Source organism: Xyrauchen texanus, chromosome 4 (genome assembly GCF_025860055.1).
Source record: "Xyrauchen texanus isolate HMW12.3.18 chromosome 4, RBS_HiC_50CHRs, whole genome shotgun sequence".
Taxonomy (NCBI): Eukaryota; Metazoa; Chordata; class Actinopteri; order Cypriniformes; family Catostomidae; genus Xyrauchen; species Xyrauchen texanus.
The window spans coordinates 8,076,823-8,221,001 of NC_068279.1; the positions used below are offsets into that span (position 1 = coordinate 8,076,823).

Consider the following 144,179-nt stretch of genomic DNA (forward strand, 5'->3'; position numbering starts at 1 on the left):
CAATATAGACCTAAACAACGAACGATTGAGTGAGACGTTTCAAATATGGCCAGGCCCAGGCAGACTAGCTTTAAAAGCTTTTTTCAGAGGCCAGACGATGGTGAATCAGGAACATCTCATTATAGATAGATCAGTGCTTCTAATCCGCGCATTCGTGCAGTTTTTTTCTCTATCATCAAAACTGAATAGCCTATGTTCATCAGTGCATGGTTACAGTCTATATCAAGCAGGGACACGTTTGTGTGCATTTTATTTTGTGATTTCACCGAATTAATAGAGAGTCTCCGCAACGGCGATAGATTGAAACGCAGCGTCCTAGTGAAGATTGCGCAGCGCGTCGTCCATGCAACTGATAGCAGCGGACACGAGGCTCAGCTTGATTTCAAAAACAACAGATTTTAGCGCTAGATCTCTTATTTAATAACGGACTAAATGAATGATCTGCTAGTTAACTGGAGATGTTTTATTTATTTGTATTAGGTACATCCGTGCCTCAATGTTTCAAAAAGTGAATGTGTGTGAAACCACAGTAAAAAACAATTGCCGTTGATTGACGCCAATCGGACGTTCATGTATTTTTGTTCGTCTATTTGAAAGTTAAGCTAATAATAATATGTTGCATTCTATACGGACTGATTATATCATTTTTTAAGTTACATAGACTGCCTCCAGTTTTCCTCAACTTGACTAATTAAGAGGCGATATATTTGACCGGCATATCATCAAAATGTCCGTAAAACGAAACCTCTGCCGGTCACTTTGACCGGCACCATTTTTTTCTAGCGGAAACTCTGGTATGGACCTAGAGCTGAAATATTCTTCTAAAATCAATCTGTGCTCTGCAGAAGTCATACACATCTGGGATGACATGAGGGTGAGTAAATGATGAGAGAATTTTCTTATATATATATATTCACAAGATGAAGGGTTTTGTATAAACAGTATTTTTCACAAGAGGTTTAATGATTAATAAGGTTTACTATTATTCACAAGATATAAAGTTAGACACAATGTATGTGCTGACAGGGGACTTTTCCATAGTCACTTTCTTTGCATGCCCTCGCTTCAATTTAAAACACTTGAATATCTTATCAAAATAACAAAATAAGCACTGCAGTGAGGATATAAATATGGATGAATATTATCATTGATGACAGATTTCGATACAGAAAATCCTCACAAGGTGTCAGTGATTGTTTTTATTTCAGTCTGCTGTTAGAACCAAGCCGTTCTAACTGTGGTGTACTCCAGCGCCGGCTATAGAGGAACACGGAGATATAATAATAATAAAAAAAACCTATCTGCATATCTTTTGCCGATAACCGATGGCTCCAAAAAACCACTATCGGTAAAGATTAATCTGTAAAACCGATATATTGGCCTATTTCTAGTTTAGACAATTTAAGCAATTTTAGGTTGTAAAAGTGTAAACAATGTGGTGCTTTAAAAAATTGCTCTATTTGTTTGAGCATCCCAAACAGCCCAACATAGCAATATTGGCTCAACCGATGGCATGAATGTGGGGAGAGAAAATTTGCTTGGCTCTTCAAAGGCAGACAAGGAAAGTGTTGGGAAAACCTATTTGGATTTTGCTCCATTCCATTTGGTGTCTCTAGTGGTGTTGGTTCGTTAGTTTAGCGTCTCCAACTAAATAATAATCAATATATGGCCCAGCCACATAAAATACATATATTCTCTTGCTAATTGTTTAATAACTGACCTTTGCAGCACTCTGAAGGTTTGTTTGAGGGAGACTCTTCATCCATATTGGGAAAGCTGATCTGAGGAGATACATGTGTTCGATAAGTCTTCTAGAATTGTGAAATGCAAAACTCATTGTCAGTACAAAATTGTACACAGCAGGGAGCCAATGAATGTGAACCACTCTTTTCAGGGAATAAAACCACAAGCCTTTCAGTGATATGATTCATTGGCAATCAGATATTTTGGCATAGAAGTTAGTTTGGGAAGGTAAAATTCATACCTTTTCAATCTCTTCAAACACATCATCACTGTACACAAGTCCGGTGCTACATCTATCAATAACCAGGACAGGGGAGGCTCCATTGTTCTGGGGACTGTTGAAGTCAGGTTGGGGGAGAGGGGGCTCGCATCTTTGAGGGGTCTTCAGCAGAGAACGTTTTGTTCCTGTAGATGACGGTGGACACATTGGGGTGCCTCCTTTCTGCAAAGGGGTGCTGGGAGGGAGGGTTTTGTCAAAGAACTCTGGGGAGAGTGGTGCACCAAAACGAACACGCTTCTTCTTACATATTGAGACCACCATATTTTCATCTGCAGGTAAACAGTTTGAAAAGAATAAACCATAAATAAAAAAAATATTATAGAAGTCGTATCATGAGGAATTAAATGTTTCTTGACCTTCTGAAATAAAAGTTCAGCGTACGACAAAAACATTCTGCAACTTTCAGAATTCAAAGCTTCCTCCTAATTGTTTTTATATTGGGAAAATCAAATGCAACTTTGTCATTGTGCAGAGTAAAGATACAGAGCCAATGAAATGCAGTTGTTTTCGCATATCCCAACAGAGCACAGGGTCAGTCATGAAACAGCACCCCTGGAGCAGATAGGGTCAAGGGCCTTGCTCAAGGGCCCAACAGTGGGATCTTGGCAGTGCTGGGGCTTGAACCCCCGACCTTTCAGTCAGTAACCCAGAGCCTTAGCCGCTGAGCCACCACTGGCGCTAAGGTAGTAAGGAGGAAGTAGGACTTCCATGAGTGAAGCTCGTTCACAGCGGCTTTTGTGTTTACATGAGAACGTGCGTTGTTTAGCGCTAAAAATAATGCAAATTCACGCATGAATAAGCTTAAAACAAATTGGACTTACATTTACATTTCAATACAGAATGCCTATAAAAGACCTTGTGGACTAATTTATTATATCCATAAAAGAAAATGAAAAAGAAAGTCATAAGGGTTAGGAATGACATAAGAATGAGTAAATTCTATTTCTTTAAAAATTTGACATTTTCAAGCAACCAAACTTACCTGTTGCCTTAATTTCCGCATTTGACAACATGGGTAAAGAAAGAAGCTCATTCTTTGAATCTGAAACCAGACTTATAGACTCAGAGCATCTCACCTGTAAATGTACAAAACAAAAAACAACACAATGCAGACAACAAGACTTACAAAAGACAAATGCTGACTACAAAGTCTGTTGCACTAGAAGCATTTCAGCAGCAGCTTTATCTTCTAATGGTAATTTAACAGACAATGAATTGCAAATTAGGGATGGGCTAAAGTATCGATACTTCCAATACTGATGTTTATTGTTTACTGAATTATTTATTCTTTGGGCTCATCTTAACATGCCTGCTGAAAGACACAAGCAGACAAGCGCTTGTCTTGTAGAGGTAATGATAGAAAATCAGAGAAACAGCTTCTGATCAGTAGTGTAGTCTACAGCATTCGCAGGAATACAGCGTATGCCCACCTATCTTTCTTAGGATTTTGCTTATGCCCACTTGAAATAAGTGAGAAGTATGGCCACCAGAACTAGAACTAGTCTTTTGACTCTTTCAATCTACTAACACAACGCCGCAGCACCATTGAGTGAATTGTGTATACACACACACACACACACACATTTTTCTATATTATAAAGTGTACAGAGATTATCTCAATGCACATGGGAGCTGCGAGAGTGCAGCCAATGGCACTGGCAAGACAGACAGCCTAAGCTGATCCACCAATCAGAACGTTAATTTCAGACGTGATTGGATATTAGTTAACCAATAATATTTTTCATCTAATTTATATTTCTAAGTAGGAAAACATTTTCACTATACACATAAAAGCACATAATAGTACACAAATAACCATTCATTTTTATGTAGGCAATATATGTCAACACAAGATAACGTGAACATTACTACACTTACACTCACCTAAAGGATTATTAGGAACACCTGTTCAATTTCTCATTAATGCAATTATCTAATCAACCAATCACATGGCAGTTGCTTCAATGCATTTAGGGGTGTGGTCCTGGTCAAGACAATCTCCTGAACTCCAAACTGAATGTCAGAATGGGAAAGAAAGGTGATTTAAGCAATTTTGAGCGTGGCATGGTTGTTGGTGCCAGACGGGCCGGTCTGAGTGTTTCACAATCTGCTCAGTTACTGGGATTTTCACGCACAACCATTTCTAGGGTTTACAAAGAATGGTGTGAAAAGGGAAAAACATCCAGTATGCGGCAGTCCTGTGGGCGAAAATGCCTTGTTGATGCTAGAGGTCAGAGCAGAATGGGCCGACTGATTCAAGCTGATAGAAGAGCAACTTTGCCTGAAATAACCACTCGTTACAACCGAGGTATGCAGCAAAGCATTTGTGAAGCCACAACATGCACAACCTTGAGGCGGATGGGCTACAACAGCAGAAGACCCCACTGGGTACCACTCATCTCCACTACAAATAGGAAAAAGAGGCTAGCAAAATTGGACAGTTGAAGACTGGAAAAATGTTGCCTGGTCTGATGAGTCTCGATTTCTGTTGAGACATTCAGATGGTAGAGTCAGAATTTGGCGTAAACAGAATGAGAACATGGGTCCATCATGCCGTGTTACCACTGTGCAGGCTGGTGGTGGTGGTTTAATGGTGTGGGGGATGTTTTCTTGGCACACTTTAGGCCCCTTAGTGCCAATTGGGCATCGTTTAAATGCACGGCCTACCTGAGCATTGTTTCTGACCATGTCCATCCCTTTATGGCCACCATGTACCCATCCTCTGATGGCTACTTCCAGCAGGATAATGCACCATGTCACAAAGCTCGAATCATTTCAAATTGGTTTCTTGAACATGACAATGAGTTCACTGTACTAAAATGGCCCCCACAGTCACCAGATCTCAACCCAATAGTGCATCTTTGGGATGTGGTGGAACGGGAGCTTCGTGCCCTGGATTTGCATCCCACAAATCTCCATCAACTGCAAGATTCTATTCTATTAATATGGGCCAACATTTCTAAAGAATGCTTTCAGCACCTTGTTGAATCAATGAATTAAGGCAGTTCTGAAGGCGAAAGGGGGGTCAAACACAGTATTAGTATGGTGTACCTAATAATCCTTTAGGTGAGTGTATATCAGCTACAATGCTTAAAGGTTTATTGCATATTATGAATTAGTTAGAGTAATAATAATGTTTTAACAATTTTCATTATAGCCTATAAATTATGACTCTATTATGACTAAAGACTCTATTTTATCCCAAGAAATCGCAAATAAATGTATTTAATAGAAGCATCGGTATCAACAATATTGGACATAAATGATTGGTAATGGATTGAAAATATAATAAGTGGTATCGCCCATCCCTATTGCAAATTGTTTATCAAATGCAGTACAGTTAAATGTGTTTACCCATTGCTCCGGTTGCATTGTGAGGGTGGGGTACTGGAGTGACGAGGCAGTAATCTTGTCCTCACATCCCACTTGTGGGACCCTACAGCGTTTCTTGGAGGGTGGAGGTGTTATTGAAGAGGGTGAGCTTTGCATGGTGAGCATGTGCTCCTTTCCTACAGACAAGACAATATCACAATATTGCACTTACTTTTTTAACCAACTGGACACAAGGTGATTTTTAGTGGATGACTATGAAGTCAGATCCACTTAAGTTAACACAAGTGTCCTAGTCGAGTAAATACAGAGCTAGTTCATCACATTAAAAGAATAGTTTACTTTCTTCTGTAGAACACAAATGACGATTTATAGAAGAATATCTCAGCTTTGATGGCCCATACAATACAAATTAATGATGCTCCTAAAGCACATAAAGGCAGCATAAAAGTAATTCTTACAACTCCAGTGGTTTAATCTGACGAAATCCAAACAGTTTTGGGTGAGAACAGAGCAAAATGTAACCTTTTTATCAAAATAATCATTTTGAAGCCAGGACTATGGAATGAATGAATAATATAATAGAATTCATGATTTTATGCTTTAATGGCACTGGTATCAAATACTGCAGTTTTAATGGGTTCAGTGGGCAGTGGTGGCTCAGTGGTTGAGGCTCAGGGTTACTGACCAGAAGGTCGGGGGTTCAAGCCCCAGCACCACCAAGATGCCACTGTTGGGGTCGAGCAAGGCCCTTAACTCCAGGTTGCTCCTGTAATAACTGCACTGTAAGTCGCTTTGGATAAAAGTGTCTGCCAAATGCATAAATGTAAATGTTCAGTGGAGACATTTTTGTCCCGAAGATCCTGAGTATAACTATTTTGTGTACACAGTGTATTATAGATGTATTATAGGAACTAAGGTTGAAATATCAAAATTCCCCCCGAAATACACACCTTTGGCAATATGTATGCCATTGGCATTAACAAGAATCAAAATCTAAAATGTCCTGAACGTCACACAAGGGTTAATTTGATCCAAAAAACCTGCATGAAAAGGACATTCTATTAGTGTTGGCAGCAAATAAAACGGAGTAGAAACTGACCATTTTGAGATTCTTTAGCCAAAGTGCTTTCCACACTCTCATTCTCCTCGTTCTTCCTTGATTCACCTTTCCCTTCCTCCTCTTCCTCCATCAGACACTGGAAAACAGCCAACTTCTTTTTCAGAGAGTCACAGCGTGAAAGAAATGGACTTCCCTGCAAAAGCTTCACAAGTACAGAGCACCAATTCAGTCAATAAAAAATAAGAAAGCTTGTTTAGCATAGAAAAATGTGCATGTTCTCTTACATGGCAAATATGGCCCTACCTGTGGTGTTCGTGGGGGAGTTTTTGCTGCTTGTTTGGCTCTGAAACAGATGAGAGAGTTTGTTTCTGGCGATCCCCGGACCCCAATCGATGATCTCCTTCTTGCCTTTAATTGAGCCAATCTGGACTTATCTGGAAGAGAGATAACTCAGTGACTACAGTGCTCAATGCATGACAAATAACTATACACTCTGTTCTGTTATACCAAAACATTTGCAAATTAGTTGCATAGAGTGAAAATTAGTTTGTATGTGTGTATGTGTATATATATATAAATATACATACACACACACACACACACACACACCCACACAAACACATACATACTACAGGTCAAAAGTTTTCAGGCTTCTGAAACCTCTCTATTCGAATTTGTACACATTTCTCAAGAGCAAAAGCTTCTAGCACATTGACTTTCTTTAGTTAATGTGCTGCCACTGCTTCCTTGAAATCCCAACAAAGATTTTCAATAGGATTTTAATGATGGACTGTAAGGGCCATTCAAGGACATTCCACGATCCATCCCTGAACCAGATTTTGGACAACATGGATGTATCCTTGGTGTTAATGTCTTTCTGGAAAGTCCAGTGATCACAGAGCTTCAATTTACACACTGACGGCATCACATTTTTTTTGCCAAAATGGCCTGATACCTGAAAGAATCCATGGAGTCAGTCACATAGTCAGGATAACCATTTCCTGCAGCTGAACACACCTCCATAATAGGACTGACCAACCTCCGTACTTGAATGTGGTGATGGAACTGAAAATGAGTTTTAGACCATGGATCAGCAGTACATCTGGAGTAAGAAAGGCAAGGTGATGACAAGAACGTTCTTGTCATCACCTTGCCTTCCTTACTCCAGATGTACTGCTGATCCATGGTCTAAAACTCATTTTCAGTTTAGTGTCATATGTCCATAAACCCTTCCAGGACTCCACAGGTCTTTCCAAATTCCATCTTGAATACTCAAGTCAACATTTCCCTTCGTAAAGTTTTACTTTCTTCCACACCCAAGAAGGCTGCTGTTGTACCATATTCATAATAAATGTATGAATGGTGCTACCAATTTTGTCTATTGAAAATTGAAGTGCCTTGGATAATTTCCTCTATTAGCTTTTGTGACAGCATTTTTACATAGAAACAAATTTTTGCTTACGATACTAAACAAAAATTGTAAAACTTAAATAAGTGCAATTGAAAAATGATGGCTTAATTTTATTTTAAAACAATTACTTGTGTAGCCTTACACATTTAAGAAACAGCTACATGCCATAGGGGTTGAATAATTATGACATGGATGTATTTAAAAAGAAATTCTTATATTTAGAAATATTAGGTTATATATTCACACCATGACTTTGAAAGTGTCACTCAACTGATATAGATGTAATGTTAAAAAATTCTGGTTCGATCAAAAAAAGCTTATTTTAGTACACACACACACACACACACACACACACACACACACAAAAGTTTTAGGCACTTAAAGCTGCATTCACACTGCCAGTGACACGCAGCGACAAAACAATCTCCTCCCATTCATTTTCAATGAGAGTTGGCAACTTTTGGCAACATGAGCGACGACGACCATTGGCGACCGGATGTGTGTGCGTCCAGTGACGTGACAATGCTGAGAAATGTTTAACTTTATGCAAATAAAGAGCGACAATCGGGAGAGACAGCCAATATGAGAGAAGATGGAAGAGCTCACGTGATCATATATAACAATATTAATTGTAAAGAAACAGTGCTGTTTAGACTCTCCACACACACCACTAGCGACCAAACCGCCAGCCACTGGCGACATGCAGTGACAAAGTAGCTGGCAGAGTGAACGCAGCTTAAAATGTTTCACAAAAACTTTTGTCTTAAGATGGTTATTTATATCTTCAGCTTTAGTGTGTCAATAGAAAAAAATACATTTTAGATTCCCAAACATTACTTTTGCTAATAGAAAATATACAATAGAAGAACAGGGAGCTCTGCAACAGATGTCATGGCCCCCACAGAACATGGAGTCAATCTGGGATTACATAAAGAGACAGAAGCAATTGAGTCAGATAGAAGAACTGTGATGAATTCTCCAAGAAGCTTGGTACATCCTAGCTGAAAACAACCAAGAAAAGCCAGGTCTATCTAGGAGAATTTGGGCTGTTTTAAAAAGGCAAAAGGTGACTGCACCAAATCTTGATTTAGATTTCCTTTTTATGTTAACTGGACTTTGTATGGTGTTAATTGATAAATTAAAATTATTTATGGCATTAAGTGCCTAAATCTTTTGCACAGTGCTCATATATCAGGTGTGTGTATGTATACAAATATATATATATATATATATATATATATATTAGTTTACATAAACACACACACCATGTTTGTCTACCCTGAACAATCAAATAGGGCAAAAAAAGTAACAAAAATATAACAAAAGGCATCAATTTGGTAACTAATAAGTTATTTGTAAGACACCATCAATCAGGGATACATGAGGCAAGACCATTAAATCCAGTTTATTGTAAATTACCTATAATCTTGGAGGAAGGTAGGAAACTGTCTGATGATATGCCAAACTGTGAAGAAGTGAGTTTGGAGAAATCCTCATCTCCAGCATCAGTGTTCTGCTGGCAGGGAGACAGAGCTGCTAATGGTGGTCTGCTATCAATGGCTTCAGCAACCTCCATGCTTGAGTCCAGCACATCAGCTATGAGAACTGAGTAAATAAATGAATTAAACATAGAAAATGGTCATTCTAATCTAAAGTCTATGTAGTATGATCACATGATCTTCCAATCCTGCAAATAATCAGTTGAGTTTACATTGAGATGTTATGACTAGACACATCAGACTAGCAAAGTTTATCATTAGCTTGAGAAAGTTGACATATTTGCAATGTTTTAGACTGAAATGTAACTAATAAGACAACTAAGCTATGTTTAGACATTGAAATATAGCATAACGTAAGTAAAAGCATACTGGTTTTGCTTGAGACATTTTCAAACTTCGCTCCTTACCGCACGTTACAACGACACTGATATCCTTCGCTTCAGGAGGAATGCGAAATCACCTGGATTAAGCACTATATGAACAACTTATATTTTAAGGTCACTTTCAACTAATAATGTATGCATATATTTGAGAGAAAATTTAATTTAATCGTATTTTCTGGACAGTTGAGAGCTGCACTACTTCTCCTAACGCATCTGGCTGCTCGTCTAGCAACAACCCCCTGTTAATATGAATCAGCCAATCAGGATTCAGAAAGATATCACATGTTTCAAAAGGGCCAATCACACCTTCAAGCATGTCTTACGCTTTATTATCAACTAATAATATACATTAGCCTACATAAGATAGTATCTCAAGTAATTGACAATTGGGAAAATAAAGAAGAAAAAATAAGATGGTAACATATCTATTAATCAGATATCGTTTGAACAAATTAAGTCTGCAATAAGACCTGCAACACCATCTGGATCAACACGCCGCATCGATTCCTGCACACGTTGTAGCCTACTTTATTTAAAGATGAAACAACCGATTCAAATGTAGTTTTAAAGTTTTTTTTTTTTAAAGATATGATTGAGATTGTGTTTAGTATGTCTCATTATACATTCGATAAGGATTTGTCACCCAGGGGCCCCCAGCAAACTTTCAAGGTTTTAAGTCTTAAAATTATTAAAATGTTGTTATATTAACATAATCTTAATTAAAATGCATAAAATAAGATCTACAACATTAAACTCACATCATATTTTTCGTTTTATTTATTTTCATAACAACAGAAGTATGAGAGGTAGGCCTACATATCAGCATACATAGGAGGGCCTTTGAATATTGTCTTTGACTAAGGGGGGTCTTGGAGTCAAAAAGGTTGAGAACCACTGCTTAGATATTAATTCTCGTACTCTGAATCCGAATGCCTTGAGCATTGAGTCCCATCATCATTTTGTTCCCAGTGTTTGGGTGTTGTCATAGAATCCCTGTCACTATGGGATCTAACTCCTCATTGTCCATGGTTGTGTGCATTTATTTCTTAAAAACGTTAAGAGAAGAGCATATTGCAACTGTTTTGGCTGTTTTCCTGTTTATAGATTTTGACATTAGGCCTACATCACTACACATTTTAATCTCCTTCTCCAACACAGTATAAAGAGACTTGCTGTTAGTAAGTAAATTTGCATTTACATTTACACATTTAGCAGACGCTTTTATCCAAAGCGACTTACAGGACAATCCCCCCAGAGCAACCTGGAGTTAAGTGCCTTGCTCAAGGACACAATGGTGGTGGCTGTGGGGCTCGAACCAGCGACCTTCTGATTACAAGATTACCAGTTATTGCTTTAGACCACTAAACCTCCACCACTCCTACTACTTGGTATGATAACAAAAAAAAATCACATGTTTATAGTATAAAGAATTTTCTATTTTTCTAATTTTTTTAAATACTGTGACAACAAAAATCTAGACATACTTCCAGAACGACTGCGTATGTTGGCAAGACCAAAACAAATGGGAGACTGTTTCAGGGAAACTTTCACAAAAAGAGCATTTTATATCAATATCACTCCTGAATTTTTGTAGGAATTATTTGGTGGTAAACGTCTATGATTTATTTTGTATGAAATTTCTTTTATCATGTTTGTGAGGAGGACATTCTGTAGCAGAGACCAAACTTGAGAGACCAGTTAATATAATTAAAGAAATCAATAAATAAATAACAGAAGATTTATCAGAGTTGAGATACTTGCTTTAAAAAATAAACATCTAACTTTGTAGTTGTTCGATGTCAATGCAGAGAAGCAAATGGAACCAATTGGGGGTATATTCAGGTTTGGGAGGACAGACAGATCATGATGGTATATAGTAACTGTTTTTAAAAAGCATACATACTTCAAGAGATATGGCCCTAGTAACCACATTAAAGTTTTAAATGTTATAAGAATTTTGTATTTTGAAATGAAACCTGCAAAACCAAACAAAATCCCATAATTTTTAAATAACTGGCTCACTTATAACAACCCATTCCTAAACCAATTCTCAAATAAAGATCCTTGAAGCTTGTCAAAAATGCCTATTTCACATTCTCATGTTTATTTGTGGTTCTAATTGAGAGATTATAGAAAAGTATTTAAAAAAACAAACATTCAAAATAAATATGGGGCAAGTCAAGCTGTTAGTGGTGATACAACAAGTATCACAGGAGTTAAAAAAGTATCGGGCTTAAATCTCATATATTCAAAACAATATATATATATATATGCACCTTCAGTTGTAGTGATTAGATTTGGTTATAATTCCTGTTGCTAGTTTTAATAGTTGGTTCAAGGTAAAAAGTTATTTTGGTGGCAGTTGTTTCTTTATATATATTAATGAAAGAAATAGTTGCTTATCTTAAGTAAGAGTTGACTGCTAAGCAGCAATCTTCTCTGTTTTGTTTCTTGTGGTGATGGTTACTGAACTACCAAAACATGTTCAACTTCTCCTATAAGCAATGCCAGTTTCACGGTTTCTACTGGCTGAGTGATGATAGCTCAAGATTTATGCTGGTACATCACAAGACCAGGTGTCTTTGGACAAATATATTATTGATAGTGATGATGCCAATCATAGTGAGGTGATCTGAATACTTTAGTCGTTGCCAGAGGCGGTTACCACCAGATGCGCAGTGTTTAGTGCAGTGGCGTAGTAGTCATATTAAAAGTGGGGGGACCCAGCTGTCAGAAGGCGGCTCACACAGACATAATAGTCATATAATAATTATGAGTTTCAATAATGTCCATACGTTTTCATGTATAAAAAATCATTCTACATATCTATTGACTTTAGTAAAATGCATAAGTGTTCTAAGATCACAGCAGATGTATCTTTTTTCCTCAGGCACTGATAATGATATCTCCACTTACAATGTGTGCTTGAAAGAAAAATTGTCCTTTTGTTTTTTTTTTGTTTTTTGCTGTGCATTTTACGTAATGCTGCCAGTCAAAAATGATATGCAGATAAATAAAACAAATCTCTCATTTGTGTTCCTCATCTCTATATTATTAATTTAGATAAACATCAATGCTGCTAAAAGATAGAGGCGGCTGCTTCAGACTACAGAATCAGCTTCCTCGTTAACTGATATTTCATACTTGTGATGGCAAATACCATAAACCATTTAATGCAGTGGGGTCCTCACACATTTTGATGCGGTCAAAGATCGATAAAATGCACAATACCAGTAAGACAGCATGTCAGCTTCCTCATCTAACTCAACATGATTAGCAGTATCTCAATATAAAAAAACGTATAAAGACTTGACACCCTGTCAACTGTAGCAAAACTTCATGAAATGTCACTCAACTGACCAGAGCCTCTTTACAGAACTACATGAGGATGAAGCGCATCAAATATATTCTGCGGAGGTGTGCTGACTGTCCAGCCTGATCTCACAGTGAAATCGGAAAGAGTAGACCGACTTTTCTTTCGTCAAAATCGGTATATATTGACCAAAATTTTGAAAAAATGAATGGGCATTTATGTCCAGGTGAGTTCGCCAAAAGCTAGTAGTGAAGCAAGTCATTTTCAGTTTTTCAGCACATTATGCAACGAAGAGAAAAGCATATATTTATAGATTCTATCACCCAACCCAAACCCAAACCTTACCTTAACCATTAGTGGAGTAAAAAATTAATGTTAGAGGGAAAAGTGAAAACTCAGAATCATATCTGTCATTGATTATTCAAACGTGGTTACTGTCTGGCTTTGAACCCTATTCTCCCACACAGCTGATGCAAAGCGCTGACAATCATGCCAGGTGGAAAAGCAATTACACTGAAATCACTGGAATCATGTCAAAACATGTAAATGCAGCATGTTGGCACGGAGAAGCAATCGCAGTAAGTAAATTACCTCAGCAATTATTATATAACATATTTCTCAACTGCTATGTATAGTTATGTATATTTAGTCAGCATTCAGCCACTTCAAACCCCTCAGAGATGGGGTGACATAAATGGAGACAGAAAAAATTTATGAAACGTTCTTTTCCCCATTTATTTTTTGCATGTATATTCATTAATAAAATAAATAAAATACAGTTATACACAACTTTAAAAATAACTGAAACTGAAGCGGTTATCTGAGTTACCATAGACTTGACCTCTCTCATCAACAATGCATTTCCATCCACAGAACTGCTGCTCACTGGATGTTTTTTGTTTTTGGCACCATAGTAGAGAGTTTGTTGTGTGTGAAAATCACACGAGATCAGAATTACAGAAATACCCAAACCAGCCCATCTGGCACCAACAATCATGCCAAATCCAAATCACTGAGATCAAATTTTTTCACCATTTTGATGGTTGATGTGAACATAACTTGACACTCCTGACCCATATCTGCATGATTTTATTCACTGCACTGCTGCCACACGATTGGCTCATTAGATAATCACATGGATGATTATGTCAGAGTCTATCTACCTCATATTTTCCAAGGACACTTATTTTGAAGTTTTCCCCCAGACTACATTTCCCACTGTCCTCATCATCCATCTGTTTCCCCTCATCCTCACCTGTCTACCATCTTGTCATCATCACTACCACAATACGTGACAGAACGTCCGGTTGAGGATCTTGTGCTTGAGTTTCTCCAGCTGGTTAATTTGGTGCACTATGGATACCACTCTCTTGTGGCTTTCTTCAGGGCTGGTCTGAATACTGCACTAAAGGAGATAATGCCTCCGGCGGATCCTCACTGGACGCTCCTTGAGTTTGTGGAGGAGGCTCTATGAGTTAGCGACACCTTTCACTGTAGGTGTGGAGGAAGAGGACTTTATATCTCCTCCCATAGTGGTCACCCCCCAGCTTTCCACAGCTCCTCCCTCCAAGCCTTCCACGGCACCTACCTCCAAGCCTGCCATGGTCCACGAGCCTGCGCCCTCACCTGCCACGGTCAACGAGCCAGCGCCCACGCCTGCCACGGTCAACGAGCCAGAGCCAGAGCCTGTAGCCTTGACCATCCTAGAACCAGAGCCTGTAGCCTCTACCGTCCCAGAGTTAGAGCCTGTAGCCTCGACCATCCCAGATTCCCACACTGACTACCCTTCATCCTCTGATGGTTCCATCCAGCATCATGGACTCACTGGTTCCATCCAGCCCCTCTACTCCGCTGGTTCCGTCCAGCATCATGGACTCGCTGGTTCTGTCCAACACCCTAGACCTTCACTGTTCATGTGTTCTTGCTATATTTTACTTCCATTTTACTTCTTAGTCAAAAAGCAATGTCAAATGTAAATCAAGTCATTCACTGAAACATCAGCACCACCTTGAGTAGGAAATGGCATGGATAATATGTATGTGTACACGTATGAGAAATACTGATATTTCATCATTGATTCACAGAAAATCAACATGACATAGTAGCCTTTTGTATGAATACAGTACTCAATTGTCTTGTAATAAACAGAGAAATTGATATCCTGTGATAATATATATATGTATATATATGAAATAATCATAAAACAATTATTTATGGAAGTGCAAAATTGCACTTTTACATACCTAGGGTATCTAATGACCCTATACACTTTTGGTACTTAAATAAATAAATAAAAAATATTTGTGCAATTGTGTACACTATTCATAGGGAAAGATTGAGGATTCTTAAAGTGGTGTGGGCACAACTCCAAAAAATGGATGAGGTCCAGTGTGTGGAATGTGGTCCCGTCCCAGGTCACTAAAGAATCAAGGGATGTGTTTAAGGGTTAATAATGCATATATATTTTTTATTATATTCAGCCTATTTGATTTGAAACAGATTTAGGATTATTTACTTTGTCCAGAATAATTATTAGTGAGTGAGCGTTTTTTTGTTGTTGTTTTTTTGGACATGTACCAAGATAATACCATGGTATTCATTGAAATTCCATTCAGTACCATGGTATATTTTGAAGAACTTTAGCATTCCTATCTGATGCCATTACTTTTCTTTACCGCCATAATTTGTAGTGGGCATTTGGTGTAGCCTACTCTGGCTCTCTAACAAACAAGTTGATACATTAAGCCTAACAATGATGGATTGTTAGGCTACCATTACCATACCTAAGCATTAAGTGTATAAAAGAGCAGTAAGGCTTGACACAAATCATGAAAAGTTAGTGAATTGGTTTAGCATTGACATTCACTGTAAGCACTGCTGATATCCACTAATTTGGATTAAGTGACAGATACGGCTGAGTCTGTCAGCCACTCTTCGACGTGCTTTTACAGCGTGCCCCATTCTGTCAAATATCGTTGTGAATTTATATGTTTCTTCCCTTTCATTCTTTGATGTGGTAGCATTAAGCTGGGCTGCAAAACCTTTGATTTGTTATTCCAGTTTGCCTTTAAGTGCTGCACACAGGGACACACATTCACACAAGGCTATATTTTCTCTTGTTAGCAGGGTTTTAAAGCTTAGGCGATTATTACATTATATCACCAATCTGTTATTTTGGACAATTTGTAATTATAGTTTTCCAAGTCTAAAAATCTACCAAATAATACTGTAAATGTCCCTGATGTATCTGTTAATGTGAAAGAGAATTACACAGTTACAGGTTTCTGAGAGCTAGGTCAAATGCTCTTTAAACTAATCTGATCGGTGATCATTTATTCCATAAGAACTCCAGTCAGGCATTGCAAACAGTAAATAAATTGTGTGATCTTGAAATGTCTCACTCTGTTGACTGGGGGTATCTCTTAGTGAGAGACTGAGCTTAGCATTTATGTCTGAGGAAACTGTCTGGCATCATCTTTGAACTTCGATGTGTGCTTCCTAAGACGTCTACTTTTTCTTCCTTTGACTGTACACTTAGCTAATTTGACTAGTGTATAATAGTTTTTATAGGAAGATTGTGCTGTCAGGAAGTGGGAGTTGGGCATGCATGTGAAGTCTCAAAAGGACTTCAGCCCATCTGTTCCTCTTCAGGTAGATACCTCAAGAAAATCTGCATTCATATTTGTTTCAGTAGCTGATACAGCATGAGGCTGTTGCAAAATCAAGGTCACTGGTTGAAATTCCAGGAAATGCATATTCCGATACAATTTGTAGCTTGGATGCAATTCAGTTTGGATAGTGTCTGCCAAATGCAATGTAAAACTGCAAGGCACATTTATAGCAATGGGTGATAACAAAATAAAAAAATAAAATAAAATAAAATAACAACAACACAGCGTCGCAACTGCCAGATGAGAAACTACGCCAGATACAAATGAAATACTTCTGGATGTGTTGCCAGATTCATACTCAGCAAAGTTTTGATGTGATCTACTAAACTGAGCTGCAATTGGCCCAAAATGACTGTTACTCTTCTATGAGTCATTCATTGTCCTGACATTTTAAACAGTGGCACCTTACGCACCTTTGGAGAACACATCTGATAACCAAATCTTGCATTGAATACACAAAGACAAGTTTCAAAATGTGGAACGAACTTTGAATTAGTTCTGAGAGCTAATTTGGAGGATTCATTTCTGACCCTGATTGTTCACCGCAAAATGAACATTTGATCATCATTTACAAACTCAAATGTATTCAGTTAAAACCAGAGTCAGAAATTATTAGGGGCTTGGGGCAAAAATGCCACTGAAAGTGACAAAACTGCACCTGAAATGTAAATTGTATTTATTTGTAGCATCTGATATATTTCAAATTATTTTATTCTAAGCCTAAATATTACCACAAGTGTTGATGCTGATTTAATATGTATAAGTAACAGCCTTTTGAAATTCATTTGGAATTTAATTTAATCAAAGGTTTAAATTCAAGTATTTTACACAAAGAGGAAGAGTTTTTTGATATGCTCATAAAGTAAAAAAAAGAAACATGTATCCTGGGGCAAATGTTGCCCTATAATAAAAAAATAAATTTCTGACCTTGGTTAAAACCAATGCCAGTGCTTGCATCTCCCGTGGCTTGAAGTTTTAAATAAATGAACAGAGCTGTTCTCCAGAGTCCTAATATACAGAGAGCCTTGAAGTGAAAACAAAGAGCGAAAATGTTCTCTGGCAATGTTTCTAAAAGATAAAAAAAAAAGTTTTATATGAATGTATTACGTACATGTTTCAAACCTCAAATAGCATCTCAGTGCTCTGATCTTTACTTTGACTAGATGCAGTGTTGGGCAAGCTACTCAAAAAAAAAAAAATAAATAAAAAATTAGCTAGCTAAGCTACCAACTACTCAACAGAGAAATTAGTTAAGCTAAGCTAAAAGCTACACTTCAGTAAAAGTAGCAAGTTACACTTCAAACTACATGCCAAAAGTAGCTTGCTACATTTAAGCTACATTATATTTTATCAGCAGGAAACCGATGGAGTGTGTACTCCAGGTAGGGAAGGAGGTATTGCCCCAAGTGAAGGAGTTCAAGTACCTCGGGGTCTTGTTCACGAGTGAGGGGACAATGGAGCGGGAGGTTGGCCGGAGAATCGGGGCAACGGGGGCAGTATTGCACTCGCTCTATCGCACCGTTGTCACGAAAAGAGAGCTGAGCCGAAAGGCAAAGCTCTCGACCTACCGGTCAATTTTTGTTCCTACCCTCACTTACGGTCATGAAGGCTGGGTCATGACCGAAAGAACTAGGTCACGAGTACAAGCGGCCGAAATGGGCTTCCTCAGAAGGGTGGCTGGCTTCTCCCTTAGAGATAGGGTGAGGAGCTCAGTCATCCGTGAGGAGCTCTGAGTAGAGCCGCTGCTCCTTTGCGTCGAAAGGAGTCAGTTGAGGTGGTTTGGGCATCTGGTAAGGATGCCCCCAGGCCGCCTCCCTAGGGAGGTGTTTCAGGCACATCCGGCTGGGAGGAGGCCTCGGGGAAGACCCAGGATTAGGTGGAGAGGTTACATCTCCAAACTGGCCTGTGAACGCCTCGGGGTCCCCCAGTCAGAGCTGGTTAATGTGGCTCGGGATAGGGAAGTTTGGGGCCCCCTGCTGGAACTGCTGCCCCCGCGACCCGACTTCGGATAAGCGGTTGAAGATGGATGGATGGATATATTTTATCAGCCATAGATTCACAGAGCTTCCGTCATAGACGAAGCATCTAAAACAATTATTATGATCTTAAAATACTTAAATACTTATACAGTGCAATACAATATACAGTAACTGCAATATAATATGCATGTAAAAAACATGTAAATTCACCTACCTCTACAAACCCATGTGTTCAATATGAAAACTCACTAATTTTACATAATATTTTTTATATTTATATTAATACCTCTGCAAACCCATGTGTTCAATATGAAAAATCGCTATTTTTAAATTGTATTTTTTATATTTATACTGCTACCTCTACAAACCCATACCCATTTAAACGTAATTTAATTTCCACATTTCTGTATAAAAACTTGTACATACGTACATGCGTACATACAGTATACTGTTCATCTTATCTTGTAATTCTGTTACAAGAGACAGAGTACATCTGGGCAATAACAATGTGATTTCTGATGGTATTAGATGGTAATACCATGGTACTTTGGTATACTATTTATGCATCATTCTGTAGTTGCTTGATGCTTCAAAGTACTTCAAATAATGCCATGTTACTACCATGGTAAGTTGATATATGATTACCATATTCATATACTATTGTATTTACATGGTTCTCCCAGGTAATGGTACATGTCCAAAAAACATGGTAATGCCATTGTTACTTCTCCTGCTCAACCTGCTTCGAACGGGATTTGAACCGGCGTCTCCTGCGTGGGGGGTGGGAGCGCTGAGGAGGCTAAAGGCTACAGCATTTAGCTTCGGTCACTAGTGCGCCTCTTGAGGCCAGGGGAGTGAGATTTACATACTGCACAGCAGTACCAGCTAGCTACCGTTACACTCACCCCCATCTGGTTTATGGCACCACTGTTACTGGTCCTGCTTGACCCGCTCCGACCAGAATTCAAACCAGTACCACACCATAGTGCTTTTTTATGTGTTTTTGTGTAGCCTAATAAGTGCTTTGATACTATTTTGGTTGGAAAATTTCTTTACCTGCAGAAGTCGTTCACAAGCTGCACACGTATTGAACTTAATAAAGACTTTTTTCATCACTGGCAAATTATAGGATGTTTTTGCAGGTTTGGTTTCCATTGATTGATTGTAGATCCATTGCAAACAGCTTTATCTTTATTTGCCATGTTATAAAATATTCCATGAGCCTGTGACAAGTGAGAGCGGGCAGTAAATGATTCAGCAGCTTTCTGAGGCATTCAGATTGAATCATGAACCAATTCAGACTGCAATCCTATCATGTGTGACCAATTAATTGTAAAGAACTGACTCAAATGAGAGATTAATTTGTGATCGGACATCTTTAGTTCTGATTCAATACTGGCATTAGTAAACACAGGGTACAAGGAATGATGTAGCGGTGTAGCTTATGTCAACGCTACGCACTACTTTGTCAAAAACATAGCTTCGCTACTGAAAAGCTACTTGATGTCTCGCTACTCAGAAATTTAGTTAATAACTTTGCTATTTGTAGCGTATGTACTGCCCATTACTGACTAGATGCATAAAAGAAATGTGCGTACTTTACTTATGCTGTACAGAATACGTAGAAGAAAAAGACCTGAGGAGACATTGCTTCCCCTTTTCAAAGATGATTTTAATACAGAAAGTATACTATAGGAAGATGTGCATGACACAACTTTTTGTAAAGTATTATTTTTAAAGTGATGAATCTCTTTCATGAAAGCCTTAGCTGTAATAGGCTGAGTCCTTATAATCAGTGGCAGTTTAGGAGGCGGACGAATGCTGTGTATACGTAGCAAGTAGTCATTTGAGATACATCTATCTGCAGAGCTATACGTCAAAGCAGTTTCAGGACAGCAGTGGCAGGGCCACAGTCTCAGGCCGGAGGTTAGAGGTGGAGCTAATGGAGCCACAGAAGCTTCCGTGCTGATGCTTTGTTCTGAAGCACAATTTCTTACAGTTGAAGCCTGAAGTTTACATTCACCTTAGCCAAATACATTTAAACTCAGTTTTTCACAATTCCTGACATGTAATAATAGAAAACTATATTGGATCACTACTTTATTTTAAGAATGTGAAATGTCAGAATAATACTAAAGAAAATGATTTATTTCAGCTATTATTTATTTCAAGACATTCCCAGTGGGTCAGAAGTTTACACACAATTTGTTATTATTTGGTAGCATTGTCTTTAAATTGTTTATCTTGGGTCTAATGTTTTGGGTAGCCTTCCACAAGCTTCTCACAATAAGTTTCTGAAATTTTGGCCCATTCCTCCAGACAGAACTGGTGTAACTGAGTCAGGTTTGTAGGCCTCCTTGCTCACATACGCATTTTCAGTTCAACCAAATTAGATCGAGGTCAGGGCTTTGTAATGGCCACTCCAATAATTTGACTTTGTTGTCCTTAAGCCATTTTGCCACAACTTTGGAGGTATGCTTGTGGTCATTGTCTATTTTGATGATCAATTTGCGACATAGCTTTAACTTCATGGCTGATGTCTTGAGATGTTGCTTCATTATATCCACATAATTTTCCTTCCCCATGATGCCATCTATTTTGTGAAGTGCACACATGCTTCACGGTTGGAATTGTGTTCTTCGGCTTGCAAGCCTCACCCTATTTCCTCCAAACGGTCATTATGGCTAAACATTTTTGTTTCACCAGACCAGAGGAAATTTTTCCAAAAAGTCAGATCTTTGTCCCCATGTGCACTTGCAAACTGTAGTCTGGCTTTATTATGGCGGTTTTGGAGCAGTGGCTTTTTCCTTGCTGAGCAGCCTTTCAGGTTATGTCGATATAGGAATTGGTTTACTGTGGATATAGATACTTGTCTATGGATTCCTTCAGCATCTTCACAACGTCCTTTGCTGTTGTTCTGTGATTGATTTGCACTTTTCTCACCAAATTACGCTCATCTCTACGAGACAGAATGAGTCTCCTTCCTGAGCGGAATGATGGCTGCGTGGTCCCATGGTGTTTAAACTTGCGTACTATTGTTTGTACAGATGAATGTGGTGCCTTCAGGCATTTGGAAATTGCTTCCAAGAATGAACCAGACTTAAGGAGGTCCACAATTTTTTTTTTTCTGTTGTCTTGTCTGATTTCTTTGTCTTGTCTGATTTCTGATGTTCCAGTCATTACATTACTGTGCTTCATTTTAAATAATGTATAATTTATTGAGAGATTATTGAATGGGACTTTTACGACACAGACCGTCACTCAAGTCGAGTCAATCACTGCTGCAGCATCAACCTCTTCAAACAAAGTGAAACACTTTCTTCGCTTTGTACAGTGAAAAAATTATAGTTTCGTCATGCAATGCCTTAATTTAACACCAAGACAATTGGATATTTCAAGATTAAAATTGCGGCTTCAACTTAAGGCAGCACGCTGATGGCTCTATTAATAACACTGGCTTTTCCGTGTCATTGTAATTGTCATTTTCATGGTGATTTTGTAAAATATGGGCTCTAAGTGACATTGGTTTTGGTAGATTTGTAAATTTTTAAATCTGCAGCAATATATCAGTGCACTTTGTCCCATGTCCTCCATTTAGCAGTATTTACACATTTATCCCACGCCCTCGCAGGGGTACCGGCAACTACTGCAGCTAATTCGGGCTGATTAACAGTATAAATCCATGTAAAAATCCACGTTAAGTGTAAATGCCTTTTGCTCTGCTGAATGTGTAATTGACAACTGGAGCGTGAACAGACAGCATTTCTGTGCATGGTGCCCTACGCAAGCTGCATACTCTGCATTTAGGGAGCAGAAATACTGTGTACAGACTAATGATCTAAATTCTTTCGGCACTGGAAACTGTAGCTACACTAAACTAACAACTAAAAGCTATGAAATAGCAAAAGTAGGCATTAATAAAACATTATTTCGCTTAGGGTTATATTTCAGCATTATATATAATGTCCCTGTGGGACAATAAAGTTTTCACAGTAATAATTAGTTTAAAAAAATCTCTTCTTATTGACAAATTCATCCAGATATTACAAGAGCCCTAAAAGGGATAGTTCACCAAAAATGAAAATTCTCTCATCATTTACTCACCCTCACCAGATGTGTATAACTTTCTTCCATCTGCTGAACTCAAATGATTCTTAGAAGAATTTCTCAGCTCCTTTGGTCTATACAATGCAAGTGAATGGGTGCCAATATTTTAAACTCAATAAAATCAAATAAATCAGAATAAAAGTAATCCACAAGACTCCAAAGCGATGAGGTGTTGATGAGAAACAGATAACTTTCACATTCTTCCTCTTTTGTTTTTGGTGATTTACATTCTTCGCTGCATATCACCCCATGCTGGACTGGGAGAAGAACTTCTAGCAAAAAAATACTTCTTAAAAATACACTTCTGAAGATATGGATTGAACTACTGGAGTCATATGGATTACTTTTATGGCGCCTGCATTTGCTTTTTGGAACATTAAAATCTTGGCACCTATTCACTGACCTACAGAGCTGAAATAATCATAATTTGTGTTCAAAGGAAGAAAGGAAGTTATACATATCTGGGATGGCATGAGGGTGAGTAAATGATGAGATAATTAAAAATTTTGAGTGAACTACCCCTTTAAAGTGATAGCTCAGCCATAATTTAATATTCTTTCATAATTTCCCTACCCTCATGTTGTTGCGAATGCATGTAACCCTTTGTATTCTGTGGAACACAAAATATATTAGACAGAATTTTGGAGACTGACAGTCTCGGTCACCACTTGCTTAATATATATATATATATATATATATATATATATATATATATATATATATATATATATATATATATAAAACACACATTCACTGAAAGTAAATGGTGACTAAGGCTAACATTCTGTCTAAAATCTCCTTATTGTGTTGCATGGAAGAAAGAATGTCATACGGGTTTGGAACAACATGATGGCGAATGATGACAGAATTCCCATGAATAATAATAATAATAATAATACACATTCTGTAATACATGTGTAACGTTAGCAGGAGGAGGCAGACGAGGGGTGAGGATCTAAATGCGGGTTTTTATTGAACAAGGTGAAAACAAACCAGACAGGAACAAAGGAAACGTCCACGATGGGAAAATGAAATCAAAACATGAAAACATCAAGGGTACACGAACTGGGTGAACAAGGCTAGACATCGACTTCCAAACATCCACAAACAACGATCGACAGAGACTGAACAAACAACCGGGCTTTAAATACAGAGGGGTAATGAGGACTAAACGACAATCAGGTGAGGACAATGACAAAGTGCTTGCAGTGATGAGGGCCGGGAATTAATTGACTCTTAGGCCCAACTTATCATGACATACCAGGAGATAAATATTCATGTCACTCCTGAAAAGAAAATTAAATGTAAGGTCTCTCTGGAAAGTTCTGGTTCTTCAAAAAGTTTACGGAAGGCCCTTTCCTTGTTGTCGTCTTCCAACTGTAGGAAACAAGGCTCTTCAACTGATGTGCCCCTGAAGCTGTTTATTCCTATGCAACCATTTTACAGCTGTTTTGAGGTCTTTTATGATTGGTAACTCATTCATTAGAGAAGAGTAAAGAATAATGTAATTTTTGGTTTAATATTTGCAACACCTATATATATCTCTCTCTCTATATAGATATATATCTGTATATGTCTATATTTGACACTATATATATATATATATATAGCATCAAATATAGACATATACAGATATGTATGTACAGTATATGTATGTACAGTACATACAGTAAGGTTACGGTATATATAACACACACACATATATATATATATATACCTCATTGCTGCTGGGAGTGCCTTGTTCTCCTCTTGGAAGTGACTCCTGAAAATAGGCTTCTGTCCTGTAAAATAATTTTTTTGGTTGATTTAGAATTGTCTTTCAGGATGTGGCTAGTGTGGTCTGGAGGGAAATAGGAAGATACCTTTTAACCAAAATAATTAGAGTCCACCATTTCCTTATAATGGTAAGGTCACACTTGAAGACAGAAAACATATTTTAATATCAGCTGTTAGCAGCATGAAGTCTACTTTAATTAACTGAAGTGGTCTTCAAATCTAAGTGTGCACCCAAAACAATAAACAGAGCATACTGGAAAGCATTTCAACCAGTAGAGATAGAGCAAGGATGATACTAATGGCAATGTTTTGGGTTCCCAGGAACACATAAAATGTATACTTTGAATGCACTGTAAATTACTTTCAATAAAAGCATCTGACAATTGAATAAATGTACTGCACATGCATGTGTCCTTATTCTTTCTTTCAACTAATACTTACAAAGCAAACCAATTCTAGGTGTATTTATGTCAAAAACATGTCTACATCTGTCCAAATCCACATCTGTGAAAATTGAAGTAAATATAAATATTTGTGCTACACATATTGACAAATATCTCAATGGACAACTGTCTTGTTGTAGCTTTGGAGATGCAGTTTTAATTTGTCCAGTCTGGTCGGCTTAAACACACTGGCCATGCATATAGGGCAGTGAAAATGGCGGCAACTGAGGTAACATTTGACCTCTCCAACTTGTAATATGTCTCTACATGGGAAATAATGGACTTTGATCAATGCAACAAAATACTTACAACGCTTAGATCTAAGTAAGCTAACAAAAACTCACTTTAATAGGCCTAAATAAAACAAAATAAAATGGAACAACCCATTTTTATTCAGAAATAACTATATAAGCTTATGAGACTTTATTGCAAAGCCCATATACAAAAATAATCTGAAGGGTAATAGAAATATCCCCAGAAAAATTGTAGATTTATTAAAGCATGTAAAAAAATTCAAGCTTGAATAAGAATAAAAAGAAACACACCTATAGATTCAGTAGTAAGCACATACAAACTTAGCATTAATATATAAATTCATTGTTCACCAAATAATGATAGATTTAATAAAACATTACAAAGTCATCATTGGCTCCACCCTAACTTCTGCCCTGAGACTGTGGGCCTGGCGCTGTGGCCCTGAAACTGCTGTAATGTATTTCTCTATGGCTCTGCAGATGGATATTATCAGGGTCATTTAGCAGATTTTTGTACCCAAAATATCTTACACTATACTTCTTAAAGAAACAGTCATCCTGGAGCAACAAAAGAGGATATACTTTACTCACAGGTACAGTGGTGATTGCTCTTAGATCACCAGCGTTTGAACTTATAAGCTTTAAGTTAGTCTAGACTCTAGACTATAAAGTGACCACATTGCTCTGTCAACCAACAGGCCTAACAAATGGTGGCTTTGTTCATGGCAATGACAAGTTTGGAACATGAAATCAAAACTATAGTGAATAAACATCTATAGAGGTAAATGGAGAAAAATAAAGAGAAAATAGAAAAAAATCCACTTTAGGTTTCCAAAACTTTTCAAGAGGAAAAAAATTGAATAAACAGTTGAAGAGACTTTTACTTCACATTTAAATACAATTATTATTATTTTTTAATAAAATGAAAAATGTGATCTAAATGCCAGGTAATATAACACAAAGAATAATGTTATACATTTACATTAAAGAATTATAAAAAAGATAATTACCTGTACATAAATAATAAAAACATTTATTATTTAGAGTATATTAACACAGTATAAATATATTATTTATATTATAAATGTATTCATATAATAATACAATTATTTATAAATAAAAACATTTAAAACAATAAATCAAATGAAATTGATTTAAAGGTTTGCTATATTTATGCTGCTAAATTAAGGCATCATCACAGTCTGTGAAATAATTAGTAGGGAGTAAGTGACCATAAACACATTTACATTTAGGGTCACTCCGCCTCCAACCTCGTGCCTGCCACTGAATCACAGCCGTGCTGATGTAGGGCTATACAGCACTCTTGCATGTTTATTATGAGGCAATTATGAGCAATATTATGTTGGATGCCCATTCTGATTGCAGCCTTGGTGAAATTTTCAGACAGAGTGTTGGACACCAACAGAGAGCTTGGCAAACAGGCTTGGTTTGAGGTCAGTATGCCTATCCCTGAGGTGATTGGCTGAGCTTTCAGCAACCACACCTTGGAAATCTATCAAATGATACAAGGTAACAGGGCCACATCCAACATCAGGAGATTGTTTGAGGACTTTAAGGGGTCACCCAGTGCAATTTTTGCTCCTAAGAGCCTCTGGCTGAAATTTAATTTGGGACCTAACACATAATTTGGGATTTATATGTTATAAATAGGCCCAAATGGAAGCTATGCCAGCAGAGTGCTCCACAGATCTTTTTTCAAATATTCTCAAAATTCAACACATTCCTCACCCCACCATATCAGTGTAAAGAAACATGAATTAAGTATGCAGATTCAGTCTAGGCTTAGGTTTAAGTTATACATTTCAAGGTAGTGCCTGGCTCAAACTTTCCACACCATTTATGTCCATGTTGAAATCAGATGAAATCAGTAAGCATGTTAAATAATATTTGATTGCTTCGGGCGCTCTCTGTCTCTCCCCATTTAGACTGTCATGATCGGTGGCTGGTGACCTGCAATTTTACATGAATTGTTCTAGAAGTGGAGGCCCAGCTGTGTACACAAAGAGCTGTCTTGCTCAGAGCCGACTGCTAATGACACACACAGCTGTGGCTACGTCGCTTACCGCATGTGGCCACCCTGTCATCATGCAGCTTCAAAAATGGTGATGCTTTCAAATACACTTTATTAAAATGTGTTCAGATGGGAGAGAGATTCTAAGCAGGAAACACTGCACTTGTTGTGATCCCTGTCCAGATGTTGTGTTATGTTTGTGGACTCTCACAAAACAAAAGATTGCATTAATATTTTTCAGAGGCATTATGAAAACGTAAATGGCAATTATGCATTACAAACAAACAAGACACTTGGCATTTGAAGTCATTTGAACACATGGTAACTCATGCAACCATACACACCCAACACATTGTGAACTGGTCTGTACTTTTATTTTCTGAAGATATATACATTTATAAAAAATAGGGGTATATGTACAATGATAATAAATATCAACTTTTTGTACAAGCAAAAAATAAGTTACTTAACATAATTACTTAAAAAAAAAAAAATTTATGCAAGGAAACATGAAAGAAAAAAAAGTAATACAAAAATTGAAATGGCAACCACAAAGAAACAGCAGATTTAAAGCCAAGTGAGATGAAATGCACTTGAGATGACCGTATTTTATTTTATCAAGCAGGGAATACTGGGAAGCATTTTTGAGTCAGTCCAAAAAAGCCATATGTAATGCAAATAAGCATTTGCAACACTTCCTGTCTTCTCAGTGAACTTATGTCATTCTTAAGTCTGACTTTAGGTCATTACTTACATAGGCTTATCAAAGCGATGAGTGAAATTAAGGACTATAAGATTTCACAATTTCAAGATTTTGAGTCAAAAGTCCACCCTGAGAAGTCCTGGCAGAAAGGATTCTGTTTTTTCAGCATACATTTTAGTACAAAGATCTTTTCTAACCAGTCTTTTCTTCCCTCTTATGCTGCGCGGCACAGACTGGATCATAGACTAGAACAAAGTGAATAGCAGAATGAAAAGCTGCTTGAGAAAACTGTAAAGCTATCATGCCACTAAGAATAGCATTCCACCAAAACAAGATTAGTAGTAACAAAGATTTCTGACAACACTTTAGTTTTGTGCAATGGACAAAATCCAGAACATAAAAAAGAGGAGGATTAAAAACATGTCTGCAGTCTGCTTTGGCTTCACCCAAGGTGTAGAGGCACATGTATGAAAACTTTTCTTCTTTTTGTTATATTATGTTTATACACTGCCTGGCCAAGAAAAAAAAGTTGCATTCTCTAATATTTCGTTGGACGGCCTTTAGCTTTGATTATGGCGTTCGTTGTGGCATTGTTTTGACAACCTTATGCAACGTCAAAACATTTATTTCCATCCAGAGTTGTATTCATTTTTGGCCGAGATCTTGTATTGATGACGGGAGAGTGGAACCAGTTGTAAAGTCTTCTCCAGCACACCCCAAAGACACTCAATGGGGTTATGGTCAGGACTCTGTGGTGGCCAATTGTGAAAATGATTCCTCATGCTCCCTGAACCACTCTTTCACAGTGCCCGATGAATCTTGGCATTGTCGTCCTGTTAAATGCCTGTTCCGTCAAGGAAGAAAAAAATCAATTGATGGGATAACCTGGTCATTCAGTACATTCAGGTTGTCAGCTGTCTTCATTTTATTGCCGCATGATGTTGCTGAGCCTAGACCTGACCAACTGAAGCAACCCCAGATCATGACACTGCCTCCAGAGGCTTGTACAGAGGGCACTATGTATGATGGTTGCATTGTTTCATGCGTTTCCCTCCTTACCCTGATCCACCCATTGCTTTGGAATATTGTAAATCTGGACTCATTAGACCACATGACCTTTTTCCATTGCTCCACAGTCCAATCTTTATGCTCCCTAGCAAACTGAAGTAGTTTTTTCCAGTTAGCCTCATTAACAAGTGTCTTTCTTGTGGCCACACAGCTGTTTAGTCCCAATCCTGTACTTTTAGTGATCTCCAATCATGATAATTCAAGATTTGTTTCCGACCACATTTCTTCCACGAAGCTGACGGTTCACCACTTCCAGGTTGTAATAATGCGTTGGACAGTTCTTAAACCATTTCCATTGATTTCAGCGATCTCCTTTGTTTTCTTTGCATGATGCAGGCCAATATTTTGCTCCTTTTGAAACACAGTAAAATTTCTTCCACGACAACGGGATACGCCTTCTGACATGGTTGCTAAAGAAATGAGAAGCTACACACTGCATCAGTTAGGGTTAAAAGAATGTTTGCCAGCAGAAACATATTAATCACTGCAATAATGATCCAATCATAGGCTCTTAAGTATCTGCTTATTTAAATCCAAATGGTGAAGTTCTTTGGCCAGGCAGTGTAGTATGAGATTATTGTTTGATTGTTGAAAATTATACAATATATTTAGCAGAACATCATGCAATGGAATATGGGCCCAGTGATGACCATCGTAGTGCCTCTTCACCACGCAGGGTCATTATTTGTCTTCACAATCAAGGTCAACAGAATGAAAGTGTCCTCGGCTTTCTGGTTTCACTCTGTTTTTGTGTTTAGTCTCTGTTTAAGAGTAGCAAAGCCCACACTGAAAGAGATAAAAGAGAGATATAACCTATTAGTTTAGAGTTTTTATATTTTATTGAACAGAAATACAAACTTATATGACAATTCAGGGTTCCCACTCTTTTTGACCAATAAAAATCCAGGGCTTTTCTATGACCCTCAAGGTGTTTGCGATTACTGGATACAGAAAAATAAAAAATAAACTTTTTGATTTAGAACGATTTCCTAGAAAATCATTCAGACAAATTTGTGAACCTTTTTTAACCTATTTATTGACAAGAACCCACTCAAAATAATGTTTCTCTCACATCGCAAGTTTTACTCTACACAAAGGTAAAATCCACACTGGGAAAAATGAATCAGTGGGGTTGTAATTGTAACAACAAAAAAAAAAGGAAAGAAAAGAGAGAATATTTTCAACAAATTAATATATGTTTGCTAATTTATTTTGGGATTTTAAATAACCTACTTAATATCATTAGTTGCAAATATTATATGGATTATCTTGAGTAATCTCTAAAAGGCTTTAAAGGTGTGTGGAGTTTTGATATAATATTTAAGTTACATTTACTTAAAAGTCTTGACTGTTGAATTTGAATGATACAATTTGGTTTAAACGGCAGGAAAAACATCTCTACAGTGGACTATGCCATGAAATACATGTGATTTAAAAGTAATTTTAAAGTCTTAATATATGAAGCTGCACTTGTACTGTAAAAGACTTACTTTTGAGTTTATTGTTGTAACACTAAGTGATTGCGCACAGTGTGTGTGTGTTTTTCAGTTGAGTTGAGTTGAGTTCAGCTGAGAGTAGCAATGTGGTACATCAAATAAATGCAGGAGAAGATCTGTTCAAACTTTAACTTATCTCGGTTTCTTATTTTATTATATACAAGCATTTAGGCAAACCTAATATGAACACTCAGTTACATTTCCAATGTCAAAACAAAGTTCTCATCCCAGAGGAGTCAAATCAACAATTTAATGTTGGGCCTAGGTAGCTCAGCGAGTAAAGATGCTGACTGCCACCCCTGGAGTCACGAGATCGAACCCAGGGCATGCTGAGTGACTCCAGCCAGGACTCCTAAGCAACCAAATTGGCTCAGTTGCTAGGGAGGGTAGAGTCACATTGAGTTAGCCTTCTCGTGGTCGCTATAATGTGGTTCTCGCTCTCAGTGGGGCGCATGGTGAGCTGTGCGTGGATGCTGCGGAGAATAGCATGAAGCCTCCACATGCGCTATGTCTCCGTGGTAACACGCTCAACAAGCAATGTGATAAAATGAACTGATCGACGGTCTCAGACGCAGAGGCAACTAAGTGTGTGATCGCACTTGAAGTTTCGTTCTCTTGGTTCTCTTGGTCTGGACCAAAAAAAAAATGCTACATTTAGTCCTGGTTTGCTTAGCATTCACACTGGCATTTTTAACACCGAACATATAGATACAAAACAAAAGGCATAAGGATAAGGTCACAACCTGATTGGACAGCTTTTATGATGTATATTTTGCAAAGGAACTTGCCGAACATCCAAAACAATGCTGGCTGCTGGGCTAAATGGGCTTGTTGGGTTTATGTAAATATGGTGGTATTTTTACCAGCTGAGAACAAACGAAGAGTTTATAAATTGTGTAAAGGAGTCAAAACAGCACCAGAAATTCCTCTGTTGTGCACACAAACGAAGATATGCTGCAAAGACGACTGACGGCAGTTCCGACGTATGTACTGTACTGTAATGGGCAACATAGCTCCTATGATGAGAAGAACCAGGTATGCATGAGGTCAGTATTAAAGGCAGATTACTTCCTGTTATTGGTCTGTTTAGATGTCTTTGGTCCATGCTGCATTCATATATCTGTCGAACCGCACCAGAGTTAGTTTGAAATCGGACCAAGACCCACTATTCAGGGGGTATCGGTCCTCTTGTTTGGTACACACCAAGGTTCGGATGGCAGCATTCACATGTGTTCAAATGAACTGCACTAACAGAGCAATCGCACCAGAGTTCGTTTGAATCAAACCAAATCTTTCAAGTGTGAACACACTATAAGATTCGTCATCCACCACCTGGACTTCGAGCACATTGGGAATTGGGCATTCCAAAATGGGGAGAAAAAAAAATATGGATTAGACATATGACTGAAAAACAACCAAACAAACAAAAAAAAAAAAAGTCCATAAAAAATTGTAACATTGAAGGAAGGAGCTAAGTCATATTTTGTGACAAGAATAGAGACTGGGCTCTTTTCATTTGGGCCAATAAGCAACTGCCCAGTAAACACACCCAGTAAGAACACCCTGGCAACTGCATAGCAATGTGCTACAAACACAGTTGAAAAAATGTAACAATTGCATAGCAAAAACCTGACAACCACATAGAAACCCTAGCAACTACATAGCAATGTGCTACAAACACAGTTGAAACAACTGAACAACTGCATAGCAACAACCTTACAACCACATATAAACCCTAGCAACTGCATAGCAATGTGCTACAAACACAGAAAACAACTTGGCAACACCATAGTAACAACCTGGCAACCACATACTATAGCAATATGCTAAAACACACAGCAGATCACCTTGACAACTGCATAGCATACCCCATGTTTCTTGTCTTCCCAAGTGGCGACACAACACATGTAATCTGGTGCGCAATATGCTTGTCATTTTGATTCAAATTCCTGATTCACCAAACTAAGCTTGTTATTTTTCAAGTACTCCTCCCCAGGCACACAGACATCAACACACAGACATACCTTTTATCTTCCTCGAGAGAAAGTCTTCTGTTTTCTGGGGTGCTTTTTCTTAATTCTTTTTTTTTTTTTATAAATTAATATATATATTCCTGTTAGCGCACAGCTTCCCTGTCAAACAAATATATTTATTAAATAAAAAATCCAAATATCAGGTCGGGAGATGAAACTTTGTCGAGTTCCAATGCCCGCCATCCCTCTCTCTCTCCCTCCCTCCGCGTCTCCGTGCAGCACACATCGGCACATCAGACACACAGACAGGCAAGCAGCAGCCCCTCCCAGTTCCCATACCAGTTGTGTTTATGTTGGCTTCAGTGGAGGTGAGTGGTGATGAACAAAAGACTAAGCTACCAGTGCCTCAACTTTACAGGTAATTAGCCAAAAGACAAAAGACAAATATAGTTAACTTGTGTCTTGCTAACATGCATGACTCATGAGCTACATAGCTAAGGTTTAGCTATGGCAATATATCATGGCCATACAGGCTAATGTACTATACTTAATGGAGACACTACAGGTGAATACAGTAAAATCTGTGTCTAATAACGTCATCACAATTGCCCCATTGATATGCAAATTAGGTGTTAACTAATTAAAATGCGCTAATTTGGATACATATGACAAGACACGTTTTTAAATCGATTCACTTTAATTTCACTTTTGCATACTTCCAAGCAGGGCCGTAGCAAGGTATTCTGGGCCCCCTGACTGCATATTGCTCTGGGCCCCTTTCCTATTAAACAATACAGTTTAGAATTTGTTGTTGGGCCCCTAGAATCGTTACCACATTTCACCCCTCTAGCTATGGCCCTGCTTTCAAGTGTGTTTGACCACTAGATGATAATATACAAATAAAAATAATTCACCCCATGGCATTTACGTACAGCGGAGATGTTAAAATGAGACATTATTGTGAGGAGTATATTGCTTAAATTATATATTTGTTTTCTGTGTGTGTGAAGAGGAAAACCAAGGAAGAGTAATTTACGAAATCCATGGTTATGACCATTTATAAAAGCTAAGCTATATTAAACAAATGTCTCAGTGTAATTCTTTAATACTAAGTAATGTAATCAGTGTTACACATAAAACCAAAACATACATCCACTATGCAGAGGATTAGATCCAATACGTCATCACGCTACAGTATGCAGCAAGGACCCTCTCTTATTTTTTGCTGTGTTCTGTTGCAAAACTAACGAAAGGATCTGGAGAAATTAATCGGAGTAAAAGTATTAATTTTATTTTCAAAATGTAGTGGAGTAAAAGTATTATTCCAAAGAAAGATTTATACTCAAGTAAAGTACAAATATTGGAAAAACTATACTTAAGAACAGTAACGAAGTATTTGTACTTCGTTAATGTACACCTCTGGTCGACATGTTGTTTCCGAGACTTCCGGAACCCTAGTATCGGCCACAATAGAGCATCTCCTTTCAGACATTTTGGAATCAGCTCCAGTATGTTTACCTTCCCTTATGGCACAACCAGAAGCACGTTGCATCAGCAGCGCATTAGATCTCGGATTAAAACCAAGAAGTAATTGCATTTGCATAATCGGTAAATAGCGTGATACAGAGATTGCATTTTTTTTTGTAATATTCAATTTTTACTCCACTGAAGGTTAAGTTTAAGTTTAGGCTTTGGGTTGGTTGCATCCCTCTCCTATTCTACTGTATTAAATCCTATACAGCTGAAAACAACTCGCTTCACAAATCGCTTTTGGTGGCCCTCCGTGAACTTTACAACTGGAAAATGGAGCTGAAAAGTGCCCACACGCCGAACAACCCTTACCGCTTTAGCCACTGGAGGCAGTGTTTCACATTTCGGTAAGCATAGACCAATTTTAGTTAAAGAAAAAGTGTTTCCGTTTTCACTTTGAGATCAGTCTGGACTTATCGAGACCTGGAAATCACTCTTTAAAAAATTCCCTGACATTTCCAGGTTTTCATGACTGTGGGAACCCTGACCATTAGAAATATCAATCTTTTTAGTAAGAACTGAAATAGAGTAGTTTTTTGGTGCTGACTTACCTGTGTTTCATCAGCCATAGCTTCTGATTGGTCACTTAAACTGGACTTAATAACAAGCTCATCTACTGGTAGTCCTTGAAGGATCCTGTTCATGAGGAATATTTTGGCTTGAGAATGTGGGCGGAGTCTTCTAAACCAGACCAGAAGCAAAGTTTCCTTCTATCGTGTGTCTTCATTCACCTGGTTTATCATGTAGGGAAATTTTTGAGGTGAACAAGAACACGAGCTAGTTTCCTTTCACATTTCAGCTGAAACTCGTAATAGTAAAAAATAAATCCTTCTTTAACAGTAGCAATAAACAGACAGAAAAACCTCACAATATATTATTAGTGCTGCAAGTCTCATGACACATTCTCGGGGAAAAAAAGATAATATTAAAAAAGTTATTGAGCAGTAAAGAAAGACAAAGCATTTGTCTGTGTTTTGAGTTCTGTTTCTTTTTTCAGCTCACTCAATAGTTTTTCTCTCTTCTCTTTAACAATGTGTCCTCCATTTTCTCTTCTGAGATGTAATGTTGTGATTGTCATCTAGCGATTTAAGTTTTTGCTTGTCCACTTGGTCTTCTCTCACATGTTTTTCTATTCACAAAGAGTGCAAGAAACCTGTCCAAACACCTGCCTTGACTGAGGAAAGCAGCCTGGATGTCAAACTTAGAGAGCAGGGCTCTGCATCCTCCAGCTTGCCTAATAAATATGATCTGTTGCCAGAACTCTGCCTAACACAGATCAGAATGACAGCTACATTTGGCTCATCAGATTCCTCTCAGAGATTACCTGTGTTTGCCTGTTAGCCATGCTCAACACAAGGCCCTATTGTCAGGTCCTTGAAATAAAGACATTTACAAAAGATTGGCAAGATTTGTTCAGTCTTGTGTGAGGCTGCTTCTAAGAGCAACTTAGATTGTTAGAAGTGCGAGAACCAGAATAATCGAAGGGAATGTTGTGAAGCATGGTGGCCTTGTGGCACGGAAGATGTTTGCCACGGCAAAAGTGTTGGCAGAGAAGGAATAAGTTGCGAGTAGAGAAGAGTAGAATGGAGACAGAGTTCCCCAAGCAGGTGGGAGGTAGGTGATGTATTCTGTGTTTTCTACAAGATCTACACAGAAGACTCCTCTGGGTTGGCATCGGGCAGGACGGTCCTCTGCTGCAGAGTTCTCCGGAGCTCCTCTTTAAATGGACTAGAGTAGTCGTTCTCTCGGGTGCCCAGCCCAAGTCCGCTCCCCATGCCCATACCTGCTCCTCCGCTCCCTCTCTCCTCCCTGGCTGTGCTCAGATTCAGGCGGATGTATCCATTGGTGCTCGAGTTTCTGATGTTGGTGAGGCTTAACCTACTTGGTGAGTGAATAGGCTGACCTGGAATGGAACTTGGAGAGGCTGAGTTGCCGGTTGAGCACATGGCATGTCCGGGCACAATTTTCAGGGACCCATCAGTGTAGAAATAATTAGCCCCTGTTTCCCAGAAGCGGTCTTCATCGCTGGCCATTTTGCTTGGCACAAATGGCGGACGGCTAGTCGGCTCTTTGGGTAAGGTAATGGGGTACACTAAAGTGCTCTCCAATGGCTTCATCTCAGCCCCTTTGCCCAGGGCTAGCTTAAGTCTTCTACGAAGGTACAGGGAAGCAATAAGCAGCAACAGACAAACGGCGCCTAATGTTATCACCAGTACCCAGAATAAACCCATGCTGCCATCAGGTGTGCGGGCCTCCATGAAGACAGGCGCACTGGCCACCACTGCGACCTGGTATCTTTCCATCTGGAACTTTACTCCCTGCTCCTCAGAGTAGCAGATGTAGCGGCCTGCTTGAAGTGGACCAGCTTGGGGGACAACAAGGGCACGAAGTGCTTTGTCGAATCGTGGTCCCATGGCCTCACCTTCTACTAGGGTGAGTTCACGGTCGTTGAGTTCCCAAAAGGGTTGAGCCAAGTTAGAAACCAGACTGCAAGGTAGCACCAGATCTGATCCAACTACCACTGTGGCATTTCTCAACCTCGAATGATCTGAAGAAAAGACACCAAGTTGATATATTCCAATCTATTTTACAAGTCCAAAGCAGTGGTAAAACTTTACAAAAAGGTTATGTATTTTTTTTTATCATGAACTAACAATGAGCAATGATTTTTATTGTGTTTGTTAATCTTGGTCAATGTAAATTTTGAAATATAGTATTGTTCATTGATAGTTCATGTTAGTTTATATTGATTACCACAAAATATAATTTCGAATTGTCCCTTGTTTATTTAAAATAAGCAAATAATGCAGTTACAGTAATGCACTTAAAATGGAAGTGAATGGTGCCAGTCCATAAATAATAAAATACACAAAATTGTAAGTGTAAAAAAAGTATAGCCAAAGACGGAAACATGATATGTGTTAACAAGATATTAGTGAAAGAAAATCAGGGATTTACCAGTTATGCTCGCTTGATTACCAGTTCAATGTTTACCAGCTGTTACATCGTCATGACAACAAAGTTGTAATATTGAATATAACTTTACAAGCAAAAAGTTTGCAAACGATTTTATCACAAATAATGTTTATGTCTTGTGGCTATACTTTTGAAACAGTTTGTATTTTAATGTTTATGGACTGGCCTCATTCAATTGTAAGTGCCTTATGGTAACTATTTTTCTATTTTTGCCTTTTTTTTTAAAATAAGCGATGGACAATAAGACATTTTTTCTTTTTTCCATACAATGAAAGAGAAAGGTGACCTAGGCTGTCATTCTGCCTAACTTCTGCTTTTGTGTTCCAGGTTAGGGTGGTGTGACCGCTACTGAAAGACTGCTAACTGCAGCCTGTAGGGGGCAGTGTATGTCTGACATACCAGGACTGGGGATGGAGATCGGCTTGTCAAACTTGGCTTTTCCTCGGTTAAACCTCTCCAGCATGAGGTCCTGGGAAAGTGTGGATGTGGATCTGTGGGGGGGGGGAGAGCATAAGGCTGTTAGATACACTGCTACGTGGCCAGGGGAGGAAAGGAGAGCCGTTGCAAATTGATGTGGAGTAAATATAAGGCAGAGACGAACAGGTGGCTCTTATCAAGGGAAGAAATGGAAGGGAAATAAGAGGAGGCAAGAGAGAACAAAAGAGACATGAAGACATTATTGAGGCTTAGAGTTGGCATGAATGGATGATAGCAAAATCGTGTTAGTAGAGTGGCATAATGAGCGATGAAGTAAATACATGGAGGACAATCGAGAAATAGATGACTTTACCCGCGGTGGAGGTCAATGCGTATGCAGGCACGTCCCTCGCTGTCCCAGGCACAGTATGGGTCTCTGGATAGCAGGCAGTCTGGCTGAGAATGATACCGGCTGCAGTTGGCCAAGGGCAGCTGAAGAACCTCAGAGCGTGAGCCAATGTACAAATACTTCTATAAAGATGGAAATGGAATGATATGGGAATATGTTCATTAGACTTGCAACAGTATTATAATTTTGACACTGGTGCGGTGTTCACGTTCAAACCGACTAACACCAGGGTTACTGCTGGTTGGACGCTAAGTGGTGCTATGGGGTAATTTTCATTAAGCCTACACAATAACGCAAGGCAGCTTGATTTCAAACTTTGAATTTTATTTTTTTCTCAGGGATTTGAAGCATGGCATGATTGCTGTTGCCAGATGGGCTGGTTTGAATATTCCTGTAACTGCTGATCTCCTGGGACTTTCACACACAACAGTCTCTAGAATTTACTCAGAGTGGTGCCAAAAACAAAAACATCCAGTGAGCGGCTGTTCTGTGGACAGAAATGCCTTGTTGATGAGAGAGGCTAACACAGAATGGCCAGACTGGTTTGAACTGACAAAGTCTATGGTAACTCAGATAACCCCTCTGTACAATCGTGGTGAGAAAAATAGCATCTCAGAATGTTATTCTGAGATGCGGGTTGGTGCAGTCTTGGCGGCACGAGGGGGACCTACACAATAATAGGGAGGTGGTTTTAATGTTGTGGCTGATCTCTCTCTCTCATATACTATATATATATATATATATATATATATATATATATATATATATATATATATACATTTATTTATTTATATTTCTGTTTGACTTTTGACTTGAGTGTGCAGAGCTTACCAACCTATTCTAGTTATTGTTAATAAAACCTATTTAAAAAACAATAAAATACAAATACCCAAAAACATTATTTTACACTGTACAGGAAATAATGAAGAAAGTACACGTGGGATTGTATTGTGAAATAATTTCCAGTTAAAAGAGCATTGTGTTTTCATACTCTGTTGTGGTTTGACCAAAACCGGTTTGTGCCAGTGAGGCAGTATACTTGGGTTGAAGAGAATCCCTAAGGATCAGTATCAACAGAGAAAACACAGAGACAGAGAGAGATCCGAAATTACTTTGCTGTGAGAGATGGTGAGGCTGTCCACTGGTTGCCGGCGATCAAACAGCTGAATCTCTTCAATGACATGAGCTTCTGAACCCAAAATCACAACACGCTGTAGCCATCCATCCGCTGAACAAAAAGAGAGAAGAAAAATGGAAGGAAAGGGGAGAAAGAACAGAAAAAGGTGAGAGAGGAGAGACATAGTCTATTAATATATCATTAATATACCATATTTTTCTACCATTGATTTTAGGAGCAAAGTTACACAAATTACCAACAGGAAAATTGAATAAGCCCCTGCTGGTGCCGTGACCCAACATAACTGTGTGTGTGCGTGTGTACTTTATCCTGTCCTTCCACACAATGCTTGTCGCAGTTAATGCATCACTGACCCTTCTCAGTCTGGGAGAACAAGGGAGAGCGTGGAAAAAGGATAACAGAGGAGAAGATTGAAAAAGCTACAGGGGGTCCTTCATAAATCCACCTTGCAACTTTGCTTTAAATCAGAGTATCTATGTTCATTCTTAATCCCCAATCCAAGACTTCTCCTACACACGCAGAAGCCCGCAATCTGCCTCTTTTCTCCAGTCCAAAATGGCAGTTTTTTAGGTGGGCAAAAGTCATCAGTCATCTCAATGAGAATTGTTGCGAATTTTGCACCCTGAACTCGCGGTGGCCTTGGGAATTTTGCGTGGCGTTCAAATTCGGTGAACTTTGACAGCCGAATTTCCCATGCTGACCAATAGGACGTTTCTTGGTTTGGCAGTGACTTCTATCTGGGTGGTGCTTCATACACAGCTACACTGAAGCTTCACAATGGAAAAGGATATCATTTTAGGGGCCAGATTCTTTTTCACCTCACTCCCCCAGAGTATAAAGTGCAGCATTAAAAAGAGGCTGCTTGGCAATTCAATTTTTGCTGGTTTCACATGCGCTCAACATCCACCCATGACTTCTTCGCATGCAGAATCTCGACATGCAAAGGTAACTGTACCTTTCAACTAGTGCTTGGTGAGCAAAGCTGAGCGAATGTTTTCAATGCATTCAAAAAAGTTGAGAAGTGCTCGAGTTTATATAAATGAGGAGCAAAAATGCCAGGTGGCAGCCAATCACTATGCGCTGAAAGCAGTGACGTATGTCGCAAGCGCTTTAACATCAAAAGGTAATTCTAAGGTTGCTGCAGGACTTCAAATGATGAAGTACTGCATGCATTTATTGTGACAATACTGTGGCTGGTGTAAAAAAATGTACCTCCAGAATCGCAAATATATATAATGATTATATTAACTGTGAAACTAATACATAAATACACTTTTGCTTTAACACTGTCAAAAGCATCAGCTCTCTAGAGTGGTGAGCGGTGTTGAGAGGATTTTTTCCATGCCAGTGGACATGTTCCTTAAATGTAAGGCCACATCTTAATGGAAATGGAAACTTTAAGGCTAGTGTATAATTATTTGGTGAACAGGCTTCTTTTAGTTCACCTTAAATTATGATGAAATGCACTGACACGTTTGCTCTGCTATTGGTGTTTGCTTGGTGATATTTCCCCCTGTTCATGTGCACATCCCTAAAATACTTAACCTAGGAGTTAAAACTACTCCTGGGTGTGGTTTGGACATGCCATTCATTATTTACAATTGCATTTACTGTAGATTGTAACTTGCTTCTTTAATCTCAATGTTAAAAATGGCTAACTTTGAAGCCTATCTTGTCTATCTATGTTTAATAGTACACTTTCTTTGCACGATACAGCTGGACAAATGAAGTGTTGTCTGCCTGCCACACACACACACACACACACACATACACACACACAGAGAAATTGTGTATTTGAGAGTGCCAAGGCCAAAATCATCTTTTCAATGTTTACTTCGATGACTGACCTTCCTGCATGACTAGAATCAATTGACGGAGGTGGCATTCTTACTTAGATACAACATTATGACTTATAAATAGCTTCTTTGGCAAATCTATCTTGTTTGTGGTTTAGACAACACAAGAACAAACAGGACAGAGTAAATCACTAAAGTAACCCATGTAACCAACAGATGCTGCCCTTGTTAACTGTGCTAGCTTCATCCATCCATCCATTTATCCAATCCAAGCATACCTGTCCCTATGAAGAGCATGTTGTAGGATCTCTGGTCCAGTGAGCTCACTCTGTCCACAGCGAGGCGAGTGAAGTTGATTCCTTTAGTAAGCAGTAGGGGGCGAGCTTCCACCTTTAGCTCCATTAGTGGATGTTTCTTGGCAAAGTTCAGAGTAGCGTCAGGCAGCTGTAGAGAACTGTTATAGCCATTTTCTCTGTCAAAGTTTGTGATGCACTGTGGAAATAACAAAAGCCAAATAAAATCAGAACAAATTACATTCATATTTTGATGTCTTTTATACACTCACCTAAAGGATTATTAGGAACACCATACTAATACTGTGTTTGACCCCCTTTCGCCTTCAGAACTGCCTTAATTCTACGTGGCATTGATTCAACAAGGTGCTGAAAGCATTCTTTAGAAATGTTGGCCCATATTGATAGGATAGCATCTTGCAGTTGATGGAGATTTGTGGGATGCACATCCAGGGCACGAAGCTCCCGTTCCACCACATCCCAAAGATGCTCTATTGGGTTGAGATCTGGTGACTGTGGGGGCCATTTTAGTACAGTGAACTCATTGTCATGTTCAAGAAACCAATTTGAAATGATTCGAGCTTTGTGACATGGTGCATTATCCTGCTGGAAGTAGCCATCAGAGGATGGGTACATGGTGGCCATAAAGGGATGGACATGGTCAGAAACAATGCTCATGTAGGCCGTGCATTTAAACGATGCCCAATTGGCACTAAGGGGCCTAAAGTGTGCCAAGAAAACATCCCCCACACCATTACACCACCACCACCAGCCTGCACAGTGGTAACAAGGCATGATGGATCCATGTTCTCATTCTGTTTACGCCAAATTCTGACTCTACCATCTGAATGTCTCAACAGAAATCGAGACTCATCAGACCAGGCAACATTTTTCCAGTCTTCAACTGTCCAATTTTGGTGAGCTCTTGCAAATTGTAGCCTCTTTTTCCTATTTGTAGTGGAGATGAGTGGTACCCGGTGGGGTCTTCTGCTGTTGTAGCCCATCCGCCTCAAGGTTGTGCGTGTTGTGGCTTCACAAATGCTTTGCTGCATACCTCGGTTGTAACGAGTGGTTATTTCAGGCAAAGTTGCTCTTCTATCAGCTTGAATCAGTCGGCCCATTCTCCTCTGACCTCTAGCATCAACAAGGCATTTTCAGCCCACAGGACTGCCGCGATACTGGATGTTTTTCCCTTTTCACACCATTCTTTGTAAACCCTAGAAATGGTTGTGCGTGAAAATCCCAGTAACTGAGCAGATTGTGAAACACTCAGACCGGCCCATCTGGCACCAACAACCATGCCACGCTCAAAATTGCTTATATCACCTTTCTTTCCCATTCTGACATTCAGTTTGGAGTTCAGGAGATTGTCTTGACCAGGATCACACCCCTAAATGCATTGTAGCAACTGCCATGTGATTGGTTGATTAGATAATTGCATTAATGAGAAATTGAACAGGTGTTCCTAATAATCCTTTAGGTGAGTGTATATATATAATATATTTTTAAGCAATATCACACGAGCAAGAGTGCAATATGGTCCTACATCAGCACTGCTGTGATTCGGCCGCAGGTCGAGTGCCGTAGTAGGTAATCACAGCAGTGCTGATTTAGGGCCATATAGCACAATTGCGAGTGTGATATTGCTTATATGCAGCAGTACAATGAACAAGTACATTTAAAATTTTTTGGAAAACACTTAAAACATTTGTGCATGGAACTACTTTCTTACGCAACGGATCAGAATCTGCCGTTGCTGGTTCAAACCAAATGATGCGTCCAAGCCATCATTGCTAATTCAAAATGTTTACTTCAGGAATAGTATCACGGCTTGTGCTGTTTCTGACAAGTTATTGTATAAACAAGGATGGATGGATATGTGTGTGTATGTGAGTGAAGGAGAGAGAGAGAGAGAGAGAGAGAGAGAGAGAGAGAGAGAGACGGAGTGTGTGTGTGATCACCTGTTGCCACACCCAAGCAGTGATGCTGTCAGCTTTCTGAAGATCAACTTTGTCAGTGGAAAAAAGCAGTCCAAGCGGGGGTATTTATCCCTATTTCACGCCAGTGTGCAAGAGTCATTCACTAATAGAATGTCCTCCATTTTAAAAAGTGTGTCCACTCCAATTGGCATTTAATTTTAGTCGATGAAAATAACAATGTGCCAAATGACAAAAACTTGTCAAGCCGTAACAGACCAGACTTACCAGAACACGTTTGTTACATCAACATGCCTCTGTTCAAATGTTGATGTTTGTAAAATGTTGGAATGAGTAAATACTCACCAGCCAATGGGTCATGTATTAAGTTCTAATTTTGTGGTGAAAAATTACAGTGCATTTTCATATGAAAAGCTTTTGCTATTTTTAGCAGCCTGCTTTGTCACAGACACCCTCTTGCCCTCCCATCTCACCGCTCCAGGTCGTGGACTGGGCAGAGTGCCAGTGTACCGGCCCCATCGCTGAGACGACTCCCTGTATTCTTTATATGGCCCGTCGAACACAGTTTTCACCTCCCCAATCTGATACTGACACACAGCAGACGCATCCACATCCCCCCTGAGATAGAAAAAAAGGGAAAAAAGAGAGAGAGAGTGCAAAAGTAGTCAGTCAGTCTGAACTAAATGACTGCACTACATTGGTGGGTTTATTACAGTAATAGCTTTACTGTCAACTTAATGACAGTGCAGCATTTTCTACAGTTGAGGTACACGGCTGGATGTTTGGCACAGAGGCACTTTATGTAAGCAGAGGCAGAATGACTTTCACAAGTACGTCAAAGTGAGAAATATTAATGAGACAGGCTGGTATGGCAGCAGAGCTCACTCACCACTGTGCATGGAAGATGCCATAGAAACTTGTGCTCCTCCAGTCTGCTCCAGGCAGGGTAAAGACGGCCCGCAGGTTATTAAAGGTGATGTGGCGCTCTGGGAGGGAGCACATCAACTGAGCCTTCTGAAAGGTGGTCCACTTTTTCTGCAGGGTCCGTGTACCTCCTAGGTCTCCCTGATAAGAGATGTAAGAAGTCATCAAACAGATGTTTTTATCCAAAGGGACTTGCAGGACAGTTATTACAGAGATTTCCCATGCATGGTCTCTGCATGTTTAAGAAGTTAGTCTGAAAAAATATAAATATAGATAATCAGCGTTATGAGATTATTCTTAAAAGGATGATTTTTCTCAAAGGAACCATAATTTGAACCAATTGTTGCGCAAAATGTTAATTACACGGCTCTCTGGAATACTCTAATCTGATTGGTCATTTGGGATATTTCACCGGTCATCAAGGTATTGCAAGTAATCTTTCCAACTTCTCATGTCACTCTACGATCTCTACAAGTAAGCTAATAAAATAATTATGTTGGCTTGACAAAGTGACAATCAAAAATCTCATAGACTTTCACTGACGGAACATCATGCGGACCAAGACTATTCTAAATCCAACTTACATTTACATTTACATTTATTCATTTGGCAGACGCTTTTATCCAAAGGGACTTACAAAAGAGGAAAACATAAGCGAATCATTTTAAGGAGACAGTGGTACGAAAAGTGCCATACTACAAAGTTTCACTATCATCAGAATAGTATACAAAACAGATTTAAGTGCAACAAGAAATGTAAATAATTTTTTATTTTTTTGACCGGTTAAGTGCTTTTGGAAAAGATGTGATTTTAGCCGTTTTTTGAAGATAGAGAGTGAGTTAGCTTCCCGGATGGAGTTGGGAAGTTGATTCCACTACCGTGGTATGATGAAACTGAAAGTCCGGGAAAGTGTTTTGGTGCCTCTTTGTTTTGTTACGACAAGGCGACGTTCCTTAGCCGACCGCAGGCTTCTGGTGGGAACATAGCTCTGCATAAATGTTTTTAGGTATGCTGGAGCAGACCCAGTGACTGTTCTGTATGCCAGCATCAGGGCCTTGAATTTGATACGTGCATCAACCGGCAGCCAGTGGAGAGAGACAAAGAGTGGTGTAACATGTGCTCTCTTAGGTTCATTAAAGACCAGACGTGCTGCTGCATTCTGGATCATTTGGAGAGGTCTAATAGCACAAGCAGGAAGGCCTGCAATGAGAGCGTTACAGTAGTCCAGTCTAGTTATGACAAGTGACTGAACTTTCTTTCTTTCTTTCTTTCTTTCTTTCTTTCTTTCTTTCTTTCTCTAAAGATTGATTTGTGTCAATTTGGCCTCATTTTTAATAATTTGTACAATGTTGCATATTTATGTAGCTACTGAAAACCCCTGAAATGATCACATACTGTATATTTTGAGACTAAATTCTTGTTTGTTATTTTCATTGTTCAAGGTGATTAAAATTAAAGTTTTTCAATATCTGTACAATGTGTAAAAAATAATTATTTCTTAAGTGGGGTTAATAGATTTGTTATGATTCTATGTAATGTTCAAAGTGGGCTCACATTGACTGATCCAAGCACAATGGAGATTCAATTGTTTATAGAATACTTGAGATGTAATGAAATACCAAATCTGTTTGAAATTAACAGGAAATTGTGCAACTTTTTCATAAGTAGTTATTTTGAACAAGTACTGTTGTAATTTGTTAATCACAAAAAGCATCTTACCATCACAAAATTAGTTACATTTGTTTTCATTACATTTTGCACTATAGCTTTTGCCACTATATCTACACGATCCATCCATCCATCACCAAATCCCCCAAATTTCATAGACTTTCATTGATGGAATGTTCTAGCAGGCCAACACACACACACACACACACACACACACACACACACACACACACACACACACACACACACACACACACACACACACACACACACACACTCACTCACTCACTCACTCACTCACTCACTCACTCACTCACTCACTCACTCACTCTCTCTATCTCTCTCTCTCTCTTTCTTTCTTTCTTTCTTTCTTCCTTCCTTTTCTTTTTTGTCTGTCTGTCTTTATGTCTGTCTATCTGATGGTTTAGTCTGACTATCTGTCTATCTAGCTACCTGTCTGTTTGTCTTACTGTAAAATCTGTACAACCATCAAACTTTTAAAACTAGTTAAAACTTTCAGAAAAACTTTCAAGTCTTTGTCAAGCCAACATCAAAGTTTTATGTCAGATGGTCATTTTCACAATATAAACTCCAATGCAAATCTGAGTTTCTAGAGACTCTTCGCACACAGCAACTTAATTTCAACACAAATCAATATTTCATGTACTCATGTACATATACTTATTTTGGTACTTAGCTGTGTAAAAGACAGGATAGTGAGCCGGTCTTAGTCCCATTGGTTGAGGTTTTGGACAGGAGTACAGTTTATGTCTTCAGAGAACAGATTGTGATTCTATAGTACTGAAGAGGTTGGAGGTTACTTTCTTACCTTACAAACACGTGCCACTCGTGCCACTGTCAGATCACTGTCGCAGTCCAGCTCCACTGCTCTCTCACTAAAGAAGAAGTAGATCTTATCATCATCTCCATCTTTACTGTTCCGGCTCTCCCGCACCAGTGCAGAACCCACAAAGTTTGGCTCTGGTCCAGTCAACAGATTAGGAGGTGAAAGGAGAATTAAAAGGAACAATGCGTTATAATTGTGGATACAGAACTGTAGAGACACTAGATAAAGGGCTGGATGAAACAATTATTTAGCAGGGATGTGTTATTTTTTGTGGACTTGTGTTTGTGGACTTACCATTGAGCCAAGCAGGTAGGTATTCACTCTTCATACTGTAATGTTGCTGTCCCAGGTTCCTCAGGATCACAGGCTCTGTGCCCAGGAAGTTATTAAGGGTGGCGGAGTACAACTCTTTGTCTAAAACAGAGGAGATGAATGCTTAGAGCAGGAACAGATGCACAGGCAGACCCACCTGTCTAGAGCCTTACAGTTATGAGATATTAAAGAGGGATTCCATTTGCTCCCAAGTGTGAAGAGAGGAGCCATACACACTTCTGTAGACGGCACCAAACTAAATATGGAACACTCACACACTGACCCACACACAAGAATGATAATAATAATACTGGAGCAGGGTTGAAAGATACAGTATATTTCACAGGTCAGAAACCTGTACACATAGATGACTCACCAACAATGAGTCCTGTATGACCCTTGGCAGGGTCGTAAGGGCACTTTCCTTTGCCGTCCTCTAGGGCGGCACTGTCCAGATTGAAGTGATCTGCATTCTATCAGACAAGACAGAAACACATATGGCTTGAACATCCACACACACACACACACACACAAAAAACAAAGACAAAGATCCCCCATTTAGCCTTAACAGACTGTAGGGGCAAGTGCTGTTAGCGAGCACCTATGAAGGCTGGAACGGTACACAAGGGGGTGGGTGGCCAGCGCCACGCCCGACCAACCTTTGTCTCCCCAGTGGCAATGTTTACACACCTCACCAGGTACTCATTTTAGGCTGAGTCGACCTAGGGGAGGCCCTAGACCGGTTCAGATAATCATCACTGGTGTTGGCCATGAGCAGGAATCGAACTCAGGTCGCCAGGTTTGTAGCGCAGCACGCTAACCGCTACACTTAATGACATCATTACTCACAGAAATACACATTCTTGAAATAATAAATGGAATTACAATAAAAAAAAAAAAACTAATTACTGATATCTGCAATTGCATTTTCAACAATCTTTCACTCCTGTTCAAAACACAATTACAGATATCTATTATTAATTTATTACTTTTTGAAATACCAAACACACATATCGTTTATGTACTTCTTACTACTTAATATTGTAATTTTTTTTATCTTAATAATTACATTGTTACTAGTAAAAATATCCATTCCTGATATAAAGATATAATTACAACAAGTGAAAATGCTAATTTCTGATATCTATAAATCTATTTCAGCATGTTAGATATTGTATTTCAGGAAATTAATTTCGATATCAGTAAACCGAAGAGCAATAAATATAGAACAGTAAATATATCTTAAAAGGCTTACTACTATTTACAATCACAATACAAATGAGTGAAATTTACATTGCCATTTGTTAAAATGAAATACAAAATTCAAAAATGTGCTTGTTGTAATTCAATTGTTGATATAAGGAATGGACATTTGCACTACTGACAATGTAATTATTGATATCAAAACTTATCATTTATCCTATTAAGAAGTGCATTTCTGATATGTGAAATTGGAATTTTAAGAAATGAATTACAGATGTCTGTCATGAGTGAATGACATATCATTGTAAAATTCTACAAGTTAAATGTAATTATATACAACAGTGCATGTTTTTTCACTAGTTGAAATAAAATTTTTGCTATCAAGAATGTGTATTTGTGCAAGTAATGCTGCCATTTTTTATATAAAGAATTAGGGCTCTAATTTAAGAGCGCTAAGTGCAGCGCATGGCCATGAAGTTTTGGTATTTTTGGGCAAGCATGCGCTAAGTCTAGGCGCAAGTGGGTTTGGCGATATTTCATGTGCAGGACATTAATGGGCTGGGTCAAGTGTAAATTAATTAATTAGTTATTGCACCATCTGCGTCCTATTATATACTCCATTGCCTGTCAAGCATCAGCGATACAAACAAAGACAACACATTCACAATTAATTGGTAGTGTAAATGGACTGTATGCAACAAATTAGAATAATAGTAATATTGACATACTCCTTTTTATGCTTAGAAAATTACTAATTTGTAAATGGTCTGCACTTATATAGCACCTTTTTAAGGTGCAACGGTATTCAAATCATCTCATTCACCCATTCACACAAACATTCATACACCAATGGCAGCAGAGCTGCTATGTAAGGTGCTAGTCTACCATTGGGAGCAACTTGGGGTTCAGTGTCTTGCCCAAGGACACTTTGGCATGTGGAGTCGTGTGGGGTGGGATTCAAACCACCAACCCTGCGATTAGTGGCTGACCCGCTCTACTGACTGAGCCACAGCCGCCGCTATTCATAAGTTTTCGTAATAATTTTCATCTACTGACACAAATCATGGCTAGAAGCCTATTAATAGTGATTGTATCGGTACGCACAAATAATAAATAACGAAATGGTCAAAACAATCATATACCAAATCCAAACATTTTATCCTCTCCACAACTTCTTTAACCAGCTTCTTTTGCAGTGACATAACAAATCACTCTACAACAACAGGTGGAAAAATATCAATACAAATTAGATTATAAATACAATACAAATTTTTCTCGCTCCGGGTTTTGGAACGAATTTAGACTTGGCCACATGCACTTTGCCCTGGCACAAAAACTGCACTTAAAATTAGCACTCTCATACCAATTTTATAAGATGTAGCACACGGTTGTAGTGCTTAGTGCTGCGCTTTGGGCATTCTTGAAAGTTGATTGAGTCCTTAAAGTTTTTACTAGTGCAAATTTAAAGTCTGATATCAAAAGTGTGCAATCTCGCTAGTAATTCCAATACTGATACTGAGAATTAGCATTTTAACTAGTGAAAATGTAATTTTTCATATCCATAATTCATATCCTGCAAGTGATTCAATGTCGTAAGGACTTGCAGCTTGCCCCACTTGATCATGCGGGTCTGACAGATTGATCAGTGTAGTAGACAATAATCCAAGTGGACACTCACAATGTAGGTGCATTTGGGCTGGAAGGCATATGTTCCACATGTGTATAGGTGTGTGTGGTTGTAGCTCTGCAAGAAGCGAATGTAGTTGAAACACTCAGTCTGAAAGACACAAAGAGAAGAAGGTGAGAGGGAGGGGAGAGTAAATGCATTTCACAAGGGCCATACAATGTAAAGCTGTTATAACATAAAGGATGCAACATTAGCCAGTACCTGGTTATTTTTCCCCTTCGCTGCACACTCTCTTTTCTTTTCCACAGGAGCAGACCACTCAATCTAAGAAAGAGAGAGAGAGAGAGAGAGAGAGAGAGAGAGAGAGAGAATGAGAAAGATGTGACTTTTGCAAGCAAATAGTATTCTGCATGTAAAATGTGTACTCCCTATTGACTGCCGCAACCTGCAATTTAACACAAATGGCTCAGGCATTGAAAGAGTGAGTCATTTTTAAATGCTGATATTTTTGATTGATAAAATGCTAATGGTCTCTTGTCGGTTGATGGTTTGTGGATTAGTATTTAGTGGGTGCAGGGCTTTTTAAATGAAGAAATAAGAAATGTGTTTTCTTTGTTGAAGATACCTGCGGTCGGAGCTGTCTGCTGATGTCGTTGGGATCCAGGGCGAAGATGTGCTCTCGGGCTCCCACGTACAAAACCCTCTCATGTTCTGCCAGGGTCAACATAGTGTAGTTCCACACCCCAACAGAGCGAAACCTTGCCATACTGTCATGCACATCTGAGAGAAACAGAGAGAAATTATGCAATGTTATTGGAGGATATCAAACGGTGATCCAAATGTCACTGATCCAACTTGACTTACAGGCCTTAAATGGATAGTCCACCCAAAAATGAAAATTCTGTCATAATTTACTCTCATGTCAATCCAAACCCATATGTCTTTCTAATGTGCAACAAAACAGGAAAAATTCCAATGAATCATGGTCTGTCTATTCGATAAAATGGCAGTTGATAGTGACTCACTTCAAAGCTTAAAAAAGCACAGAAAAATATAAAAAAAGTAGATCACGTGGCTGATGTAGAAAAGGAAGTCCCGCCTTACAGGTAAAGAGCCAATCACCTTTTAGGTACAGATATTGTTACGATCCCTGGTTGTCTGCCCCGTGTTTCTTGTGTCGCCGTCACAGACTTCAATTACCATGATTCCCGGCCCTCATCACTGTGTTATTGTTCTCACCTGATTGTCGTTTTGTCATTATCGTGTCTCTGTGTATTTAAACCCTGCTGTTCCTCGATTCCTCTGTCGATCGTTGCTTGTTTGTAGATGCCTGGATGTTGTTGTTTTGCCCTGCTCGCTCAGTTCATGTGCCCTTTGAATGTTTTCTTGTTTTTGGTTTCTGTTTTCCCATCGTGGATGTTTCCTTTGTTCCTGTCTGTCTTGATATGGATCTAGCGGTGTTACAAGCCAACTGTCGTCTGCTCAGCTTAATGCAAGAGGACCGTCCTGTGGAGGACCACATCCGCGATTTCCTCGAGCTGGCGAGTATCGCAGACTTCCCAGACTCCTCCCTGGTGGTTTTCTTCAGGGCCAACCTGAACAGTTCGCTCAAGGAGTGGTTGCCACTGGCAACGCGCGGCTGGACGCTTCGCAAATTCGTGGAGGAGACACTGCTGGCCTGCGGCTCGCCGTTCACTGTGGGCGTCGTTGAGGAGGACCCTGCCTCTCCTCCCACAGTGGTAACCCCCCCAGTCGTCCATGGCTCGTCCCTTCACGCCTGCCCCGCCTGCCAGCGAGCCAACCCCCACGCCTGCCTTGGTCAACGAGCCAGCGCTGCCAGTCTCGTCCGCACGGAGGAGGAGGAAGAGAGGAAAGGCTTCCGCTCCCCAGTTCACGCCTGCCACGGTGTGCACGCTAACGAGGAGGCTAAAGTCTACAGCCTCTAGCATCAGTCGCTAGTGTGCCTCTTAAAGCCAGGGGAGTGATGTTTACACATACCACACAACTATCACTTACCAGCTGGCTCCTGTTACACAAAGATGACTGGACTGGACTGACTTGCCATGAAAGAGGATTTGGTCATACATATTTGTAACTACATAAGGTTGAGTAAATTATTACAGAAATTTAATTTTTGGGTGAAACATTCCTTTAGTCTCAAGTGAGTGAACATCATTTCAAACATTTATGAATATATCTTTAGGTGTAAAACTTTTTTAAAGTGGAACATTTTACTTTAAGCTATTTAAAAAGCTGGGTGGGAATGTGGGTGTGATGAGCCACACTGATCTTTTCAGCAGGGACGTTCCGTTTGAATACTCAATCATAAACTACTCCTTGATCTGATTAACTGCCATGGCAGTTGGGTGAAAAGAGAGTTACAAGCAAGTGCTTAAAAAGAAGAGGAAGGCACCTTCAGGACCGTGAGTGGTGGATTCGAGCAAGATGGAAGCCAAGAGAGTGTGTGGTTATTAGCTGGAGACTGGCAGCTTGGTAATGTGTAAGAAGGCTGGAGGAGCCAAGAGGAAAGGGAAACATACCCCCCAGAGAACATCTGCCTGGTTATAAACAGAGTTACACACATGCTACACACTTCTAAATATCTGCATAACGACTCAAATGCCTCTAAGCTAGTCACTGACTGAGTTTCTTTAAGCTTTGTGCTGAGCTAAGAGTGTCACATCAAATAATTACATTCAGAGAAGCAGCAATTACAGTCAGTGGAGCAAGGTGCACTTATGCATCCCAACCAGACAGTGGCACCATTGAGAAAGCCATCCACTGTTCTTTGTGTGTCTGTGTGTGTCTGTGTGTACTAAATAATAATAATAATAAATATGTTAACAAAGCTGAAGTAAAACAATTAATAGAGCAGACCAAGGCTAGCAATCACACTCTTTACTCCAGTGAGTATTTCTGCAAAGGCACATATAGAAATGTTACAGGTTCCAAGTTAAGCTTAATAGACAGCATTTGTGGCATAATGTTGATCTCCTCAAAAAATTGTGTCGACTTGTCCCTGTTACTGTTAGGCACTTACAATGGAAGTAAATGTGGCAAGTCCATAAATGTAAAACATATGTAAGTTGTAGTCACAAGATCTAAACATTATAGGTGTTAACATGATTTTAGTGTTATAAAATCAGGGATTTGCTGATGTTACAGCATTTAATAACCAGATATCAATGCTTACTGGCTGCTAAATCGTCATGCCAACAAATTTGTAATATTGGATAGGCTATAACTTTACACAAATATGTTTTGTAAATGATTACATCACACTCAAATCCTGTTAGCATGTATAATGTTTACATAATGTGGCTATACTTTTGAAACTATGTGTATTTTAGCATTTATGGACTGGGCCTATTCAGTTTCATTAGGTGTCTTACTGTAATTTTTAACTTAATGCTTCATTTTTATGGAAATTAACATAATGCAACAAATGCTGTTAACTGACCGTAACTTGTATTGAACCTGGAGCATACCTTTTAAACCATTTTGAACTATGTGTTTAAACCAACATACCAAAAAACTTCACGAGAAAACAAGCATTTACAGTGCATCCAGAAAGTATTCACAGCACTTCACTTTTTCCACATTTTGTTATGTTACAGCCTTATTCCAAAATGGATTAAATTAATTATTTTCCTAAAAATTCTACAAACAATACCCCATAATGACAACGAGAAAGAAGTTCGTTTGAAATCTTTGCAAATGTATTACAAATAAAAAATGGGGAAAAAAATCACATTTACATAAGTATTCACAGCCTTTGCCATGACACTCAAAATTGAACTCCAAGCCATGAAGTCCAAGGAATTGTCTGTAGACCTCCGAGACAGGATTGTATGGAGGCACAGATCCGGGGAAGGGTACAGAAAAGATTCTGCAGCATTGAAGGTCCCAATGAGCACAGTGGCCTCCATCATCCATAAATAGAAGAAGTTTGGCACCATCAGGACTCTTCCTAGAGCTGGCCGCCTGGCCAAACTGAGACATCGGGGGAGAAGGGCCTTAGTCGGGGAGGTGACCAAGAACCCGATGGTCACTCTGACAGAGCTCCACCATTTCTCTGTGGAGAGAGGAGAACCTTCCAGAAGAACAACCATCTCTGCAGCACTCCACCAATCAGGCCTGAATGGTAGAGTGGCCAGACGGAAGGCTGTCATGTAAAAGGCACATGACAGCCCACCTGGAGTTTGCCAAAAGGCACCTGAAGGACTCTCAGACCATGAGAAACAAAATTCTCTGGTCTGATGAAAACTTTGGCCTGAATGGCAAGCGTCATGTCTGGAGGAAACCAGGCACCACTCATCACCTGGCCAATACCATCCCTACAGTGAAGCATGGTGGCGGCAGCATCATGCTGGGGGGATGCTTTTTAGCGGCAGGAACTGGGAGACTAGTTAGGATCGAGGGAAAGATGAATGCAGCAATGTACAGAGACATCCTTTAAGAAAACCTGCTCCAGAGCTCTCTGGACCTCAGACTGGGGCAAAGGTTCATCTTCCAACAGGACAACGCCCCTAAGCACACAGCCAAGATAACAAAGGAGTGGCTACGGGACAACTCTGTGAATGTTCTTGAGTGGCCCAGCCAGAGCCCAGACTTGAACCCGAGTGAACATCTCTGGAGAGATCTGAAAATGGCTGTGCATCGACACTCGCCATCCAACCTGATGTAGCTTGAGAGGTCCTGCAGAGAAAAATGGGAGAAACTGCCCAAAAATAGGTGTGCCAAGCTTGTAGCATCATACTCAAAAAGACTTGGTGCCAAAGGTGCTTCAAAAAAGTAATGAGCAAATGCTGAGAATACTTATGTACGTGTGATATTTTTAATTTTGTATTTTTTATAAATTTGCAAAGATTTCAAACAAACTTCTTTTACGTTGTCTTTATGGGGTATTGCTTGTAGAATTTTGAGGAAAATGATGAATTTAATCCATTTTGGAATAAGGATGCACATAACAAAATGTGGAAAAAGTGAAGCGCTGTGAACACTTTCCGGATGCACTGTATGAAATTTATAGCTATTGAGATATAGCCATTGTGACAACTAGCCCCTCTCTCCCTACATTAAGTAGAACTTAACCGAAGCAAATAGTACCACACCTAATGGGGCAGAGAGGGAGTCTCTATCTGTGTGTATAGACAAAAAAATGATGAGGTAAAGATTTGCTAAAAATAGATACCACTTTGAATGGAATCCAGATGTGAGCTATCCAAAAGAACACAGAGGTGAACTTTGTGTGTATGTGTGTGTGTGTTTGTCTTTGTCCTTCATGAGTTTTCAGCTGGACTGAATGATAGGGCAGTGGAGGAGCATACTCCGGTTAAGGGAATGGAGCCGCAAAACTGAACCAAGTCAGGCTGAAGGTTGCTTTTTTCCCCTCTGATGTCCCTCTATGGCTCCTTACAAAGCAGCTTTGCTATAAATACAGCCTTACCATGCTTATAGCTCATAACCACAGCACTCAAAACACACACTCCTCTATTAAAGACCTATTTTAAGCTCTTTGATGCTGCAACATGGATCCCCAAAAAAACTAGAAACACAGAGAACGTAAATACACACACACACACTAATTACGAAGAGAAAGTATGAGCTTTAAAAACATGCCTGTGTTTACCAGGACAAAGATCCAATGAAGAAAGAAATTCAAGGGTCAAGACTGAGGGTGACACACAAAGGTGCAATTAAAAAAGAAGAAAGGGAAAAAGAGATTAACACACATGTACTGTAGGTGGTGTGTATAGACACACAAACACATACACAGCGTGCATAAGAGCGTGAGAGAGTAGGTGGGCGGAGGGGAGAGTGGAAGTGCTGTAATTGCACTAGATTAGATGGAGTGGTGGGGCTGCTACTGCTTTGGGAAGGGAAGACAGGAGATCACAGCTTAGCACAGGAAATGGTCAGAACGGATTACCACAACAACAGGCAGAAAACTCACTAACACCACAAAAGTGGAGACTGAAAGAACAACAGAGAGGAAAAGAGGGGTGGTGCAGAGAAAATAACAGAAACAGTAAGGGCAAATTCACAAACAAGATCTCTGAAATCTCAGTTGTTTCTCTAAGACAGCAATGAGATTGAATGGTGAGCAAATGGAGAGTTGGTTGCTGGCTTGTCCTTCATCTTTTGGTCCTCTGATTCTGTGAACTTTTAAGAAGTGTTCAGCTTTTATTAATTAATTCCTTTTATCAGCTTCTCCTCTTTGATAGATAGCGGGCAGAGCTGCTGAGGAGTGAGTTTGCTTTCGCTCAGCCTGACAAATATTTTTTCCGTTCTTGTCAAAGACCATTTGCCAGCGATTTCTTCGGCTTGTTTCCTTTGCTGTTTGGTGTGAATAGGCCAAGTCTTGTTTTTACTCTTGTTTTAAAAGTTGAAATGGCGTTTTAACCCTTTCGGGCTTGGCTATTTTCCAGCAGAGAGGGACCAAAGTGGTTGTCTGAATGAAACAACTACTTAAATATTCTTTTCAACATCGAACATCTTATTTTTTTGTCACAAAATTCAAATAATCACAAAATAAAAGTTTTTGTATTTTTCTATTAAAAAAACTTTAATTGACTGTTTTGATGCAGCGATGTAAAGAATTTATAAACTCATTCTCACCACTTCTGCCTCAACAAGTGGAAGGGCTCGGTTTTTAGAACCATCTTGAACTCAGAATCCCATGCTGCATTGCAGTGTAAACAACATGGCGGCACATCTTATCCACCATAATCAATCATTATCAACATTGAAAAATCACATTATGGGGGATTAGTGAGTACAGGGAAAAACTCACCTGTAAAAGGGTTAAAAAGCACTCCTGCACAAGACACTGAAAAAACAGTGGCGCAATGTCCGTCTAGCCCATGTTCACATAATTTGTATTTTTTTTAAATAGCAAGTAATCTGCTTAAGGGTCGTTCATACTGAATTAGTTGTTGTGTGGATGAAGCACAACGAATGGAACAGAATGAAGGTGCCTCGAGACAATGTTTTTTAAAGTTGAAACGCTTTTAAACTTGACACGGCATGTTAAAAACGTGCCGCTCCTGTGCATGTCTGTCAAGTGCATGTTTACACAGAAAAACAATAATACAAATAAAACCCCCCCAGAAAGTCTTCTGCTTGGGGGTTGTTCTGACTGAATACATTCTTGCGTTAAAAAAGGTGTCGCAAGATGTGTTTTCAAATGTTTACGCCTTATTAAACTTGACATGGTGTCTTAAAAATACAGTGCTCCTACACCAGATGCTGAAAAACCAGCACCTCAGCGTCCGTCTAGCGCATGTTTAAAAAAATGTTTTTTTAAACTAGCAAGTCCCCTGCATGGGGACCATTCAGAACGAATGCGCAATGAATGGAACAGAATCCAGGTGTCTTGAGACGGGTTTTTCAAAGCTAAAATTCGTTTTAATTTGAAAAGGCATCTTAAACAGTATGACCCTCCTGCAGTGCAATGTCCGTCTAGCACATGTTTACATAGAAAAACAAACAAACAAGTCTGCTGCTTTGCGCCATTTGGACCGAATGCATTCTTGCATAAATAATGGAACAGAACGCAGGTGTCTTGATAGCCATTTTCAAAGTTTAAGTTCTGTTAACACTTGACACGGTATCTAAAAAACATGTGCTCCAGTGCAAGTCGCTAAAAATACAGCAAGATTCTTATGTTAACTGTAAAATATGTTAAATAAAAACATTATTTAGTGGAGTGGTGGTGGCGTAGTGGGCTAAAGCACTGAACTGGTAAGCAGAAGGTTGTTGGTTCAAACCCCACAGCCACCACCATTGTGTCCTTGAGCAAGGCACTTAACTCCAGGTTGCTCCGGGGGGATTGTCCCTGTAATAAGTGCACAGTAAGTCGCTTTGGATAAAAGTGTCTGCCAGATGCATAAATGTAAAATATGCATAGGCGAATGCAAAAAATACATTCAGTTTTAATGACCCCTTAGAGTTCTCTTGACTAAATATCTTCTCAAACTCCTCAATCATTTTAAAAGAGATCTCAACAATGTCACACACTGTGCTCAGATTTGCCAGACACCAACGTCTGCAATCAAAAGTCAAGTGATTACATTATGAACTCAAACTTTTCTCATCAAATCCTTCAAAGACGAATTATCTGAGCTGTGCTACATTATGTTAATAGCTCTGTGCTACTGTATGTCAACAAGTCTCTCATTTGCTAGTTTTACTTCCCCTACATTTGAAAGTTGCTCTTTAAGGGAAACATAGCTGAGAAATACCTTTATGCATCCTGCATGAAAAAAGAGGTACGGCTGCTGAGAAAATGACAGAAACTCTATGGGAGTAAAAGACAAAGGTGGAAATGGGGAAAAAAACAAGATTAAGATAAAAAATAAATAAAAAAAAATGACAGTAAAAGGGAAATGTGTGAAAGGTTGTTGAAAATAGACCGGTGTTTGACAGTCCAGGAGGGGAGACGGCAGTTGAGAATTGAGCTCACAGCTTGTACCGAGAGTGACCTTTTCATAAAAGTGGCAAGCATACAAAAAATTGAAAGACTTTCGTTGTTTCTGCCCCCTTTAACAAACAGCCTCCTTCTGGAGCGTACAGGTCCACAAAGGGTAGGAGACAGATTTATTGAATGGAAAAGAAACACGGTTTTACAGACAATGAGTCGTGCAAGCACAGGAGAGGGCATCTGCTAGATTCAAGAGTATAAATCACAGATAAATCAAAGTATATATCAGTGTGCGTGTGTTATCTGTGTGTGGGGAGGGGTTCTGCACAGAAAGATGGAGAAGACAGGCTTTAGTCCTCTTACATAAACCACGCACACACTCACACACACACACACACACACACACACACAGAGGGCGTCATTATAGTAATTGGAGGGTAGAGAGTTGTGCTGGGAAGGCAGTCCCACTCTCCCTCTCTTTTTCTCTTTCTCTCTGTAGCTTTGCCATCCTCAGCACATTGGACTTAGTACATTCATGCTATTCCTCTAAGTCAGCAGGAGTTTCCTCTGGCCTCCATTGAAATTGGTCTTTAATTTATGTTAGTGTGGCAGCGGGGGCGTGGTCAAGCATCCGTCCGGAGACAGAGAAAGCGGTAAGGGCGCTTCCACCTGAGCTAAATTATGTCTAACACCTGTCTCTAATTACAGTGAGCACGGCATAAAAGAGTCACACCGCCAGGAGACCGGGAGAGAGAGCCTGGGTCTAGAAGCGCACTGTGAAGCTGAAAGAGTGTTGTGAAGTTAAAGAATATTGTGAAGCTATTTTGAAAGTGTGAAGCTGACGTGTTGTGGCGCCCCTGTAAAAACCTAAGTTACTCCATTAAACTGCTTACCTGAGTTGATGTCCTCCCATTACAGTTTATTCTCTGGCCTTGTAATGCTGGGCTGTCAGTTGTGGAAACTTATGCGGTGGGGCACGGAGAGGGCAGGGCCTCTGACTCCACTTTGAACTTTTAAAGCTGTTTTTAAACCCACTGAGGCCACAGGGCGAGCCAGCGGCCCGCTACAAGCGTGAAAACAACAGTTTAATGGCTGCCAAAATAAGTTGTGGCTCTTTGATGAGAAATGAAAAAGAAAAGACACGTGTTTGCGTTTCTTGCAAATCCCCAGCGTCTTTAAGTTGGGGATAATTGTGGAGGCAGGGTCTTCAGGGGGCGGGGGTGTAGAAAGTCGTGGGTAAATATTATCTCTGCTACAATCCATCTCCCCACCTCCAACCACACACACACACACTCACACACTACTGAAGCTCTAAATCCCTCAGACTGCCAGTCTAAGCACTCTTTACGCACAGAAATGCACACGTTAAAGTGTACGCCAATGCTTTGCCTGATTTGATTTTGTCTTTAGTCCTTCAGTCCCAATTAGTGCTCATGTTTGGAGCACTGGCCTACTGTGGCCTACTGTTTATCTGGTTTAGGGCCCATACGAAGTCACACATGACATAAAAGAGTAGTTAAACACACACTGCAGACACATTGTGACTTTTCTTTTCATTTTTGGACTTTCTTTGATGTCCCACATCTTCTTTCGCCCTCTCTCGCTCCTCCTTGCTGTAGCTCAACTAGCCATTTCCTGTCTATTTAAGGCAGTGTGTTCCCAGCCTGGATTCTCACTACTGCTGGCTTAATAGGAGATATTATCAGTTTATGAGTGTACACGTGAAATTATTCCTACTGCTGTATGTTTAATGTAACTGTTTGGTTATTAACAGAGATTTGGAAGCCACTTTCCAAGATTAGGGTACAAAATAGGGTGGTAAAAATCATGCGGTAACGGTTGCGTGCAAAATGTGGGACAAAGCTAAAGATTACATTTGAAATAAAATGAATAATTGAAAAATACATTTTTGCTTCAATTAAATAAATATAAATTCAATAGATTGTCAAAATTGTGACAATGTTATTTTTAATTGCTGGATACAGTCGGGAAGGTCTCTGCAGGCCCCTGAAGTGTGACAGGCCAAAATCCCCATTTTAAGTGGAGGATACAGACATTTAATGTGTTTCGAAATAGCAGCTTTTCATGCAAGGTTAATTATATGTTAGAAAATTAACCTAAGTAGCATGAAAAGTAGCTAGTTTTAAACACTATAACGTCTGCATCTGACTTTGGCCTGTCCCAATTCAAGGGATTGTTCACCCAAAAATGTAAGTTCTCTCGTCATTTACTCACCCTCATGCCATCCCAGATGTGTGACTTTCTTTCTTCAGCTGAACACAAACAAAGATTTTTAAAAAATATCTCAGCTCTGTAGGTCCATACAATGCAAGTGAATGGTGATCAGACATTTGTAACACATATGACTCCAGTATTTAAATCCATATCATCAAAAGCAATATAATAGGTGTAGATGAGAAACAGAAGAATATTTAAGTCCCTTATACTCTAATTCTCCACTTTAACTTTCACTTTCAGATCACCGCATGTGACTTAAATTCAGATGTAAAAGTGAAAGTGGAGATTTACAGTAAAAAAAGGACTTACATTTGTATCTATTTCTCACCCTCGCCTATTATATAACATCTGAAGATATGGATTCAAGCACTGGAGTCATATGGATTATTTATGTTATTTTAGGAGCTACAAAGTTCTGATCACCATTCACTTTCATTTTTGGGTGAACTATCCTTGAATTGGGATGGGCCAAAGTCAGATGCAGACATTTCAAGTGTTTAAAACTAGTTACTTTTCATGCTATTTAGGTTAATTGTATGTTAGAAAAAAGGCTAAGACTATAAAATAAGGTTGTATCCATTATTATTAATGAATTATATTAGTTAACATGAACTAACAATGAACAATACTTTCACAGCACTTATTAAACTTGGTCAGTGTTAATTTCAACATGTTCTAATAAATTGTTTTAAATAAAAGGTTGAATAATGTATACAATACTATAGATACTAATATTAGTTAATGCATTATAAACTACTATACATAAACAATAAACAAATGTATTATTCATAAACTAACATTAACCAAGATTAATAAATGCTGTAAAAATATCATTCATTGTTAGTTCATGATATCTAATGCATTAATTAATGTTAACCAATAGAACCTTATTGTAAAGTTTTACCATTGAAAGTTAATTGAACATAATAGTTTTCACAACAAAAAATATATGGGATTTGTGCCTCTAATGCTTTTCAAATCCGTCTTTGTGAAATGTGCCTTAAAACAGGAAAAGACGTGAGATTGACGTCAGACAAAAGGAACAAATGGAGTGAGTGCAAATGAATAGAGAGAGAGAGAGACAAGCACTTAATGCACTGTAAAACCTGGCAGTAACCTGATATCTCTGTGAATTCAAAGCAAAAATCACACCTCTTATCTCAAAACTGCATGGAGAATGAAGGGAGGGGTCGTATTAAGAAAAGAGTGTGAGAAAAAGGCAATGGGACGAACTGCTTGTAGTTCTGTATGGTCATTAGATACTCACCATTATATTTAACGGTCTTGCGTGCGATGGGGTTCCAGTTGACGCAAATCCCCTTTTCAAACCCTATCACGAACATCACAAGAAGAACTTTGGCGCAGCCCATTTCGCCAATCCCACTTGCTTTATTTTAATCCACTGAATGCTGATTCTGGTTGAACGAAGAGGCGCGGAGGATCCAGATGCACAACAGCTCCTGTCAAGGGAGATAAATAAAACAACAAAACATAAACAAAAGTGATTATGGGCTCCACCTCCCCAAAGCCCCCTTGTCACAATCCACGCAGAGCTGGAACTGTAAAAACAAAACAGTCAGGACAATTTAATGACAGATTTTACACTCTTTCAATAGGTACTGCAATAAATGCACATTGGCAGACCACCAGCCAAAACGTGGATGCTTGTCAAAGCAAGGCAGCATCAACACAACTCACAATCATTATGAGGAGCATGTCACATATGAAGGACGGCTTGTTTTTGACAGCCACGGACAACGAGAGATGTGTTGGTAATTAAAATTGGAGGCTGCGTTCAATGGAATGCATTATTACGATGCCCGAAGCAAAGCTTCAAGGGAAAAAGCGAAAAATAAAATAGCCCCACAGCGCTCCTGTCTGTTCAGCACTAGCCATTTTCACACGTTTGCTCTAATCATAAAGTCACACCTGTTTCTCTCCATTAAAAAGGGAAATTAGGGCCTTGATAATAATTGCTGATTTGAGAGAAATCCCATTGACTTTTAAATGTGTGTCAAATGTCAAATACTGTTTAGCGGCGCTGATGACAATGTAAACCCTCTGTGCAGCATTTTTATCATTCAGCCCAAAAGGTTGGGTAAATTCAAATGTTCAGGATGATAAGCAAGTTTGGAGGGGCGGATTTTACTGTCACTGAATTGAGATGACGACCTGTGCAGGAACAATCTCACAGCGATTGATTTCTGCTTTACTTTTTTCATTAGCATGAAAGAGAGAAAGAGCCAGAGAGTGAGAGATAAGAGTAGTGAGAGATGATGGCGATTTTCTCCAAATAAGTTTTCTGTAATAGAAGATGTTGCAATATAGCAATTTGATGACTCACATCTTCACACTTATGCCAGTTTTATATTGGACCGATGTGGTGCTGTTTGTATCTAAGTTGCATGGGAGGGACTGGCATGATTGGAATGTGTCAGACTATTGTGACAGATGGACAGGTTTAAAGAATTCAACCTGTAAACTTCCCTTTGTCCTTGCTCGCTAAGATTTCTGACTGTTACAAACAACTGTTCATATGGCCATGCATGACTTAGAGAAGGATTGTGGGTAGAGCTCCAACAGAAACAGAGCAAAGGGGCCCTCAAAGATCTAGTGCTAAGTCTCCAGAAAACAACAATTTAACTACTAAGAACATAGGGTAAAAATCTCGTCATGTGCAAACCAGGAGGAACATCTAGCTAATTAAAAGATGAATTTGGACAATATAGTTTTGTGTTTCAATTTATGGTGTTATTTTGTTTTTAAGTCCCCATCATAAAGATTAGTGATCCATCTAACTAAGGTAAACCTTGTTCTCAACAATTTAATTCTCAGAAATGGAACATGTGGTCAGTGTTGTAGCACAGTTATATATATGTATTATATCTCTAATAGTATCTGAAAGAAGGGAATTGAGAGGACCAAATCACCCTTCATGTTCAACTACTGCTGGACAATACTGAAGTTGCACTAAAAAGTAATGAGTTACCCTAAAAAGATTATATGAAGCTTCATGCATATATTTTAATTAAGTAGAATGAACATGATGGGATTTAGTTTGAAATACTAACTGTACTCTACTATACTGTACTAACTATATGAGTATTTTGAATATGGGTGGCTGTGGCTCAGTTGGTGGAGTGGGTCGACCACTAATCGCAGGATTGGTGGTTCGAATCCTGGCCCACATGACTTCACATGCCGAAGTGTCCTTGGGCAAGACACTGAACCCCAAGGTGCTCCCAATGGCAGGCTAGCACCTTGCATGGCAGCTCTACCGCCATTGGTGTATGAATGTGTGTATGAATGGGTGAATGAGTCACAGTGTAAAGCGCTTTGAATACCGTTAAGGTTAAAAAGGCGCTATATAAGTGCAGAACAATTACCATATTTTTTGTAACGTTTTCAATAATATTCAGTGTAGAAAATCTATTTTGTGCAACCATTTACCTTTAGTAAATTCAAAAAGCATTTTTTTTCAGTGTTCAGATGCAATATATTATCAAAAATACCTAAAAACAAAACAAAAACAAATTATTAAATAAAATAAAATAAAGAAAACATGCCACTCTGTTGCTTCCGCTGTTTTTCATGTATGTTTGGGAAAATGGAAAAGGTTGAGTGATGACCAGCTTTGTCAGTCTAAAGCGTTTCCCATGTCTTTTCAATCTGTTCTCTTCTCAAACATAGGCTAATTCCTCTTGACTTCCTGCCCACAATAAGCCCTTCTCTGGAACTAACATCCAAACCAATCCCCAAGTTCCTCGCCTAAATTAAAAGTAAGACCCTTTGAACTATGACCTGTTGACCCCCAAGAGACAGCAGATGTCAAGGCAATGGTGGGGTCCTGACAGAGATGATGGTTGGTTGTGAAGTTGATGCCTGAACCTACAGATGCAAAAGAGGAAACAACTCTGGCCCTCAGCATAAACAAAACTTTGCAGTCTAACACTCAAGAGCTTTTCTCTTTCCTTCCATCCCTCTTTTAATGAATGATAAACAAAAGCCATTTGCATGTCATCGGCCAGTGAAGTAGGAAGGAAATTTCCCAACATCCTGCTACTATCTATGTACCATGTCAACGATTCCCGAAACTGACCACTCAACATCAGCTTTTTAAATTGGAACAGCAGGAATGAATCCCCCATCTACGTCAAACCCTCTTTTAAGGTTAAGTACAGTGCAGTATGCATACACTGAATACAAATCTGCCTTCAGCACATCTTCTTGTTCTTCTTCTTTTGGCTGCTCCCATCAGGGGTCACCACAGCAGACCAACCATGATCCACATATTTGACTTAGCACAGGTTTTACACCAGATGGCCTTCCTGATGCAACTCCCAGTTGCTGGGGGACTCTCACTCACACCTACAGGGCAATTTTAGAGTCTCAAATTCACTTAACCTGCCTGTTTTTGGACTTGTGCGGGAAACCAGAGCACCTGGAGGAAACCCATATGAACATGGGTAGAACATGCAAACTCCAGTGCAACAGTGATAACCACTGAGCCACCGTGCCACCCGAAATCTGCCTTCAGCATATGCTCTATTTATTTCTGTATAAGATCAGATGTCACTAGTCAAAACACAGCAGCATGCTTTTGCCCCCTTGAGTAAACAGACTGGGATCTTTTATAGTCACTTAATAAGGACAGTAGGGTGCCCGACCAAATGGCTTGTGGTAAGAGGAGCCACCAACACTCTCAAGGTCTCAGTCCTGCCCTTAAACCCTCTGGCTGCTGTACTCAGGTCATCATAGCGTGTCTCAAGCTTTTGGAAAGAGTCTCTTACTTTCAGAACCTCAAGCTTTGAGCACTGCAAATATAATATTCTTAATTTTTTTTCGTCCTGTTTTCTAGTAAATTATTTATATATACTTTAAGTATTTAAAACAAGACATTTACTTGAAGCAAAATGACAATATATTATGTTTAGTTTTCAGAGAAACAAACTTTTGCGAAGCTTATGCATACAAAAAGAAAATATATTCATATTTTAAGATTAAAACTCAAAAATGTAATTGATTTCTCTGAAAACAAGACTTAATATCTGTTGTCATTTTACTTCTCAATAGTGTTTTAAGAATGTTCAGATATTTTTGATGGAAAACAAGATAAAAATAATAATAAGAAAATGATTTTTTGCAGTGCTCAAAGCTTAAAATTAAAGTATGAGACTCTTTCTAAAAGGCTTCCCTTGTTGTATGTACTATTTAAGTTTGGTTTATAAGAACTTGACAAAATATTGTTTGTCATTTTGCTTCTCAAGTAAATGTGTCTTGTTTAAAGGATATATTTAGATATTATACAGGAAAACAAGACCAAAAAAAAAAAAAAGTCAAGAGATTTTTTGGATTCCAGAAAGAGTCTCAGGCTTTCAGAAAGAGTCTCAAACATTCAGGGAGAGTCTCAAGCTATGTCTACATTAATCCGGATTCCAAAAGTTGCTCGTCCACACTTAAACGTATGAAAACGCTTAGATGATGTTACTGCACATGCAGAAAATCCCCATTGCATGTACAGTCTGAAACGCAATTGTCCTCGTGTTCCGTTACCAGACACCAATTCCAAGTAAACTTCCCTTCGCCTTTGAAGGAACAATGTGATGGTTGTACAAAGTAACATTTATTTTTTAACAACGCTATCAAAGTGAGTATCAAGTACAACAGCACCGCTATAACATGGGCTGCCATATTGATTGTTTTGGTTGGATATATCACATGACTGCAGTCCACACGGAAGTCCACACTACAACGTGAAAACTGCGTTTTCAAATGTATCCTCTTTGGAGTGTGTTTTCAAAAAGCTCAGTTTTCACTGCGAAAAATGGCATCTCAGTGTGGACGGAAGGCCAAAACTGAGAGAAAAAGTGCGTTTTCAAACGATTAGTGTGGACAAGGCCTCTGACTTTCAGAAAGAGTTTCAGGCTTCCAGAAAGAGTCTCATGCAATCAGAGAGAGTCTTAGACTTTCAGAGAGAGTCTTAGACTTTCAGAAAGAGTCTCAGGCTTTCAGAGAGAGTCTTAGACTTTCAGAAAGAGTCTCAGGCTTTCAGAGAGAGTCTTAGACTTTCAGAAAAAGTTATAGGCTTCCAGAAAGAATCTCTGGATCTCAGAAATAGCCTCAGGCTTCTAGAAATAGTATCAGACTATCAGGTAGAGTCTCATGCTTTCATAAAGAGTCCCAGGCTTTCAGAGAGAGTCTTAGACTTTCAGAAAGAGTCTCAGGCTTTCAGAGAGAGTCTTAGACTTTCAGAGAGAGTCTTAGACTTTCAGAAAGAGTCTCAGGCTTTCAGAGAGAGTCTTAGACTTTCAGAGAGAGTCTTAGACTTTCAGAAAGAGTCTCAGGCTTTCAGAGAGAGTCTTAGACTTTCAGAAAGAGTCTCAGGCTTTCAGAGAGAGTCTTAGACTTTCAGAAAGAGTCTCAGGCTTTCAGAGAGAGTCTTAGACTTTCAGAAAGAGTCTCAGGCATTCAGCGAGAGAACCAGACTATCAGGTAGAGTCTCATGATTTCATAAAGAGTCCCAGGCTTTCTGAGAGAATTTCAGGACTTTAGAGAGTCTCAGGCCTTAAGATATTCTCAGTCTTTTAGAGAGACTCAGGTTTTCGGAAAGGGTCTCAGACTTGCAGAGAGAGTCTCAGGTGTTCAAAAAGAGTCTTAGGCTTTCTGAAAAGGTCTCAGGCTTTCAGAAAGAGTCCCAGGACTTTAGGGGTAGTCTCAGGTCCTCAGCTTTGTGCTGGTGGAAGCATTGAGTGTAAGGTCTACAGGAATGCTGTTTGATTTGATTTGTTTGTGACAGTGCCTGCAAATGGCATGAATGCATAATTTAGTGTGATTTTTCTTTTTCGTGGAAGAAAGTGTGAATGTTGTTTTTGGTCAGACTGTATGTGTGCTGTAAGTGTGACTGATGATGTTGGAAGTGGGAGTGTGTGAAAGAGTGGGAGGCCGACAGCTCATGTGTGTGTTCAATAATTGTGTATGTGTGCATGTGCATGTCTGTTCTCGGGCAACAACAGGTCATGTGCTGTTTGATTAATGTATGGCAATAGATGAAACTCAGATAATCAAATGGAGTTTGATCAGCTGCAGGCCTGCATCCGGTTACAGGCGCATCCCACTTCCTGTTCCACAGGAAAACCTCCCTGCCACTGGGATCCTGACTCCCAACGCTCCATGATCAAGGCTATCTCTATATCTGAGCAAAATGTCTAAACTACAAGTTCAAATCACTTGATGGTGATGTGTGTAATTTTTTTTATTTAAAAATAGTTTCTCCTAACTTAGAATAAAATGCAGAGACAACTATAAGTAAGTCATTTGTAAGGGGGATAGTTCACCCAAAAATGAAAATCCTGTACTTACCATTTACTTACTCATTACATAATTTACTAACAAATTAATCCCAGCAATGAAAGACCCATTCGAAGTCATTATACTGTTATTCTACAGATTTGTGTTCTGTTTTTATTTATTTTTTATCCCTAAAGACTATAACTTTAACTCCTCCAAGAGCTTTCAAGCTAAATCCACCAAACTTGGTGCAGACTTTCCAACTGTTCTAGAACAGTGTGCTATATCCTTTCTAACTGTTTGGAATAACGGTTTTCACAAAACGGACAATCAAAATTCTGAAAAATCCTATAAACATACAGACGGAATGTTTAAATGGGCCAAGACAATTAGAATTCCAACTGTCAACATATTCAAAAGAAAACAAGCCTTACTTATCTAGATAATTTTGCACTTGGTGAAATGACAAACTTCACCTTTAATTACCGAGCGCAGGAGAGAAAGAGAGAAAGATAACGTAATGGATATAAAGATCCCTTTTATGATGATTTGTCCTTTCTCACATTCCGTCTATTACTTTGTGTCTACAATTATTCAGATCTCACCTTTTTATTTTTGATTATAGTATAAAATTATCTCCATTCACTGTCTTTAATACCACATGCCTTTCTTTTGTCTTTCATCCTCCCTCTATAAACCTGCCTCATGATCTCTTTGAATATAATCTCGCTCTCTCTCTCTGTCCTTGCTGTGTCAGATGTTTTCATGACGTGGTTTAATCACAAAGTGATGAGTGAGTGTGTTTGTGTTAGGGTATGAGGGACAGTTTGAAACTGGCATCGTTCACGTGTTTCCATGCCCCCAGGAGCAGATGATGCTGGAACACCCTCTCTGACCTATCATTGATGCTGCATGTGTTCCCAATTCAATCAGCCTCATTAACGGCAACTGTTCACTACCCAGTTGGTTTTACGTGTGTTTGTGTGCATTCATTACTAAGCGCAAGATATAGGTTGATTCCACACCACATGTGAGTGTCGCTTTAGTGTACGGTAGCACATCATCAGTACAACAGCAATTAGTAGACAATGAAACGGCAACCAAATTGTGAGCATATGGTCCAGTGGGGCCTTTAGGAGAGAGAGACACGAATGCCGGTGCAGTTCTTTTAAAGAGAGCAAATAACTATACGACAGGATTGGCTTTAACATTATGCAATAACGATTAAGGTTATGTTCTACTTTTATGACTTCAGCAATGACTGCTGGAGTGCATAATCATTTCAACAGAGGGTTGTAGCATGTTTGGAGAGCTGGCTGGGAGCCTGGGAGAAATATTCTTTATTTTGCTATGTGTACAATATTTTACAGAGAGACGGCTGCATTAGATGCTGTTATTGAGTAGCAGTATAATATTTGTATATACACACAAACATGCATAGATCCTACAGCACTGCTTTCATGATAACACAACTCACTTTTTTTCAGCTGTTCAGGTGCTATAGATGTATTGTCTATCGATATTGATGGATAGACAGATGGAAAAACAAACAGATAGACAATCATATGGATGGATGGATGGGTGGACAGGTCAGACTGAAACAGACAAATGGGTGGATATGGGCGGACGGATGGATATGGATGGATAGACAGATGGAAAAACAAACAGACAGACAAACATATGGAGAGACAGATGATGGATAGATGGATGGATGGTCAGATGGAGAGGACAGACTGAAACAGACAAATGGATGGATACGGGTGGATGGATGGATCTGGATAAATAGACAGATGGAAAAACAAACAGATAGACAAACATAAGGAGAGCCAGATGGATGGATGGACAGATGGAGAGGACAGACCAAAACAGAAAAATGGATGGATACAGGCAGCAGGACATAGATGAATAAACAGATAGAAAAACACATGGATGGATGGATAGATGGAAGAATGGATGGACAGTGCTGGGTAGTAATGGATTACATGTAATGTGGATTACTTAATCAGATTACAAAAATATATTACTTGTAATTGGATTAAATTACATTTTAAAATACTTGTAATTGGACTACAGTTACTTTTTTATAGATTACTTGATAAAATATTAACAAGACAACAGTAGTAAATTGTTAATAATTTATTGATAATCCTAATCATTCTCATTTTTCAATCTTTTACATTTTTCATTCAATCAGCACACCACTAATATACGTTTGGTCAGCCTTCAAGTGTTTTCGGAGAGGGGGAGGATTGCCTGAGTCTACCTCACTGTGCAATGTAAACTCTGCCTTCCAAAAGTTAACATCCTGTCAACTGCGATGGATTCTACTTAAAATCTAAAGAAGCATTTGGATGTATGTTCGCATGTTTTTTAACTTTACATTGCAAATCTAACCAACTCACACACATTTTTTCAATTATTATTTGAATTATCACTCTGTGTGTAATATAGCCATCTGTCGTCATGTCTTTGGAAGTTAGTTTTCGCTATCCTTTTCTGCATATCGCGGCGCTGTTTTGTGGTCCGTTCTGCATAACGCGCCGGCTCATTTGATCTTATCGCAGCCCATTTCACGGCCGACCCACAAACCGCTCGTTTCTCCTGCTGGCCAGTCCGCCCCTGATCGGGCCCAAAGTGCGTCGGCCCACTGGGAAAATGTCCGGTATGCCAGATTACCAGTCTAGTCCAGCCACCAAATGCATCAAAATGCACAAATGCACACCATTTCATATTCAATTGGATTAGCGCTGTAAAGTTATTTTTAGTTTCTTAATTTGCTTTTGTAGTTGGCTTCACAAATACACTTTTGGTGTAATGATAGCTTTGAGATGTTTTTGTGATGATGATTCACAAATATACCTGGTCTGATCTCTTACCACATGTGGATGGCATTTGATAAATTGCAAAATTGCATTTGAACCTGTCCATAATTTTAGAAACTCAAATAAGAAATGCCTGTTAAATTTGAGTCTGTCATTGATGGAGAGCCTAGACCTCTATCAGCATCACTGGGGAAAACCTGAAAAATTCCTTCATAGTTTTACATTTGTGATGATTTTTCTGAATTTGTGGACATAAACACCACTCAAATGATTAAACCATGCAGAATAAGGTTGTAAGTAATCTAAAAGTAATCCAAAATAATCAGATTAGATTACCTAAAAGATTATGTTAATGATTGCATTTTTGTAATGTTTAATTTATAATCAGCACCTGCTTTCAATTCACAAGTAATTCGCCCAGCACTGGATGGATGGACAGGCAGAGAGAAACAGACAAATGGATGGATGTGGGTGGGTGGACGGACAGAGAGACAGATAGATAGATATTTGCCTTATAAACATTCACTATTGTTTCTGCCAAAATATTCATACTACAGTTTACCGCACACATTTTTAAATGAATATATGGACTCAGAAAAAACAGACAGAAAAGCCAGTCCAAGACATTATAGTATGCAAATACTCCCACGACATTTGTGTTGTGTAGCTGTATCACTAAGTTTCAGCACTTTTGCATGCTAATAGATTGGAAGTGCAAGACGCCCACTGTTCTCCCTCGGGGGTTAATTGTCCTGTAGGCCATACTTTTCTCTCCCTCCGCCCTGCTGTTCCTGACAGCTGGAGGTACAAGGGTCGGAGGAGGGCAGAGGTGTAGAGGCTATTTGTGTGCTCCATTCATTGCTGTCTATCTCTTTCGGTTAATAAGTGAAGGTATAGAGAGAGGAAGCCCACGATGCAACTCTGTGCCCCACTAGAGTTTCCTGTTAGCGGAGTTAATGGGGAGTCATGCAGCGCTGCTCAGCAATTACAAAGTGTTGCTGTACAATATGGAACACCTTCATTCCATAAGACACACATCCACTGTTTATTAAGGAGAAAGAGAGAGAGAGAGAGAGAGAGAGAGAGAAGAAGAAGAAGATAGAGATGGAGTAGATACATTTTAACAGACTATAAGGGAGATCGATGGGAGATCTGGTGTTAGTCTAGTTGATGTAAACAGGAAGAATTTCAGTGACGGAAGAAGGGCAGATCAGGTTTAATAAACATCCAGTCTGGATGTCAGTAGGAATGCTGGGATGTATTATGCTGATTTGCAAGTATCTGTAATACAGTTGTATGTCATGTTGGGTTATTTTGTTTTTCTGTATTGCTATTTTTTTATATATATATATTTTTTGCTGAGAAGACAATAAGCCATCTATTCTGAAATACATCTGTCCATTTCTTTTCCTGTGTTTGTCTGCAGATGTCTGTGGTGTAAGTGTGGGCGGTATCACCAAAGATCTTCAAGGGATGACTGAAAATGACTCAAAATGTTGACATAATTCATGTTTTATATGTATTCTACATAATACTATATTTGAAATATTTGTACGTAATGTACTTAGTCAGTAACTGTAATCTGTTCACAACTTTTTGTATTAAAAAGTAATTAAAGTAAATAATAATATGGTAATCAGATTCCAACCAATACTGGCTATTTTTGGATAGATATTCAACCCCAAAATGTTTTAGCTATTACATTACCATGTAATAAAGACATTGTTGATAACCCAGTCAATTAAATACTTTGGATGACTGGATGAGCCACATCCAACCTGTTGTAAAATGGCTGAAATACAAACACCTTAGTTGAATTTTATATAATTAAAGCAAGTTGTAACATATAAATATAACTCGGTAAATATAAACAACCTATGTCTAGACTATGTCCACATTTGCCGCAATGCGACTCGGAACAACTTTATTTACTTGACTCTCTACTTCATTATTGTTGTTTCTCTATTCCTTTCAAATGATTTTATCCATATATGCATATGTTTAGCCATTTATTTATATTAATTTTTACTTATTACTTTTGATTTTATATTGTTCATACAATGTTTTGCTATTGCTGTTTAATCTTATATTGTGAACTAAACTGCCCTGCAATTGAGTTATTACTGAAATCGTGTCTCTTAGACCTCGATCTGTCGAGTGATAGACAGTTTTGGCTCAACTATGATTCGATTTTGAGAAAACTGAGTGTATAAATTTGATAATCCACAATTTGAAAGGACAATCAAAAAACTATGAAGCCATTTATAGTGTAATTTTTGCCATAGTTACAGCATTTTGGCTTTGCATGGCAGAATATGTTAGAAATATGTCTTCACAAGTTATACAAGAAATAAGAGGCTGTCTCCAGAGACTTCAAGGACACTGTTAAGAAGCAGTACATTTCTATTTCTGGACAGACAACATGACAAAGAATAATTGCCACATCAACACTGATTCACACTTAAGTTATTTGGATATTTTATTCCAAGCAAGTTTGTGTGATTTAGTTAATTTTGACACTTTATTAAAAAGCTTTTCGACGATGTGGACAGGTGGGCTTCATTACATGATTAGGAAGGTCAATATAATTAAAATGAATTGTTTTCCAAAATTCAACTACCTGCTACAATCTCTCCCTATAGATGTCCCCCTCTTTTATTTAAAGCAATTTGATAGCATAGACTTAGTTTTATTATTATGCATTTGGTCTCAGACATTTGGCTCATTGGTCGCTTCCACCTGAGAGAGCCCCTCCATGTTTTTGTATTGAACAGGAAGTTCTTGCCCCATTTCGCCACTGCAAAGCCCTTCTATCAAACTAAATGGAGAAGTTAAGTTATACCCCGTTATCTCGCATTTGCACGAGGTATGGACAAAAGTGTCCAGAGTGTTTAAATCAGACATTTATTTAAATGTTGCTTGAGCATATGGCTGAACCCAAAGTTATGTATTTCTAAGTCCTCTTTCTGCTGGACAGAGTGGATTGTGAGGGAGGTTATTACGCTCTGTGTCCTATATGAGAGTGGAGTGTTGAGATCCTGTAAAATTTGGTTCAACATTTTGGGATTCCCAGATCTCAATTCTTTAGGTATTTAAAAAAATAAATAAATAAAAAATATATGTCCAAATTACACACACAAATACGCAGGAAAAACCCTATCAATAAATCAATAAAATCAATAAAAAGTGTTAATCGGAAAACTGTTTTCAGTTTCATAATGCCATTGTTTTCCAAAGTATGCAGTCATAGAGAGCGTTTTTGAAAGTCTCTATTTTGAGGTAGAAGAAAATGCCATTCCAGTGTGGATGAGAGCATAAACGTAGTAATTAATGTGTGTTTTTAAATGCATTTGTGTATTTTTTGGATGTGGCCTATACATTTAAAATTAATCCTGCTTATTAATAATCACTTTGTCACCGTCCTCCTACTCCTCCCTAGAATTAACTTGACTGACTTTGAATATCAGACAAAAATCTGTTGGAGCCAGATCTAGTGAAAAATAAACTGGATCGCCATGGGTTCCCTCTGGATTTTACAATGGGGTACTATAATTGGTTTTGTTCCATTTATGAGTAAAATAAGATCTGTGGTATACATTACTGGACGACATATGGAAGTTTTGTTCCTCAACATGTATAACACACTTTCATAACACGGCTTCAAAATTCATATTTGAGGTATAAAAGAGTGATATATATGTTGTAGAACAAGATGTATCGTCAAGTAATGTTTACCACAGACCTTATATTACTTATAAATCTAAAACTCCCATGATAAACCCCATAGGAAAATCCAGAGGGAACCCATGGCAAATTCTCTTCCGGGTTTGTGGACTACAAACTGAACAGCTCTGTACTTTAAACAGTACAGCAGAATCTCTAACATCTCTACCAGAATTTCTACCATCACACTGTATATACCATCATGCCACCCAGCCCTACAAATGCATGTTTGTGAATGTTTGAAATGCATGTCTTCACCATCATTGATATGCAGGCACAGTAATCTGCTCTCTCTTTGATTTCTCTATCTGTAGTTTTTGCTTCTTTTATTCTCTTCCGACTCAATCCCACACTAGCCCACTTAACTTCAGACTTCTCTCTTTATCCCTCTGTTTCCTATCTTCTCTCCTCCCCACATCCCACTTTTATCATCTTCCTTCCCCTGCCTCCTCCTTCCCAGCATGTGTGAGTGGGATTCAGACAGTGCAAAGCTATTTATGATCAGCAAACCAATGGCCAGACATTTAAAACCATTCACTTCCTGTAGCTAAAAGAGAGCCTGAGAGATAAAGGGAGATAAGCAGAAACAGAGAGTGAGAGAGAGAAAGAGAGAGAGAGAGAATGAGAGAACACGAGGATTGCCGTGGGTTATTTTGACTCTTTCTGTTGATTGAGTGAGCGAGCCCCTCTTTTGTGTGTGAATTCAGGAGACAGCAGGAATGCAAACGACTTGTTTTCGCAACACTGTTATCTGAGGCAATTTGCCGAAGTCTGAGGTCTTCAGTTTAACTAGGTTTTTCTATGGCAAACAATCAACTTGCTCAACAATAATTTGTCTGTGATTTCACTCGCAACGCATCCACTACCCCAGTCTTACCCAAATCAATCCCTCTTTCACTATTTCTCTGTCGCTTTCCTCACCCCATGAACCTATTTGTTTCATTGCTGTGTTGTGGTCAGGGGAGAGAAGTCATCTCTGGAATAAATCACTTCTTTGCTTTGACTAGCTTCACAAACACCTAATTTTCATATAATTTGTGGCCCCCTCCCTGCTCTATCTAACTCTTCGAATCTTATTTTCTTCTTTGACTCTAGCCAAGTGAAAAAGAAATTACTTGTATAATTCTTCATGATTCTCATTTTAGAAATCTGTTGCAGTATATTAAATCTAAGTACACTATAGGCTTAACTGGCTTGATCAAATTGAGTTGTACAGCAGTGTTGCTAAACTGCTGTTCTATCAACAACATGTACACAAAGTTTAATTATGCTGTTAACTAATGGCACATTTCTCTAATATACACTCACTGAGAACTTTATGAGGAACACCTGTACACCTACTGTACTTATTCGTGCAAATATCTAATCAGCCAATTGTGTGGCAGCAGTGAAATCCATAAAATCATGTAGATACAGGTCAGGGGCTTCAGTTAATGTTCACATCAACCATTAGAATGGGGATTTTTTTTTTTTATCTCAGTGATTTAGACCGTGGTATGATTGTAGGTGCCAGATGAGCTGGATTGAGTATTTCTGTAACTGCTGATCTCCTGGGATTTTCACGAACAACAGTCTCTAGACTTCACTCAGATTCCAATGAGCGGCAGTTGCGGATGGAAATGCCTTGTTGATGAGAAAGGTCAACAGAGAATGGCCAGACTGGTTCGAGCTGACAAGGCTATGGTAACTCAGATAACCCCTCTCTACATATGTAAGTCAAGTCAAATTTATTTGTATAGCGCTTTTCACAACAGGCATTGTTTCAAAGCATCTGTACATGAAATTAATGCTATAACAGAAAATGAATTAATATAATGCAAATATTATTTATGTTTAGAATGATTAGTGTTTAAATATAGTAAACTAAGTAAGTGCTGTGGGTCAATGTTTAAACAAAATGATTTTATATGAACTATAAGTTTTAGTGTTAAAGTCCTTGAAGCCATCCCGAAATAACTGAGGAAATACACGTATATGCATTATCTTTTGATTTTGGCCGATGAAGGCTTTTTTTTTTTAGTAGTTAATTAATTTTCTATTTAGTTTGTAGTGATCATAATAGCATCTCAGAATGCACAACACGTCAAACCTTGAGGCGGATGGGCTAAAACAGCAGAAGACCACGTTGGGTACTTTATTAGGACCATAGTGTTTTGAATAAAGTGCTCAGTTAGTGTACATTAAATACATTGCTTGCTCAACAGTCTATTTTTATTTCTTATCCAATCCTAATTAAACTGAATGAAAATTATTTTTCCACTGAGCTTGTTGCAATGCATTCTGGGGTGGTCTATGCACAATGCTGTCTCAAGCCACAATCAAACTAATATGTGTTTGTCTGAAAATTGTTCATTGTTCGAAGTATTGTTCATTGTTAGTTCATGTTAATTTATGTAGTTACACGGCTCTCTGGAATACTCAATTTTGATTGGTCAATGGAGCCATCCAGCGGTCTAATTCATGGCTGTGTGGTTGTTATAGAGAAATATCAGATCGCTGGATGGATCCATTGACCAATCAGAATTGAGTGATCTGGGTATTGCAAGCCACCTTTTCTGCTTCTCGGATCACTCGGAAAAAGTTCAACTCAAACCAACATTTCATGCACATTTCTTTATTTATTTGGCAAGTAGTATTGTAATGAGATGCATAATGAGCAGAAACACAGTCAATAATTACAAAATAAACACCAACAGAAATGTGCAACAGGAGGTGGATTTTAGCAGTTCAGCGACTTCTTTCTTCTCATACAATTAAATAATTTCAATGCAAATCAATATAAAATGTCCATGTATAAATGTATTTATTTAGTAGCCATGTAATAAGCAAGATCATATACAGTCATCCAGTTGTTATCGCAAAATAAACCCCTTCAGGGTTCACCCTGTTCAAAAACAACAGGCTGACAGCACATTATACCTTACTTAAAGGAATATTCTGGGTTCAGTACAGGTTAAGCTCAATTGACAGCATTTGTGGCATAATATTGATTACCATAAAAATTAATTTTGACATACCCGTTCTTTAAAAAAAAAAGTAGCCGAAATCTGGGTTACAGTGAGACACATACAATGGAAGTGAATGGGGCCAATTTCTAAATGTTAAAATACTCAGTTTTTCAAAAGTATAGCCACAAGACATAAACAATATGCATGTTAACATGATTTTAGTGGAATAAAATAAAATACTAATCTTTTCTGTGTAAAGTTATAGCCAATTTTACAATTTAGTTGCCATGACGATGTAATGTCAATACACCCTAAAACCCTAAATTACTGTAAAAATTAAAATTTTAACGACTTTACATTTCAAACATTAATTTTTCTGGTAATCAACATGCTGTCGATTGAGCTTAACTTGTACTGAACCCGGAATATTTCTTTAACAAATGGAACTTAAAGTGTTACCGAAAATACATACATTTTGCTATGTTCACGTTCATGTATACCTTCACCAAAAACATTGTTTCGAAAACGCTCTCCTTTACAGCATACTTTGGAAAACGATGATTCTAGGGAACTGATTAGTGTGGATCAGGCATTCAAATCTAGCCAAAGGTCTTTAGAAGGCCAGCTGACGTGGCTAAAACCAGCAAACAAACCTGGGCTGGTTTAAGATGTTTTTTGGGCACGGTAGCCCACTAGGTTTTCGAACAGAACTTAAAAGTAAATATACAGCATGAGTCTGTCCACACTGGGAATGTTTCAATAAAAATTTTAATCCAAGGCAATATTTTGCATGGCTAAATCAGTTTCATGTCAAATCTCATTACTGTGTCATGATCGCTCCCCCTCAGTGATGTGCAGTCTACTGGTCGCATAATGTGTTCCTTATCTAGAGTCTTTCTTCTGCTTTTCACTAAACGTACCAGAGGAACCTTTTTCAATGAAGTTCCTGAGGGAGTGTAACAAACACACAGAGACAAGTGACTGAAGGTCATGCTAGCCCAGGGGTAAGGGGCGGGTGCTTTCAATCAGGTTAAAGTGCCTCTCTACAGTGTGCTCTCTCTCTCTCTCTCTCTCTGTCTCTCTCTTCTCTCTCTCTCTCTCTCTCTCTCTCGGTTTTTTTCAGTTGTCAGGTGCTTTATTGGCATGACAAATACGTGTACATTCGAATAGCCAAAGCGTTTACAGCTGAGCAGCACACAAATAAAACAGTGCAAAACAATGTACATATTATAAGAAAAAAAAAAAGATGCAATGTATACTTGACAGATATGGTACAAAAGGATAATGATAAATGATAAAAATGAAGTTACACATAGAGGAAAAATTAAATAAAACTAGAAAACTATAGGGAAGATCCACAGTAAAATATGATAGAGCCACAGACTTGGGTCAGTTCACTCACTGTCTCTCATTCTGCGGCAGACAGACACATACTGTGCTGTTATCACACAGCACTCCTTGTGTTCTCCTAATAAGATCAGTCTTTCATTGTTTGTTAAACGGTCAAATGTGCTGTGAATATGTTTAATTTTGGGGTACATTTTTCCCCGGATGTCTGTGTGTTTTGTGCATTCTGTTAGAAAATGCAGCTCTGCCTCGATTTTATTTTGATCACAGTGTGGACACAACCTTTCTTCCTGTGGCAGACATGTTTTAATGTGCCAGCCATTTCTATAGTGAGGTTGTGTCCACTGAGCCTGTTTCTTGTCAAGGTGGCTCTCAGTTTTTTGTCTGTCACTGTGCACCGATTGTCTTCCATGGTGTATTCTCTTTTTAGGGCCAGATAGCGTTGCATTTTACTCTTTATTTAAGTTATTTAATTTTGTTTTATTTGTGCTGTAATTTGGCTGTATCTAATTAGTTAGCAGTATTGTTCTGGTCCAGGTCTTTATTGTGATGAGGGTTAGTAGATGTTGATGAAGCATAAGACTAAGGCTGCGTCTCATTTCTCCCCCTTACCCCTTCCCCTACCCCTCCCCCTCGGTTTTGCACGTTCATGTGAGGTGAAGTGGCGTCTCAATTCTCATTTTGATTAAGGGCTAGGGCCAAGGCGTAGGGCTACATAGCCCTTGAAACGAAGTTTGCGGAGGACTACACTTCAAAGAGAGGGGTTACAACGTATGAATTTCTCAATAGTGCCGGCATCAAACTTTTTTCATGGCTGAACGGCGAACTGAGTTGCACAAATGTAAGTATTTTCAGCAGTTTAATTGATATTATAATTATGACACTCGTGTTTTATGATACTTTTAATAAAATGTTCAAGCGGTTTTAATTGTACTGTTTTTGTTTTGAATCGCTATTTAACTGCCAGCTAGCAGTTATGCGCTATTTGTCGAGCTGAGCTATCTGAAAATCCTTGACATGACACTTCATATTTATGTTTTTTAGTTGAAATCAGTGTGAAGTGATGACGGCATCTTCGTTTGTTTATGTCAGAGCTTGTCGCCTCTGTTGACGTAGCAGCCTGCTAGCGGCAAGGGAAGATGACGCAAACGGTAATCAAGTGGCGTCTCATTTCTTAGAGTACGTTCTTACCCCTACCCCCCTTCACTCGATATTGAGGGTCAAGGGGAAGATGCAGACAAAGGGGGTTGGGGGTAAGGGGAGAAATGAGATTGGCCCTAAAGCTCCAGACCAACTGAGAGAGGGGATTGGTTTCTTTGCTCAACTCTTGATATTGCAGGGCTTTTTAATGGTATGAGTGGGGGTTGAGTTTTAGATGTTTCCAGAATTTGATTGCCCGTTTTTGTATTTTTATCATTAGTGGATATTTGCCTAACTCTGCCCTGCATGCATTACTTGTTATGTGCTGGTGTACTTGTAGAGTCATTTTACAGAATTCTGCATGCAGGGTCTCTATTGGATGTTTTTCCCATTTGGTGAATACATAATTTGGATTTGTCCATGGACCCCACACTTCACTGCCAATCATCTCAATCACTGATTCAATTTTTTTCCAAAATTTCCAAATTCTGACAAGTATCTCTATAGGACATTGTCGTTTTATGGCATAGAAGGCCCTGCAAGCTTTATCTCTCAGTACATTCACTGCAGGGTTGAAGTGATTTTTTATCCTTGATAATTGTAGTGTGATGAGTGTGTAATTTGGTTATTTCCTAATGTGAATATTTGTTTGCGTTCCCTGGGATCTGGAACTTTTCTGGAAGGTCATGTTTTTTGTTGAGGTTTACTGTCAGGGCTCAGGTCTGACAGTATTGCTATAGCAAGTCCAAGCTCTACTGTAAACCCTGTTCAGTGGGAGACAACTGAACCAGGTCATATGCATACAGCAGGCATTTGATTTGAGTCATGAAGAGTGAGAACAGGGGCTGTAGATCCCTCAAGACTGGTAGCCAGTTCATTGATGCATATGTTAAACAATTTTGGGCTTAAATGGCAACTCTGTCTCAACGCTCATGGGAAAGAAATCTTGTTGTTTTTGTACTAATTTTGATGCCATGTTTACTTTCAGTGTACATTGATTTAACAAGGTCATAGGTTTACCTCATATGCCAATTTCAAGGTTTGTAAAATAAAAGGTTTTATGTGTAAATATGGTCAGATGTCCGGTAATATGGTAAAAATCCAATTTGACTTCTGCTTAAGACATTGGACACATGCTGTGATGAAGTCCAAAAGTCTTGAATGTATTATATTACAAAATAACTTTCCCAGGTTGCTACTCGCACATATGCCTCTGTAATTATTCAGTTCAAATTTATCTCCATTTTTAAAGATGGGTGTAACCAGTCCTTGATTCCAGATGTCAGGGAAGTAGCCTACACTCAGAACCATATTGAATAATTTTAGAATGGTTGATTGGAATTTAGTGATGGTGTATTTTAACATTTCAATTTCCATCAGGTCCAGATGCTTTTTGGGGATTTAGAGATTTATTTTGTCTTTACGTTCCTTTTTAGTAATAAGAAAGTGTAATGGGTTTTGATAATTACCAATTCAAGTATTTCCAATTGTTTAGTTAATTGATTTTGCTTACAAACAATTTTGTGCCAGTGCCAGTTTCTACTTTATAAAATACTGTTTGGAAATGAGTCTCTGATATTTCACAGTTTTGGATTGCCAATTCTTCCTGGTCAGATTTTTCAGGTTGTTCCAATTGTCACAAAATTGATTTGTATTGACTGGCTTCTCGAATATTGTCAGTTGCTTTGGGGTTTATTGTGCTTATTTGGTTTTGAGTGTATGTTTGTATTGTTTTAATATTTCAAAGAAAAGAAGGTGAATCTGTTATTTGGATCTCTGTGTTTTTTAAGAATTTCCTGACAATTTTGTTCAAACCCATGCTTGTCATTTTGGATGCATAATTTTGTCCAGTTTTTGTGTTCAATTTGGACTGTTTTGCTGATTTTTCAAATATATAATTTATAATCGCCCAATGTTAGCTGGGATAGGCTCCAGCCCCCCGCGACCCTGTACACAGGATAAGCGGTTGAGGATGGATGGATGGATGGATGGATAATTTATAACTTTCAAAGCCAAATTAACACCTTCTTTAGGGTGAGTATAATTGTATCTAGAAAGTTATCTAAGAGCAGTTGTATTGTTTGGCCCATCTGTATGGTACGGCATACTGGACTGTGTGTTTTAATAATGTTAGTCCTTGTCCTTTTGAGATACACATTAATTTGGCTGTGATCGGACAGAGGGGTTAGTTCTCTAACAGTGAATGCTCTGAGAGTTGAAGGATCAAAGTCTGTTATCATATAATCTACTGTGCTATTCCCAAGAGGTGAACAAAATGTAAAGTGTCCCCTCGTGTCCTACAATTGACAATGTACAGACCCAGACTTCGAAAGAGCTGCAGGATTTGTTCCCCATTCTTATTGACAATACGGTTGTGATTATTTCTGTGAAGATGAGAAAAATTGTTGTTTATACATGTACATTTATGGTTAATATATTTACTCCCCTGTATGTCCATGAAGTCAATCTGTTGTCCTCTTCTTGTGTTCAAGTCCCCACAAATAAGTTCATTTCCCTGGACCTGGAAATGTCATGTCTCTTTTTCTAATGTGTAAAACATGTCTTCACTGTAGTAGTGGGATGTATATAGCACAGAGGAATGTGTCTTTTTGTGACAGAAGTAGTTCCTTACAGAGTTTTAGCCAGATATTATATTTGTCATTTTTCACAGTGTCAGTAAAATTGTGGAATTTAGAGTAGTACCAAATTATTTGTTCTCCTGAGACTTTGCCTTGCTGAAATGTGCTGAGTTTCTGTGATGGTAATATGGTTTCTTTATAATTAGGGGGACAGTGGGTGGTGGTGTCTGTCTTGCTCCGTGTCTCGTGTAGAATTATAATTTCCATGTCCTTGATGCTGTCGTAAAATTCTGTGTTTAAACTCTTTTTTTTTTTTTTTTTTTGGCTGCAGTTATTTTTTATCTGTTCAAGTCAGCTGGGCACTTATGTAGTCCAGCAGCTGTCTGATCTCACCCATCTCCAGAGTGTATCCCTTTACTTTAAAGACCTGGGCATAGGTCCGGTGTTCCATAGGTGGTGCTGAGCAAGGTGTGTTGTCAGCTGGTGATGGGTGAGTTGGGTTGGTTGCTGGGGGCTGTGGACCCATCATATTCTTACTCCTCTGACTGGGGTGATGTATTTTTGATGTTGGTATCTTTGGTGCTAACGAGTGGACCGTCTCCTCGTTTATTGACCACGGCTTGGTTTTGCACACAGCCATTTATTTTTTGTCAATTCGAAAGTCACGTGAACAAATGATACTGCTATCACTGTTCCTAACTTTAAAACTAGCGGATTGATGTCACGTATCGGAAATCCAGTGTCGCTAGTAGTGACGATTCTCCCTGACCAATCAGTGATCTGCAGGATTTTGACGTCACATTTAGTATCGGTTCGGCTCACTTGGAACCTCGACCGAGGTGATACTAAAAAAGTATCAGGTACAAGGTACTATCCACAGTGGAAAACCCCAAAAAAGCGTGCTGAATCGAGTTGAGTCAAGTTGTACCGTGCAGTGGAAAAGCCCCAATAGGTGCAAGCACCAGCCCCCACTACTGCTGTTGCCATAGCGCTACAGTTCACATTTCTCTGATGTTAAGGTCTAAAGCTCAACCAGCCAATCTGAAGGTGTGAAGGCCAATTATCCTTTGCTATTGTTATTTTGAATTAGCGTAGCATGTAACCTTTGGGCAGATTTGTTTAAAAAAACAAATATACGGTTTGACAGTCACACTGTTGTCACATGACTTCATTATTTTGCCAGTTAAAATTGTATCTACAAATTTCAACTATTGGCAGTCTGATCAAATAATGAGTAAACAAAGATACAAAATTGTTGACATTGATTTCATCACAATGGAAATTTGTAGGATACAGTATTCCACGGAGTAAGCTCTGTTGAATACTGCTAATTTTGTATGTGTAGTTGGTCATCTAGGAATTCAGTACCAAATTTGCACAGTATATATACCACTGTACAGTATATACTGCAGCAATAATAAAAGTAGTATGCTATTCCAGCCATAGCTGTGACTGTCACATCCCCTTTAAGACGTGTATAATACATGCAGGAATCCATACTGTAATGGCTTTAGCTCATGAAAAATGAGACGCATGATATAGAAAGAGAGAGGTAATGAAAACGACAGAAGGGGAAGTTTAAAGAGGTTAGATTTCTGAAAAGTTAATCCTTTCACCCTTTGATCGATTACAAGATATAGTTATGCATGCTAAGATGAAGGGCAGACACACTGAATCACTAAAACTCACATTTGTGCCTTCAAATACGTAAAACATTGTGTACCCATGCACATAAAATTAACTTCTGCAAATGCTTCTCATTTCAGATTACTTTAATCAAATGACCTGCAAACTCAATTTAGGCCATAATTAGAAGCACGACCCATCTGGGAGAGCTATTGTGAGTGTGTTTCTGTGCAAGCACGTCTGTTTAAATGTTTAACCCCTAATGGAGAGTCCCCTGCCTGGAGTTGAAAGGCATTTTTTTTACTCTAATAAAAAACAATAGCGCAATTGCTTAACGATCTATTTGGAAAAATCTAGGCAACATTGGGAATGAACACACACTTCTTAGAGGCAAGGAAATGTCACACTAATAGTGGTTAACTGTATGGAAAATACACACAGGCAAACACAACACAAACAGATCAGTGAATAAAAAGTCTGCCGGCACATTTGCTACTGTGCTCAATGTTGATTTTCCAAAATAAATGGGCAATCCAAATACTCTTTTATTTCCATTTCTTCTCTTTTCAACCAGGTTAGAAAGAGCTGCAACACACACGCAAGACCTAAACACTCCAAATCTGTTGAGGGGGTTGAGCTCTTTTTTGTTTAAAGAAACAGGATTTAAAAAACAGCTGCACAATAAAAGTTGAATTTACCTTGAAAGGTAAATATGTGTGTTTTCTGACTGAGAAACTATAGGAATGACTATAGGTATAACTATAACAAACAAACCTTACGCCTAAAATACAAATTTCACACTTTTGGCTCTGCTGAAAAAAGAGAGAGAGAGAGAGAGAGAGAGAGAGAGAGAGAAAAAAAGGGGAAAAAAAACCCTTAGGTCTTAGCTGGTCTCTCTGCCTAGTCCGGTTTGCTGGTTTTAGAGGGATTTAAGGCACTTGTCACCAGAACACTAACAAATAAATAAATAAATAATATAATATAATAAATTAAACAGATTATCTATTTGCACCCCGGCGTAAATGGCATCTGCCACACAGTGCAGCTATTTGTACCCCAGTAGTCTGGCGAAGCCACAGGAATATTTGACAAACTAGTCAAAATGTGTCGCTGAAGTGCCGTGGGGTGTAAAGATGGTGTGAATGTGTACCGTTGTCCTAGCGACCCTAGTTCGAATCCACCTTTTGTCCCACTCTTTTTCCCATCCGATTTCATGTTTCCACTCTTAATATTTCCTTTAGTACTAAAATATTAGATAAAAATGTATATAAATGTTGATTTCATCACAGTGATTTGGTCACGTGAATGTCAGGGAGTTTGATCCAGAGGCAGGGTCTGTCGATCGCACTAGTTCCCGCGGCTCGGCATCGCTTGTGTACATCAAATCACAGTATTACTATATGTAAAGGAGTTCAATGTAAAGGAGGAGGCGAGAACCGGCTTGACAATATAAGTGTTATTTTAGTGAAAAACTTAAACAACAGACACAAACACGCACATGATGGACAGCTGCCCGTAAACCTTCTCTCTCTGTCGCACCACCATCCGTAGTCGGCCTTTATCCCTCTCGGAGGCTTGATTAGCCTGATAAGGGACCGGGTGTATAGAATCACGACCCGGTACCGCCCACCGCCCTGTCACACTATAGTAGTATTGTAGTAACCATGTTCTAATGCAATTAACCATGGGTTTACTACAGCAAGTAGTAAATGGTTGTAATACAGTAACCATGTTTAATTTTGTGGTTACTCTAAATTTAAAACCAAGTAAAACCAAGGTTATATTTATCTAAAGGTTAGGTTTAGGGGTAAGGTTTGTTGTAGGGTGTCTGTGGGACTCTAAATAAACCAAATAAACATGCTACAGTGATGCCCATATATGTATGTTAGTATTTAAATATGGGTGCAATTATTATCCACCATTATTTGCACCAGGGTTGGGATGCAAATAATAACAGCCACAATTTGCACTGGGGTGCAAGTAGTGTCTGTCTAAAATAAATAAATAGCAGCATAATACAGATAATTCATTAGCTGATGTCGCTAACGCTAATCACAGCCATGCATAGTGGAGCGAGACACCGCTGAGTCATATGAACTGATGCTTATCTCAGGTCAGTATTGCACCCGTGAATTTGGCTGTGAGTTCTTTTTAGTGACCCTGGCCCCAGATCAGTGCTAATTGCGTCCTGGCTTAGCGCTGACTGCATTAATTTCTTATCCAAAGTCAGTCTTGCAGCTGTGGTTTTGACTGGAGTTTTGCTGGGAAAATGGTCATAAATCAGTACTTAGTGAAAGTGCCCAGCTATCCATCCTAAATAGTATAGAAGATTAGAATTGGTGTGTTCCAAATATAGTGTAATCTATCACAAAAGAATAATTACTTCTCTAAATGTGCTAATCTGATTACTGATTTGTTTGATTAATTCATCAAAAAAGTAATCACATTGCTAATTACTTTTAAGTTGCTTTCTAAAAGACTTTAACAGAAAAGTTACTAACAAAGGGTGCATGCTCTTCATTCATATCAACATAATTCACGTTTTAAATTCATTCTACTACATAAATATTGTTGTAGAAAAATATGTAACCCTATTAATGTACTTATTAATGTATATAAATGATTTATATGATATATGATTTTAATAGTAATGTGTTACACTACTTTTATGCTTCAAAAGTAACTGAAGTTACTTTGTAATAAGATTACACCCAACACTGTCCAGATATTAGTACATCAACAAATAGCTTGCCAATGGCTGGTACTGATGATCTACTTTTATGCAAAGATTTTACATAAATGTTCCATTTCTTAACATTAGTTAACAACATAAGTTAACATGAACTAAAATGAGTTAACAATGAATAGGGTACAATGGGGCTTAAGGCACACCTTTAGGAAAATTAGCTTTTTTACTGGTCACAAAGTGTCTCATTTTATTTGTATTAAATATTGATGGGGCAACATAAATTGTGTTTTAATAAATAACAACAGAAGGCTGTTTTGAATGTAATTAATTTGTTTTAAAAGGTGGCAAGGGGGCCTTTTACCCCACACCTGGGATAAATTGCTCCATCACTTTGGGTAATAGGTCCCTAGGGGGTTATATTGATATAGTGTACAGTAGATAATGGGGCAATAGTTATAGGGCACAATTTGTCAACTTAGGTAAATAATTTTGAGACAGCAAGATGCTTTTTTAGTAACAAATTAAGATAATGCTTATTCAAAATAACCACTTCAGAAAAGGGTGCATTATTGCTTGTTAATTTCAATCACATTTGAAATTTCATTACATCTCATGTATTCTAGAAACAAATTAATCTCTAAAGTGATTGGATCAGTTAATGTAAGCCCACATTTTTTTTATTTTTTTTTACTAATATTGCTCACGAACTGTTGTGCAACATTTTTAATTGATGTAAAATGCAATAAAAAGCAAAAGAATGCAAGGCAGGTTCTTCCAAAGGTGTTTGTGAAGAGGAGGAGGGCGGGGCTGGGCTGTGAGGACATACGGCCGGCCCTGAATCGTTCTAATCAGCCAGGAGGGGGATAAAGACTAGCCGGAGGTGCCAGTTCGAGAGAGAGAGAGAGAGACAGAAAGAGAGAGAGAGACACACACACACACACACGTGGCCGTGCTGCATGTGTGTCATGTGTTTATGTTTGTTTTATGTTGAGTTTTATCATTAAACTTTGTTTACTGTTCCCGCCTCCTCCTTGCCCGTCCTTTAACTGTTAATTTAAACTTTTAAACTGTTGTTTAAAACTTTTAAAACATATAAACCTAAATGTTAAAACTAAATTTTAAGGTAATAAATTGAACTAGATGTTAACGTTCCAATATTGCCGCACAGTCTTACTACTCACTCAATAGACCTTCCCATGCAGCAGAGAGCATAATTTTTGTGCTTAATACAAGTATGCAAATTGGTACACAGCTTAGCTCAAGGGCTGATGACATTAGTCTCTCTAGAGGAAAAGCTTTTATGTAAATGTCAAATTTAAAAAGGTGTCCCTGTAGTTCAACTGGTAGTCAGTTTATAAAAGGTGATTTGGCCAGACAGATTGGGGGGTTCAAGTCTCAGGGCACACAGCAGGTATTGATAAAATGTATCCCTTTAAAGCAATGTAAGTTGCTTAGGATAATAGCATCTGCCAAGTGCATTAATCATCAATGGCATCTGTGGATATTAGCAAACTTGTAAAAGCACAAGTATCAAAGTGTCTTATTGTGTCCTCTGTGTCTTCCAGTGTCCATCTGCACAAGGTCAATCATAAGGCCATAAAAGTCTGTCCCATATAAAAGGGCCATTGTGGGTCAGTGAGACAGAAGTGGCGGCCAGTGTGTGTGCCCTCTTTGTTGAGCGAATGCACTTCTGCATCGACCTTTGACCTCCACAACCTTCTAGAGCCCAATTATTCATGGGGTCATGATGGGCAACCTTCGCTTTAAATTAGCCTGCTTCTTTGCTGACACTGCCTTAACTAAAGTCTCTAAAAAAAGACAGAGAGGAAGGAAAAAAAGAAGGAAAGAAAATGTGGTTAAGATAAATATGACTATTTAGCTGCACAGTCACACATCCGCATTCGTTAGAGTGGGTTTTGGCTGTGCCGATTTGAGTCGATATAAGCTTGTCTGAGAGAATGCTGTGGGTTGCTTTTGTTATGTAACTATGCCAGTATGTGGGGAAAGAACCATGAAATACCCTCCACCTGCTGCTGGGCCTGGCAAGAATTAGTAACCAGCCAACAGGGAGTGTGGAGACACAGACGCACGCACGCACACACACACACACACACACACACACACACGCACACTTGTTTTTATATCATTGTGGGGACTCTCCATTGACTTCCATGCATTTTATTGATTTTATACAGATTTAATGATAATTTCTAAACCCTAAGCCTAAACCTAACCTCACAGAAACCTTTTTGCATTTTTAAATAAAAAAACAAAACATTGTTTAATATGTTTACTAAGCCATTTCCCTTGATACAAGGTAGGTGATCTCAGGTTTTACTATCCTTGTGGGGACATTTGATCCCCACAATGTAGTATAAACACACAAACACACACACACACACACACACACACACACACACACACACACACACACACACACACACACACACACACACACACACACACACACTATGAGTAGACAGTGGAAGGACGGCCTCACTGAGACTGTACCGAGACTGATGAATAGTTTCACTCATGTGGCACCTTTGAAGAGTTCCATGACCTTGGATCCAAATCCAACGGACACAACTTTTTCCATTTTTCTTCCAGGAGATGGTGAAATGGACTGGATTGAAGTTATTTAAAGTTGCAGCAAACTGAAAGTCAATATAGTGTATGATGTGTGTTTTACCCTGACTTTGAGAGCATGTCAATTTTGATATGTGTATTAATAAAAAAGTGTTTATTCAATGAGAAAAAAATATCTATTGGGAATTGATCATGACAAGTTGTCCCAACCACTGAAAAATAAACAGACAAATATTCTTTATTTTAACATTAGTTTAACATTAATATCATTTTAACAAATGAAATTAAAATGATGTAAAGTAAACAATGCTTCAAGCTTTTGAAAAAAGACAATTATAAAATAGAGTAAAAGAGTAAACAGTGCTTTAAGTTTTTGCAGCAATTAAAAATCATAATATAAAAACATTTTAATGAAAAATACTTAAATTGTTGACTATCATTACTGTGTTAGTATTAGATTTTGTACTTGGTGGCAAGTTGATGGGATAATATTGATTAACACAAAAATGTATTTAGACTCGTGCCTCCTTTTATAAAAAAAAAAGCAAAAATCGTTACAGTGAGGCACTTAAAATGGAAGTGAATGGGGCCAATTTTTGGAAGGCTTAAAAAGCAGAAATGTGAAGCTTACAGTTTTATTAAAACACATTAATTATTCTGTTACTGGTGTATTATTTTAGCAGTAAATTTGTTTTAATAAAGATTTTATTATCGTTTAAGGGTTTGCGCCAAGTAAATTTTAATATAACTTAACACAAAAAAGTTAAGTACACAGTTTTATCACACTAATATCATGCTTACATGCATATTGTTTACATCTTGTTGCCATACTTTTGAAATAAAGAGTATTTTAATGCTTATGGATTGGCTCCATTCACTTCCATTGTGAGTGCCTCACTGGACCCCAGATGTTTGCTTATTTTAAAGAAAAGGAAGACGAGTCAAAATAATTTTTTGCGGTAATCAATATGATGTCACAAATGCCACTGATTAAGCTTAACTTGTATTGAACCCAGAATATTATTTTAGTACTGATTCAATGAAGTCAGTATTTCACTGAGAAGCAGACCTGTCATTGAAATGTATTTGGCTTAAAGCCACTAAAGTTGGACAGTGACTGCTTTTCGTGTTTGATTAATATTAATGATATAACAGAAAGGACTCTATAAACACAAGTGCTCTATGGAGTATGTCATACACATGGGGGCATTTGAAAACAGCCAGCTGTAGTAAAACAGCACGTGTTTAACTGAATCAATTCTTTGTACTTCCGGTACTTTTAACATCGATGGCTATTAAAAACACACACAAAAAAAAAAAAAAAAAAAAAAAAAAGAATATATATATATATATATATAGATAGATAGATAGATAGTTGATTTTCTCCCCTTTTCTCTCCAATTTGAAATGCCCAATTCCAAATGTGCTCAAATTCCTCGTGGTGGCGTAGTGATTCGCATCAATCCGGGTGGCGGAGGATGAATCTCAGTTGCCTCCGCGTCTGTTGAGCGCATTACCACAGAGACATAGCGCGTGTGGAGGCTTCATGCTATTCTCCGCGGCATCCACACACAACTAACCACACGCCCCACCGAGGGCGAGAACCACATTATAGTGACCACAAGGAGATTACCCCATGACTCTACCCTCCCTAGCAACCGGGCCAATTTGGTTGATTAGGAGACCTGGCTGGAGTCACTCAGCACGCCCTTGGATTCGAACGTGCGACTCCAGGGGTGGTTTTCAGCATCTTTACTCGCTGTGCTACCCAGGCCCCTGATGGCTATTAAAATATTCCACAATAATGTGCATTGATGAATTATGCACAATAACAACAGTAATGTGTATTAAGAACATAAATAATGTCAATTTTGACGTAATGTTGATTTTAAAAGCATATTTAAATAGCATGCTTTTATGTCTATTATGTATGTTTAATGTGTTTATAAGTTGGTGATGATGCATTATGAAGCGTTTCAGAGGATCTGTGGCTTGTGAAAGTGGGTAGAGAGATTTTGGGTTCCTTTGCTTAGAGTGTATCTGTGTGTTTATATAAGTGGGAGGATCACAAAGTAATGCTCTGGCTTCATTTCAAGCCTTTTCAGAACAAACCCCAGGGCTGTGTGAGATTTATCTGAAAATTTTCTCATAAAAAAAGCAAAACCAAACAAATACCATGTTCGGAGACGCCCACTGATAAAAACAGCCGCTCACAAGCCCTGGATTCAGCTCTGCCCCCACCAAAAAAACTTTCACTGTTTGTCTCGAAGGCCTGGATTTAAGTGTTTTTGTACATATCATCCTAATCCATCTCTCCTGTAAGGGTGCCCAGGGTGAAGTTCTCATACTGCGAGTCGTCGAAGAATCAAAAGAGATTACAATGTAAAATTTGTTGTCTCGTTAGTTGACATTTTGTATCGGCAAACTTTGCCAACCAGAATTACCAACATTATTCTCATGCATCCATGTCACAAAGGGTGAATTTTATTCTTCTTTTTCTGCTCTTAAATGAGAAAAATGAAAGAGACAGATGGTGACTTTGTGTGGTGAATGAAAAACATCAATACATAATTTGGTTTATCTTCAATTGTTTACAAATCAGCTGCTTTTGCATTCCGCACTCGTTCGACTCTGCAATAAAGAAAATCTCTCTCACAATTTTCTGATTTTGACAGTTCAATAACAATATTCTGTTAACGATGTTTCCGCACAATGGAGGTCTAAAAATGTCCGCACGGGGTGAGAAAGTAGAGCTTGTGGGTCGGCTTTCCGAAGGTTGCTGATATCTAGGGAGACCGGAGGAATATTTAAGAGGAGCTTTATTCATGAGGTATGAATAATAGCATGTGCATATCCATTTCAAACAAGTGCATACTAACATGCCTTATTGACCGTTCAAAATATGATGGCTCACCCTCACACACACACACACACACAGTCACGCAGAGGTGAGGTAAGGTTGAGGTGAGCTCATGTGTTTACCTCGGCTTCCATCCCAGAGGAAACGTAGAGCTTCTACACACTATAATGAAGAAATACTACAGTATCTCTAACACACCTGATTACTACTTTCTCTAATGCACCTTTTCACTCTGTAATAAAACATTACATACTAAAAGCAACATCATTGACTCTAATTATGTTATGAAGGCAAAAAGCCTTTGGGAAAAGCCTCACATACTGGTTCTAATTGCAATAATTCTCGCATATGGCTAGTTTTCTAAAATTACTCAACATTTATTTTTAAATATCAGGTAAATACTTTGATGGCAGTCTGTCAACATACTTTAGATAATGCATTTACTGAATGTTAAATGAAAGAAAACCAGCTGTTAGTTGTTTATTGCTAAAATAAATTATGCAAACACTTCAGTTCATTACGATATATTGTGATCATCACAAACATACATGCCGGGGTATCGCTGTCCTTTTCTGCATATCACGGCACCATTTGTGGCCCGTTCTGCATAATGCGGCAGCCCATTTCAGTTTATCGCGGCCCATTCTGCCCCGTTTAATTTTTACCCACAGTCAAGGAAAACCTGGAAATAGCATATGCAATCTAGATTGCAATTAAGAATATATATATATATTTTTAAGTCATTAAAAGGATCTGAAAATGTAAAAATCAAAAGGTCTGGGGTGCTGATTTTAGCATCAAAAATGTATGAATGACTAAAAAACTCAAAGGTGACAAAATCCAGACACTTTTTTGATCATTTGGATGCGAAATTGTGCTTAATTAACATGAAAATAATGTCACAATGCAAAAATCTCAAAAATAGATTTAAATAGGCTTAAAATAGCCTTAAGTGCCTTTATTCAAAATATAAGCTCTTTATAAATAACTTCTTTAATATATTAATAGATTAAATTATAGATATTACTTTTTTTCTTTTTGATTTCGACGTGGACATCTCTTTGTGTTCTGTTGCACACACACACACACACACACACACACACACACACACACACACACACACACACACACACACACACACACACACACACACATGTGAGAGCCAGAGAATAACAGGGAGCAGACATGAAAGACAGAGGCAGACTATAAGAGTAGAAAGAACCAGAGCGAAGGCAGATGGATGACACACAGAACAAGAACACAAAGAGCAGGTGAGAGACAGAGAGAATTGAAGAGGGAGGAAAGATATGAAAGAGAAGGCAAAATATGTATTGCATTGTAAGAAAGAGAAGGGGGGTTGAAAGCAAAGAAAGATGGAACAAGCAAATTAAATCCACAGAGGGAGAGCCGGGGAGGGAAAGGAAGTTCTCTGAGGACATGTCCCAAGAAACTTTAAAATGACTGTTAACAAACTGCTTATTAAGAAGGCACAGCTTGATCCTAGAGAATTGGCTTATTACAGATCGATTTCAAATCTCCCATTTATGTCGAAAATATTAGAAAAGGCAATGTCCTCCAAACAATGTTCATTTCTAAAGAGAAAATATTTCAGTCAGGATTTAGGACCACCACAGTACAGAGACTGCACTTATCAGAGTTACAAAAGACTTGCTCTTATCATCTGATCTCGGCTGCATTTCTCTTCTAGTGCATTTAGATCTTAGTGCTGCCTTTGACAGGATATATCACGACATTCTCGAATAGGCTGGAGAATTATGTTGTCATTAGTGGACTTGCATTAGCATGGCTTAGGTCCTATTTATCTGCTACCACTTTGTATGTGTAAATGAGGAATTGTCAAATCAAATAAAAGTTAAGTATGGAGTGCCACAGGGATCAGTTTTAGGACCTTTGCTTTTCTCCTTATACATGCTTCCTCTGGAAGATATTGTCAGGAATCATGGAATAAGTTTCCACTGTTATGCAGATGACAATCCCCAAATTCACAATTCTCCAAATTAGCAGGGTGCATCAAAGAAATCAAAGATTGGCTGGCCAGAAATTTCCTTCTACTCAATTCTGACAAAAAATTATTGTACCAAAAACCTCTAAAAATAATCAGCTAAAATATAATTGATTCTCGATGGATGTACTGGTACGTTGTCAACTTCTGCAAAGAACTTAGTTGTTATATTTGATACCAGTCTGTCCTTTGAAAATCAAATTTCCAATGTTTGTAGAACAACGTTCTTCCACCTGAGAAATATTACTAAATGATGACACATGTTCTCTGTTGCTGAGGCCGAAAAATTCATTCAAGCATTCCTAACCACAAGATTAGATTATTGTAATGCATTACAGGAAGGATGTCCAGCAAGTTCAATAAATAAACTTCAATTGGTTCAAAATGCAGCTGCCAGAGTGCTGACTAGAACTAAGAAATATGATCATATTAGCCCCATTTTATCGTCGTTACATTGGCTACCTGTTAAATTTATATACAAAGCTTTGAATGGTCTAGCTTCACAGTACTTAAGTGATCTACCACGCTATATTCTGTCACGTCATTACGATCCGTTCTGTAGACGGAAACATCTTGTTGATGAGAGAGGTCAACAAAGAATGGCCAGACTGGTTTGAGCTGATAGAAAGGCTACGATATCTCAGATAACCACTCTGTACAATTGCAGTGAACAGATCAGCTTTTTAGAATGCACAACTCATTGAACCTTGAGTTGGATAGGCTACAACAGTAGAAGAACATGTCCGGTTCCACTTCTGTCAGCCAAGAACAGAAAGCTGAGGCTGCAGTAGGCAATTAGTATCCGTTACTATTAATCAGTCATCGCTTGAATGCTACAGCCTATTTGATTATTGTTGCTGACCATGTGTATCCCTTTATGGCCACAATTTACTCAATCTTCTAATGACTCCATCCAGCATGATAATGCACCATGTCACAAAGCAAAAGTCATCTCAAACTGGTTTCATGAACATAACAATGAGTTCACTGTTCTTCAGTGGCCTTCCCAGTAAGCTGATCTGAATCCAATACAACACCTTTGAGATGTAATACAGCAGCATTTAATTAAATATTTTGCTATAAAAAAAAAACTCTCAAAAACTGGTTCATTTAAATGAAGTGTCCGAAGTTCACTCAGTTGTAAAGCTGTCTACGAAATACAATGCGACAAAAAATAGAGTTTTGTGGTCCATGTTATAACACAGCAGTGCTGATTTGTCAGAGAACACTGCGTCTAGAACAGAAAGAAAGAAAGATAGAGAGCAAGAGAAAAACTGAGGTTATACAGGGCCATGAAGCTTGCTGGAAGCTTGGATGGATTAACGGCACATCTGTCAAAAGGTAACAGAAACAGAGAGAGTGAAAGAGAGAGTCAGAGTATAACACACATTCTGCTGTCTAACTCTTCCACCAACTAAACATTTTACCATCATAATAGGACATACAATTTCTAGCAAGCTCGGATGATGTCAGGCTATTCTAAGTTATCAGACTGACAGCTAAAACAATCTAACCTACAGCTAAATTCTGCGTATTACCCTCTCTCTCTCATTTTGAGAGACTCTCAATAGATGATGATTGAAACTCTATCTCTCTGCTCTATAGGCTGCTAGTACACTCTTCTTCAGACTCGTAATGGATCTCTAATAGGTAAAGAGCTTGGATAGAAGAAACGAAAGCCCCTTTTCTATTCTTCTCTGCAGATCCCACGCAGACACAAGCAAACCCTCTCCTGCATCACTTTAAATACATTTAGAACCGCTTTCAGTCAATGGCCTCCTAATAAACTGCTGGTAAATGTTGCTAAGTGTAAAAAGCCGCTATTAAAATCCGCTATGGACCCAGAGCCAATCATTGACTGTGAAATCTTGCAGCGCGGCTAGCTCATGCCTTGGTATGTGTGCATCTTTAAATCAATGCATTTCAACAAGCCACTTCTTTTAAATGAGAATATATTTTCTGTTTAGGATGGAATGAAAAGAAAATAGCAGGAAGAACAAACAGAGAAACAAACATATTAGACGGAGTGGGGAGATGGCAAAAGGGATGCCGGTGGGCTGGCCTGGGGTCAGTGCCATGATGTGAAAAACAAAAGAAAGGGGAAAAACAGCAGAGATGTGGAAAGTGCTATAGGTCTCCTCCTGAGAGAATGCAGGCCACCTGTGCAGCATCCTTGATTACACCAGTAACTAGTGAAGCCAAACACACACGCACGCACGCGCACACACACACACACACACACACACACAAACACACACCCTGAGTCAAATACACACAGCATGCATATAAATTTGAATATACATATACATATTATATATTTATATATATATATATATATATATATATATATATATATATATATATATATATATACTACATTTCAAGCTACCATATGGTTTTTAGTTGTGTACTATACACCATGCCGGGGGTCTGATTAATGCACAGTATGCTCACACCTTCAATCACCACCAAACCACTGGGTCTGGCCATGATGTCACATTTTTATTGGGGCAGGTTGTCACATATGTATTAAATGTTGTAACTTAATACAATTGATCAATAATAGTAGTTGTTGGCCATATTTTTTTATATTTTCGTACGTTACCTTTTCCATTTTTGTTTCATGAATCTTGTTGTGCTTCATCAATGTTTACTGTTTAAATTGTGTTGAAAAGACTATATTAGATTGTTTACTGTAGGCTTACTGTAGATTTAAAGAGAGTCATAGATTTTGTTTTGTTGGTGGTAATCATGTGACGGGGGAACATGTCCTCGCTATTGGGAGAAGTTGTCACAAAAGGTAAACATGTGTTCAATGAACTGTATCTTTTGACTAAATTTGATCTGATGACTAAAAGTTGGGGTGGCCGATGGCCAATGTTATTCCTATAATTTGACATAAAGGCTTTAGCAGATGACATACTATACATTTATATATATATATATATATATATATATATATATTCTGATTTTAAAACATTGATTAAACAGTATTTTAATAAAAATTCCCTAACATTATTTTAAACAATATTTAATTTTTTTTTGGTAGAAAACTGTTGGTAGAAAATGGCATAAGGGAGAGCTAACACTTCAGTTAATCAGCCAAGCTGGCACAGTTATTGGCCAATGCTAACATTTTGGCCACCACACACTAGTGCTCCAATCAAAATGTTTTTACATGTGTCAAGACAATTCATGCCACAAAACATGTCATACAGAACAAAAGATGGATAACTATTTCTGAAACCTGACACAGAGAAAGAAATGGTGTGATTTGAAAAAAGAATCCCTGATATTATCTGTTTCTAATTTCAGACTTTTGTATCAATATATCACTGATATATTGTGCATCCCTTAAAATAATTGCTACCACAACACAACCCAAATTCCATCAATAATCCAGAAACATGATATGTTCGATCAATACACATCCTGTATATGATACACCTACACACTCTCACGGCGAATTCGTTGAACAAATTTATATGAACGAACTCATATGAAATCATTTGAAATAGTAAAATATGTACACATTTTTATGAGAATGGGTTGGAAATACAATCATATAGTCATTTAGATCATATAGTTAACCAGCACTCTGTGTAAGTGATACCTGTATTTCCAAGTACAAATGCAGTGAAGTACTGCAGCTCGCCCATGACAGCCCTGAGCACAGATTAACCCATGACAAAACCACACACACAATACCTGAGAACCCCAGCACCACAACAATACAAGTGCACACACAGTGTCACACAATGATCACAACCTCGACAGCCATGAGTTTCACTCTGTCAGACAGACACCTAAACATACACACACGCATAAAAGTGTTGTAATAGTAAGCCTGTGTTATTAATTAAATACAAGCTCCCTGAGGGGTCAGCTTGTATTGTGTGATTTTATTCATCAGACATAGATAACATTTTCATAGGGCTGGATGTGGAGAGAGAGCGATGGAGAGGAAAACCCCATGCAATCTAGGTACCTGTATCGCCTCTTTAGAATGCTTAAAGACTACAATGCCCGTCTGGACATTTGTCCAGTTATAATGCTGTTCGACATAATTTCACAATTTACACAAACCTTTACCACATGCTTATGCGACTTATGCGAATACGCCGCAATCTACAATAAGCATTTGCATACAAAAGAAGCATGTTTGCAGTGAAAAGAATGACAACTAAATTTAAATGCAATGATACGTGATACCAGCACAAATAGCGCCTGGTTAAACTGGACTGCAAATGGTTAGCAAATAAACGGCAAAGTATACATCAGTTTTGCTCTGCGCGCCTAAACCCGTGGTTACACTACACTTCGTGCCACATTCACTCCCATTCATACGCATCCGAACACAGAAGACCAGTAAAAAAGTTTAAGATCATATGAAGGGAAGACGTGTGACCAAAAGAAGATCAAAACGTCCCAGAAAGAATACATATTTAAAGCTGTATGTTTTTAAAGGTGAGTAGATGGTGTGTTTTAACATTTTAAATATAATAGTAATTGCTATTTGTGATTTATTATCTATTAAGGCCAGTAGCCCTTGCACGTGACTTCATATCCAGCCCAAATAATTTTGCAATATCCTGAGCAACCACTGGGCGGCGCCATGATGATTCTAATTGCCTGTTTTCTGTTCCTGGTCTCGAGAAGCAATGAAAAAACAAAACAAGTGATTCATACATGTAACACTTTAAACATCACATTACCTGCTAAAGGCCAAAATATCCTTCAGGTGAATGCATTTTAGAATGACAAGATCACAGTATGTGTGACGCAAATTGTCTGTACATGCGCTGCCCATTGACTGTACTAAACAATTGTCACAAAGCAGTTACTAATTTGGAGAATTGTGAATTTGGGTATTGTCATCTGCATAACAGTGGAAACTTATCCCATGATTCCTGACAATATCTTCCAGAGGAAGCATGTATAAGGAGAAAAGCAGAGGTCCTAAAACTGATCCCTGTGGCACTCCATACTTAAATTTTATTTGATTTGACAATTCCTCATTTACACATACAAACATATCTGGTAGCAGATAAATAGACCCTAAGCCATGCTAATGCAAGTCCACTAATGACAACATAATTCTCTAGCCTATTCAAGAGAATGTCATGGTATATCCTGTCAAAGGCAGCACTAAGATCTAAAAGCACTAGAAGAGAAATGCAGCCGAGATCAGATGATAAGAGCAAGTCTTTTGTAACTCTGATAAGTGCAGTCTCTATATTATGGTGGGCCTAAATCCTGAATGAAATTTTTTCTCTTTAGAAATGAACATTGTTTGGAGGACATTGCCTTTTCTAATATTTTCGACATAAATGGGAGATTTGAAATCGATCTGTAATAAGCCATTTCTCTAGGATCAAGCTGTTCCTTCTTAATAAGCAGTGTGTTAACAGTCATTTTAAAGTTTCTTGGGACATGAAAAATTAACTGCAAACTGACAAAATTGTAGTGCATATGCATTGAACATGTTCCTGTTAATTCACGGTCAGAAAAGTATACTCAGAAAGGCAACGTGGTCAACCAGGCGTGAGCCAATCCGGAACCCGCAAAAATGAATTATACCTGGGTCTTTAGAATATGTGCAGATGTGAGCGAAATCACCGGAGACCGGAAATCGGAAACAGTCGAATCGTGGAACACGTACGCATTCAGGAAAAAGGTGGATAGACCTCATCTTTTCGTCTTGTCAGTGCATGCGCCTGCTATTGACTGTACTAAGAGTATCACAAAGCAGTCGTTGTGAGCGTGTATAGAGCACGTCCATATGGGATCACGGTCAAAAAAGGTATATGCTCAACCACACACGAGACGTACTGGCATGTGGAAAATTAAAGTTTACCCAAGCCTTAAGATGCAGTGTTTTGAGGTGAAATACCACACTCTAAAGTGGTGCACCCCAGGGTGTTTGCCTCACGGTATGGGGGAAAACAGAGCGAAAGGGCAAAAAGGTAACCATGGGACCAGATCTGTTTCTCCAACCCATCTTTCTCCATTATCCGTCAGCTTCTTTTAAAGAGATTCTTTATTGATTTTCTCATGTGTGTTGGGGCCAAGGCTTACCGGGGGTTTCTTTCACTCTCTTTTTCTCACCGTCTATTTTGCAGTGGTGCTGGACAATCATAATAAAAGTTTTTCTCCCTCTGGCTGCCGTTTTTTGTGAAGGAACTTTGCTTAATAGGTGCAAAAAATAAGCACCTAGATAAACTGTTCCATGTGTGCTGGAGAGGTGAAATAAAGGGAGAGAGAGCGGGGAAAAGGAATAGAGAGAAAGAGCAGGCAGCACGTGGATGAGGTCTATTACAACACACAGGAGCACTCGGCACAAGAACCGAGGGGAAAAAGACTCACTGGAGGGAGAAAGAGATGGAGAGAGAAACAGAAAGTGAGCGAGTGACTGTGGAGATTGATGCTGTATTTGCCGTCTGTTGCTTTGCTGTTATCTCTGTTTCTCAGGTCCAGTGGTTACGGGTGCTTCTATGCTTTGCTCCTCTATCTTCCATCCCCTCTCTCTCTTTCTCTCTCTTTATATTGCCACTTCTAGACAAAACCCCTTCTTCTTTCTCTTACTGTTTATATATCCTATATTCTATATATTTCTATATGTACTAATTCTCTCATCATTTACTCACCCTCATGCCATCCCAGATGTCACTTTTTCTTCAGCAGATAATATACAATATCTATCATATATAATATCTCAGCTCTGTAGGTCCATACAATGCAAGTGATGGCGATCAGACCTTTGTAGCTCCAAAAATCACATAAAGGAAACATAGAAGTAATCCATATGACTCCACTGTTTGAATCCATATTTTCAAAAGAAAAGGTATGGGTGGGAAAGAGAACAATATTTAAGTCCCTTTTTACTCTAAATTTACACTTTAACTTTCAGATAAGACGGTGAAAATAAACAGGCACCCAAGGGACTTTCAGATGAAACAGTAAAAGTGAATTTGAAGATTTAGAGTAAAAAAAGACTTAATATTAAATGAAACAAATGACAATAAATTGAAAAGTAACCTCTTCAGTGATCAAAATACTTTTTGAATGTAACTGTATTCTAATTGCCAATTATTTAAATTGTAACTGTAGTGGAATACAGTTACTTATATTCTGTAATTTAAATATGTAATCCTGTTACATGTATTTCATTACTCCCCGAACCTGATTGTACGTGAAACAAAAAGTATTTTTCAGTTTCAGTTTTCATTTTTTAATAATAATACCTGGAGAGAAATATCCGTTAGCATTCCCATTCATCTCAATGGCAGTTGCTTGGCTGCTGCATCAAGCCCTGGAATTACGCAACCTGAATGCTGCCAAATTTTCTTATTGGCAATCAGTTATGGGCACAGTTTTTGGAGCCAATCACTTGAGTCGTAAATTACATGTGACTGATCACTCTGAAGCCACGTGAAAATTACTGTATATCCGGACAATAATGATGAGCTGATGGTACATTAAAAAATTTGCACAGTTTCAAACCCATCACTAGCAACTATCCTGAACTGTGACATACAAAAATAATATCTAATAATATCTACTAAAATATAATGAAATGTTATGCTCATATTGCTTGAAATAATATGTATTTCTTCAGCATTCACAGCTACCTTTTATGGAGCCCTCTAGAGGATAGGGAGGGAATTTATTTTCTGAAATAGTTTTGCGTTCTCACACAAAAAGATACGTTCCCTCACAATAGCTTAATCCATAAATTAACCATGGTGACATGTGAGACGCGCAGTAGGAGGTGTGCAGCATGTATCGAGCCAAGGTTAAAGGTCGTCTGGCAGAAGATGGGGGAGAGTGCGGGGCTAAGCTCTCACACACACCCTCTCTCCAGAGGCTAATGCTCCAACAGCCTCACTATTGTTACTTCATCCTGTGGGTCCTGCACATCTGGGGGATCAACTTTGGCAGCTCCTGAGAGCTCCAGAAATGGGCAGAATAACCCACCTTAAACCAGGAGGCAGCGGTCTCAGGGTGGTCCCTGCCCGTGAGAGGAATTGCGTGGAGGTTTTTGTGGACTGATCTCCTGAGTGAGGGGGAGGGCAAGGGAAGGAGCCCAGCTGTGGAGCTCTTTCCCTGGCTGTGTTTCTGTCCCTGCGGCAAAACACAACCACTTTTTTTGTGTTTTGTTTCTTAAAGTGAGTGTGTGTTGGTGAAAGCAAGTGTGCATGAATGTGTACTGCAGTTTCCTACTGCTAATGGTTGAGTCTTGAAGCCACATGAAAATGTGACTTGGAAATGTTAAAGGGCAAAACAATAGCAAATTGAACTAGTTTGTTACATCTTCTGAAGAAAATATGAGTGGTGCTTTCCGGGGCAAATCTCGCCGCTATGATGGTTGGATGTTCTGAGTGGTTGCTAGGGCGTTGCCTGCTACCCCAAGACAAAAGAGCCCACCAACAAGTCACATTTTGGCCTTTAGATGTGGCTCAGGTCCCTTCTTAAATGTAAGCCTATGGAAATGTTTACCTGCTGAAAATCATAAATCCAAATGCTCAGAAAAGTAACAGTACACCTCTCCTCAACAAAACCACATAATTTGAGGTACCATTTGTGTAGCACAAATAGTAATGGACGAGCTTTGGACTCAATGATTTGAGGAGTTAAAATACTCAAAATCTTGCCTTAGAAAGCAAGGGGAAAAATTGAACACCCCCCAGATGCTTACCTGCACAGATGGGCCTAAAACACTGCAATGTCACATTATGAGATAAAATCAGTACCAAATGCTCCCTGCAATACAGCTGAAATTGCACCATTCAAATCAGTCATGTGTAACAACACACTTAAGTAAATAGAAATTCCAGAGGCCGTTTGGAAAGGTGGAAAAAGGAGGTATGAAGCACCCAAACCTGATGTAAGCTTAGTAAACAACCTGAGCCTGAGATGCATTAGTGCAAACATCTGTTAGAAACTCACGGAAAGAAGGAAAAAGCAAGACAAAAAAGAGCAGCGATGAAGGAGAAAAGCTGACATGCTCAAAGCAAAAGAGCACACATGTGAGTGATCTTCTAAACAATGTTTCTTTTAACACAATTTCCAAAAGGACATTTAAAAACCGTTTGCACAAAGGGAAATTGTTGACAAGCCGTTTTAATGCTGTCCAGCTCCTACCCGTGGATGCCAAGCTTTATATAAAACACAAAAATCTGACCCTAATTCTGAAGACAGACGTCATAAAGATCAACTGAACAAAACAAAAAGACGTCCATATGAACATGGGCAAAGTCATGTGACACTCTCATACATAAACAACAAATGTACAGCTTGAAAAAATCAGTACAACGGCCCTGCAGGGACGGACACTAAAATAGCAGATGGTCGATACTGGTCATTTGCTAGCAAACGAGAAGGCCTACGCTCTCCACCTTTCCCCTCTGCGTGGCTGGACATATTGCAGATCGTAAAAGAAACGCCACTCCATGTGCAAAACTGGCCTGATGGATCTATCTCATGAGAATGAGCCCCCAAATGAAGGAAGCAAAAACAGCAGAATAAGGAGAAGACACACTACCAAGTACTGCTTCAGATGCAATTCAGACCATTTGATGACTTAATCAAGGATGAATAACTCTTGGAAATGTAATTGAGTACCCCTTGTGTATAGGGTATTATCTGTATGACATTACTACATTTCTAGTTTCAATATTATTTGTGCTTCAGAGCTTTGTTTTGTTGGACAAGAACAACTAGCTTCATATCAGGTGACCCACATTTGATTTTCTATTGAAAATTGAAAATAGATACAGTTTAACAATTTCTCTCAGCCCCATATCGCTGTAATTTAACCACATAGGGCCTTTAAAATGAAGATAAAAAAGGAAAGTTGTTTTGAACCAGAAACTAAAAGGATGTTAAAATATCTCTAATACTTCTGGAATTACAGGCACTCTAACTTTAGAAAAACAACACACAAAAAGTGTTTTGTCCAATTTTTGCACTCACACCATTGGCATATAATGTAACGAGGGGTGTTAAAGTCAACTGGTTTTAGTAATACACCTGACTACAGCATCTCTGTGTAAAATGTAATGATGATGCTACCATCTTTTTAAGTTAATTTCCCCCCCCCCCCCCCCATGTATGTTTGCTTTAAAATCATAGGCGAAAATTCATTCTGACCCCCTCTACAAAATAATGGATTTCTCAGTAAACATTGATCCATGCCATTTAACATTTTGGCATTCATCATCATTTATTTATCGTTTTTCTTTCAGATGGAAAAAAATTTTTTGAGCCGGGGACTTCTGGTTGAGTTGACACGGAGTTACCCTAAAATGTAACATCACATCTATGACAGCTACAAAACACACACACACACACACACACACACACACACACACACACACACACACACACACACACACACACACACACACAAAAACAACTCATAAATATGCTTTTTTCTGGAAAACTTCAGATTTTTAACCATTTTCATTTTCAATTCTAACATTGGTGACATATCTACATTCATCAATGTTTATAAACAACAATGTTTATTACATCACAGAAAACCAAATGAACCAGTTAGCAATGAACATTTGATTTAGTGGCAACACACCTCCAGTCAGTGCAAGTGCAAGTTCCTTCAACTGGTCCCAAACACTCTCACACTGGCAAACTGGCCATTTTGAGCTCTGTAAGATGCTTTCTTATGAGGTGCATTGTATGTGCTTTGAATGTTCATGCTATGTGAACTTGATTTGTGCATGTTTGTGTAAATCCACAACAGTCAACCCTGTCTCACTTTCACAGCTCTGTGCGGATGTGTTTATCCACCTCTGGCCCACAGCTGCACACACACACACACATGAACCAACACACACACTTTTCAGCATGTGTAAACACACTGGGGGATGGTGGAAAAAAGTACTTCCCTTAGCTTCAATGCACACAAGCTGCACTTCCACACACACACACACACACACACACACACACACACACACACACACACACACACACACACATCTCCCCTATATTTGCAGTGCTGCTCTTAAAGCACTCTTCCCCATTCCCTTATCTAAACATCACCCATGTCCATCTCCAAACCCCTGCTGCTTTCACTCAACCATCCCACCAGATGAGCCATCCGCCTGTGTCCACTTCAGACCATGTGCTCAGCCCGACTGTGTGACCTCCCTCCACTTTGACACATCTCTCAACCCCACACTTCTATAGCACCATTCGGCTCATTAAAAATACAGGTGGAAGCAGGGAAACCGAGAAACAAACAAGAGACAGAGAGGAAATGGCAAATAGGAGCGCACACTAATAGAAAATAATGAGAGTTCTTGTTGAAGGGGTCGCCCTAAATACGCACTGCAACAAAACACATCAACTCCCAGTAGCGAGAGGACAAATTACTCTTGTATGCCTTGAATAGCGAACACACTTTACAATAAGTCCGAGGATGAGGAAGGTGTTAGGCTAAGCGAGAGATTGCGGTTGCCAATTGATTTCCATTAATTCGGAGTAAAAACTGTTCAGGGACACGTCACGTTAGCTGTGTGTTAATTGTGTGACCGTGCGCAACACGTCTATGAAATAAATGACAAGATGCTGATCATAACAAAACCCAAGGCCAGAACATGTGCTTCGTGATGCAGGGAATTCCTTGATGTTATATGGGTTCCTGAAGAGGCAGATGGTGAGTCCTCTGGTCCTCAGAACAGCTTAGAAAAGAGTCTTTCTATGCAGTCTATGCAGGTACCTCTGTGCAATCCACATGTTTTTGACATTGAACCACATTTGTGATGCACTTGAATGGTGAATTGAAATGGGTGTGATGATTCACCTGTATATACAGATGCATGTTTTATTCTTGGCACTTGACATTACCGTGAAGGAATCTACAAAAGTTGTTTTATGGTTTGTTTACCAAAAAGTCATATTCTGGTTTTGATCTTAATTAGACAGCTTTATAAGCTCAAGAATAGCACTTAAAGAGATAGTTCATTAGTTTTAAACCTAGAATACCTGGAATATACCTGTGCCATCAGGGAAGAAAAAATCAATTGATGGGATAACCTGGTCATTCAGTACATTCAGGTTGTCAGCTGTCTTCATTTTATTGCCGCATGATGTTGCTGAGCCTAGACCTGACCAACTGAAGCAACCCCAGATCTTGACACTGCCTCCAGAGGCTTGTACAGAGGGCACTATGTATGATGGTTGCATCGTTTCATGCGTTTCTGTCCTGACCCTGACAGACCTATTGCATTGGTATAGGATAAATCTGGACTCATCTGACCACATGACCTTTTTCCATTGCTCCACAGTCCAATCTTTATGCTCCCTAGCAAACTGAATGCAGCCTCACAGATGTATAGTCCTAATCCTGTAAGTTCTCGTCACATTGTACGTGTGGAAATGCGCTTAATTTCACTATTAAACACAGCCGTAAGTTCTACAGTCGATTATTTTACTATGTGACTTCACCAAGCGTTTTAGTGATCTCCGAGCACGATCTTTATGAATTTTTTTCCGACCACATTTCTTCCACGAAGCTGACGGTTCACCACTATCCTTCCAGGTTGTAATAATGTACAGTTGGACAGTTCTAAACCCAAGTTCAGTGATTTCATCAATCTCCTCAGTTGTTTTCTTTGCTTTAAGCGTGCCAGTAATTTGCCACTTCTGAAACACAGTAACATTTCTTCCACGACCACGGGATACGCTTTCCAACATGGTTGTTTAAGAAATGAGAAGCTACACACTGCATCAAATAGGTTTAAAAGAATTGCTGCCAGCTAAAACATATTAATCACTGCAATAATGATCCAATCATAGGCTCTTAAGTATCTGCTTATTTAAATCCAAATGGCAATTTATTTTTTGGCCAGGCAGTGTATTTGGCTGTGTACGGATGCAAGCCCAATGTGGCTCAACAAAAAGAAGATCTTTTATCCAGGAGCTCAATTTGACTCTCAAAGGGTTTGAGGAACATCTGGGCTGAAGGAGTGACAGTATGTGGGCCCCCAGCAAGCTATTCCCTGCCAGTTGCATTTAATGCTGGAACACTTTCCAAAAGCTGGTTGGAAACAAATACAAATGCAGCTTACAGCTCTCTTCTCTCTTCATTAACAGACAATGATGAGAGCGAATGATGGCCCCACATCACAATTATAAAGAGCATTGTTAGAGGCTTCCAGTCTCTTCTATGCTTACAGAAACTGTATGAATCACTATGTTATAATGGACAATCGAATGTTCTTGTATACCATGACATCACGTGCCCACCTCACCATTCTATCGTGTGACATCATACACAGATGCGCGCAGACACACACACACACACGCACACTCATACGCACACACACACGCACGCACACACGCACACACACACACACACACACACAGTCAAATAAGCTGTGCTCAATTTAAAGGGATAGTTCACCCTAAAATTGTAATTCTCTTTCCATTTACTCACCGTCATGCCATCCTAGATATGTATGAATGTATTTTTTTCTGCAGAACACAAAGACAGATTTTTAGAAGAATATCTCAGCGCTGTAGGTCCATATACAATGCAAGTGAATGGTGTCCAGAACTTTGACTCCACAAAGCATATAAAGGCAGCATAAATGTCATCCATTCAACTCCTTTAAATCCATGTCTTCTGAAGCGATATGATAGGTGTGGGTGAGAAGCAGATCAATATATAAGTTAATTTTTTTTACAATTGTTTTTTAAAATCCACTTACACATTCTTCTTTTGTTTTTGGCGATTCACACTCTTCATGCATATTGCAACCTACTGGGTAGGGACAATTTATAGTATAAAGGACTTAAATATTGATCTGTTTTTCACCCACACCTATCATGTTGCTTCAGAAGACATGGATTGAACCACAGTGAATGGTGACTGAGGCTGTCAATCATTCATTCTATCATCTCCTATTTGTGTTCCATAGAAAAAGCACAGTCACACACTGGAACGGCATGAGGGTGAGTAAATGATGACAGAATATATGTGCTAGAATGTTCCTCCATAAATGCAGCAAACCAGCTGACACACATACATCACTTTAAAACCCTGTATGTTAAAAATTCCTCCGCCTGAATGAGCACCCAGCAGTGAAAACACCAATGTCCACTCAATGAGTGCCCGGTCACGCTGTAATTATAGTAATCTCGCATATACTGTCCACTTATTTCATTACAGGCAACCAGTCACAAGAAAAGAAAGAGAGAAAAGAAAGAAAATGCTCTCTGTTCGTTTCATAAAGTCCAACAAATCTGCTAGTGGCAAGTCTACAGCTGACAAAGGATGATTTTGTGATTTCGAACATTACTTCTGCATTTAAGTTTTAGAGATGTGTTTCTCTCTCAGTACTGGCGTCATTGAATAACGTTGAACAGACTTGAAATGAACGTCCCCTCAGAACGGAGAGCTTTTATTGCTTTGTTAACATGGCAGGAGCGAAAAGCGAAAATGTAGGGGAAAAGTGCTGATACTGAGCTTTAAATGCGTATCATCACATAAATCACACACGATAAAAAAAATTGCTGTGTTTGATCAACCACGCCAAATTCATACATTAAGATTTAAGCGCCTTATAGGGGCTGTTCACACAGAACGTGTCGTTGCGCCTAAATAAACTAGATGTAGCGCAACTTAACTGGTCAATGCCTTAAAAAACGTTGCGCTCCTGCGCGAGACGCTGAAAACACACCACGGCGCACCAGTCTAGCGCATGTTTACGTAGAAGAACAATAGAAATCAGAGCGGACTGATGGAAGAACGGGACGCTTTCGGTGTGAATGGCCCCTTATTTTCTTGCACGGTGAACAGAGAGATTAGTGTCCGATTATTTAAACCACACCGTGTTTTTTTTTTTAGCAATTTATCTTCGCTAAATTAAAACAAATTGCCGCTGGGAACGTATCTAATTGATCGAAATATTCTTCAGTTTGCGTTTTAAACTTCAATTTACCGTAACAGTTCAAGGCAACAGTTGGAGCTCAGCCGACTGACGGACTGACTTAATAATGGTATCAAATATCCTTTCCTCCCCCATCGCTTTCACAATAAACGGCATTTTTAAAAACGCCAAATTCGTTCCATGGCATTGTGACGTCAATTTAAAATGGAACGGAATGTGGCGATGATAGAACGTGTCAATAATCCAGCTGTGTTTATATTGGAGGCGGCAAACTTACCTTTGGTGAGTCAGTGCGTAACACACACGGGCTGTCAGCGCGTCCAAAACGCATGGAAACACACTGCGCTTCTTCTTATAACGGCAGCATCTCAAAACGTGAACAAGAAATCCCAAAATTTCCCAGAGAAAGACTCTCAGTTCCTTCTCCCCCCCCACATGCTTTCTTTCGTAGACGGCTGGAAGAGCGAGCGGTGCGATGGTCGGTGTCGGTTTACGCAGCGGAACACTCTCCGTTCACTCCCTTTGTAGTAGTTCTGAAGAGGGAGGCTATATTAAACCAGTCCCGATTCACTTCTTCAAAGCAGTTCCCCTCCGTTTCACTAACTTGAACCCGCCGCCCTTGTTAAAAGGAAGTCCTCTGATTCTTCAGCCAGAGACAAAGGTGGTTTACTGAAGCGCTCTAACGGATGGGAAGCGCAACTCCAGTATACGCCACACACATACACTGCATTGGAGGATATACTGCCTCCTGATGGGTATCAGTAAGTGATGAGGCGGACCGGTGGCTCACAAACGCTGTACAAACAGGTCTCCGCCCCAACATCCCCTGTCCTGTACCGGGAACGAGGCCGGAATTAAACCATACTTTTAGATGGAAGTAGAACATTTGTCATTCTCTCAAGTGCTTCTTTGCTGTAGTAGCCTACTGTACTACAATAAATTATCTTTTTATGTAACACTTAATACTATCCATATTGCACTTATTTCACAATGCAAATATTAATATTAATGAGTAATTACAAACAGCGACACAAATAATTATGTAAGTGCATACAAGCATTATTTCTACTGTAACTTGAGCACTCCAGTGTAAAGCCTGGATAGATAGATAGATAGATAGATAGATAGATAGATAGATAGATAGATAGATAGATAGATAGATAGATAGATAGATAGATAGATAGATAGATAGATAGATAGATAGATAGATAGATAGATTTATTTCATGTTGATGATGATTTTGGGTGGAATTCCTGTACTATGGCTTTTAATTTCAGTCTGGGGATGTGATTGAAAGATTACAGTGGGTCTGAAGCAGCAGGAAACCAAACAACAACCCTCAGATAATCCCGTATAGTCTCATTTTAGTGGATTCAAATGGATTACGGCTGGTCTTTACATTCTCACACTTGAATTAATCTGTCTGTCTGCAACCCCAGCACAAAACACTCTACTGTACCATGCAATATATATTGTTCTTGGAGGTAGATCTTGTCATTGCCTATCCCAAAGAAAATAATTCACAGTCTTAAAAGGGTTAACCTATGTTGTAAGATTAAAAAAAAACAAACACCAAAACAAAATGAAAGAAATGTCAGAAATACTGATTTTTTACATGTTAAATTCAAAAAATGATTTAGATTTATGATATGAGATTATTTGTCCAGTGTTGTAGCTGAAAAAGCACATAACCAATAAAAGATGAACTGAAAAAATGGTTCCGATCCATTTATTTTATGCAAATATTGGGATATTGCATAAAAAACAGCCAGATGTGACTAAAGTTTCCCCAAATGCGCATAAAAATGTAAACGTTTGCTTGATGAGGATACATTTTTTATTTGATAAAAATACAAGCACACCAACTATAATGGAAACACATTTACCCAATTTAGTCCTATTTAATTTATACAGGAATATAGAAACTTTCTGTGACTTTGCCTCAATAAGCAATGTAAATACATAATATGCTCAGAGAATATCATCAATATAATTGCATGGCATATAAAATATTGCTCCGATTGTTCTGGAATGCCAGAGCCAAAGATTGTGGTCAAAAATGTTGACTTCTATAACCTCCTAGAACTGCCTAACATGCTTTTACATCCAGATATAAGACATCTGCTGCTGAACGTTAGCAAAAAAAAAAAAAAAACATAAAAAGGATTGTCAGCACAATCTAAACTGCAAGTAATTTATTACATTTAATAAAAGAGCTACAGTGGCTTTAACTATAATTTTCATGCCTATTTTGCACCAATTTCCCCAGACACATGTGGTGGAAATGATGCTTTATTTGCAATATATGCAACTTGGATGGAAACATACGTAACTAGTACTGAAAGATCCTGAAAGCTGAATCGCCAGAGATTTCAGAGGGACTGCAGTATGTATATACAGGTGAAACTCGAAAAATTAGAATATCGTGCAAAAGTTCATTAATTTCAGTAATTCAACTTAAAAGGTGAAACGAATATATTATATAGACTCATGACAAGCAAAGTAAGATATTTCAAGCCTTTATTTGATATAATTTTGATGATTATGGCTTACAGCTTATGAAAACCCCAAATTCAGAATCTCAGAAAATTAGAATATTGTGAAAAGGTTCAGTATTGTAGGCTCAAAGTGTCACACTCTAATCAGCTAAACACCTGCAAAGGGTTCCTGAGCCTTTAAATGGTCTCTCAGTCTGGTTCAGTTGAATTCACAATCATGGGGAAGACTGCTGACCTGACAGTTGTGCAGAAAACCATCATTGACACCCTCCACAAGGAGGGAAAGCCTCAAAAGGTAATTGCAAAAGAAGTTGGATGTTCTTAAAGTGCTGTATCAAAGCACATTAATAGAAAGTTAAGTGGAAGGGAAAAGTGTGGAAGAAAAAGGTGCACAAGCAGCAGGGATGACCGTAGCCTGGAGAGGATTGTCAGGAAAAGGCCATTCAAATGTGTGGGGGAGCTCAACAAGGAGTGGACTGAGGCTGGAGTTACTGCATCAAGAGCCACCACACACAGACGGTTCCTGGATATGGGCTTCAAATGTCAAACGTCTTACCTGGGTTAAAGAAAAAAAGAACTGGTCTGTTGCTCAGTGGTCCAAAGTCCTCTTTTCTGATGAGAGCAAATTTTGCATCTCATTTGGAAACCAAGGTCCCAGAGTCTGGAGGAAGAATGGAGAGGCACACAATCCAAGATGCTTGAAGTCCAGTGTGAAGTTTCCACAGTCTGTGTTGGTTTGGGGAGCCATGTCATCGGCTGGTGTTGGTCCACTGTGCTTTATTAAGTCCAGAGTCAACGCAGCCGTCTACCGGGACATTTTAGAGCACTTCATGCTTCCTTCAGCAGACAAGCATTATGGAGATGCTAACTTCATTTTCCAGCAGGACTTGGCACCTGCCCACACTGCCAAAAGTACCAAAACCTGGTTCAATGATCATGGTATTACTGTGCTTGATTGGCCAGCAAACTCGCCTGACCTGAACCCCATAGAGAATCTATGGGGCATTGCCAAGAGAAAGATGAGAGACATGAGACCAAACAATGCAGAAGAGCTGAAGGCCGCTATTGAAGCATCTTGGTCTTCCATAACACCTCAGCAGTGCCGCAGGCTGATAGCATCCACGCCACGCCACATTGAGGCAGTAATTAATGCAAAAGGGGCCCAAACCAAGTACTGAGTACATATGCATGATTATACTTTTCAGAGGGCCGACATTTCTGTATTTAAAATCCTTTTTTTTATTGATTTCATGTAATATTCTAATTTTCTGAGATTCTGAATTTGGGGGTTTCATAAGCTGTAAGCCATAATCATCAAAATTATATCAAATAAAGGCTTGAAATATCTTACTTTGCTTGTAATGAGTCTATATAATATATTAGTTTCACCTTTTAAGTTGAATTACTGAAATTAATGAACTTTTGCACGATATTCTAATTTTTCGAGTTTCACCTGTATATCTGTGTAAGGAGGGGCCTTTTTAGAACCGTACTTGATAATGAGTTTACAGTAGCTGTGTAGACAGAACCTTTCATACTTCTCAAATTAAACATGTACAATTGTTGTTGTGACAATCAATTAAGTGTAGTGCTTCCTCTGTGTAATCATAATGGAAATCTTCATTATATTTGTGAGTGGCACAGGCTCCTTAAATAAAAGCCTACTGCCCCAAAGGCCCCTCTGATTCAGGCATAAAAGCCTTGAGTGCTGCCGTTGGAATCGAGGAAGCAAAGATATCATTTAAAATCTGTTTACTCTGGGAGGCGAAGCGAATGGATAATGGACAACAGTCCATGGAAGGGCCCAGGAGACCACACCGAAAAGCATCTCTAAAACCTCTGTCCATGAAAGTGAGCGGAAAAGGGAAATATGTCATTGTCTCTGCATATGGAGCATATTTAAATGTTAATTTGACAAGAATGTTTCAGTTTGATTTTCTTCACCACAAGATGGATTAATATATTATGTGCAGGGAATACCGTTTTTGTTGTTGTTGTGGTGATCACATATTTAATAGCACTAAACACTGCTGTTATGACGAGGCATTTGCTCCTCTGACTACAATTAATGCCACTTCACAGACACGATTAATAAACAGAAAATGTATGTACTCTTGCAATTACCTTCTAAAAATAAACAGCTAAAGCAGGATTAGCATTGAATTGTTAGAGTGCAATGTTGCAGCTTTAAATTCAATAGGCAACCTTCACACACTGCTTGTGACTGACAATCATATTTGCTAACAGGTGTAACTATTGAATTGTATTGCTCATAAAACAGCTCACAGGTACATTTCAAATTCTGTATGGATGAACGAATAACCATAGCCAAACTGCTTTTCTATTCTTTACAATTCTCTGAACTGAATAGAATAGAATGATGCCTGTAACAATAGCCATTGTGACAGAAGTAATTATAAAATATGGCAACTTTCCTAAAATCGGAAAGTCATATCACAATAGACATGCCTTTATCAATTAAACAGAGATCGATATTATGAAAATTACATGACTGTGGTGACATTTTTGCAAAATTATATTACGGTACTCATTCTACATATTACAGCAGTTCCGAGGTGAATTGTCCACTGAGTGGCGCTAAAAGAGAGTTCAATTTACTCCCAGACAGATGAGGTTTTAAAGGGTAATGATTTATCGAGTTTTAAATCACATACCTCCCTACCCTAAACCTAACCCTAACTGATAGTGTCATAAAAAGCAAATGCGAGATGAAAAACAGAATTGCTGAAGTAACGGAGTAATTTTTTGAATGGTTTGACAGCACATTTAGCTCTCTATATCAGAACTTACCACTGTGTTCTGTGGCTGTGGACGTAGCTTTAGAAACATTACATTATGTAAAAACACCTGCTCACTATAAAGTATTCACTGGTAAGCCTGGCCAGGTTTTTATTCATCTGAAGGTTCTACGCTTCCAGGGGTTATACTTAATTAAGATACACATAAAGACGAGGTAAGTCTTATTCATGCAAGCTGAACTTTGAGTGAAAAACCCCTTTCAGGACTTTAAAATGCAGAATCAATTTTTTGTGAGATCTAACTTTACCACTGGTCGCAGTTCCTGCTTCAGCAAGGTTGTATTAGTCATGTGGAACAAGAGCAGGGTGGAATATGGCACAGGAAGCCGACAAATGTGGAAACTAGGCCAGGACAGAGAAGTAAGGTGTACACTCATTAGGATGGGGTCCAATCCCAAAAGCAATAGCTCTAGATACACAGTATTACTACTGCAGACATGCTCTAATTTAGGTCTAAAGCAGTGCTAAAAAGAGTGCACAGTCATGAATAGGGAAATTTCTTTAACAAATCAAGTTTATATTTTCTCATTATTTTGGTTAATGTTTAAAGGTGAAATGTTTAATCTGGCTACACCAGACTGAATACAAAAATAATGATTGTTTTCAAACAGGTTCCCCCAAACATTCCACCCATCTGCCATTGGTTGTAAAAACAAATAGCCCTGCCCCAAACTCATGCCATTGGTCAAGCCAATATATCCATGTCGGGCTGCTCAAACAAACAGAGCAATATTCTGATAGCACCACAGAGCCACAGTGCTTCCAATTTTTGGGGAAATCAATCTAAAAATTGCTTACTTATAGTTGTCTCTGCACATTCAGATGGAATAGGAGAAAGTATTTAAAAAAATTAAAATAAATCCCCTTTAAAAATGTGCATATGCAGAGTCTGTGCTGTAATTTGTGTAGTCGTATCTCACAATGGAAACGTTGCTTTAGTGATTCACTCCAGAGGCGTGAACGGTATTTTGTACACAGGCTTGCAGGGAGGCACATTGCCAACACGGCAAGAATCAAACCGTAAAAATTCCTTCAAAGTCCTCCATCTTGTAATTGTTCACTCTGGTTTTACTCTGTTCTCTGTCGCTTTGTGTTTTAGCAAGCTGTAATGGGGTTAAGATGGGTAAGGAGGAGGCGAGAACCAGCTTGTCAATATAAATAATAATTTAATTAATCTCAAAACAAAAGCACAAACATAAACACACACACATGAAGGACATGCCCGTAATTCTCTCTCTCTCGAACCGTCGTCACCGGCCGTCATTATCCCTCACGTGCCCCATCAGGCCGATTGGCCCGCCCCCCTTCGCTCCACACAAGCCTTCAAATTTTGGCAAAGCTGTTTCATTTCCTCTGTAACACATCTGCTGTGGACGTTCACATTCTCCCTCTTGAACAGTTTACTACAAGTAGCCATACCCCAAACGCACGTTATCCACAATATTCCTCAAGAGTCCAATGATGCTTTGTGGGCGATGTGGGGGGATATTCCGGTTAAGCGCAAACAATTGTTATGTTACGTACTAACGCAGCATTAAAAATGGCAGAAATTTGATAACAAATGATCAAAGAATTATAGCGAGACGATATTGTTCTTCCTCACCTACTCTATCTGTTAATGATTATGGATTTCAGGATGATGGCCAAATATTGTAAATAGAAGCATTTTAGTTATTTTGTTGAGTCGTTGTAAGGGGGTTATGGGAAAGGAGGAGGCGAGAACCGGCTTGGCAATATAAATAATAGTTTAATGATAAACTGAACCAAAACACACACAAACATAAACACATAGAGCAGCTGCCTTTAATTCTCTCTCTCTCGAACCGTTGTCACTGGCCGCCTTTATCCCTCGTGCGCCCCTATCAGGCTGATTGGGGACTGGCCGTCCTCCACCCTCTCAGGTGGGCAGCAGTGGCCAAATCTACGACTTCCGGCAGACAGAACACCCCTACACGTTCCCGGCAAACTCGTAGGGACACTCCTCTGCCCCCTGGCTCCAAAGTTGGTTGGAGCTTTATGGTTTATATTTGAAAGAATCTCTTGAAATCCCTATTGAGAAAATTAAAGGTGAAAAATACTTCCGGAACCAAGGCCACTTTATATTTTTCACATTGTATTTTGTGTTTACATGCATTCATCTTCACACACAATACATTTCACAACAATATGTATGTCATTCCTTCAAAATAGGTTAATTTCACAGCTTGAATCATCTCTTTTTTGAGAACTGTAGCCTAAATGATAACACTCCATCCCTGTCATTGAATGACAACAATTGTCAATCATTACTATTCATCATTGAGCCAGCTTGCGCTGATGTGCGTTTGAGAAATAAAGAGTGCTGTATGCTTTGATATTGTCAGATCTGTGTTTTGCATTATGAAGAAGGAGCCTAGGTGTTGCTGATGTGTAATAATGGCCTCTGGGGGATGGCAGGGCACTCATCCGCCCCTGGCAACGGCTCCATCGCTCCAGGCAGTCGGGGTTCAATCCCCACTCGCCTCTCGGATGGCGACCGTTCCCCGCGTCAGGGTGGTCGGGCTACTCCGTCCCTCGGTGGATGGCAGCAGTGCTCCTCTGGGTAGATGGCAGTGTCGAGGACACGACGGGCATCCCTCCTCCTTCCCGGTTTCGGCACCAATGTAAGGAGGTTAAGGAAAAGTAGGAGGCGAGAACCGGCTTGGCAATATAAATAATAGTTTAATGATAAACTGAACCAAAAACACACAAACATAAACACACAGAGCAGCTGCCTGTAATTCTCTCTCTTGAACCGCCTTTATCCCTCACGCGCCCCCATCAGGCGTTGTTCCTGCCCTGCTCCGCTCTACAGTCGTTATCCATCAATGAAAGAACCTGAGCAGACTAACCTGAAAAGCTAGGTAGCCTATTAGCACCTTCATAGCTGTAAAGTTGGATATGTTTTGAGAATAGTAGATCATTATTTTTATTTTAAAGCATATATTGAGTCTAGTCAGAACCCGAAGATTTTGTTGTACCGAGATTATGTACTTTACTGCACATATAGGGGAGGTCTAGTTAGCAGGATGCTCATGAATTACAGGCGATGATACTGTGTTGCTACCGTTTTTTGGATAAAATGCAATTATTTTGTGGGAGATGACTGTGTAATAATGTTCTTGTGTAGAAAATAACGATGTATTAGCAGCCACACAATAAACTGTACTGTACAAAATAACTACATGCAGTACTAATAAACATATTTATTTGAACATACATTATACACATTGTACACAAAAGTTCAATGTTCTCTATAAAGCAACTATAAAACAGTATGTATTATTAAAAGCACTGATAATATAAGTAATCCCCGCTGTTGACTTCTTGCCAATAAAGTTAAAAGAGCACACAAACAAATTATTCCAAGATTTTTCAAACAGATGTTCCTAAGTCAATCCTTCTGTAGGCAGTCGATGGAAGAAGCAGCATCTGGGACAGGAATATGGTGCTTTGCAAGTGGTTGATCATAACATTGCTGTTTTAGACAAAACTTTAGTTTCCCTTGAATATTAGGATAACCATTAACTGCACACATTTTCCGGGAAACATTTTAGACATTTTACAACATTTAAAAAGCTAGAATCTAACCACATGACACGCAAGCAAGCAGTGACCGGCTACACACAAAATGCCATCCAATCGCACTTCCGCTAGTCAACCGGAATATTCCGCCCACCTTGCGAAATACGGTGGACTCGCTAAGAATATTGTAGATAGGTTTAAATAGAAAGGGGTGGAGCTTAGCGAGTTGCTCAAAATATAACATCAATGTTTTGATAGTGCCTGGGAGGCTCAGTGTTTACACTTTTTTGGGGAGGTAAACCCACAAATAGCTTACTTATATTTGTCAATGAACAATAGGTCGGGGGTTTAAGCTCCAGCACTGCCAAGATGCCACTGTTGGGCCCTTGAGCAAGGCCCTTGACCCTATTTGCTCCAGGGCCACCGTATCATGGCTGACCTTGCACTCTGACCCCAGCTTAGCTGGGATATGTGAAAACAAATACATTTCACTGTATATATGCAAAAATGTATATATAATGTGTCACCAAATGGCTTCTTATTAATACCAATTGTGCATCGTTTAAATGCCACAACATACCTGAGTATTGTTGCTGACCATGTGCATCCCTTTATGACTATGGTCTACCCATCTTCTTATGGATTCTTCAAGCAGGAAAACACATCATGCCACAAAGCACACGTCATTTCAAACTGGTTCCAGGAACATGACAATGTGTTCAGTATACTCCAATGGCCTCCAAGGTCACCAGATCTCAATCCAATAGAACACGTTGGGATGTGGTGGAATGGGACATTCATAGCATGAAAGTGCAGCCAACAAATCTGCAGCAACTGTGTGATGATTTCATGTCAGTGTGGAGAAGAATCTCTAAGGAATGTTTCTAGCACCTTGTTAAATCCATGCCATGAAGAATTCAGGCCATTCTGGGGGGGGGGGGCAAGTATATGAAGGAATTTGAAGTCTGAACCTCTAAGACTTATGACATGAACAACAAAATAATGTAACTTGATACATGCCATTATACTTGAAAACCCAGAACAAAACTATGCAAGATACAAGAAAATCATCCCAGGCTTCATTAAATACAGTTTACATTTTTAACGTGGGTCACCACTTAACGTCCAAAGTAAAATCTGTGTCCCGAAGAAAAATCTGTTGAGAACCACTGGTCTAAGACACCTCTGATGTTATTACTGTGTTGTCAACTTAAAAATAATATGTAATCTTTCTTCTATCCTGTCTTAATAGGCAGAGACTACTATGAGTAAGCCATTTGTAGTTTGATTTCCTCAAAATGTTTAAACACTGTGACTCTGTGGCATGATGAAAAAGTTACTCTGTTTGCTGGAGAAACCCAGCCGATGGGCGAAAACCAGCAGATTGTAACCAATGGCAGATAGGGGACAGTTTGGGAAATATGTTTGAAAACAGTCAATATTTTTTTGAATTTCTTTTCAGTGATGCTATTGTCGCAGAAATTACACTCTTCACTTTTAAGACCCAAGATTGTAGGAGTAGTTTTCCTTATTCACAATATTCAAGGTTGATTTAAGAGATGTAACAACCTTATTAAGGTTTGCAGATTTTTGACATGTTAAAATACTGCGCTCTCGCAACTGTATTGGGATTGCCATCAATCAAGTTCTTTTTGTGGTGCTCCCAACATTGTCAAGCACACTTAACTCATGGAAAAAGATAATAATGCCATTTTGGAATATTCTATCCAATTGGTCCTTAGTTTCAGAATTCAGTGAAAAAGGCATCTGCTTCTTTCATGTGTTTAAAAGGTGTTAAGCCAAATGAGAGCAAGGTGCTGTTGTGAATAGGAATTAAACCCTCCCCTTTTCCCAGCACCTTTCCCTTCTATTTTCATTGTTGGCCCTCATTTGGTATTTGAGCTTTATTGTCTGTCTGAATGCACTGGGAAAAATATTTTTCTTACCTTACGGCAAGCTAACAAGAAAATTTAACTTGTTTTTTTTCTTTAAATGAAGTTTATTTTTATCACCTCATTGGCAAAATATTTTTTTCTTGTTTTAAGCATAAGCCTTGCTTAATGTTGTTGAATTTCCCTGTAAATAAGGCTAAAAGTTTTTTAGCCTTTCTGGTTTATCTGGGCTATGGATAGAACCACTGCCAATTTTTACTTTCTTGGAAGCCCTCACAGCACTCTCTGTTCTGAGATTATGAATAAAATGGTGCCACTTAACTTATTCAAGCATTCAGTGAATTCATCACCACTTTGGAAGCAAGTTGGTGCCAAGCAGGAGGAATTACCACAGCTGTCTAAAGCCATTCCAGTCTCCTGTGAAAACTCTCAGCTTTTGCACAAGGTGTTATTAATAGCTAAATTCTCTTTGCAACATCTTCATTCTTACATGCTTTGCGTTCAACCGGAGTAGCTTGATGATTTCCGCATTAGCCAAATAGTTGTGTGAATAAGCAGGGCTTAATTAGGCTGCTACATGATGTGCCAAATAATGTCTGTTTACCTAAACCTGATGACTAAAATGAGTTCTCATCCACATTCATTCTCTTTGAAAGTGTGTTTATGCATCAGTATAGTACCAGAAGTCGGCAGTAACCCTTCAGTATCATATTAAAGAGATAGTTTACCCATGTTTCATTAATGCCCTTCAATTATTCACCCTCATGTTGTTCCAAACCTGCATGACATTCTTTCGTCCGTAGAACACAAAAGGAGTTGGGTAGAATATAGCCTCAGTCACCATTGTGATTGTGTTTCTCCTTATTCTGGAGAAATATTTTACCCCAACTATATTTCAATCTTATTTTCTTGTTGTTTTCCTTTTAATTGCTCTAGATAAGCTTGTAGCAACGCTCGCCATTCTTCTCCTATCATCTTCCTGTTGTGTGCTTGTGCAAGTAAATACCAGGCCTGTCATCAAGAACTGAGCATACTGTCTCTCTCCCTGATCTGTGGCTGAACCTGGCAGCGTTTCTCTTTCATCTGCAGGTGAATGGAGTTAGACAACAGGCACGGCTAACCTATCCACATCACTCTGGGAGTCAGTCTACAACGGAAATGCCCAAGTCACTATAGATTTATTTGGCCATTGTGACAAAGTTAGGACTAATAGGGAAAGTTCACCCAAAAAGGCAATTTGTATAGCATCTAAATGACTTTATTTCATCCATGGAACACCAAATAAATGTTAGTCTGAATATTAAGGACCAGGGACTGAAAATGGACCAAACACTAGCAGTGTGTGCATGCATGCAAGAGAAAGAGATCTTGTCTATTTACTGATTTTAGATGGTAAAATCATTGAATTTCAATGAATTTATTGGCAATTCTCCTCTGACCTCTGTCATTAACAGGCTGTTTTCGCCCACAAAACTGCTGCTTGCTGGATGTTTTTAGTTTTTCGCACCATTTTCTATACACTCTAGAGACTGTTGTGTGTGAAAATCCCATAGATCAGCAGTTACAGAAATACTCAAACAAGCCTAACTGGCACCAAAAATCATGCCACAGTCAAAATAACTGAGATAAAAATTTTTTCCCATGCTGATATTTCATTTGAACATTAACAGACTCTACACCCGTATCTGCATGAGTTTAGGCATTGCATTACCACCACACCATTGGCTGATTAGAACATCGGATGAATAAGCAGGTATACAGGTGTACTTAATAAAGTAGTCGGTGAGTGTATTTTCAGTACAATGACATAAAAGCACAGGTAAGACCATGGAAGGCTCCACCCTATTCGAATAGACCAGTCACCCGCTTTTGGATTGGGACCCACCAGTTAAGAAACAATGTCTGAGAACAAATGTTTGAAGTATGTTTAAATGTGAAGTGTGTTGTTTCTGCGGCACTAGCATAAACAAATGCAATTGCAAAAATAATTACTGTTTCCAAAAAGGTTTCCCGTACATTTTGTCCATCTGCCCCTAGTCAGACAAACAGAACAGTCGCACCCCAAACTAATGCCAATATCGTTATGGTGGTTGGGCTGTTCAAACAAACAGAGCAATGTTTTGTTAGTGCCACAGGGTCACATTGTCTATACGTTATGGGGAAATCAACCAATGAATGGCTTAGATTCTGTCCTTTAAAAGTAATCTCAGATCAACAGGAAATGCCTAATTCTTTTTACTTTGTTTTACTGTGAGGGAACATATCTGTTTCTTGTACTGTTATGGTACTACACCCCAACTGGCTTTGTGATGGTTTTGTGTAATAGATCTGTGACTCAGAATTCTCTCCTGTCATCTTGACATAGAGCACCTGTGAATAGGTCAGCTACCACATGAGTCACACAGGGAGAATCTTTGAAGAGATGTAACAAGAAGATAAATAAAACGCTAATTTATTTATTTATTTAGTTCCTTCCTCATTAACCCTGCGAAACAGCTTGATGAATGGCCCCGTAATGTTTCACAGGTGTCCAATTTACTCACTGTTTTTGCTGCAACATTTTGAAGTGTCATTTTGGATTAGTCTATCACTCATTTATGCACCAAAACACTCGACTCACACTCCATCAGCCCATCAGAATTTGTAATTAATAAAGCTCAAGATAAATATTCTATCTACATTTAGAATTTACAATTAACAGTTATATCACTGTCAACGAACCATATAAGAAGTCATGAGCAGTGAAGTGAAGTTGTGTACAAATATATCTCCTCACTTGTGTGTGTGAATTTTTATTATTACATTGGCTGTCTGACAGGAAGCCAGGTCTCTTAAAATGACGAGCTGTCACTTGCCGTTACATAACTAGTTGACGTGTACTGATTTTTTTCATGTGGATACGCAGGAAGGGGGCTGATGTATTTGAGACACGGGTGATATTTTTCAACATCGGCAGAAAGTACAGAAACTCATTAACATCAGAGGAAAGCATTAAAACATGTTGAAAGGAGATGAGTTACACATTTCTCTGTGAATGCAGCAGGAAATTAAAAGCTGGCACTACAAGATTTCACGTGAACAGCATGTCCAGTTGATGGTAAAAATAGCTATTCAATGTAAAGCCACTTTCACTGCTGAGAATTTTAAATACACTTGCAAATACACAGCTGGGTGGCTGGATTCCCTGTCGGAAAGGCTGGCTTATGTTGTGTTTTGGATGCTGCCGTGTGGCGGTGAACCTACGAGGCTCCTCAAAGGGTTATTTCTAGGACTGTGAATTGATAAAAAAATGTAAACAAATTAATATTACAGTTTTTTGTGATTAATTATGATTAATCATGGTACATGACACAACAAACATTAAATTAAAATAATCATACATTTATTTACTTTATATTATGTCTCAAAGGACATGGTTAGTCATCATATATTTATTTAAATATGTACATGTTAAAATATTATATTTGTTTTGCAAATAGATTTAATTTGACAAATCTTTACAGGTATATACTATGTACATACCATTAAATCAGTGGATATACTTTAGTTAAGAAAAAATCATCATTTTTCTATTTACTTTTTATGGATCAAATGAGCAGATTCAATTCATATCAAGCTTTAAATGCAAAAGAAACTCAAGAGTATGAATGCTGAAGTTTAACTATTTCTTCCACACCGTTTGTTATACACCCATGAATAAGGTGTCAAAGTGACTGGCTTATTTCCGGCATGCTATGTCTTTTATAAGCAATCGGGGGTAGAATGTACATCTGGGGGTGGGGGCAAAAAACTGACCCAAAAATCCCATTGACTTAACATTGACAAGAAATTTGTTGAATCATATCTCTGAGTCAGAAGGTCGTAGAGACTTTAGGGTTGGCTTGTTTTACTCTGGTTAGGAAGCAGCTTTTGAATGTCACATTGGAAACTATTTAGTCATAACCTAGCAGCCATTTAGAGCACCCTAGCTACAAACCCCATTGACTTCCATTCAAAATGGCTTTGAGAGTTATCTTCAGATCAGAATGTCATAGAGGCATAAAAATTGGCTTGTTTTGCTTGGCTGAGCAATCAGACTTCATGTATCCCCTTGTAAACTACTTATCCATGCCTTAGCAATCATTTAGAGCACCCTAGCAACCAAAGCCCATTGACCTCCATTCAAAATGTCTAAGATGGATATCTTAGGATCAGAATGTTGTAGAGACTTTATTGTTGGCTTGTATGCCTCAGGCAAGCAAACAGCCTTTTTAGTATCACCCTGGCAACTGCCTAGCAATGAAATGAGCTCAGCCTAGCAACCAAGTAGCAAAACACATATCTCTGACCACAACATTGTAGAGACTTCCGGGATGGCTAATTTGACTCAGGCTAGCAAGGAACCTTTTGAGTATCACCCTGGCAACTACTTAGTAAACCAGATGGGTCACCCTAGCAACTGAGTAGCAAAACATATCTCTGCGCCAGAACATTGTAGAGACTTTTGGGTTGGCTTTTTTGACTCATGCTAGCAATGAGCCTTGTTAGTATCACCCTGGCAACTGCCTAGCATCAAAGTAGCAAAACACATATCTCTGCACCAGAAAATCATATATTTACATTTACATTTATTTGGCAAACACTTTTTTGTTTGTTTTTGTTTTTGTTTTCTTAACATTTGGCAGACACTTTTATCCAAAGCGACTTACAGTGCAATTATTACAGGGACAATCCCCCCAGAGCAACCTGGAGTTAAGTGCCTTGCTCAAGGACACATTGGTGGCCGTGGGGTTAGAACCAGTGACCTTCTGATTAACAGCCCTGTGCTTTAGCCACTATGCCACCACCACTCTGATAGATTTCCAGGTTGGCTCATTTGAATCAGGCTAGCAAAGAGCCTGGTTAGTATCACCCTGGAGACAGCCTAGCAACCAGATGGGGTCACCCTAGCAACTGAGTAGCAAAAAACATGTCTCTGCACCAGAATATTTGAGAGACTTCTGGGTTGGCTCATTTGCCTCAGGTTAGCAAGGGACCTTGTTAATATCACCCTGGCAACCACATAGCAACCATATGGGGTCACCCTAGAAATCCTAGAACAACACACATATCTCTGCTCCTAAACATCTTACAGTCTTAGGGGAGGGCTTACAGTCACTAGGCGCTGTGTACTGAGGCACTTCATGACTAGTTTTGCCATGGCAAGCACCACTCACATTTTCTTCAGGAAATCTATTTTTATTTAAATTTTTGCATTTTGCAGTTTTTATCCAAAGTGACTTATAGTGCATTCATGCTTTACAGTCCTTGTTACCAGTATGCATGTTTTTGGGAATCAAACAGATAACCTTGCCGTTGCTAGCATAATTTTCCCCCAACATATATGTTCTGTTGTCATTAATGTACCCTGATGTTTTTCCAAGCTTGTATTACTTTCTTTCTTTTGTGGAACACAAAAAGATAGTTTGGCTGAATGTTAGGAACTGACAGTTTAGTACTCTTGAAAAGAAGTATAATGAAATTAAATAAAGAATGCTGCTGTGATGGCTTCTCATCGTCTTTACTATGAATGAATAACACATATGCATTTTACAATCGTTCAGCACATTATCCCACAGGCTCCCACATTTCCAGAATGTACATATAAGCATTGAAACAAGATAAAACATTTTCATTAATACATATATCCTTAATGTGAATACTGCTGAGTCTATTGTCTGATGCACTACATTCAATTAAGACACATATTACATTCAAATTACACCTAACTGTAATACATAACTCAGTTACCAGAGATCACAGGGGGGTTAAATGACCAAATATGTAAGTCAATGATATGACTCAGAAACAATATAATCAACTTGTATTACATCGCTATATTTTGACCATTTATTGCGCTAATCATGGAGCACCGTGATTAACCTTTACTGATCAGTTGATTTCTGTTGATAAAGAGTGTTTGTTTTGTCTTCATTAAGGACTCCATATTTTGCACCTATACATTATATGCATTTCACAGATCTAACTTGAGAGCTGAGAGTACTTGGTTCATATCAGCTTGGTAAATTAGAGCTGATCAATGAAGCCAGACCTCTCATATATTTTGCAGTGGGGACCATAGGAAAAATATGAGCTTTGGCATAATTTAGATGTCTGACCAGGGTGACCTTTTGATATCATGAGAGAGAAAAAAACATTTATATTAACATTACCACCCCAGCTTCACAGGTGAAATTCCATCTCTGTCCCCCACATCAATGTTCCTCTCTATCTCGGAACATGGGGAGAGTTCTGGAAAAATAAAATATTTTCTTTGAACTTTTATTGAAGTTCTTATAGAACTTAAGGTCTTAGCTGAATTCTAATGGAATGTGTTATCATCAGAGTGTTCTGTGATGTGAGGCAACTGTAAGTGTGTGTGCTCATTAAAGTGAGTAGACAGTCAGAGACAGGCTGGATAGGGAGGAACAGAGAGGCTGGTATAGTCCCCTGAGTCTACCCAACATGCCTCCCTCAGCACTTTTTGCTGTGCCGCACAATGGAGCAGCCAGAGGGGATTCAACCCAGTAACTCTCAAACATAGTCCAACTGTGCTCACGACTTTCCTAGTTATGTCCCACAAGACATTAGCAAAATGGCACCTCTTGATGATGTGGATTCAGCAAGGTACAGCCTTGGTTGTGTTTCGTAAACATGAATTCTCAGTTACATATCTGTGATATGTCTCTGTGGCGGTGGGGGCGTGGTCGAGCGTCGGCTTGTGAATGGAGAGTGAGATCAGGAGATGAGAATGGTAAGGTTCATCACCTGGCAGTAATTGTCTCTAACAGCTGTTTGTCATTGCAGTGAGAGTGGAGACAGGTTTTAAGAGCGAGCCAGACGCCACTGAGGAGAGAGATGCCCACACACTGAAAAGCAAGTTTGAGTAAAATAAATTACCTGTTTGAGTTGAAGTTTGCCGTCTCCCACTTCCTCCTTCTACCTCGTCACAAACTTTGTTACACTGGTGCCTGAAACAAGGGAGTATTAAGGAGGAAGATGGTGGAAGCCAAACTTCCATCCATCAATGCCTGGTTCAAGATGAGGCTTTGGGTGCTAGTCACAAGGTGATGGTAAGGTGTGTGCATGGGGATATCCATGATTATCCTGTAGTGATTGTGACAATTCTATACCGGGGACAAAAGCATAGTGTCGAGGTGGCTGTTAGTCCCTGCCTCACCCATCCGCTAATTTTTGGAGTGTATTGGACAGCGTTTTCCACTTTATTAAGGGAAATTGTGCAGATGGGTCCTGTAACAGAGTGCCTCAGTGTGGGTTTGTGATGTGCTGGCTGGGGAGGCAGAGCCGGGGCCATCTACGTCAGCTCCGCATCAGAATGACGTATGGTAGTGGGAAGTCTCGGCTTCTCCATCACTTTTTTATCCTCCTGGACTCCCCGCCAGGGATTTCCCTTTGGAGAAGAGCGAGACGAGACTCTTTGGCATGCCTTCTATCAAGTGAGAGTGATTGATGGTCAGTGTCTCCAGCCAGACATTGCACTCGCATATCCATACTTTTCTATTATAAATGATTGGTTGTATCGAGTGATGCAGGGCGCTCAGACAAAGGAAGATACAACCCAGTTATTGATACAGAGGAACTGTCAGTAAATGTTATTCCAGACGGCTCATTATAAACCGATGGCAGGTCACTTAAGACAGGAAAAGAAAATGAACCATCTAATGGCCTGTTTCTATTGGCCAGGGATTAGTGGGGATGGTCGCAGATGGTGTGCGGCATGCCATGAATGTCAGCTGGTAAATCCACCATCCAATCCAAAAGCTTGTTTGCGCTCACTTCCTTTGATCGAGGTCCCTTTCAAAAGAATTTGTGTGGACCTCGTCGGGCCATTAGATCGGACGGAATTCGGGCATCACTGTGTGTTGGTTCTGGTGGACTATGCAACGTGATATCCGGAAGCAGTGCCTTTGCGCAACATTTCAGCACATAGTGTTGCGGAGACACTCTTCAGAATTATCTCCCTAGTGGGGATTCTGAAAGAAATCCTCAGTGATCTAGGCACTACTTTTATGTCACGTACAATACGCAAGCTATACAAATTATTTGGTATTAAATTGATGCGGACAAGCGTGTACCACCCGCAAATGGACGGCTTGGTTGAACAGTTTAATAAAACCCTGAAAAACATGATTCACAAGTTTGTGCACGAAGATCCTCGGAGTTAGGATAAGTGGCTTGAACTCCTTTTATTTGCAGTTCGAGAGGTCCCGCAAGCCTCCTCTGGGTTCTCCCCATTTTAATTATTGTATGGGTGTAAGCCTCATGGTGTCTTAGATGTCATGAGGGAAAATTGGGAGGAGAGACCTTCAAACAGCAAAAAATGAAATACAATACGTTCTTGACATGAGAGCATAACTCCACACATTGGGGCTACCATCACAGGATAATTTGTACTGGGCAGGCCAGATGGCTCCCTGGCCTGAGTCAGGTGATGGGGGTACGTGGTGGTAAGGGTGTGGTTGAGTGCAGGCTTGTGAATGGAGAGTGAGATCAGGAGATGGGAATGGTAAGGATCATCACCTGGCAATCGATTGTCTCTAACAGCTGTTTGTCATTGCAGTGAGAGTGGAGACAGGTTTTAAGAGCGAGCTGGATTCCAGTGAGGAGAGAGATACCCCCCACACACACACATTGAAAGAGCGTGTGCTGAGTTTATGCTGAAAAGCAAGTTGTTTGAGTTGGTGTAAAATAAATGACCTGTTTGAGTTGAATTTTACCATCTCCCGTTTCCTCCTTGCACCCCATCATGAACTTTGTTACGGTCTCATCATACTCCATGATAAGTGAATGATTCATCCCGTGAGAACTTATCAGAGCTGTTCTGAAGAATTAAAAAATAACACATGCTGAGGATTTCTGTTTTTTTTATCTGTGAATGACTGACTGCTCCATTGTACAATATTTAAAAACCTCCCTGCATATTCAAAAGTAACCTCATAGACTTCACAGCCCGCGGACGGGCCCTTAAATGTACAAAATAAAAGTATGCGATAAACAAAACTGCTGTGTGTTACATTGGTACACATGCCACATATCTTTGGAAAGCTACATTTCTTGATTTTCTATTGATATAAACCATTTTAAGATACAATCACAACAGCAGGTACAATCTATATCTTTGTCAGACCACCAACATATAAACAACCAATAACAAAATTTAGGCAACTCACCTATGACGCCTCATAGTACTCCACTGAGCCATATCTTCCTGACAAAAACGGTGTTGTTTCATTGTCAAATGTCCAAATGATCAAATCAAGTAAAATGTTTAGTCCAAATCACATTATTACATCAATAAATATCCACAGACTCTTGTTGCATCATTTCAAAGCACCTGGCAGCTGTACCTAAACTTTCACATATTATCGGTAATAACTTCAGTTCAGATGTAAACATTTCCTATATCCAGTATCAAAATGGAAGCACACACTCTGACCTTTCGATTGACACCTCATTTGACCCAATAGGAGCTTCCATGTCCTGTCCAAAGCCTTCAATAGCCAACCACAGTCTGTGTCGAATGTAAGGGCATACCCACTTTCCTTTGTTTACTGATCAAACCAATTACATCGAAGAGTGGAAATGACTGACGCATCGTATAGCCAATGAAATTCTGAAAACAGTGATATGCGGCTTTAGTGGGATGATTACAGCACGGTTCTGAAATGTGTGTGCGCAATGTTGCCTTGCCATTACCCAGTGTTTCGATGCGTCGTACGTAAAACCATTGGAGAGCTGTTTTGGAACTGTTTACACATTTGGCGATTTAAATATGGTGAAACGGACGCGAAAAACAGGATTTTCACCCCAGGATGTGATTTAAGAAGGCATTCAATGTGAAAATTCTGAGTTTGGAGATGACATTTCTGAAAACAATACGGATGATTCGGAGGCAGAGTAAATGTTTATGGAGAGATGAGACATTGCTCTGGACAAGTAAGTGTTTTCTTGTGTTTTATAACATATATTACTGTATATTCCGCATAAATAAGCTTTAGTTTGAATAATGAATACACATTTTGTAATTACCCTTTGTCGTGTGTTTCCTCAGTGAGTGTTTGAACCGTTTGTGTGTGTGTGAGTTCATTGAGTGTTTGAACCGTTTGTGCGTGTGTTTTAGTTCATTGTTTGTTTCAGATCTATTGACATTCTATATAGATGTTTTGTATATTTACTGTAAATATATATTTATATATAAATGGACTTAATATATATATATATATATATATATATATATATATATATATATATATATATATATAAATATAAGTTGAAAATAAGAATATATGTTGTGTTTGAGAGTCTATTTGTTACAATGCTGAATTCATGGGGGAGGTGTAGGCCCATCTATTTGTTACAATGCTGAATTCATGGGGGAGGTGTAGGCCCATCTATTTGTTCCATAGTACATTGGCAAAGTATACAGTATTTACAGTAAATATACATACAATAATACATATTTACACACTCGAAAAGAATATATATATATATATATATATATATATATATATATATATATATATATATATAGAATACAGAAAAGATGGAAAAGTTGTGTCTAGCTTTGTAAATTACATTTATTTATTCTCCCCCACTCAGCAAGCGGCCACATAAAGTAGATCAGCAGGACAGCACCTCATCAAGAGAGGAGGGCTTTCAGAGAGACCCTTGCTGAGGAGCTGGCAGAGTTGGGGTCTCACTCCACAGCCAGACCCGTATCTCCTGCTCCACGAAGAGCACATCACAGGCCGTTGCACATCACCAAATCTTGCACCGCTGGTCGTCTGAAGTGCTTGCAGTGTCATGCAAAGACACCAGTGAAGTACTCTTCCTGTGATGTGCCTCTGTGCTTTGTATCCAAATGTGACTGCTACAATGACTGGCATGTTGCTAGAAACATGTACAATTTTATAATGGTTTGTAAATACTTTGTGTAAAAATTCATGTAAATAGTTTGTTGTGTATTTTTTATATAAACAAATTGTCCACCATAGCACTAGTTTTGACTCTTTTATATGCACATCATTTAGTTTCAAGAAGGGAAAAGGCACTCTAATGTGTTTATGCATCAGTTACTCTGTGTCAGCAAAACTAATAGTGGATCTGGATATGGAATATGATAGCTCTAAGTGTCATATTTCATTAGAGCCCAAAATTATGACTGTACGTTGAAGCATTCAAAAGTAGGAGCCTTTTTGTCTTAGGTTACCAAAGGGTCCTTTTGGAGTATCCAAAAGGCACTTTTGTAAAACGCCTGGGTGTACCCTTAGAAAAACATGTGTAAAATATTAATTTTTTATGGTATTGTTATAACATTTGAACTTGGACTAGGTAAGGCTTCATGCTGTGATCCCATTGTGTTCTCAAGCTAATAGCTACAAGTTATAGTCATCTGCAAGCATCTGTATGCAAAAAAAAATTTCAGGCGGAAAAACAAACTTCTATTTCATTGTGTTCAAACTTCTATTACTCAAAATCAGTAGCACTTACAGTAATTCTGACTGCTGGGGAAAAAACTTCAGAGTGTCCCCTTTCAAATGTGACCAAAACCATGCATGTACTCCAAAGGGTTCAAGAACAGCTTTAAATTTACTTTGGGTATGCCTTGATTAGGCGTTTTAGGCTAATTTTACAGGATTGGGAACATTATCAGATAGAATTAACATGTGTTCATCAATTTGTAATTGTTCAAATTAATTCTAAACACATGCTTTCCACTTTGAGCCAAGTAATTCTAAGCTTTCTTGTTGGAATTGTGCCAGCCCAGCCGAAAAGATCAACTTTAAAAGATTTTACATTTTCATGCTGGTTCAAGATGGTTTGTGCTGGTTAATACCAGATTGGTGCTAGTCTAGCTGATGGACCTGCATAGCTATGCAATTCACCAACAACATTTGTCTTTCTAATTAACTTACTTAATGAAAAATGTAGGTTACAGTGAGGTACTTCAATGGAAGTAAACAGGGACAATTTCTGGAAGATTTAAAGGCAGAAAAGCTTATAATGTTATAAAGTACTTACATTAATTCTTCTGTTAAAACTTGTGCATTATTTGAAGTGTAAAGTTGTTTAAATAATTGTTTTATGGTTATTTTTATGGTTTACTGTGTTATGTCATCATGGCAACAAATCTGTAAAATTGGCTATGACTTTACACAGAAAAAGGTAGCATGCAATTTTAACGTTCACAATATTTCCCTATTAACTTTCATTATACTGAAAGTTCAGTTCTATCGGGAAGACACGCAGGCTTGAGTGAAGTTTAAGATGCCATTTATTTGATACATTTAAAACAGAAAGCAATGTCTCTCTCTTTAGCGTAGGCCCTGTCCGGCGGTCTGAGGGAGTTGTGCCCTGAACCGTCGGAGATAAGAGGCAGGGGCGAGGAGCCTACCCCCGTGCGGGACAGGGCTCAACTGGTGGTGGTGGGGTGGTGGAGGTTGCCTGTGTTTAGCACACTGAAACAGCAATGTAATAGATTGTGAGCAGACTTATAAAGCAATGGCTTACATGTGATTGGCTAGGAATTACCCAGCTAATGATGTGATGATGTACAGCTGCTCGTCTTCCCGCTAGAACTACGCTGTGCTTCCATTACTGTAACCGAGTAGTCAAAATGATTTTTTGAGATAATAAACATTGACACAAATGCTGTCAATTCAGCTTAACTTACAGTATATAAAACATGGGATAGTTCACAAACATGCTGTTCCAAACATGTTAGCCTCTGACACCATTTACTGTCATTGTAAAAAAGATGCAGTGAAAGAGTATGGTGGCTGAGGCCAACATTCAACTAAACATTTTGTTTTGTTTTCAATGCAAGAAAGTAGGTTAAGTAGGTCATACAGGTTTGGATTAACATGATGGTGAGTAAATTATGACACAATTTTCCTTTCTAGATGAACTAACCCTTTAAGACATCTGATCTCATGTGCTCAGAGGAAGAAAATGCAAGCAAATGTGCTTCAAGGATGCCAACAGATGTCATTCTACATTCATAGGCATCAGCTGTTCAAAACATCCATGCCCATGCACAAAAAAGCATTTCTTATTCTTATAAACACTTTGGACTTTGATAACCCCACCGCACCCTTTACAATGCCCACCATTGCCCTTTTATATCAATACCAGTCGGTTTCGCTACCAGTCATCTAATACCAGTCATCGGCATGCACACAATCCTAAAGGGTAAATTAGTCATCTGTGGAAAGTTCAGCCAGTATTCTTGTATTTCCTTTTAATGTCTGAGAGACATTTCAGGCATCTAGTGTCCCAAATTGTCTTTCAGTGAACTCATGGGTTCTGTGGGCTCTCTTATTAGTTATAGATGAGATGCAAACACTTATTTTAATTTCATAATGTGCTGTTATTTTTAAAGATTAATTTTCTTTTTATGAATCCTTCTGAGTGTGCTTTCTCACTTTAGATTTTCTTGATGCGTCCACCTCGGCAGGTCAGATAATTCTCTACTGACCTGTTAAAAGCGTAATTAGTATTCATATAGTGGCATGTAACTCAGACTTCAAAGACCAGCAAAAATGACCAGACAATAGGTCACAATAAAACTCTAGTTGGATTAGAAGTGTAGGCTTTTGGCTTTTTACATACACTGGCAGACAAATGTTTGGAATCATGTACAGATTTAGCTGTGTCTGAAGGGAATTGGTACTTTAATTCACCAAAGTGGCATTCAACTGATCACAAAGTATAGTCAGGACATTACTGATGTACAAAACAACACCACCACTATATGAAAAAAGCAATTTTTGATCAAACCTAGACAAGCCCCATTTCCAGCAGCCATCACTCCAACACCTTATCCTTGAGTAATCATGCTAAATTGCTAATTTGGTACAAGAAATCACTTGCCATTATGTCAAACACAGCTGAAAGTATTTGGTAATTAAATGAAGCTTAACATTGTCAATGTGTTTGTTTTTGAGTTGCCACAGTATGCAATAGATTGGCGTGTCTTAAGGTCAATTTTAGGTCAAAAATGGCAAAAAAGAAACAGCTTTCTCTAGAAACTCATCAGTCGATCATTGTTTTGAGGAATGAAGGCCATACAATGCTTGAAATTGCCAAAAAACTAAATATTTAATATAAAAGTTTACACTACAGTCTTCGAAGACAAAAGAAAACTGGCTCTAACAAGGACAGAAAGAGATGTGGAAGGACAGAAGTACAACTAAACAAGAGGATAAAAACATCAGAGTCTCTAGTTTGAGAAATAGACACTTCACATGTCCTCCGCTGACAGCTTCATTGAACTCTACCCGCTCAACACCAGTTTCATGCACAACAGTAAAGAGAAGACTCAGGGGTGCAGGACTTATGGGAAGAATTGAAAAGAAAAAGCCACTTTTGAAACAGAAAACAAAAAGAAAAGGTTAGAGTGGGCAAAGAAACACAGACATTGGACAACAGATAATTGGAAAAGAGTGTTATGGATCTTAACCCCATTGAGCTTTTGTGGGATCAGCTAGACTGTAAGGTGCATAAGAAGTGCCCGACAAGACAGACACATCTATTGCAAGTGCTACAGGAAGTGTGGGGTGAAATGTCACCTGAGTATCTGGACAATCTAACTGCATGAATGCCAAAGATCTGCAAAGTTATCATTGCTGCATGTCAAGGATTTTTGGATGGGAACTCTTTGAATTAGTTTAAGAAGTTCTAAACATTTGTTTTTGATTAAAAAAGTATTTTTTTTAATAGTAATAGTAACAGTAAACACTATTAATGTCCTGACAATACATTGTGATCAGTTGAATGACACTTTGGTGAATAAAAGTACAAATAAATTTCCATAAGAGCAAAATGTATGATCACTCATCTTCATGTTGTTCCAAACCTGTCTGATGTCCTTTCTATCATAGAACAGAAAAGGTGAGTTTTTTAAAAGTCTTCATAATGTTTACTGAATAGTAACTCCAGTCTGTTGAGCTTGAAAAAGAAACCAAAAACTAAATAAACATAATAGCACAGTAAAAGTAATCGATAATACTCATGCACTATATTCCAAGACTTTTTAAGACATTCTATCACTTTGTGTGATGAACAGAATTAAATTGAAGTTGTTATTCACTCTCAAATCAAATCATTACACTAATGTAGTGCTGAAATCAAATATGGCGGTTACATCAATAACGTTAAACATAAATGGATCTCGCAAAATGCAAGTTGTTATTCACTCTCAAAAGAAATCATTAATAAATTGACGAAATCACATTTATTCATTTTACAGAAAATAAATATGCCAACTACATTGATAACATCAAACCTCACTGGTTCATGCAACATGACGTTTGGCCACAAGACGTGATGAGAACCAATGTGGTTTGATTATCAACATAGACGCAATATTTCTTTTTTTACTTTCCCCAAAAATTAGAGGAAAATTAGATGTTGATAAAATGTTGTTCAATCCCTAACCCAAGCCCTAAACCTAACCCCTAAACCTGACTCTAAAATCTGATTGGAGGATATTAATTAAGGAACAAGTATGTTGATCAAAGAACAAATTCTATACTTCGCTATATCACATTACACTTTGTGTGAGAGTTATTTTCAGTTTGTGGAAAATCAGAAAAGTCAACTCCACATTAGCTGAGAATAAGTTATTCAAACACTAGCAGGTCACAAAGACCCCCTACTCATATATTAACATGTACCATTCTGCTGCCTGGAAAATACAAACATGCACACACACATATGCTCTCTCACATGCCTTGTGCTGTATACATTACATGACCACAACCACTTTTCCAGAATGTGTGTGTGTCTGGCAGTCTGTGAAACAGATGGTACAGTATCATTCAGTACAGTTCAGCTTTTGTGTGAACATGAATTGTGCATTTCTAACTCCAGAGCCTGCACCCCCATAACTGCTCCAACTAATAAAAGCATGGTTATTACAAAAATCATAATGTACAACTGTAATAGCTGTTGACTTTACAGTACAGGCTCCCCCATAGAGTCTAATGAAATCCTCCTAGCTTAGTTTCTCTAACCTCAGAGGAACAATTTCCTAAAGTATCAATGAGCGTCTTTCTACCGGGAGGGAAATAAAAGAAGCCTGCAAGACCTCACAGGAATATTTTCTGTTTTTGCCTAGGCTGGTTAAAAAGGCTTCACACAGGTTATGCCTACTAATCAAACATTCGTCACAGTGCAAGTGAGTTGCACCCAGAAAGTTTCATCTGTGGCAAATGTCAGCCTGTTCTGAATTTTATAAACAACGGTTGAAAAAAGAAAATGCAAATTCTACCAAAAGAGAACCAGAGAGAAAGGAAAGCCGGGTCAAAGTGAATTAGAACAAAAGTTCAGTTTTGGAAACCGAACCGTAACAAGGTAGCGGGTGTTTTGTGCCTGTCTAAAAGTCAGGGTCATAAAGGAAGAGGGGGGAAGGAAGGGTCGGGGGTGGGGTTATGTGGCACTGCTGCATCAGCATGTGTGCAGTAATGTGATAGCAGACCTCCGCCACACAAAGAAAACATGACTGCTCAAACACTCCCATCGCCGGTCCCCGGGGGGCCGGACACTGCTCTGTATTAATTACCACACTAAACCTGCCTTAAACCAGGCCCTGGCTACAGAGGTGAGGGGACTGTTCTGGATGTATTCACTGCAGCTGGGCTGTCATGAAGAAGTTAACATCACTCCAGATGTGTTTGAACTGGCACGACCCCCTATGTGTCAAGTGAATGGGGCCTCTGCTATATTTCCCGTGACAGGAGATCTCAGCTCCCAGGTGCTTCCTAGAGACTTAACAACATGATTCTCTTTCGCTTGCACACCTGTTGTTCTCTTACTGCATCTCTCGATTTAAATTTTGCATGGTTTATTGGGATGACAAAAATCTGTACATTTGCATTGCCGTATTTGCAGTTTGTAGCTATGCATATGATGAAAGATTAAATTAACTAAAATAACAGTATAATGTAAATAGAGTAAACAAGCAATATTAACAAAATGAAACAAACAAATGTACTAAAATAAAACAAACCAAAACACACTAAAATGAACAAAAACAAAAAACAAAACAAAACGAACCAAAACAAAAAGCAAAAAATGAACCAAAACAAAAGCAAAACAATAATAGTTGAACAAAACTAACCAAAACAACTACATTTTATATTTACATTTAGTCATTTAGTCTGTGTTTTTATATAACCAATGAGGTACATAACCAATTTGTTATAAAAAAGTCAACAAATCTGCAGTATTACACTGTTAAGTTACAAGAGTAGCTAGAGCAGTAGAGAAGCTAGTGCAGTAAAATAAATAGACAGAAAAGGAAAGTTTTTATTTTTCATTATTTAATAATTAAATAGCACGTGCCATTAGTGTGGACTCGTTCAGTGCTCATGGAAGAGATGTGTTTTCAGCTGTTTTTTGAATGTTGAGATGGTTTCATTAGATCAGGTGGAGGTTGGGAGTTCATTCCACCACAGAGGAACAAACCAAAAGAAACTGATTTGAACAGAAACTAACCAAAATTAAGCAAAAAAAAAAAAAAACTAAAACAAACTAAAACTAAAAACAAAACAATAAAAAACAAATGGCAAAATAAATAAATGTAACTAAAATGTACCAAAACAAACCAAAATGAACCAAAACAACAACAACAAATAAATAAATAAATAAATGAAAAAGAAGAAGAAATGACTCAAAAATAATACAGAAACATTTTTAATAAAATGTGCTTCACAGAGAAAATAACACCATAAGGATTTGGAAAGACATGGAGGTGAGTAAATAATGACAGAATTGTCGTTTTGGGTGAACTAAAGATGAAAAGACTAAAGATGAAAGACTTAATATGCTAATAATAGTGATAATGAACAATAAAATAAGTTTAATAATGAAGACACGTGCAAGGCCTCTCTCTTGTCCCTTTAGTTCCGGGCTCAGACCCCCATTTAGGCTCATATTTCACAAACACATGCAGCAAAATTAAATGTTTTGATCCACAGTCTCTGAGGGAAGAGAGGGAAGAGTGTTATCTAATCTATACCCTATGTGGAGAATTCAGTGTAGAGCATACCCACAGTTCCTTTCTTTTCCCTAATGCAGTATGAGAGAAAACGAGGATCAATCAGATTTTCAGGCACCCCACGTTATAGCCACAAACCAGTTCTGTTCCATCAAAGAATCATGCTCTATATTTCACAGGGAACAGACAAAACAAAAAAATGTGTGAAGATAAATGTGTGAACAGGTGTCTCTGAGATAAAGAGTGCTCAATCTGGAACCAAAGAGGAGGTCACAGCCAGGCTCCCCAAACACCCCCTCACCCCCACAGGACGCCAATAGAGATCTCGCCTAGGGCAACAGAATGGTCTGAAAAGGCCCTGGTCTGATAATTTGTTTTTTGTGCGGTTCCTTTATATACTTTATTTAAGTTCAATCGGGAAGACACGCAGCTTGAGTGAAGTTTAAGATGCCATTTATTTGATAAATGTTTAACAGAAAGCAATGTCTCTCTCTTTGGTGTAGGCCCCGTCCGGCGGTCTGAGGGAGTTGTGCCCGGAAACGTCCCGTCCTGCCGGAGATAGGAGGCAGGGGCGAGGAGCCTACCCCCGTGGGACAGGGCTCAACTGGTGGTGGTGGGGTGGTGGAGGCTGCTTGTGTTTTATCACACTGAAACAGCAATGTAATAGATTGTGAGCAGACTTATAAAGCAATGGCTTACATGCGATTGGCTAGGAATTACCCAGCTAATGATGTGATGATGTACAGCTGCTAGTCTTCCCACTAGAACTATGCTGCGCTTCCATTTATTGATAAATGACTAATTGATTTTAATTATTGAAATCAAATGCTGTTTATTATCTTAAGGAGACTGTAACACGGCAAGTGCTACATTACAAAGTTTCAATTGTATCAGGAAAATACTAGCCAATACAGAGATTAGAGTGCAACAAGGATTTTCTTTTTTCATTTAAAGGTGTAGGGTCAAGTGTTTATGAAACACCCTTATCTCATGAAATTTACCTGAGCATGACATAAAAATGTATGTAGTGTGTAACACGTTTGGCTGCAGGTTTCCAGTGAAATGTCCAGCTGGGGTGCCAAAAGTGAGTAAACTGGTGCAGTATTTAGATGAGGTTTTAAGGTGAATTTTAGATTGATGCTTTTAAAACATACCTCCCTAACATAAAAATTTTGCCTGAACCTAACCAATAGTGTTTTAAAATATAAATGTGACATTTAAAAAAGACATCCATACCAAATGAATGCCTAAACCTAAAACAAGTAAAAGTGTGTAGATATTATAAAATATCAGGTTCTGAGTAATAGAGAGAAATATAAGTATTACTAAAGTCATAATCAGTCATTAAGTCATGATTTGAGTGAGAGTGAATAAAACACACAGCTGTTCTAGCGCCTCTAGTGTTCATTTCACCTGGAAACTGCAGAGAACTGTACCTGGAGACAGGCATAACAAGTTTTGTAAAAAAAATTCTAGAGTCATGTTTTCACTAAGAGACCAGGTTGTTATGAAAGCAGTATTATCAATAAAACTAGAAAACACATTCATTTATATAACTCAGTTAAAACAGATGGATGAACAGCAGTATGTAACTAAATATCATATTATATTACATTTATTGTATTAAATATTATAATATTATTATGTCTCAACAGAAAATGCCTCATGGGGACTTTTTTTCTATCTATCTATCTATCTATCTATCTATCTATCTATCTATCTATCTATCTATCTATCTATCTATCTATATATATATATATATATATATATATATATATATATATATATATATATATATATATAATTTGACCGAACTACTTTAATTAATTTATATATATCTTGCAACTTGATAAGCTACAGTTTCAAAGTAGCTTCCCCAACACTGGAGCCAAAGGCACAAATTTTGAGAAACAGTGAGGCGAAAAGAGAGAGTGGGGGAGAGAGCGAAAGCAAGAGATTGAACTGCTGTGCTGGTTTCTGGTCTGCAGGCACTGCAGAGGAAGAAACACTAGGCTAATTGTTGCCATCCTGCAGCGCCAGACCTGCGACTGAGGCTTAACTGTGTTTTTGTTTAGACTGAACACATCTGTGCCTGGCAGCTTTCTGAAACATCTCATATTAGCTCTGTTCATCTCCAACAAAAACAGAAATGATGAGTAACACCAGGTTCTGTTATCTAATAGCTTCTAAATGACTCTTGGATGATTTGGGTTTTATGCATTTATTCTGTTATCTTCCCCCTCAAACATTCCTGCTTTCTTAATAAGGTTGTTGTTGTTCTGAAGATCATGTGAAAACTCGTATGACTGCTCATTGGAAGTTTGTGTCCTGGATGAGCGTGTCTTTGTCTGTATATGAAGAGAGATGTTTTCTATCTGTTTGCTATCTATGGTAAACCTTTCATAAATAGCAGTTTCCCCCAGCCAATTTGTTTTGATAGTGATAGTATATGGAGGGGAGAGAAAATTATGATGAAAAGGGAAGAGGTCGACCGATAGTGGATTTTACCGATACCGATAACTATGTTGGGTAGGACCTGCCGATAACCGATTAATCAACCAATAGTTTTTAAAACTGATACTGAATGAAAAAATAACACTCAAAGTAAAATAGTGCTGAACTTTATTACAAACATAAATGGTACTGACTGAACTATGAAAACGTATTGTACTTTTTTAAATGAAATAAATATATAAATATTAATACATATGAACTAATATTAAAATTATTTTTTTTTAAATTGATGTTGTTTCCTTAGTCCACAAGAGGGTGCCATAAATACATAAACCATTTAGAACCGTTATATTATTGCATAGAACATTCAAATTAATTTTTCAATGTGAACATGTGTTCATGTGTTACACTTGCACTGATTCCTACTACTCCAGACTCAAGCTTAAAAATAACAGCAAAATAACACATTGTTTTTATTCAGTACAGTTGTATGTAGAGTAGAAATATTCACAGATAGCAGTGGTATTCGGCTGAACTCGGTGGTGAAGCGGCTCATACTATGAGCCCAGGTCAGGGGCTGTTCAAACAGATGGAACACAACAGACTTGAACAGAATGTGAGGATCTCGAGACACACATTCTCAGCTTAATATGAGAAATGCTTATAAGAGAGCAAGACGCAATGGCCAAAGACCTCCACCAACTGTAAGGGGCTGACGCTTTTGCAACCATCAATTAGTTTTTCTATGTAAATGCGCGCTTAATGAATGTTTTAATTTCCCTTTATTTTTGTTTATTCAGCGTCTCGTGCAGGAGTGCTGTTTTTAAGGAGAGTGACTTAAACTCTGCTGACTCTAAGGGCTCGAAGGGAGCCCCTCGTTGGTTTTGCAGGACTACAGAGAGGTCCCACGATGGAACGAGGCACATTCTGGAGGGATTCAACCTCCTGGCGCCTCTCAGGAACCTGATGATCAGGTTGTGCTTCCCTAAGGACTTACTGTCCACTATGTTGTGGTGTGCCTCTATAGCAGCTATATACACCTTCAAGGTGGAGGGAGTCCTCCAGCCGTCCCTCCAACCTCTCCAGCAGAAAGGAAAGCACTGAGCTGACTGCGCATCTCTGGGGGTATTCGCCTCGGTACACCACTTAGTGAACAGATGCCATTTTAAGGCATACAGGTGCCTCGTAGAGGGGGCCATGACCTGAGTGATGGTGTCTACCATGGCAGCTGGTAGGCCACTGAGGTCTTCCACATCCTGTCCAGGGGCCAGACATGGAGGTTCATGAGGTCTGGTCACTGGTGCCAGGTGGTGCCCTGTCCCTGAAAAAGAAGGCCCCTCCTCAGGCGAATTCGCCAGGGAGGGGCTAATACGAGGAGCGTGAGGTCAGCGAAACAATTCTGGGTGGGCCAATAGGGTGCTACAAGGACGAACTGCTCCTCATCCTCCCTGACCTTGCACAGGGTCTGTGCAATCAGGCTCACTGGGGGGAAAGCATACTTGTGTAGTTCAGGCAGCCAGCTGTGTGCCACTGCATCTATACCGAGGGGTGCCTTGGACAGGGCGTACCAGAGCGGGCAGGTTTCTGGGGAGGCGAACAGGTCTACCTGTGCCTGCCCATATCAACTTCAGATCAGCTGGACCACCTGAGGGTGGAGTCTCCACTCTCCCTTGCGGGTGAGCTGCTGTGACAGTGCGTCTGCTGTGGTGTTGAAGTCACCCGGGATGTGAGATGCTCGCAGCAACTTGAGGTGTTGCTGACTCCAGAGGAGGAGAGTTGTGACACGTGAGGGGAGCATAAACCGCCTTGGCAGTTGATATATGCTACCTACGCCATGTTGTCTATTCAGTGGTCGCCGAGGTCGGTCGCAGAGCGCTGTTCCTGCATCAATTCTGGGGTGGAACTTCCCTCGTGCAGCTCTCGCTGAACCATCCACCACTCGTCTCCGAAAAGAAAATCTGAATGAGCGGTATGCATGTCCCTTCCTTTATACCCATCTGTCCAGGGGAGTGGCATGCAAATACCACTCGCCAATTTCCATTGGCCTTTTATCAAAGATCAGAGGTGTCTCGGGCTCTCAAGGGCAACCCCTAGTGTCACTACATTGACACAACGTGGAGTGAGTGACAGATAGGGAACTGATATATATGTGAGCCAGACACATGGGCTACTATATCTGCAGTGTGCAGTAGGTATACTGTCTGCAGAATTTTCTGTATGCAAAGACTACTACAATATTTGCCAAAATTAAGGAGTAAAGTACATGAGGTCATGTTATATTGTGAATACCTTGCTGAAAAAAGCAGCTTAAACCAGCCTATGAGGGAGTTCAGACTGAACACATTTTCACGTTAAAAAAGCTAGATGTAGTACAATGAATAGAGCTGAATTCAGGAGTCTCGATAGGCATAGTTGTTTGAACATGACACTTAAAATATGTTTTGTCTTAAAAACACAGAGCTCCTGGGTGAAACAACAGCGAGACAAGGCGCAAAGTCAATATGTCGCCATAGAAAAACAAAAAAGCTGCATGTCTGCAAACAGATTTTATCATCATGCATCCATACATTTTATTTGCATAAAAGTGAACATTTCTCATATCTCCCAGGGTCCCACTATGTTTGCTTGATTTTCTAACAAGTTTCCAACTTGTTCCAAGTGCTGTTCTGTTGCATTTTCCAAGTAAGAAATTGGCAATCTCGAACTTGTGAGCTGAATGTAATGCAAAAACAAACATGCAACAAAATGAGGTCATCTGACAACAATGTAGCATTCTATATACTATTGTTTGAAATGTATAACATTGCATACATCTCTTACAAAAAAGTTGCCACAAACTTGCTGCAAATTCACCACATATTAATTTAAACATGCAAATTACCGGTAGCTTTGTGGCAAACTCTTCATTGTCGCCAAAGCTTTGCTTAGGGCTGCATAATTAATCGAAAGAATAATTGAGATTACAATTGCAGCCATCACAATATCATGAAAAGTGTCAATTACAGCATTCCATTTAGGTGCACTCACACAGTGCCAAAATGTTCTATTTACATGTGAAAATAATGAGTGCCAAATTTGCGACAAGTTTGCAGCAATTTTTGGCATCTCTACAAGGTTACATTTTATTTATTTTTTTACAGGATTTCCCTTTTTCCCATAAAACAATGAAATGCCTGTTGTTTACAGATATTTGCCATCATTTAAAGTTGTACCATTTAAAATACAGGTAATTAACCATAATTTGAGATAAGTAAAGTAAAGGCCACATGATGAGTAAAGGCCACAGACTGATGAAATATTAATTAAGGTCATTTCATTTGATGTGCTGCATATATTTTGAATTGGCATCCATCAGCATGGTTGATTAGCAATCACCCACATATCTATCTATCCATCCATCCATCCATATATATATATATATATATATATATATATATATATATATATATATATATATATATATATATATATATTTCATGCACATTGAACAAATGAATGGCCACTGTTTGAGATGAATTTAATCGCAGTATCCATCCAATTATTTATTAAAGTTGCTATTCCACACCGTTCAAAGAAATAGACAGTAGTCATGGAATTAGCCCACAAAACATAAAACATATAATTTCTGTGCACAAAATAAATACACAATACTAGGTGTTTTTTTGGAACACCTAACTGCCCAATTCTATTAAATGATTGTTTAGATTAACATTTTTTAAAAATGGTTAAATAATTTAAATCCAACCATCTTTACCTCAGATCACATTTACTGCTTCTTCAGAAAATGTAAATTGCATTATGAAGCTAAAATAAATTTTAGATGATAATCAAGTTCAGTTGGTCGTTAAAAGTTGCTGGAGAAATATGTGAGACATAATGCAGTTGTGATGCTTTAGATTAGATGATTGTTCAAAATATTGAATATCAGGAATGTATGTAAACCTTATGTAACACTGCATCGTTTTTTTTCTTTAATAATATACACATCTATTGGTCCTTATACTGAGACTGAAAGATTGCAGCTTGAACAGGGCCATGACGATGCGCTTTTGGGTCGGTACCGGTGCCAACCTGAGATATGTGCAACATCAGGACCAATATTACAGTCCTATCAGAAGGGC

At 38.8% G+C, this 144,179-nt stretch overlaps 2 protein-coding genes across 2 annotated transcripts in view; both read right to left on the reverse strand.

Annotated features, from left to right (window-relative positions):
• Positions 1 to 9,908, reverse strand: part of LOC127643090 (cell division cycle-associated protein 2-like) — a 21,571-nt gene extending 11,663 nt beyond the window's left edge. Inside the window, exons 1-8 of the mRNA XM_052125654.1 lie at positions 9,734 to 9,908; positions 9,247 to 9,432; positions 6,720 to 6,850; positions 6,456 to 6,618; positions 5,378 to 5,532; positions 3,006 to 3,099; positions 1,985 to 2,292; positions 1,721 to 1,781 (exon numbers count right to left, since the gene is read on the reverse strand). Of these exons, the coding sequence (XP_051981614.1) occupies positions 1,721 to 1,781; positions 1,985 to 2,292; positions 3,006 to 3,099; positions 5,378 to 5,532; positions 6,456 to 6,618; positions 6,720 to 6,850; positions 9,247 to 9,403 (1,069 nt within the window). The 5' untranslated portion in view covers positions 9,404 to 9,432; positions 9,734 to 9,908. The remainder of the gene's footprint in view (positions 1 to 1,720; positions 1,782 to 1,984; positions 2,293 to 3,005; positions 3,100 to 5,377; positions 5,533 to 6,455; positions 6,619 to 6,719; positions 6,851 to 9,246; positions 9,433 to 9,733) is intronic.
• A 17,717-nt stretch (positions 9,909 to 27,625) lies between these two features.
• LOC127642614 (semaphorin-4C-like) lies at positions 27,626 to 109,519 on the reverse strand. The gene is made up of 16 exons (XM_052125219.1): positions 109,090 to 109,519; positions 61,532 to 61,724; positions 50,227 to 50,381; positions 49,863 to 49,925; positions 49,653 to 49,751; positions 47,148 to 47,244; positions 46,754 to 46,873; positions 46,442 to 46,593; positions 43,910 to 44,085; positions 43,494 to 43,638; positions 41,069 to 41,282; positions 38,969 to 39,084; positions 37,821 to 37,978; positions 37,430 to 37,521; positions 34,606 to 36,602; positions 27,626 to 29,841 (listed from the first exon to the last, which is right to left on the reverse strand). Exons 2-15 carry the CDS (start codon positions 61,632 to 61,634, stop codon positions 35,701 to 35,703), a joined length of 2,592 nt encoding a protein of 863 aa, XP_051981179.1. The 5' UTR covers positions 61,635 to 61,724; positions 109,090 to 109,519; the 3' UTR covers positions 27,626 to 29,841; positions 34,606 to 35,700.
• Between the last annotated feature and the right edge of the window lie 34,660 nt (positions 109,520 to 144,179).

Excerpts from the sequence above, each read along its gene's own strand:
- LOC127642614 (XM_052125219.1), bottom strand. The coding sequence starts at position 61,634 with ATGGGCTGCGCCAAAGTTCTTCTTGTGATGTTCGTGATAGGGTTTGAA. Across the intron at positions 50,382-61,531 it reads CAAGACCGTTAAATATAATG|ATGTGCATGACAGTATGGCA; the intron begins GTGAGTATCTAA and ends TGTTTCTCTCAG. Across the intron at positions 46,594-46,753 it reads CCTACCTGCTTGGCTCAATG|AGCCAAACTTTGTGGGTTCT; the intron begins GTAAGTCCACAA and ends TGACTGGACCAG.